Raw genomic sequence first — 105712 nt, forward strand, 5'->3', positions numbered from 1 at the left:
TGCATTTGTCTTCATGGTGAAGGACACTATAAACATCCCAAAGATATCACAGGAGGAAGGGTAATAATGGGAGTAAAATTCTTGTAACAGGCTCTATCATAAGGCAGAACATATCGGTAACTAATGGGCATGAAGCCAGACAGATAGACAGGACACAACGGCCAGCATCCAAGGATTTTAAAGGAAGTGGCTGCAGGGATAGTGAAAGAACTGTTTGAAATATTTATGAACTCACTGGATTCCTGCAGGGTTCCAGTAAATTGGGAAAACTGTGAATGTGACAGCCCTGCTCAATAAGAGAGGCAGAAAACAGGAAAATATAAGCCAGTTGGCCAACAGCTGTTATTGGAAAATACTATGGTTCATTATTAAGGAAGAAATTGCAAGATATTTCAAAAATCTGAAGACAATCAGAGCCAACATAGCTTTTGAAAGGGTAATAATGGTTGGCAAATTTGCTGGAGTTCTTTGAAGATATAACAAGCAGAATTGAAGATAGAACTTGTCCGTTTGTCCTAGTGTATTTGGATCTCCAGAAAGAATTTAGTAAGGTGGCATATAAAAGGTTATTTTACAAGATAGCAGATCATGCTACTGTGATAATGTACTAAAGTGGATCAAAGATCGGTTAGCACACAGAAGAGAGAGCATCAGGATGAATGCGTCTTTTTCAGATTGGAAAGACGCAACTAGCTAGGTGTCACAAGCACCAGACTTAAGGTCTCAATTACTTACTATCTATATTAATGCCTTGGAGGAGGGTGCAGTGTGTAAGGTTTGAAAATTTGCTGATGATAAAAAAAGGGTGGGAGAGTATGTTGTGATGAGGACAGAAGTACCAATAAGCCAATAACTACTTCAAGTTTCTATAAGGAATCTGCAAGGGAATAGGTTGTGAGTGGGCAAAGACTTTGGAGATGGAATATAATGTAATTTCTTGGGAAGAATCAAATGGCAGACTATTGTTTAAATGAAGAGCAACTTCACAAAAAGTGAAGGTTTTGGGTTCTTGCACATGAAACACAAAACATTAGCATACAGACACAGTAGATAATTAAGAAGGCAAATGGAACTTTGGCCTCTATTGTTAGGGCTTGAAGTAGGGAAGACTTGTTACAACTGTACATGATATTGGCGTGGCCAAAGCTGGAGTGCTGTATACAGTTTTGGTCCCATATTTAAGGATATACTGGCATTGGAGGCTGTTCAAATGGGATTCACTCAGCTGATTCTTGGGATGAAGGGATCACTTATCAAGAACAGCTACTGTGTTCAATACTGTGTTCAGGATGTTGCTAGGGTTGGAGGGGTTGAGCTTTTGGGAAAAGCTGAATAGGCTGGAGCTATTTTCCCTGGAGCATCAGAGGCCAAGGGGTGACCTTATAGAAGTTTATAAAATCACAAGAGGCATTGATGGGGTGAATAGCCAAGGTCTTTTTTTTCCCAGGGTAGGGGAGACCAAAACTAGGGGGCATAGGTTTAGGGTGAGAGGGGTACAATTTAATCACTAGTTCCAAAGTGCTGTCCCACTGTCAGCTTGCCCTGCCTTATTTCCCCAAGAGAAAGTGAAGTTTTATGCCTTCTCTAGTAGTTACATCCATACACTTGAATAAAAAGGTTTTTGATTCCTCTCCAACCAAGCCCTTTACACTATGACATTCCCAGTCTATGTTTTGAAAGTTAGAATCCCCTACCACTACAATCCGAAAACTCTTACAGATTTCAGAGATCTCCTTACATATTTGCTTCTTAATTTCCTGCTGACTGTTGGAGGGCCAATCCCAATAAGGTGATCATCGCTTTCCTATTTCTCAGGTCTATCCATATAACTTAACTGGACAGTCTACCAGGAATACTCACCCTAAGATTAGAGTGGTGCTGGAAATGATGAAGGGCTCCTGCCCGAAACGTCGATTTTCCTGCTTCTCGGATGCTGCCTGACCTGCTGTGCATTTCCAGCACCACTCTAATCTTGATCTAATCTCCAGCATCTGCAGTCCTCACTTTCGCCTATATTCTCCCAAACTACAGCCGTTAAGTTATCCTTAACCAAGAATGCCACTCCCTCATCTCTCTTGCGCGCCCCTCCAACCTTCCAATGGCATCTATACCTAGAAGCTGCCAGTCCTGCCCCTCCTTGAGCCACGTTTCTGTATTAGCTATGATATCCCAGTCTCATGTTCACAACCATGCCGAGTTCATCTGCTTTTCCTGTCAGACCTTTGGCATTGAAATAAATGCAATTTATTAGCCTTACCTTATTTTCTACCTTGCTATTACCTGCCTTGACTATTTAACTTGCTCTTCTCTACTGTATCAGCCTTAGACTGAGTAATATTGACACCAACTCCCAGGAACAGAGCATTCTTCAAATGTTTAAGCTTGTACAAAGGATGGCTTGTTCTTCAGCCAACACACTGATAGGTGGTTTGTGAGCAATATGGGTTCAAATCAATCTAAACTGAATGCTCCAAGAAGTTAACAAAACAAACTCTCAAATCATATGTAAGAGAACAAAGTTCCAAAATTTGGGTAGGACAGTTTTAAGTATCCATGAAAAATATCTGCAAAACATATAAAGGAACAGGCAACTTGGAAGTTGAAAATAAATTACTACAAGATTTATCATTTAAGTATATTAATTTCAGAGGCCTGAATAGGCTGAAATGTATCTCTCCCTGAAATCACTGATTTCTTGTAAAACATTTTTCATAGGCTATTCCTCATTATGTACTTGTGTCAACTGAATCACAATTTTAAATGGCAATTCTTGATATTCGAGTCACTTACATTCATTTTTAAAAGCCATTTCAAAATTAACAAGAAAAGATTATTTAATCTACGTCTAAAAGTAATTAAGTATAAGATCTGCACTGTATGCGGCAATGCTTTAATGACAATTTGTTAAACATTCAAAATAAGCCAGTTTATTTTTAGATTTATTGTACACTTTGCACATTCAGTTGTCCACATCACGAGCAGATAGCAGGTATAAATATAAAGTCTTGCTCTGGTAGTCCTCTCATTTGTCCATTCCTCACTTCTCATTACAGGTCATATCCATTTCTTGCCAGTGATATCATATTCAATCAGAGTCATAGAGATGTACAGCACAGAAACAGACCCTCCGGTCCAACTTGTCCATGCCAACCAGATATCCTAACCTAATCTAGTCCCATTAGCCAGCACTTGACCCATATTCCTCAAAACCCTTCCCATATATACATCTAATGCATTTAAATGTTGTATTTGTACCAGCCTCCACCACTTCCTCTGGCACCTCATTCCACACATGCACCACCACACACGTGAAAAAAAGGTGCCCTTTAGGTCCCTTTCAAATTTTTCCCCCTCACCCTAGACCTATGCCTTATAGTTCTAGACTCCCCAACCCAGGGAAAACATCTTGTCTATTTATCCAATCCATGCCCCTCATGATTTTATAAACCTCTAGAAAGTCATCCCTCAGCCTCCAATGCTCCAGGGAGAACAGCCACAGCCTATTCAGCCTCTCCCTATAACTCAAACCCTCTAACCCTGGCAACATCCTTGTAAATCTGAACCCTTTCAAGTTTCACAACATCCTTCCAATAGGAGGGAGACCAGGACTGCACACAATATTTATATTTTGTTTGACAAGCCAGAACAATTTCACTTTTAACAAAACATATTTGGTAGATCATATCTGTCACGCAGCTCCAAACTAGACAGAGCACAAAATGTACCCAAACATTGTGAAGTATATTCCTAAGAATAGTTCCTTTCTTGCACATTACCTTTTTTTTCACTTTACTGTAACATAAGCATCAACCCTCTCTCCCACTCAATAGTGAACTACATTTTTAATTCTTTAACGGGCACTGTTCTGTGGATCCTGGGTAAACCTTAACTTAAAACTTTAATTGTAGGAATAATGAAGATTTCAAACAAAATGCAAACAGCCAGAGTAATGTTGATGGTGGATTTGCAGTTTTCATTCAGACAGGGAAGCAGTGTGGAGATTGCTGAAATCGGGGGGTGTGGGCGGGATGACTCACACCCTTAGCCGGTGTAGCTGGGTGGGGGACCAGCCTGGGCTCAGCCACCCCCGACTCTGTTTGGTGTCCGGTCCCGGAACCGGTCAGCTGAGCGTCCGGGGCCGGGTAGCCGCCTCCTGTACCCCGTGCAGCCAGTCCAGGCACCTCTGGTGCAGCGCCGGGTCACCTGGTCCGCCCTCCTCCTCATACTCCACATCGTCGTATTTGTGTTGGTTATTGAGCAGCGAGATCTTCACCAGGCCCCGGATATCGGCGGCTGCGGCCCACCGCGGGCCTTGCCTCCTGCTCCTCCCGGCCCCCAGCGGCTGGAGCTCCAGGCTGCGCCTCTGGATCAGCAACATGGCCTCGGGGGTCAGGCTGAGGGAGAAGCCCCCTTCTCCAGTGCTGTCCACCGGCCCGCTCCGGGGTGAGGTATCACTACTCCCTCTACCCGAGTCCGCCGACCTGGAGGCGGGCCCGCTCTCACTCGAGCTGCCCGGAGCCCTGGGTCCCGCGGGTGGAGCCTGCGGTCGGAGGCCGCCCAGCCGCGAGGTGGAAAAGCGGGAGCGGCCCCGGTCCTTAGCCGGCGGCGCTGGGCCTGCCCTTGGCCCCCGCACCATCTCCTGCTGCCTCCCGGGGATACAGCAGCCTCCAGCTGGAGCCACTGCAGGGAAGGACACCGCGGCTCGGTGAGGCCTCGGACAGCTTTCCAGCTTCATTACCCCCGCCGCCCTCAGGATCGAGTGACCCGAGAGCAAGCACGGGCCCCGCTTTATACCGGGGCGGGTTACCGTTCCCCGGGGCTGAGGCTGTCCCCTCCTCCCGCAGGCTCCCGTCCCTCCCGCGGGCTCCTCTCCCTCCCCCGGGGCTGAGGCTGTCCCCTCCTCCTCTCAATGGGGATATGTTTGGGTAATAAATGCTGCTATTCACATCAACATCCACGTCCCAAACATTATGAAGTATATAACTAATGTTGCCTCACTTGTAGTTACAATAATTTGATTTGATTGTCATTGAACTATTTTTGAGATTTATCTCAACACATTAGATTATATCACGAACAACACCAGAGATTCAAATTTATCCAATTTGTTGTAAGTTGCTATAGCCTTACCAGGCAAGAAGGCCTGGTTTAACCTGAGGGTCAGCACACCTCAGGTGAGGGGGAAGAGAGAGAGAGAAAGTCATTAGTAGCAATTGCAGCTGGTGCAAGAATTGAACCCACGCTGTTGCATCACTCTGCAGACCAACATTCAGGATCAGTGGTGCTGGAAGAGCACAGACCAACATTCAGCCAACTGAGAGTGTGAAAGGAGCCTAGATAAGTTTCAGAATTCAAGTGTTCTGAGCTAATCTTAAAGAATCAACTTTTTCAATCTGAATAATGAAATATGAAATTAAGAACATACATTCTGGAAAAAAAACTCAGGCCAGGCAACAGACTTAACATCTCACGTTAATGATGTTTCAATAGAACTTGGTATAATAGCTAATATCGAGTTTTGAGAAGATTTGTAGCACAGGTTGAGGTTCTGGATATGGGTTTGCTCGCTTAGCTGGAAGGTTTGTTTTCAAATGTGTTTAGGTTTCCTTCACCGACCTAAGGAAACATAAATAGGAGGCGGACCATGCCACCAGTGCTTCATCTGAAGGCTCACTGATGATGTTACCTAATATGGTGATGAAATGTCTGAAAACGAACCTTCCAGCTCAGCGAGCAAACCTACATCTAGTAATAGCTAATTAATATAAACAAAGAACTCTGGATGCTGGATATCTGAAACAAACAAAAACAGAAATTTCTGGAGAAATTCAGCAAGTGTTTAAAGTTTTTGTGAAGATCTGTAGCTAGTGAGCTGTTTGCATTTGTTGTTAGGTCTGTTCGCCAAGCTAGTAGGTTTGTTTGCAGACGTTTTGTCCCCTTTCCTGCATGTCTGGTACCACATGTGGAGAGAAATAGAGTCATAGTTATAGAGTCATAGAAATGTACAGTATGGAAAGAGACCCTTTGGTCCAACTCATCTATGCCAACCAGATATCCCAACCCAATCTAGTCCCACCTGCCAGCATCCGGCCCATATCCCTCCAAATCCTTCCTATTCATATACCCATCCAAATGCCTCTTAAATGTTGTAATTGTACCAGCCTCCACCAGTTCAGTGACCCTTCTTCAGAAATGTATTATTAGTTTTTAACATACTGTTAATCATATAGGCCACACCAGGTAAAGATGGAAGGCTTCATTCTCTAAAAATACATTAGTGAATCAGATGAGTTTTCACAACAAAGATAGCTATGAACTTCTACTATTACTAGCTTTTAATTACAGACATTTAAAATTAATTTAAATTCCACCAACTCTCATGGTGGGATTTGAACCCATGTCTATATAGCATTAGCTTGGATTCTGAATTATAAATCCAATGCTATTGTCACTATTTTCAGCATCTTCTAATACAATTGATTCTTATATAGGGGCTTTCCAATTGACTTGTGACAGTTATGAATTTGCTCCATACAGTCAATTGGTCTGTTGTATATTTATGGCTTGTTGCTGGAATATGTTCTTTGTGATTGTGGCCAGTAATATAATTGCAACAAATTCATTGCAAATCCCTTCAGGAAAATCTGGGTTCATTGCAGCTGATGAGTCTATGCCTGAAAAAAAAAAGACATTGGCACAGATTATGGAGTGTTTGAAGGAACTTATTTACTTTGCCTCAAAGTTCAGTTCAAAGTCTGGATCCAATCATCACAAGATTAAATCACTGGTTCAGATGGTGTCATGCATCTAATTACCACATCAGTGAATATTCATTACATAAAATAGGTGAAGGAAGTTTACAAAACCTTCAAACAGCATGTGGGAGTTGTTCTGAGGTGTGCATGACTTAATTTTGATGAAAACCTTTGCCTATTAATAATCAAGAAAGAAAATAGGAAATGGATCAAGATGACAAAAATGAGAAAATATTTTTTTTTAAACAGATAAAACACTGATTTTACAAATTTCATAATTTATTACCCAGGAAACAGTGGTGCTGAGCTAATTCCTTGACAACTGAAGTCCTTGAGGGGTAGGGACACTCTCAGTGCTGTTAGAGAGCTTCAGGATTTCGATGCAGCAACAATGAAGGAACATGCTACCTTATCCTTCTATGTGGTAAAGATTGCAGATTTAGAAGATGTTATCAACACATTCACAACTTTGATGCTGTTTGACATGTTGGTATTTTCCTTTTTTACTTAAAACCAAAGCGGTGTGGCGTTTTTCATTGGTCCCTGTACATTTTGTATCAATAGGAACTCTGTCTTGTTACATATGAATATTTACTTCTATTTCTCACTAGGAAATAGATGTGGGATTAGGACTTTTACATTGTTTCAATCAAATTGCAGAATGACTGCAGCATAACAACAATGGATCTTCAGTCTCAACTTGGCTTTGCTGCATGCTAACTAGAAATTTGGTATTATATACATTAGGATTGACATTTAATGTTTTTGATTTGGTGTCTACAATGAGCCTATAAAATAGTGACTAAAATCAAAGTTCCTATCTTGTTACAATCTTTGCTGTGGAATAGTAAACCAAAATAATTGTATCTACTGAATGACCCATAAGAGAAATTAGTCATAGCGCTTTTTTCAGCTTTTACTTTAAAATACAAATCAGAAGCAATGCAAATTAGAAATTAATGAACAGTCACATATTTCAACTAAAGGCAAATTTTAGCTGAAATAGCTGACAACAAAAATGTCTTACCCACAAATTTTTGTATTATTTCTGAAATGGTAGCACTGCACATGTTACACAATTTGCTTTACTTTATTCATGTAGGGTAGGTCAATAGCACTCTTTGATAATAGCCACCACCTTCAAGTTTCATAGCTATGATTATCATCAGTAAGGCACATTTCTACAATTGCTCCCTTTTCTGTGGATCAACAGTCTTGATTTGTTTTCCTTTTCAACCAACACCACTGTTCACTTTGGCAACTTATGGGTAATCACATAATTCTAAACTATCCCTGAGCTATTCAGGTTTTAGACCTACTGAGCCAGCTTGCATAGTGCCTCCTAAAGCTCATTTTTATTTTTCTTTCAAAAAAATGACCACTTCCTGAAAGCATTTATTTAAATATTGTATGTTCCTTTTTCCCTTAAGTCTGTTTTCTTTCTCTTCATATCTGTATCTGTACACAGATTGCCTACACCATCCAGTTCTTCAGCTGCAACACTTATATCGGTTATACACATAGCTGTTTTCTCTAATTTTCTGTTGTGACTACTTCCAGATCAAGGTCACGTGCACCAAACTAATAGATTCCTTTTATAATCAATGCAAATTTTGAAAAATCCTTCACAAACATTTTTCACAGGAATTACAGATTTCAGTCTTCTGAAGAAATTACATTTTCCTTACTGCAGTGTTTCTGGATCAAAGGTCAATCACAACCTCTTTCAGATAAATTATAAGCAGTGGCAATCACTTTGTCTAATTACCAGTGACCATCTGATCAACAAATAGTTCACTCAGCAAGGAATTTGTAAGAATGCATCTGATCAGTTGTTGCACTGGTTTTATTCTCGACAGAACTGAAATCTACTCAGAGGTGGCATAGAACAGAAGCTGATATTCTGCGTTTTTTGTTAGAATTTAATCTTAATTCCAGGAAATTCACAGAAAAATACCTACAATGCTAATTTAGAAACTTGGTGAGTAGATAAACCATATGGAAAAGGAAAACCACAAGGAAAGTTTGATTTCTGGTTAGCAAAATTGATTATCAATGCAAATGTGATGAACCAGCTAGTTAGAGGAACACTGACCCACATTTCTGGTTAGTGTTCAGTATTCCCTGTTGGATGCACACATGTGCAGATGCCTATTGAAAATAGGATCAGATGGGTCAGAGATGACCACGGTGAGTGACAAATTGTTCAACCACATTACTATTCATCGGTAAAGCCCATCACAAGTTGTGTAGTATCACTGGTGAAATCTCAACGCATCAAGGAGCAAATGTCTTAACGAGGGGAAGGTAGAAAATTGGTTAAAAAAAGCCACATATTTACAAAAATGTGGTAAACCACTTTCATGCATTTTACAAACAGATAATGCAATGTTAAGGCATAACTAATGTGAAATAGTGTTAAAAATTCACGTTGGAGAAATATTTGAGTATTTCATGAACTCCTCTGAGTCACAGTCATTGAAATGTACAGTGTGGAAACAGACCCTTCAGTCCAATGAGTCCATGCTGACCAGATACCCTAAATTAATCTCGTCCCATTTGCCAGCATTTGGTCAATACCCCTCTAACCCCTTCGTATTCACATAGTCATCCAGGTGCCTTTTAAATGTTGTAATTGTACCAGTTTCCAGCACTTTCTCTGGCAGCTCATTCCATACATGCACCACCACACATGAAAAATTTGCCTTTTAGTTTCCTTTTAAAGCTTTCCCCTCGCACCCTAAACTTATGCCCTCCAGCTCTGGACTCTGCATCTCCATGGAAAAAACCTTGTCTATTTATCCTATTCTTGCTCCTCATGATTTTAAATCTCTATAAGGTTGCCCCTCAGCCTCCAATGCTCCAGGGAAAGCAGCTGCAGTCTATTCAACTTCTCCCAAAAGCTCAAACTGTCCAACCCTGGCAACATCCTTGTAGTCTTTGAGTGTGCAAAGATTATAAAGAAATATATAGTGTGAAAGAATAGACTGATCAGATGACAAGAATTCGAAAAGTTGACTAATTTAGCGCATTTAGTTGTTCGGAGCACGTAATTTATTTGGATTTTCAGAAGCTCCACTTCAGACTTTTAAAAAGACGACTGAAGTTCATGGAAATTAGCTGCACGGATTGAAAACATATTTCCTCGGTATAATGACAGATAAGTCAGCCAAGCAGATTTGGGTTTGTAATAGATCTGCCTGTATAATTTTTTTTCAAAGAAATCTTTTGTCATAAAAGGTCTTTAAATTGATCTCATCAGTGTTTATCTGAAGTACAGGCTTTACATAGAAATAATCCATAACACAGGATTCGCTAAAGCCAAGCAAAATGGTTGGAGGAGAGGCAAGACAACAATCATAACTCAACAAAACTGTACCGCAGGCTGACAGTATAGTCACTCCACACAAGGTGCTAAATGGACTTCAAAATAGGATTGCTCGAAATGGTTTTCTTCACAAACCTACAAAGGAACAAACCAGTGGTAAGCATTCACGTAAGATGTATTCATAGATAAAACTGCTTTATAAAAAGCATGTTTTTATTCTTTGGAGGACTTTTAATTTTAGGTACGGCACTTCAGGTTGGACTGCAGATTCACCAGAATGATACTTGGGAGTTGGTATTAAATAAGAGTGACAGGTCACACAAACACGGTTAGTATTCCCTTAAATTTGTATGACTGAGGGATGTTCTAATCAAAATGAGTTTACAATTATAAAAGGATTCAAATAGAGTCAATGAAGAGAACCTATTTTCTCTGACAGGGAAATCCAAAACAATATGGCATAATTTAAAAATGTCTGTCATGCTATTTAAAATCAGGAAATCAAGTGGCACTGCTTCACATAAAGGATCGTAGAAACATGAAACAATTATCTTCAAAATGGCAAATGATCAGATCAATTAAAATGATCATAACCAAGATCACGACATCTGTAGGTAAAGGTATCAAAGGCAGTTGAATAATGCTCATGGATAACTTTATAGAGGTTTATAAAATCATGAGGGGCATGGATGGGGTGAATAACCAAGGTGTTTTCCCCAGGATGGGGGGAGTCCAAAACTAGATGGCAAGGTGAGAGGGGCAAAATTTAAAAGGAACTTAAAGGGTAACTTTTTCACACAGAGTGTACTGCTTGTATGGAATAAGCTGCCAGAGGATTTGGAGGAGGCTGGTACAATTACAACATTTAAAAGGCATCTGGATGGGTATATGAATAGGAAGGGTTTAGAAGGATATGGGCCAAATGGGACTAGATTAATTTAGGATATCTAGTCAGCATGGACAAGTTGGACCAAAGGGTCTGTTTCTGTGCTGTACATCTCTATGATCATTCATAGCCTAATTAAATTAAGGAATAGGCCCAAGAAGTGGCATAGCCTATTTCTGTTCCTATGTTTTTCAAGGACATCTTAAAGTACATAACATTAATTACTTTCTTTTTAGTGCAGAAATTGTAGACAAACGCTGCAACTAATGTGTGCAAAGCAAAACATCAAATGAGATTAACAAGTACTAAGCAAATAAAAACACAGTAACTTTTATCTAAAGAGAGTTATTATTTGAGTGGTTCAATTTTATATACAAGCTCCCTTTATAGTATAAGCAATAATCACTTTAAAGTAGCACACAGATTCGGTCTTTGCTAAATAAATGCTGCTTACAATTATTAGCTTTCCACTTTGAAATTCATAAGCAAAATTCATTTGCTCAGTAATGCAAATAAAACACAGGTAATATAAGCACATGGAATGATGTTAAATATGAAACAATTATATAAAAGATGAAAAATCCTTAACTAAGGACAAAAACTTGATTCTTTGGAACAGCATATAATCAGTAACATGTGCAACAGACATTTTTAAAACAAATTTATATTACATCATTTTCTATGTAATAATCCAATGAGTAGTATTTAGGAGTCATCCAAGAAACAAAATGTACAGTAGGCAGTCCTTCCCCCGGCTACAAGCAACCTTCTGGAAATATCCGATTCTGGTCTATTTTTCCATCTTCCAGATTTATCCGAGGCAGGAAGTGCAACACTTTATGACAGCATCCCTTAAAAATAACAAAAATGAATTAGGAAAGCAAGAACTTTCTCAGAGAGGGAAAATATTAACTCAGCATTTATCCTGTCAAGCCCCTTAAGAATCCTGTATATTTAAATGAAATCATGTTCTTCTAAATCCAGTGCAGAGTCCCAAATTGTTTAGCCTTTGCTTGTAAAACATTCCTCCATACCAGGATCATACGAGTGAACCTTCTCTGTTCGGCCTGTAATGATCACACAACACCAGATTATAGTCCAACAGATTTGTCTGAAAGTACAAGCTTTTGCATCTCTGCTCCTTTGTGAGGTACATAGTGGGGCAGGTACATAGGAGACAGAATTTATAAGTAAAAAATCAAAGTGTCATACAACTGATGCAATGTATTAGACAAACCTAGAAGGCTGTTAAGTCTTTAATAATTCAGAACGGGGGTGTAAGTTTTGATTAATTACAGACAAACTTTAATGCATTGTCTGAGCTGAGCTGTCACTTTTTTTATTCCACTGATAAAACCTTAAGTTATCTCAGGGCTGTGACTTTGAAAAATTCTGGGATTTACATATTAATCAATCAAAACCTGCATCCCCATTCTAAGTGAGTAAAGACCGAACAGCCATCTAGGTTTGTCTAATAGAAACATCAGTTGTAAGACACTTTGATCTTTTACTTGTAAATTTTGTATCCTATCCTACCCCACTAACTGCCTGATGAAGGAGCAGCGCGCCGAAAGCTTGTACTTACAAATAAAGCTGTTGGACTATAACCTGGTGTTGCATGATTTGTAAACTTTGTCCACCCCAGTCTAACACTGGTATCTCCACATCATGCCTCTAATAAAACAGTATATTTTATTTGAAAAAGGGACCAAAGCTGCTCTCAGTACTCCAGATGTGGTCTCACCAATACAATGTACAGTTACAGTAAGACTTTGTTACTCTCATACTCCAACCCCCTTGAAATAATGGCTAACATTCCAATAGTTTCCCCGATTACCTGTTGCACCTGCCTGTTAGCTTTGTGCTTAAAACACAAGTACCACTAAGTCCCTTTGAATTACAGATTCCTGCAGTTTTTCTCCATTTAAATAATATTCCGTTCTTTTGTTCTCTCTTTCAAAATGAACAACTTCACATTTTCCCACATTAAACTCCACTTGCTAACTTTTTTGCCCATTCTCATCTTATTAATATCTCTGTAAACTGTTTGTATCCATCTCAAGTTGCATTTCCACCTATTTTTGTGTCATGTGCAGATCTGGCTACAGTACATTCACTTCCTTCCTCCAAGTCATTAGTAAACAGTTGCAGTCCCAGCACTGATCCCAGCACTGGTTACAGATTGCCAACTTGAAAAAGAATCCTTATTCCCACTGTTTCCTGCCTATTTGGGCAGCACGGTGGCACAGTGGTTAGCACTGCTGCCTCATAGCGCTAGAGACCCAGGTTCAATTCCTGCTTCAGGCAACTATCTGTGTGGAGTTTGCACATTCTCCCCGTTTTGCATGGGTTTCCTCCGGGTGTCCGGTTTCCTCCCACAGTCCAAAACTGTGCGGGTTAGGTGAACTGGCCATGCTAAATTGCCCGTAGTGTTAGGTGAAGGGGTAAATGTAGGGGGATGGGTATGGGTGGGTTGCTCTTCAGAGGGTCGGTGTGGACTTGTTGGGCCGAAGGGCCTGTTTCCACACTAAGTAATCTAATTTAATCTAATCTAATCTATTTTCCAATGAGCTATGCATTCCTATATACTATCTCCAAAACAATTGGTACTTATGACCTAACCTTTTATGAGGTGTCTTGTCGAACACCTTTTAGAAGGTCTAAATACAACATATCTACTCACTCCTCTCTATCCACTCTGACTGAGATTTCCTTGAAAAATTCTAACAAATTATTCAACATAATTTCCCTTTCATGAAGCCATGCTGACTCTGCTTGATTATATTATGGTTCCGAAAAGACCACTCCCTCCGTGACTCCCTCGTCAGGTCCACACCCCCCACCAACCCAACCTCCACTCCCGGCACCTTCCCCTGCAATCGCAAGAAATGCAAAACTTGCGCCCACACCTCCCCCCTTACTTCCCTCCAAGGCCCCAAGGGATACTTCCATATCCGCCACAAATTCACCTGCACCTCCACACCCATCATCTATTGCATCCGCTGCACCCGATGTGGCCTCCTCTATATTGGAGAGACAGGCCGCCTACTTGCGGAACGTTTCAGAGAACACCTCTGGGACACCCGGACCAACCAACCCAACCACCCCGTAGCTCAACACTTCAACTCCCCCTCCCACTCCACCAAGGACATGCAGGTCCTTGGTCTCCTCCATCGCCAGGCCATAGCAACACGACGGTTGGAGGAAGAGCCCCTCATCTTCCGCCTAGGAACCCTCCAACCACAAGGGACGAACTCAGATTTCTCCAGTTTCCTCATTTCCCCTCCCCCCACCTTGTCTCAGTCAAATCCCTCGAACTCAGCACCGCCTTCCTAACCTGCAATCTTCTTCCTGACCTCTCCGCCCCCACCCCACTCCAGCCTATCACCCTCACCTTGACCTCCTTCCACCTATCGCATTTCCAACGCCCCTCCCCCAAGTCCCTCCTCCCTACCTGCTGGGCACACTTTCCTCATTCCTGAAGAAGGGCTTATACCCAAAACGTCGATTCTCCTGTTCCTTGGTTGCTGCCTGACCTGCTGCGCTTTTCCAGCAACACATTTTCAGCTATACTATGGTTTTCCAAGCATGCTGCTGTTACTTTCTCAATTGATCTCAGTACATTTACAACAATAGATGTTAGGCTAAGCAGACTACAGTTGCCAACTTTTTCTCTCCCTCCCTTTTGACAGTTTGCCAATCCAACGATTTTTGGAAAATTTCAACTTATGCATCAGTCTCTGTAGCTACCTCTTTAGTGAGGATGATGATACTTAATTCTTTATTTCGTACCTATGGAATACTTGAAGTAGCTTTCACCAGAAAGTCTGACACAAAATAACCGTGTACTCCTCTGCCATTTCCTTGTTCCCCAAAACTGTCTCCCCAGATTAATTTTTTAACCATTGTATAATCTGTGACATTAATTTAGGTAAAGGAATGTGTGCTTTTTTTCAGTTTTTGCAGTTATATATAAATTCATTCAGCAGCAATAATAGTAGAATCCATTATTAAAATACTTCAGTATTATAAATGATAAAAAATGACGAGTTCGGAACAGGAATTCTATATCAACTTTTTGTCTGAAAAGTTTAGTCAGCTAGATATCATCTTTCCTCTGAGAAGAGTGACTTTTCAAAACAGAGGCAGATTCTGACCTCATTTTCAGTGTGGTGGAATATACTAACCCAGCCTGAGCACTCAATGTAAATAGTCAAGGACAAAGATTCCCTAAATTTTGGGCGGAAGGATGGTAAAATACCCGAAGCATAGAAAGCTGTTCTGTCCCAGTGGGTGATGACACTTCTACCAGGACACCCTGTTTCGATGATTTATAGGGAATAATTTGCAGCTTTGTCTGTATAAAGTAAAATGTTCTAACATAACTAATGAAAAAAGCACAATAGGATATAAAAAGTTTGACCCAAAACCAAGATCAGCTCATGATAATTTGAATTTTGCATGTGCAGCGAGATATTTTCCTTTCTCACACAAGGATATGCCTATCTGCAGTTTGCTGATTTTGCATGAAGATGTTTAGAGGAGCATACAGAGGAGACTTCCTAATTACAAACTCACATCCCAGAAGCACAATGTGGTAACATAATTTATATTCTTTTCCACTCCTTCAATAAATGCAATTTTTGTGCATGATATTATTGTACCCATTAGCTTGATTGTACAAAGCCATTTCAAAAACAAGGACACTAGTTTGTACCACACGACTTACAGGAACTGATTTCCTGGGATAGAGAATTTAGACTAGGATCCCAGGAGAAGGTATTGCCCGTTTAGAATTCAGATAATGAGAAAACCTTTTATTCAAAGGGCTGAGTGTCTTTGGAATTCTCTACAGTCGAGGATATGGATGTTCACTTGTTGAGTACATTCAAAATTAAGATGCTTGGATATCAAAGAACCCAAAACTAAGTCGAGGAGTATAGGGATTGGGACATATGGAGTTGATATAGAAAGTCACACAAGATCCTAATAAATGCCTTTGTAAGCTCAAGGTGTTGTATGCCTATTCTTATTTCTTACTTTCTTAAAATCAAATGCTACAATAAAACAAACACATTCTGAGTAAACTGTTTTCAGGCCCATACTTGTATATCTAACATAAAATGGCTTTTTTTCCAAAATCTCACCTTGCATAGGGAATGTATGACAGACTATACCTGAAAAATAAATTGGAGAAAGTTATAAATCTCATTAAGGTTTGAATAAAATCCACATTAGGTTGTCACAAAGTAGGAAAGGTTGTAGCATCTTGATGAAAAGTATCTCCATTGCAGGAAAAGAGAAACAAAAATTAACCACTGGAGAAAATATCCACTATGCCTCATTAAGGCTTAATGCTTCAGAATAGTTCTGTAAATTTGGTTTGCAAAGGAAATGCACTATGGCGACTATGGTATGTTTTGTTTAAGAGTAATTTTGTATTAACTCATTAAAAATATGCACCTCCATGATATCTGGCTTCATTAACCACAATAAAATAACTATGGAAGGAATTCAACTAGATCTATACCCTTTGATTTTGTCTGCACTTGCACTCTTTGATGCATTGCAACATATCACTTAATACCCTGTGTAAAGAATGGTGACTTACTAGATGACAAAAGGGAAAAGAAAATTCCTCATTAAAGAACAATAGGTTAGTGAAACAGTTGAATAACCAGGTCATAGTATGGAATTGTTTCAGGTACGTCAACCAGTTAAGTTTAATTAACCTGTTCAAGTGTGTTATGACGTAACTGCAAGGCAGGAGGCACTTGAACCAGAGTCCTGGCTCAGAGATAAGGACACTTTCACTGTGCCACATGACCCTATCAACCAGTTTGTATCATTATAAAAATGTTCAGCTAACAGCTTAATATAAAACTATCAAATCGACAACCACAGTTCTCACAACAGTGCAAATTAATTTTGGTAATGCATCAGAATACACCAAAAATATGCTAAGATTTATTTTCTACTGACATCCTTAAGCCTTTAAAGTTTGCTTTGTAAAAGATATTAGCATCAAGACAGTTTGAAATTTACATTACTATATGATGGTAAATTGCTAATAAACATGGGACAATGGCTCAAGTTCATTATGCTATTCGGGCATTTAAAAGACATTTGACAAAGTTCCACATGAAAAAGATACTAGTAGAGTAAGGACATAAGAATCAGAGTCCCTACAGTGTAGAAAGATTTTGGCCCATAAAGTCTGTGCCCACTCTGATGTGTATCCCACCAAGACCCAGCATCCTACTCTACCCCCAAAGCCCCACACTTATCATGGCTAATCCACTGAGGCTATACATCCCTTGACACTATGGAGCAATTTAGCGTGGCCAATTCACTTAACTTGCACATTTTTAGACTGTGGGAGGAAATCCATGCAGATATAGGGAGAACAACTAAGAATAAATCTGTGCTGGAACCAGTGCAGGCAGCATTGAGTGAATGGCCTTTGTGATTTGTGACACAGCTAACAGAAGAGGTTGGAGAACAATCGGGTTTGCTAAGGTAATGACATTGGCGTCTGATGGAGACATAACTGTTCCAGGGTCAATATGGAGACCAGTATGCTGTACAATTTACATCAGGGACTTGGGATTCAGAAAACAAACAGAAATTTGCAGATGGTATCAAGTTAGTGGAACTTCAGTAAGGCATTCGACAAGGTTCCCCATGGGAGACTGGTTAGCAAAGTTAGATCTCATGGAATACAAGGAGAACTAGTCATTTGGATACAGAACTGGCTCAAAGGTAGAAGACACAGGGTACTGGTGAAGGGTTGTTTTTCAGACTGGAGGCCTGTGACCAGTGGAGTGCCACAAGGATCGATGCTGGGTCCACTACTTTTCATCATTTATATAAATGATTTGGATGTAAGTATAAGAGGTATAGTTAGTAAGTTTGCAGATGACACCAAAACTGGAGGTGAAGTGGAGAGTGAAGAAAACCTCAGATTACAGCAGGATCTTGATGAAATAGGCCAATGGCAGTGGCAGGTGGAGTTTAATTCAGATAAATGCGAGGTGCTGCATTTAGGGAAAGCAAATCTTAGCAGGACTTATACACTTAATGGCAAGGTTCCTATGGAGTGTTGCTGAACAAAGAGACCTTGGGTGCAGGTTCATAGCTCCTTGAAAGTGGAGTCACAGGTAGATAGGATAGTGAAGAAGGCATTTGGTATGCTTTCCTTTATTGGTCAGAGTACTGAGTACAGGAGTTGGAAGGTCATGTTGCGGCTGTACTGGATATCAGTTAGGCCACTGTTGGAATATTGCGTGCAATTCTGGTCTCCTTCCTATCGGAAAGATGTTGTGAAACCTGAAAGGGTTCAGAAAAGATTTACAAGAATGTTGCCAGGGTTGGAGGATTTGAGCTATAGGGAGAGGTTGAATAGGCTAGGGCTGTTTTCCCTGGAGCATCGGAGGCTGAGGGGTGACCTTATAGAGGCTTATAAAATCATGAGGGGCATAGATAGGATAAATAGATGAAGTTTCTTCCCTGGGGTGGGGAAGTCCAGAACTAGAGGGCATAGGTTTACGGTGAGAGAAGAAAGATATAAAAGAGACCGAAAGGGCAACCTTTTCGCACAGTGGGTGGTACATTTATGGAATGAGCTGCCAAAGGAAGTGGTGGAGGCTGGTACAATTGCAGCACTTAAAAGGCATTTGGATGGGTATATGAATAGGAAGGGTTTGGAGGGAAATGGGCCGGGTGCTGGCAGGTGGGACTAGATTGGGTTGGGATATCTGGTTGGCATGGATGAGTTGGACTGAAGGATCTGTTTCCATACATTTCTATGACTCTAGTAACTGCAGTAGCGAGAAGAGGCAGACCAGAAAATAATGACTGGATAAAATCAATTAAGTTAAAGAAATAATAGATGAAATTTGTAAACAAAATACAACAAATGATATAGGGACAACAAAAAAGTGCTATGATATTGGAACAGCAAAAAAAAAGGACAGAATTATATTCATATATGCTCTTCCATAACTTTGAGGTATTTTAATCATGTAACTGATTACTTTTGTTCAGTATTTTGCAGGCTTGGTTAGCAAACTGCAAATTAGATAAATTAATGGTTGTTACAAGTGACTGAGAGACATGGAATACAAAAACATGTAATGTCCTATTTCTGTTATATATTTTAACTTCTATTTAGTTAGTAACACTGCCTTTACATTCAAAATATTAGATGACACATTACTAGTCCATGTTCTCCACCTTAATAGTAAACATTAATTTGTTGCTGTTTCTCAATTTCCTTTCAAAGTAAATAATTGTGAAATTAATCTCTTGGTGCACTAATACTTATAGATGCAGTGTACTGCCAACTATATCAGTTCAAATCAAATGCAAGTTCACTTTATCACCAAACCATTGTAATGCAGCAAGGCTCTTGTCACAGGCATTCCTTCTGTTAAAAGATTAGAATGATTATCTGCTTGCGAAATCTTATAACATGCTCCTTTTGCTGGTGGCTCCAGCTTTTGCAATGGTACTGTTATAGGTGGTTGCCACAACAATCTTTAAAGCGTTACAATGATTTACGCTGCATTGTAGCAAAAGAAAAACAAGGTGGACACTGCTTATCAGGCTGTGAGTAGTCATTAGTGGTAAAGAAATTCTGTTAACAATGGATGCAGAGACAAAAAACTCAAGTTTAAAACGTGAAGGGGCTATCTAACTGAATCTTTTAATACTAAATATGTCAATTTACTTTATTTAGCAAATGAAAAACCTGTAGCCCAGCAGTATCCTCCTTATTTATTGATCAATGTGGTTAATTTACCACTTACTCTGTACATTTCCCTGGTAAAATGCAATATTGTGTCTTTCCACAGACACGTAACAGAGGTTGGCTGCATAGAGCCTTCAACTTGTTCTGAAACTGTTTTCAAAGACTACTGTCACCCTGATACAGCAAATCCTCAGTATCTGGGAAATCAAAATTTGGCCTTTCTGCACCAAAGAATAACAACAGAAATCAATATCCATGGGCAAAACTTGTATCGGCAATTTTTAGACTTATTTTGAAACAAGCTCTGCACTTGCAAATTTCATTAGTCACAGGGGTTCTCATAAACCTCGCGGATACGGAGGAATGACTGTAGTTCAAAGCCTACAATTGACAGATGGGATTTCTTACAAGGACCTTGCTAGCAACTTCTGTGATTCCCATTCCTGCATTCCAAGGAGGTCTGATCATATGATGGGCAGTAGATGGATTGAACAGGTCATAGACACATAGAAGGTAGGAGGAGGAGCAGGCCAGTTAACCCCCTGAGCCTGCTCTGCCATTCATTATGATCATGGCTAATCATCAAGCTAAATATCCTAATCCCAAACCCTTCAATATCCCTTGATCCCTTTAGCTACTTCTTTAAAAACACAATGTTTGGCCTCAACCACTTTGCAATAATGCATTCCAGAGGCTCATCATTCTCTATGTGAAGAAATTTCTCATCTCAGTCCTAAAAGGTGTATTCCTTATCCTTAAACCATGACCCCAGGTTCTAGACTCCTGCACCCCCCCCCCCCCACCTCCCCGACCATCAAGAACATCCTTCCTGCATCTAACCTGTGTACTCCTGTTAGAGGTTTCTTTAAGATTTACCTTTTTACAAAAATTTCTATAAAATTTACCCTCCCCACTCATTCTTCTGAACTCCAAAGAATACAATCCTAACCAACTCAAACTCTCCTCATATGTTTGGCATCAGTTTGGTAAACCTTTGCTTGCACTCCCTCTATAGCAAGAGCATCCTTCCTCAGAAAAGGAGACTAAAACTGCACACAATATTTCAAATGTGGCCTCATCGATGCACTAAGATATCCTTCTTGTGCCTGTACCCAAATCCTTTCGCTATGAAGGCCAACAGTTTGCCTTCTTTAGTGCCTGCTGCACCTGCGTGCTTACTTTCAATGACTGACGCACAAAGACACCCAAGTCTCATTGAACGTTCCCCTCTCTAAATTTACAGCCATTCAAATAATAACCTGGCTTCCTGTTTTGGCTACCAAAGTGGATAACCTCACATTTATTCATATTACACTGCATTTGCCAACTTACTGAGCTGTCCAAATCAAACAGCAACACCTCTGTATCCTCCTCCCAGCTCAGGCTCCCACCCAGCTTTGTGTCACAGTAGTTGAAGATAAAGATGAATGGTTTCAATCAGTTTGTGAGATTTGTCACTCAATAGACTGTGTGGGACAGGGATGTTTGAGAGGACAGGAAGCCAGGGGAGAGATGTTGAGTGGAAGATTCAAGCACTGATACACATTGTTGCATTCAATTGAATGTCAGCAAGATATGCCTGTGATAATCTATTCTTCTAGTCTGGCAGAGTTCACAGATATTTTGAGCTTCAACGGAATGCAAAGTACATCATAACTGGAATCTACTACTCATGCGCATTGCTATACTCAATTGAATGTTAACACGATGAGTCTGTTGCAGAATCTGATAGGTCAAGGACAGAGGTCCTGAGTGTAGTAGAGGCAGCACCCTATATAGATCCAACAGATTTAGTTAATATGTTGCTCTGATTTTGAGCTTTGCTGCTGTCTTCTTTAGATATTCTCAGAAGCTCCAAGTTCTATTGAGAGTCACTTCTAAGTGTATAGTTGGAATCATATTTTAGAGTCTGACAATCCATGCAATTCTTTTATCCATGCAATTATACAATTCTTTTTTGGCATTGGCATCCTGAAGGGAGAATGCACTGGGTACGATTTTGAAGAATTCAATACGACACACACCATGTGCTACTTCCCGTTTGGTTTAAGAACTTTGAGTGTCTTATCCTGCAACATATCTCCAGAAGTGGAGACTACTCTTAATGTTGTTGAAGCTGGCTTCCGTTATGGGGACAGCATGTGAGATCAATTTTTAGTACTCTCCACCTATGCTGGGAACAGCTTCCAAAAGAACATGAAACAGCACTGTGCCACCATACCTCTCAGCCACCTACTCTACAGTGTGGCACTACAGCCTGTTCCTAAAGCAGACTGGAGTACTTTTAATCTGGGTCAGGACAGTTGTTGAAATAGCCCTTCACAACAGATGATACTGGACAAGGGAGAAGTGCATGGACTGACCAACTGACTACCACAGGGTCAAGTGCTAACCCTAAGGCTGTTTAACACTTTTCCAAATTACCTGCCAATAACGGTTTGCAAGTTAATTTAAGCTTTTTAAAAAATATTTGTTCATAAGATGTGGGCTTCACTGGCCAGGTTAGCATTTATCTCCTATCACAAAACACTGTGAAGAAGGTGGTGGTGAACTGTTGTCTTGAATCGTTTTAGTTTTTGGGGTATTGGGAGACCCAAATTATTGTTATGGATGGAGGTCCAGAATCGTGACCCAGCACAATGAGAGAACAGCAACATCACTCCAAATCAGGAAGATGTACAGCTTCTAGGGGAACTCCGAGATTGTGGCGATCCTAAGCATCTGTGGTCTTGCAGATCACAGGTTTGGAAGGTGCTGTAGGAGGAGGAGGTTTGGTGAGTTTATTAAAAGGCACAATAAAAATGCAATATGTTGTCATTGCTTGTGTCTTCTGGGTTAAATTCGAGTTCAATAGTTGGCAAGATAAAACATACAATAAAAACTGTTAAAAGGGAACTAAAGTTTAGCTTAACATAAAACTTGAATTTTTATTTTCTATTGCAAAGAGTACATTGCAATTTATAAACTAGCTGTGAAACAAAACTATACTGCTACCTTTTCTTCCTTCATTATTGTTCAATAGAGCTGCTTCGATAGATAAGCTAAAATAGTGTTATTCTGTAGCTTTGTGAAGAGAAGGATTTGATGGAAGCAGAAGTAATTTGCTTGTTTTGTGAGCAGGCTTTGAAATTTGTATGCTAAGTGGAAACAATTTCTGGAATGAGGGATCTTGGTTGCACCCAAATAACTCATTTGAAATACTGAAATCAAGCATATCTATAAAACTTAAAATGGCTAAAAACAATGTAACGTTTGATTAGTACAAATTGAATAAAGAAACAAGCCACCTGGGTTTAAAAGGCACACATTTGAAAGTCTGTAGTTTTCCAATATGTGACTATGCTAAAATGAAAATTACAACCTTAACAGTAACAATAATCAAGTGATAGCAGAGATAAATACAGGACCACATTTGTTCTCATCTTTTTTTTAAAGTAGCATTCTGTGATGGGTCTTACCTACCAAGTTATTGCCAGGAACTGCAATATACAGAAGATAAGGGCTAGTCCTTTTTTGTGCCACTGGAAGAAAAGAAAAGCTGTTTGATTGTCCGGTCTTTATCAACAGGTTAATAATATCCAACATATAATTAATCAGCTGACGGCCACAACAGGAAAGTATACCAACATTTTATTTTCCACTGTAGTTTATGTTAAAAGTAGTGAAAATCATGAAGTATGACATTCATGTTACAGAATAATAACATATAAAAATGGAATAAAACCAGACAAAATATAAATGATCTAAAAAGTAAACCAGACTAATCGGCAATACCAACAAGCTGCTGTGATCTTGTGTTCTAATCAACCAATGCCAAGCAGTACACTGTGCTCCACACATATTTGCTAACACACATTCCAACAGCATTGTTTAACTTTGCCAATTCCTAATATTAGTCACACTAATTATATTAAGCAAATCTAAACAATGATATGTATTTTCTGAATTTCATCAATACAGATATAAACAATCTTTGTTAAAATTAAATATCACAACAACAGGCTAGAGTCCAACAGGTTTATATGGAAATACAAGTTTGCAAAGCGTTGCTTCTTAGTCAGGTAGCTAGTCACCTGTTGGACTATAACCTGGTGTTTTGTGATTGTTAAACTTTGTCCACTCCAATACAGCCCCTCACATCAAAATTAGATACAACACTGTAAGGAGCAGTCTCAAAAAGAGCATTTCTGTAAAACTGGAGTTAAGCAACTAAGGAGAAATACCAAGGTAGTAAAAATCTGGAACAAAGTCCTCCAACCACTTACTGATTGAAAATTCAATTTGGTCAATATAAAATTTATAAATGCAGAATGCCAAATGCTGTATGAGTACTTGGTGTTAAGTAGGCTGGTTAGCTCAGTTGGTCCCGAGGCTAAGGTGTGGTTCAGATTAATGCCATCAAAAAGAGGTTCATTTCCTGTCCTGACTGAGTTAGATTTGGGATGTCCCTCATCATCTTATGAGAACACTAGGCAACCACCCATTTGCAAAAACTGCCAAGAAAACAAAAAAGCTCAGATAACAATGAGCCAAGAACCTGCCTTTACCTTTGAACAGCGCAATCATGGATGACATGAAGATGGGTTAAGATGCAGGTGAACCATGATCAAACTGTACTGATGTGCTTGCTTGAGGGGCAGAGTAGCCTAGGATTCCATTCTTTATGTTTGATATGTAAGATTTGTTAACAATGCAGACAATGCCACAAATGAAAAGGCCCCACCTTGATTACCAAAAAATAAGTAAGTGGTCAGTGTACTGTTACAGCAATATCAAATCTGGAAATAAGTTACAAGTACGCACTCCAAATTTTCCAGGGCTTCAGTTCCACGTACATGGTACTCCTCGCAGAAGATTTTGTTTCTCATTTGGAAGCTTGACGAATTAACTCCGGAAAGCCTGTTCCTATTCATATTTACTTTCCAGCAATTTTCATGAGAGAGAGGATCATGAAGTTAGACTGTGACCAATCTTACCCAAGGAGCATTAAACCAACATGCATCATCCTAGCTGAAGTCAGCAAACTTAGCACAATCCAAGGTTGCATTAAAGAGGGATCTTTTGACCCGCACAGCTCAATGGAGGACCATCACAAAGTTTTATTCAGAATGCTAATTAACAATAGATTTTATACTTAACAAAGGGATAACATATATGCTACCTACCCAAAAGACTGCACATAGCGTTAAGGCGAAGCATAGCTAGAGAATAAAAGAGAAAAATGTTAATATTTTTAAAAACAGTGTCCAATTATTTCAGCAACTCAAATGCAAACAAGCCATTATGACACTTATTTAGAATAGTAACTTTTGGATGAACTACTTGCAACTGTTCAATTTGCAAGATACTGCCTATTGAAAGTATATGTGAACGAGTGATTTCTTCTCTTCTAATACCTCAAGGCTTCACATAAATTACTTGTGGCGACTAAGATAACCGCTTCCCAGCATATAACAAATTTCAGGCTACAACTGCAGCCTAATATATTGCAACAGACCACAGTAGGAAGTATATTAGAGAAGAAAACAGTAAACAGCGCAGATCTCCCAGATCAGAAGCCCCTCAAACCTTTGTATACTATAGATAAAATAATGTAACACCATAGTTCTTACGTATATTAAAAATCCATTACTATGTATAAAAGGACTCTTGTAAGAACTGTATTTCGGGACTCTATTGCTGCCTTGAATTTGTGCTACTGAAGTTGCCGAGTAGGCTATTTTCGCCACTCAGCTTTTTCAGTCATTACTTGAACACAATCCCACGAGGACAAAAATTTACATTTTGTCTAAAAGCAAACAGCAGTTCTCAAGCAAAAGAAAATAAAAGAATGCGTAGCTTGGGGAGGTACCAAGCAGGTGAATATACTAAAGCTGCTTCACGAGATAGCTCTCAAACGGAACTTGACACTCAGATGAAGATATTACATCCATAGAGAGCAGCTGTCAAAGAGGTAGGTTTTAAGGTCTGCTTCAAAGGAGGACAGTGAAGAATAGGGGCTTAGGAAAGAATTCCAAAACTTGAGGCCTTGTAACCTGAAAGTATGGCTGCCAATGGTGATTTCAGATGGTCAAAATTGGAGAAACACACATTACCATGGTGCTACCCAGTGTGGTCTGTGACTTGAAGAGCCTGAGCACAGCCAACAGTTTTATCCAGTTGTGTAAACCTCGGAGGTGTGTGCAACAGTGCCTTTTGAAAGCAGAAGCTAATGTGTCAGCATAGTGATCAGCATGCATGGAACCATCCAACAACTGTGCAGCTTGGCAGGAACGTTGGCCTCCACCCTCATCAAAACAATTAGAACAAAGAGAGGAGTGAAGCAAAATCTATGAGGAATCACATGACCCAATAGTTAGTGAAAAATTAAGTAGCTTCCACAAACTATAGATAAGCAAAACTCAAGAGTTGAAGAGAATTTTTTTGACATACAGGGCCAGATTCAAAGAAGTGAATCTGGTTACATAATATTAACAGAGGAGAAAGCACTACAGCCCATGATTTCTTTTCCACATGACATGGTCAACATTTCCCTTCTCCCACCCAAATAAACTAATAGGTGTATTAAACAATTTGTTTTTAACAACTACGTGCTTGTTTTCCTTAATTAATCCAGACTCTTAATTTTCTCCCAGTTTATCATTCCAACAAATTTTTTTAATCTTACCAAGATCAACTGCCTGGCTTGTTTTTGCTCAGCTTATCGTTTTACTTGCTCTTGTTCAAGGGTAAAACATTTGCATTTCTTCAGTCTTCTGACACCACTGTTGTATCTAATGCAGATGGGATAATTTTGGCTAGTGTCTCCGCAATTTCCATTCTTGATCCTTTATATTCCTTGGGTGCACCCCATCTAGTACTTGTGAAATCTCAAATTTAAATGCAGCTAGCCCTTTTCATATCTTCTCTGTATCAACTTTTAACTCTTCCAGTATCTAAACTGCTTTCTCCTCTACTATGACATCAGCAATACCATCCTTGGCAAAGACAGATATTAAGTTCAGAACCTCAGCATTTCCTCTGCTTCCTTGCACTGATCCCTCATTGTCCCTTAAATCAGCTCCCCTCTCCAACAACACCTTCACTAAATGCCTTAACAAGATCTCTGGAGTCTCTTTCATGTTAGCAGCCACTCTGTTCTCACATTCTCTCATTCTTTCCCATTTTCCTTTTTGTTCCTTTGAACTTCAAGTGTTAGTTTAATCTATTTAAATTTGACATTCAGGGCGATCCCTGTATCCACAGGTCCAGTTTCCACAGTTCCAGTTACCCGTGGTTTACCCCGGCCTGAACATATTATAGGGGACGTTCCAAAACCTGGAACCAGGAGGCTGCTGGGAAGGTACGTTTCCCATTTAAATGAATAGGTTCACAGCTATCCATGGTTTAGGGCTTCTGCAGGTAGTCTTGGAATGTATCCCCCGTGGTCGGTTGGGGGTGGGGGGGGGGAAACTACTGTACTTTATTCCCCATAAACTATCAATAAGAGGTGTGTCACATACAGTGTATGATGGGGCAATGAGTCAGAAATTAGGGGGAGATGAAGTTCAGCGTTACAGTGAGGAATGTTGAAGAAAGCTTGGCCCAATGGGCTAAGGGAAGGAAAGGAACGGAACCAAGAGAGGGAGGTAAATGGATCTCCTATTTAATGACAAATATGTCCATGGGCTCCTGACACCTAATGTTGAAAGTGAGGGTCAGGAATCTAATTGTCAGTTTCCCCCAGGATATAGTTGGGGGCTACCTTTGCATTACATGATATTTCTGGAATAATGAGCAGCTCTGGCAGGCAGGCAGACAGGAATTGGATTAGTTAATGCTTTATATTTTGAGGCATCTCAAATCTGTGACCCATGGTTTAAAAGAACATAAAATAGATGCAGATGACATAATGAATCAATGCTGCAAAGTTAACCATGTTCCTGATTATTTGGAAGCCAGTGTTGGTAGCCACTTATAAATGTACAGCTTAAACAAACATTTGGATTCAGAACATGAACTGTTGAAATGCGTTAAAAAAAGGTAATACCATGAATGAATATCAGAGACTCTTGGCTTAACAGTCAGAATTAATAACTGAAAATTCCAACAGGTTAATTATTAAGCAATGTGAACAGTTGGGGCTTGAATCAAACAGCAAAGAAGAAGAACATTTTAAGTAATAGAAATAGCTTTCACATTAACATTTTGTTTTCAATGGAAATTAATCACCTTCATTTGTAAACGCTCTGTCAAAGCCACACTTGGGAAGAATTTGCTGTCCCTGACAACAAAACTGTGTTAAGGCATTAGAGTTACCTCAAATAATATTCTTACTGTTCGAAGCAGGTCTGCAACACTTGCATAAATGCAAACAAGTCAACACGCTCCACTTCTTTATCAAACAAAGGAGGAAACAGACGGGAAATAAAGGAGCCAGGAATAAGGTCCATGAGCCTTGTATGGAGTTCTTGATCTATTTTGTGATGTTTTGAGCAAATTCTTGAAAAATAACTTATATACTGTGTCATATTAATCCTCAATTTCCCAAATACTTAGTATAAACTTGGTCTGCTTCAGATACAATGGTGTAAGTTGTTTTTGTAAATAGTCTGACAATCTCATTTTTGAGAAAGTTGACTCATGTTGCCGTATAGCTACACAGCAAAGATAGACTGAACGATAGGACCCCTCTCACATGGACTAGATAGCAGTACTAATTCCACATGTATTGTCAATCTGCCCAATGACAAATCATGTTTATAGTTCAAAAGGCAATACCTGGTTTAAAACAAATGTTTTTCTTCCAACAGCAAGTTAAAATGTGCAAAGGAAGGCTTATAGCATTTGAACTCAGGAGTTTTTAATTCAATCTAAGTTCACTATATCACATATTGGCTTCTGTGATAAAAGATGGTTGCAACCTGACCCAGAACCTACAACTGGTTTCACATCTATATTTCTTGCTTTGTTCAGATGATGAATTATTCAGCTTGTCTGGCTATGTGTAGCAAGAAATTGTCCAGTCATCTGGAACCAGGTACTTAGAAAAATTAACCTTCAGGTAGGTTAAGTTTAGCTTTTGTTTAATGGAACACTCAATGTTCATAGCAGGAGATTCAGCTATGATAATTAGATAATTAGATTCTATCTTGTTGGATATGTTTTAGCTGTGGTACTTTTATGGCGCTAATGTTACTTGTGACTTATTAGCCCATACTCGGAACAAGAAAATTGTTGAGCGATATTTGTATTTGGCATACTTTGGTTATTGTCAGAGCTGATATTCTAAAGACAGGACACAAATAAAAGATGTAGTTTCAGAACTATATGCCTCTGTTCCAGCAATAATAGCTGAGTTGGAGAAAAGATTTAACAATTGCAACGTTAAAAGGTATCTTGAGCATTTAACCTAACCATGCTCACTTCTTCATTGGAGCTGGCAATAGCCAATTGTTTTGAGAAGAGCTGGAGTTTCAGATCTTGGTATCAATCTTTTTTTTTTAAAAAAGAAGAAATTAAGATGTGGGCTTTGCTGGCTAGGTTACATTTATTGGCCATTCCCAATTGCCCTTGTGTTGGTGGTGAGCTGTCTTCTTGAACAGCTATAGTTCATTTAGAACAGGTACAACAGCAATGCTGAAAGTGACAGCGTTCCAGGGGTTTGATCCTGCAACACTAAAGCAACTGGAATATATTTTCAATTTAGGATGAGTGGTAGCTTGGAGGGATAGTTGCAGGTGATGGTATTCCCATTCATCTGCTGTCCTGGTATTTCTAAGTGGTAGTGTTCATGGGTTTGGAAAATGGTATAAGAAGCCTTGGTGAATTTCTGCAGCCCATCTTGTAGATGGCGCATACTGCTGATAGTGTTTGTTGGGGGTGAAGAACATGAATATCGAAGGTAGTAGATAGGTGTCAATCGAGATTATTGCTTTGTACTGGATACTGTCAAGCTTTAAATGCTATTGGCACTGCACTTATTCAGGAATGTGGAGAATATCCCATTACACTCCTAGCTTATGCCCTGTAGACAGTGGACAGGCTTTGGGAGACTCAGGCGGTGGGCTGGATTCCTATCCTCTGACCAGCTACTGTACCAATAGTATTTGTATGGTTAGTGCAATTTTGTTTCTCGTCAATAGTAACCCTCAGGATGGTATTAGTGGGGTTTTCAGAATTAGTAATGCCATTGCATTTCAAGAAGCAATGGTTAGATTCTCTTTTGTTGGAGATGGTCATTGCTGGAACTTGTTTGATGTTAATGTTACTTGCCACTTGTCAGCCCAGGCCTGGCTGTTAACAAGGTCATATTGCATTTTGGTACAGACTACTTCAGTATTTGAGGAGCTAAAAATAATCTTGAACACTATAATTATTGGCAAGCATTCCCACTTCTGTTGTTTGCACATAGAATATCACACTGAGGAGATCTTGCAGTGATGCCCTGGAGTTGAAATGTTTAACCTCCAAAAATCACAACCATTTTCCATTGTGCTAGGCTCAACTCCAAACAACTGACTTGAGTTTTGCTAGGACTCCTTGATGCCATAGTTGAATGCGATTTTGATGTCAAGGGTAATCATTCTTATCTCACCAATTGAGTTAATCATAGAATCCCTACAATATGAAACAGACCCTTCAGCTCAACAAGTCCACACTGATCCTCCGAAGAGTAACTCACCCAGATCCATTCCCCTACTACTCTACGTTTACCCTAGACTAATACACCTAACATACACATCCCTGAACACTATGGGTAATTTAGCATGGCCAATTCACCTTACCTGCACATCCTTGGACTGTGGGAGGAAACCAGAGCACTTGGAGGACACCCCACAGACACTGGGAGAATGTGCAAACTCCACAAAGACAGTCGCCTAAAGCAGGAATCAAACCCAGGTCCCTGGTGCTGTGAGGCAACAGTGCTAACCACTGGGTAAAAACAAGGGCTGCAGATGCTAGAAACCAGATTCTAGACTAGAGTGGTGCTGGAAAAGCACAGCAGTTCAGGCAGCATCCAAGGAGCAGGAAAATCGACGTTTCGGGCAAAAGCCCTTCATCTGGAATATTCAAGAAAGTATTTAACACACAACTTAAAGTTTTGAGCTATATTGACAAAGGACTGCAATGCAGAAAAGGATTGTTTGAAAGCTGCCAAAATTCTGAGGTAGCATTGGTAAAATACAAAAAAAAGAACAAATTTATACAATCCACCAAAAGAACTGAGTTTATTTAAAAATTTATCATATTTAGATCAATATAAAAGTTGTACTTGATTATTTTTCAGTGGGAAAGACTGCAGCCATTGATAGTACAGTCCACAGAGTGAGTTCTTGTACTGCAAGTTAGATAGAAATCATATGACTGTTCAAGGTGCCAATATCTGGAGGGGCAAAATCCCAAGGTAGTTCCCCTTTTGACAGGAAAATTGTACTTGAAGGTCGAACAAACAAGTAATTTCACACACATTCTTTGACGTTTAAGAGTCTGTCACTAGCTTGTAAAACACATTGATGGATCAACAATTCTACAAATATTCCTGTTTTAACTTAGTAATATGTGAAATAGACAATGAAAATGACACACAACACTACATAAGACAAAATGTAACCTTTCAGATGATTAGTCCTATTTCTGTCCAATTTAAAATATGTTGCCTAAACTTGACTTTTATAAGTATTTTGTAAGTATTTATAAGCATGATAAAGGTTTACTTATGATTGAGACCCTCCATCGCCAAATGTAAAGGCACTTTGAATATTACAAAACAGGATGACAATTTGTGCAACAGAAATGTTGGAATTTCAAAAAATCTTTTTAGTCACATCAATAAAATCACATTCAAAGCCCCCACCACAGATAGGGAGCTAATGAAAGGACCCAATGTTTCAGCAAGCTCCAGTAATTCACTTATTACCTGTGGTTTAAATTAGGACAAACAAATGCAACATCAAAGCCAGATAGGGCTGAGCTATTTGCCAAAAATTAGTGGTATTAATGATCATGGGTTGGAGAGAAAGGATGATGAACAAAGAGCTAACATAAATAATGTGCAGTAATGACAACTTGGAAATTTGAAAATTTTAGAATAGAATTGGCTTGCACTTTTTAAATTAATTCAGAATAATTTCTGGGAAAATTACATTTTCAAATCATACAACCATACAAATTAGGAACAATAGGCCATTTGGCCCCTTGAACCTGTGATTTAATTTTCCAATTGATCAGAGTATGGCATCAACTTTACTTTCATGCCTATTCCTTAGTCCCTGTAAATAATACTCTTTTATGGTACAGTACTTTATGTAAATTTGTTAAACTTATAGAAAGAATGCATACAAAAAATTTACTATAATAGAATTTAGAAGAAAACTTGGTGTAGTAAAGTTCTAATTACCAACATAATAATAGTGGCAAACAAACGGTTCGGATCAACCATCTTCTTCAGTTGCTTCAATGGGCCCATGAGAAAGCAGGTGCTGGAATTATCAGACAGAAAACAAATTTAAGTTTTCAGAAACTAGGTTTGGCAAAGAAGGTGAGTAGATTCAGGAGGAAAGAAAGACAAAGCGGTCTTACAGTTGTCAATTATTAGGCAGCAAACTATGAATCTCAATCAGAATCACCCTTTCACTTCATGGAGCCAAAAGATTTTTTTTTAAAAAGCTGTGTAGCTTTTCAAACCACACAATAGCATTGATATCAAAGTGAAACTTGTGTTAGGAAATGTAGTCACACTGCCATCCCGTCTTCACTTTGCATTCAATATTAATTTAAAGCATTTATTGAATTAAACAGCACTGATGGCAGTTACCAATAGGCTTTCTCCAAAATCTTCATTCAACAACCTGACTGCATCTCTTACAAAATGCAGATGATAGCAGTTTTTTTCAAAAAACTGGATAACACAAGGTATCCAGAATACTTGCCAATCTGAAAGTGGCATAAATTTAAAGAAAATAATTTACAAATTTCAGATGATACAGAAGAAAAATAAGGAAAATACTGAATACCAGGAAATTGTTTTACAAATGGAAACAGTCTTCACAGCTTTCTTTAAAATGCTGTTTTCAATTTTTAATAATTTCTTGGAACAAAAACCTCTGAATAAATCAGATTTGTTCCTTTCTCGATAGCATAAAGTCTCAAAACATTTTTTTCCGTTTTACAAGTACAGTCCCATTTATAAAGCAACTTTAATAGATGGCAATGTCCTAAAGACATTACAGAGGCAAGATGATTAAAAGCATGGTTTCTAACAGTGACATGAAAGAAGTGATGGATGTGAAAGAATTCATAGTTGGAGCAACAATGCTTCTAGAGAACCAAGGAGGGCTTTTAACCAAAGGATGAGCTGGCTAAAATTGAGGCATAGTGCTCTGGTAGCCAATACAGGCAGGCAAAGTCAATGATGGCTAATGGAGTGGCGTTTGGTTTAGGCTATGGATTGCATGAGCAGGTTTATGGAAAGTGAAGTGACTGGCAGGAAGAGCACTGAAATAGAACTGACAAAGACATAGACAAGGATTCAACAGCAGAAAAGCGGAAGCAGGCTGGAGATGGGTAACCTAATATAATAAAGAAACCCTACAGTGTGGGATTAAGCCCTTTGAGTGCCCTCAAAGAGAACCACACCCAGAGCCACAACTCATACTCTATTCCCGTGACCCCATGTTTCCGATGGCAAATGTACATAGCCTGCATATCCTTGGACACAATTGGCAATTTTAGCATCTCCAATCCACCTAACCTGCATATCTTTGGACTGTGGGAGGAAAGCAGAGCATCTAGAGGAACCCACACAGGCACAGGGAGAACGTGCAAACTCCACACAGACAGTCACCTAAGGTTGGAATTGAACCTGGATGCCTGGTGCTGTGAGGCAACAGTGCTAACCACTGAGCCACTGTGCCACCCCAGAGAAGGAAGTAGTCATGCCAGAATAGTAATGCTGTGAAAGATAATGCCAATGCAATTTTTTTGGCAATGACTCCAAAGCCAAGTGGAATCAGGTGAGGTCTGTCTACTAGTGTTGGACAACATATAAGACATTGAAAGAAAATGAGTGGTTCCATGTCAAAGATTGCAGAGGTGTCAGAAAGGATGAGGATGGGCTGTGCATCATGGTCACTTACACAGAAGCTGAAATTTATTACCCAGGACTATTTCGGGATTATGGGTATGCATGCAAAACCTTGACCAGAGAGATTTAAATACAGAGTTTTGGAAAAAGGTACAGATTTGTGAGATAACATGCTCAATTTTTGATTTACATGCAATTGATGAGCATAACATTCAAATGAGCTTAGTTGTCACTGGCAATCATTTATGCTTTAATGCAAAGCTATTTCATTGAGGAAGTCAAACAGATTTACAGTTAATTTTCTTTTCAACTTATAAACTATATTTTCAGAAAAGACAATTTGGCAGGGTATACATAATTACTGTTTTACCAAAACGGGTTCGTTTATTCACTAATTTAGAGTCAACAATACAATCCAACTCTTGGAGATGGTGTGACTAAATGAGCCTCCTTTTCAAGGCTATGTTCTATAAACTATACAAAAGTCACACAAACTCTTATTTTTCTTATTTTTGGCTACAGTGAGATAACTTTCAACTTCAAAGTTTTACAATTATAAAAAAAACCTAAGTAATAAAAGGTTGAAAATTTGTGCAAAATCAACCACAATTAGTGCCTAGAATAGATTTCAAGTTTAATTATCTTCATAAAAAAGTAGGAAGTAAAATAAATTTTGGTCAAAGGAAACAAAGTTGTTTAATATTTTGTCTGTGCAAACTATTCTTTGGCAATGCACTGTAATGAGTCATTTTCCATGAGCTCTATGGCTTCAAAATGCTTATTGTTTTTTCTGCTTTCATGATGTAGGAGTAATTGTTTTATAACTATGCAAGCATCAAGACTGATGAAAGCAAATACGTAAAAAAGCAACACAGATTGACGTTTCGTTCTCAGCTGCTATTTAGACAGCATCATTTAAATCCACACAGATATTTCATTTTATACTGGTTTATTCAATCCGTCTAATAGTGTTGGATATACATATCCATATTGGATGACGCATAATATTTTAACATGAAATAATTTCTCAATATATTGACATCACAATGCCTTGTAGATTACAAACTACCAAATAACTAAAATGCTCATTTGGCATTACTAACTGCTAATTAAGGCCAAACTTGGTTTGCTTTGAACAGATTATAGTGATTATGTTGCAATTTACTGGCTTAAAGAATGCATTGGCTACAATGAAAAATATCTAGAAATCAAATATTGTGGTAATTGTACTAATAAAAGCAACATAATACCAACAGCACACTTTCAAAGAGGCACAGCATAACTTTTATTTTTCCTTGCACTCCTCGAGGTCTATGCTTTGCTTTTCATAGCTACTTTTTGATTCTCGCTAACAACTTTATTAGCCGTGGGTGGCACGGTGGCACCGTGGTTAGCAATCCTGCCTCACAGCGCCAAAGACCCGGGTTCAATTCCCGCCTCAGGCGAATGACTGTGTGGAGTTTGCACGTTCTCCCAGTGTCTGCGTGGGTTTCCTCCGGGTGCTCTGGTTTCCTCCCACAGTCCAAAGATGTGCAGGTCAGGTGAATTGGCCATGCTAAATTGCCCGTAGTGTTAGGTAAGGGGTAAATATAGGGGTATGGGTGGGTTGCGCTTCGGCGGGTCGGTGTGGACTTATTGGGCCGAAGGGCCTGTTTCCACACTGTAATGTAATCTAATCTAATCAGTAATGTAATCTAATCCAATCAGACTAGTACAGTAACAATACATTCTGCAAATTTAAAGGTGCAACACGGAAAGAAAGCATTGATATTCCACACATCATTGAATTTGAATAGATGTAATATATCAGGCATAAGCCAGCAAGCTTTTATCCCCAAATAACTGGCAAGCTTCTACAAAACAAAAGCTGAAACACACCTTCAGATTGGTAAGGTTACAGTCAATGTATTTCCATTGTATATTCAAGATAGGCAGTTATTACTCTCTTTACTCCCTTGCAGATCATCTCAGATTCAAATTTAAACATTGACCATGTTTGCTTTAATAACAACGGAATGTTTTCTGCAGCTAGGTCTTCAGCAAATGTAACCTTAAGTTACTTTCTCTTGCAAGTAATAAATTACTTTGGTGATTCCAACTTATCCTCACTCCTAGTTAGCTGTGATCCCCCTCTTTTCTGCTCAGGATTCTGCATGTTTCAGGAAGACCATCACACCATAAGATGTAGCAGCAGAAGCAGACCGAGTCTACACCACCTGATGACTGGTCTGATAATTCTCAACTTCACTATCCCTGGTTCCCTTACTAATTAAAATTGGTCTACATGAACAGACGAACTAGAACAAGATTAGGCCACTCAGCCCTTTGGACTGAATTTAACTTCAATTCTACATTCCTGCATACCTCTGACCATATTCATCTGCTTGGTAAGAATCTGCCTTAAAAATAGTTTACAATTCCGCATCCACTGCCCCTTTTATTCCATCATGTTCAACTTTGCTGACAAGCCTGTTATATAGTAAAAGGCTTTCAAGAAGTTCATGTGCACCACAATCAATCAATCATTACATCATTAAGACATTCATATTAGCTAAATAAGAACTACTTCAACAAATCCACGTTGACTTCCTTATTAATCTGTTTAGCCAAATAACTGTTAATTTTATCCTGAGTTATTGTTTCTAAACACTATCTCTAGGGTTAAAACTCATCGGTCCTTGGTTGCTAGCCTTCCCCTTAGAGAGTTTTCTGAACAATGGTGTCAATATTTGTAATTCATGTGTTCCCTGGCATCGTGTCCATATTGAGAGAGAAAATTATGGCCAGTATCTCCCAATGTTCACCTATATGTTTGAGGTCACTCCCCTCACTAGAAATGGAAATATTCAATTATTTTTCCTAAATGAGAAAACGAGGTCTGCAGATGCTGGAGATCAGAGATGGAAATGTGTTGCTGGAAAAGCGCAGCAGGTCAGGCAGCATCCAGGGAACAGGAGAATCGACGTTTCGGGCATTAGCCCTTCTTCAGGAATGAGGAAAGTTTGCCCAGCAGGCTAAGATAAAAGATAGGGAGGAGGGACTTGGGGGAGGGGCGTCGGAAATGTGATAGGTGGAAAAAGGACACCCGGACCAACCAACCCAACCACCCTGTAGCTCAACATTTCAATTCCCCCTCCCACTCCACCAAGGATATGCAGGTCTTTGGACTCCTCCATCGTCAGACCACAGCGAAACGACGGTTGGAGGAAGAACGCCTCATCTTCCGGCTAGGAACCCTCCAACCACAAGGGATGAACTCGGATTTCACCAGTTTCCTCATTTCCCCTCCCCCCAGCCTGTCTCAGTCAAATCCATCAAATTCAGCACCGCCTCCCTAACCTGCAATCTTCTTCCCGACCTCTCCGCCCCCACCCCAATCTGTCCTATCACCCTCACCTTGACCTTTTTCCACCTATCACATTTCCGATGCCCCTCCCCCAAGTCCCTCCTCCCTATCTTTTATCTTAGCCTGCTGGACAAACTTTCCTCATTCCTGAAGAAGGGCTAATGCCCGAAACGTCAATTCTCCTGTTCCCTGGATGCTGCCTGACCTGCTGCGCTTTTCCAGCAACACATTTCCATCTCTATTTTTCCTAAATGCCAACTAACCTTTTGTAATTCATGCACTAGAGCACCCAGATCCCTCTGCACCTTAAAGTTCTGTAATCTCTCTGTTTAAATATGCTTTTATAAAGGTTCTTCCTGCCAGACTGAACAATTACAATTTTTCCTACATTCGCACCCATTTGTCAGACCTTGCACAGTTACCTAACCTATCTATAACCCTTCCCAATCTCTAGTCTTCCTCATAACTTGCTTTCCCATATATTTTTGTCATCAGCAGATTTAGCAACCTTACCTTTGATCCCTTTAGTCATTTATATAAAATGTAAAAAGCTGATGCACCAACACGGATCTCTGGCATATCAGTCTTTACATCTTGCAACCATAAGAATGACCCATTAGAGTTTGATTCCTGTCTAAATGCTTCAAGACTGGGACAATATCTGGGTAAGGGCTGACAAGTACAAGGAATATTCGCACCACCTAAGTGCTGGGCAATGACTTTCGCCAACAAGAGAAGTTGTGACCATGACCCCTTGACATTCAATTATGTTACCATCATCGAATTTTTCACTATCAGTATCCTAGGTATGTTACTATTGACCTGAAACTGAACTGGACTAGCCATACAAACACTGTGGCTACAAGAGATGGTCAGAGGCTAGAAAACCTGCAATGAGTAATTCACATCCTGACTCCTTAATGTCTGTACACCATTTACAAGGCACAAGTCAGCAGTGTAATGGAGTACTCTCCACTTGCTTAGTTAAGCTCAGTTCCAACAATACTCAAGAAGCTTGACACCATTGAGGACAAAGCAGCTCATTTGATTGGGACTATGTCTACTACCTTCACCATGCATGCTCAGCAGCAACAGTATGTAAAAAAAACACTGGCAGAACTTTACCAAGGCTTTTTAGACAGCGCCTTTCAAACCCACAATTAATTCCATCTCGAAGGACAAAGACAGCGGATGCAAGGATACATCATCACCTGCGATTGATAGCCATGGGTGAGTTGCCGGAAGATATCCTTATTTAGGAAAAGTGGTGAGGAAAGCCAGGGAATGATAGAACAGTGAGCCTGACGCCAATGGTGGGTAAGTTGTTGGAGGGGATTCTGAGGGGCAGGATTTACATGCATTTTGACAGGCAAGGCCTGATTATAGATAGTCAACATGGCTTTGTGCATGGGAAATATAGTGTCTCACTAAGTTGATTGAGTTACTTCTTTTTGAAGAGGTAACAAAGAAGATTGATGAATGCACAGCAGGTGGACGTTGTCTATATGGACTTCAATCAGATCCTGCATATACGACTGATTAGCAAGGTTAGATCACAAGGAATCTATGGGGAGCTAGCCAGTTGGATACAAACTTGGCTCGAATGTAGGAGACAGAGGGTGGTGATACAGGGTTATTTTTCGGTCTAGAGGCCAGTGGTGTGCCACAAGGATTGGTACTAGGTCCACGGCTTTTCATCATTTACATAAATAATCTGGATGTGAATACAGCAGATATGGTTAGTAAGTTTGCAGATGACGCCAAAATTAGTGGTCTAATGGACAGTGAAAGTTATTTCTAAGTACAATGGGACCTTGATCAAATGGGCCAATGGGTCAAGGAGGCAAACGTGAAGTGTTGCATTTTGGTATGGCAACCCTGTGCAGGAATTGTACAGTGAATAGTAGGACCCTTGGGAGTGCTGCTGAACAAAGATACCTAGCGGTGCAGGTGCACAGTTCCTTGAAAGTGGAGTCGCAGGTAGATGGGATGGTAATGATGTTTGGCATGCTTGCCTTCATTGGTCAGTGCATTGAGTATAGGAGTGAGGATGTCATGTTGTGGCTGTATAGGACATTACAATCATTAGAAAGTGTGGAAGCAAGCCATTCTGACTATCAAGACCACACGGACCCTTCAAAGAGCAGCTCACCCAGACCCATCCCCTACCCTATCCCTGTAATCCTGCATTTTCCCATGGCTAATGCACCTAGCCTGAATTTCCTGGACATTGTGGGCTACTTAGCATGGCCAGTTCACCCGCACATCTTTGAAGTGGAAACTGGAACACTCCGAGGAAATTCACACAGATGTGGAGAGAACGTGCAACCGCCACACAGACAGTCGCCAGAGACTGGATTCGAAACCAGGTTCCTGGCACTGAGGCAACAGTGCTAAGCCATCATGCCACCTCCAACATTGGTGAGGCCAGTTTTAATTCTGGTATGCCTGTCAAAGGTAAAATGTTGTTAAAGTTGAGATAATTCAGGAAAGATTTCCAAGGATTTTGCAGAGTTTGACCTGTAGGGAGAGGGTGAATGGGTGGAAGCTTTTGTTTTTACCTGGAGCATTGGAGGCTGAGGGGTGACCTTACAGGGGTTTATAAACTTATGAGGTACATGGACTGGGGGAATAGCCAGGACAGTAGAGTCCAAAACTGGACAGTATCGGTTTAAGGTGAGAGGGGAAAAGATATAAAAGGAACCTAAGGGGCAGCTTTTCACATGCGTGAATGGAATGAGTGGCCAGAGGAAGCGGTGGTGACAGGTACAATTACAACATTTAAAAGGCATCTGATGGGTACATGAGTAGCAAGGATTTAGAGGGATATGGACCTTATTGGTGATGAATGGAACTACATCAGATTAGGTCATCTGTTTGGAGTTGGCCCACAGGGTCTGTTTCCAGCTGTATAATTCTCTGACTCCCCCCAATCTACTCATCATCCAGACTTGCAAATATATCACCATTCCTTTCAGTGTCACTGGATTGAAATCCTAGAATACCTTTAAGGAGGGAATTCCGAGTCTTCCTACAGAACATGGGCTTCAGCAGTTCAAAGCAGAAGCTTACCATGACCTTCTCAAGGGCAAATACAGCATGACAGTAAATGCTGGTCCAGCTACTGATGCCCTCATCCCTTAAGTGAATAATGTTAAAAAAAAAGTTGATGCCCAAGCTGATTCCTGTGAAGCTTCACATATCACATCTTGTCAACCTGAAAATTATCCATTTTTGCCTTGTCTTGTAGTAGCTATAAATGCTTTCTCCATAACGTCCGTCAGTTAGCTCGCTGAACTGGAAGGTTTGTTTATCAGACATTTTGTCACCATGGCTGGGTAACATCATCAGTGAGATGCTCCAGTGAAGCGCTGGTGGTATGCCCTGCCTCTCCATTTATAGGTCTGGGTTTCTGAAGGTGGGTAATGTCATTTCCGTTTTTTTTCCCCCAAGGGAAGCAATACTAATGTAATTTACAAGATACTATGCAAGAACTGTAAAAAACACTACATTGGATAAACTATCAGGAAACTTGCCACCAGGATACATGAACACAAAGTGGCCACCAAAAGACATGACCACTCTCACCATTTTCTATACATACAGACCAAGATGGACACCACACTGACGTGACAATACACACATCCTAGGACAGGCAAAACAAAGACACAAACAAGAATTCTTAGAGGCATGACATTCTAACCAGAACTCCATTAATAAACACATCGATTTAGATCCTATTTACCTTCCCTCGAGAAAAAAAAACTGGAAATGACATCACCCTGATGAAAGAAAGAAATCAAGACCTATAGAGAGAGAGCCCGGACACACCTCCAGTGCTTCACTGGAGACTCTCAGTGATGTTGTTTCCTAGTACGGTGACGAAACATCTGAAAACAAACCTCAAGCTCAGCCAGCTAACTTGACTTACCATCATCCTGAGTTACAAATCTTTTCAAAAAATGCTTTCTCCATGTTAATACATTACCTTTTACAATGAGCTTTAATTTTGCAGTAAACTTTGTTCAATCACGTTGTCAAATGTCTTCTAGAGATCCAAGCACTGTATATCCACAGATTCTCCTTTATCCAAGCTCTGTACTTTCTCAAAGAATTCCAAGCATTCATCAAACTGGATTTCCCTTCCACAAAACCACGTTGACTCTGCCTGATTGCCTTGAGACTTTAAGTACCTTGCAATAATCTTAACAGATTCCAGCAATTTCCCAATGACAGAGATTAGTTGGCTTTGCACCTGGTGTTTCCATTCCCTTTCTTGAACACAGGAGACCTTCTAATTTGACGATATCTTTCCAGAATCTTGGGAATTTTGGAAAATTAAAAACCAATTCATTAATCTTAGCAACCACTTTTTATTTTAAAAAAGATGCTAGGATGAAATTCATAAGGACCTGGTGACTTGGTCAGCTTTCAATTTCAAGAATTTTCCCTGGCAATTATAATTTTTAAAAGTTCTTCTTTCCTTTCACCTCCTAACTCATAATTAATTTCCAGACGTTATTTGTATACTCTGCAGTGAATTCAGACAGAAAATAGCTGTTCAATTACTTCGCTATTTCCTTATTTTCTATTAACTCCACAGTCTTTGTCAAGGACCAGCATTATATTACTCACTCTTTAGCCTTTCAATGTTTGCAGAAATTCATGTCTTATATTTCTACTTAGTTCCCTCTGGTACTCCACTTGTCCATCAATTTAATAATTCTTTGCTGTTCATATTTTGTTCAATATTTTGATCTGCTATTCATTCTTTGGCAATGACATTTTCTTTCAATTTGATACTATTTGTAATTGCTTTAATTAGTCATGGGTGGTGCAACCTTCCTTTAGGTCTTTCAAGTATGCTGAAAACGTATCCTTAAATATCAGTAGAGATGCAGTGGCAGACCCATCCCTTAATTTCCCACTTCATTCAAATCAGCTCTGCTTTCATTTCTGCATGATTGCCGTTATTAAATTTAATACACTAATTAGATTATATTAGATAAGAGTAGTTTTTTTTAGATTAGATTACTTACAGTGTGGTATCAGGCCCTTCGGCCCAACAAGTCCACAGTGACTCTCCGAAGAGCAACCCACCCAGACCCATTCCCCCACACCTACCCCTACGGGCAATTTAGCATGGCCAATTCACCTAACCTGCACATTTTTGGATTGTGGGAGGAAACCAGAGCACCCGGAGGAAACCCACGCAGACACGGGGAGAATGTGCAACCTCCACACAGACAGTTGCCCGAGTCGGAATTGAACCCGGGTCCTTGGCGCTGTGAGGCAGCAGTGCTAATCACTGTGCCACCCAAATCTTAGAGTTGCTTCCCTCCCTCAAACTGAATATGAAATTCTGTCATATTTTGATCATTGCTATTGAGACATTTTCATTGAGATTAATTAATCCCATCTCGTAATTTACCAGATCTAGTATACCCTTTCCTTTGGTTAGATCTAGAACATATTGCCCCAAGAACCTGTCTCAAAAAACACTCCTATAAACTCATTGTCCAGACTACTCTTGTCAATCTGATTCATCCAATCTATATGCAGATAAAAATCTCCCGTGATTGTTGACACACCTTTTACAAAATGACCCATTATTTCCTCCAGCAGACCTAGCTGGACAGTGTGATTACAGTCAGGGTTAGCAAAACCATTGCCACAAGTGACTTCTGACCACTACTAATTTTGTATCTCAATCTGAGTTCTGGACATCAGGATATAGAATAAGGGCATCTCTTTGGTACCAACATCATCTTCAACTCAGTTATCCCTCCACCTTTTCCTAGCTTTCTGCTCTTACGAAATGTTTTGCACCCTCGAACATGAATTACTGTCACATCATACATTTTTTTTCTATTTGTACCGTGTATTCATCTATTATAAGTGACAGATGCCTTTCAGATAGAGCTTTGTACACTATGTCCCCTTCCAAACATAATCATCATTTCCCTTGTCTTCTTTAGTTAGCTTATCATATGTTCCCAAATTTGATTCCTTGCCCAAAGTTTAAAATATCCTCTCTACCGTTCTAATTATAATGCTCACCATGGTTTTAACACACTTTAGGAGAAGACCATCACAACAGTACAGCTTTTAAATAAAACTTTTGATGACATACAATTTTTAACATCGTCAAAAGGGCTCAGTGCTGGACCACAACACTTTGCAGGATACATTATTGACTTGGAAGAGAGAAGTCAATGTACTAACTTTGCAAATGACAAAACAATAGGAGGTGGATAGTGATGATGATGATGATGCAGGGAGTCTGACGGAAAATGGACTGGTTGGATAGGTGGGTGAATGAAAACTTAGTGGTTGGGGAGTATAATGTGGGAAAATGTGAGGTTAAGCACTTTGAAAGAAAGAATGGAAGAACGGAGGAAGAATTTCTTCTTTCAGAAAGTAGTCAAACTATGTAATTCTTTCCTGTAGAGGGCTGTCAAGTTTGGGTTGGTTACATATATTCAAGGCCAAGATGGACAGTATTTAATCAATAAGGAGATCAGAGTTATGGGAAAAAGGCAGAAAAGTTGATTTGAAGATTATTAGATTAGACTCAATCTTACTGACTGGCAGAGCAGACGCAACAGCCGAACAGTTTATTTCTGCTAGAGTTTGCACCATTAAAAGATCATAGCTGATCTGACTGCAGCCTCAAATTCATGTGCTTGTCTATCCTTATAACCTTTGTTTAACAAGAATCTATCCACTCTGTCTTAAAAACATACAAAGACTCTACTTGCACTGCCTTTTCAAGAAAAGTTCCCAAGCTGCTTGACACAGCAAAAAATTGCTTCATGCCTGTTTTCGATGGGTGACCCATTATATTTTTAACTGTGATCCCTAATTTGAGAGATTCTCCCAAGAGAAAACACCTGTTTCACAGCTCTGTCAAAACCGCTCAGGATCTTATGTTTCAAACAAGTCACCTCTTACTCTTCCAAACACCAATGAGTATAAGCCCAGCCTGTCCAACTTTTCCTCACAAGGCCATATAACTATTCCAGGTGTTTGTCAGGTAAATACTTTCCGACCTGCTTCCTGAAATATGATAACTGTAAGTGAAGCCCGTACCAAGATACAAAACTTTCCCTTGAACAGAGTTAATTTACTTGTTCATAATTATTTCTTCAAACTAAAAACAGAACCATAAACCCACCACAACCCCCTTACCCCTCTGGAGCTAATAACCAAGTTAACCAGAGACAAAAACACATGATTGTCGCTTGAAGAGACACCATGACAAATCAAAACTTCAACGAAGCTTAACACTGGTTACATTTCTTTGCAAAACTTACTTAATTGTTTAATAATTTCACTTGTCACTAACCCCATATAGACTTGACTTATTTCACTCACAACTTAACATGCTAAAAGTGAAGTGGGCAATTCAAGCTTTAGGCAGGAAAAGCAGTGAGGAGAAAGTAAACTAATTACAGAAGGTCTGCACTAGCTGCAGCTACATTACAACTTACTACTCACATTTACAATTGAAGAATGAACCCAAGCTTAGTTTCTTTCAGAAATCTGGGACATCCCAAAGGACTTTACAGCAAATGAGAGCTTTGAAGAGTACACGCTGTTGTAACTCAGAAAAAGAATTAACCAATTAACTTGCACAAACAATTAGATCAGTGAGCAGCTCAGTAGTTTTAGATGTTAGCAGAAGGCCTAGTCACTGGGAAAATCTCTGCTCAGCATCAATGTAGGTTCTTTTACATCCATCTGAGGGAGCAATACCGCAACTAGTCCAATATCTCAAAAAGTTCAGCACTTCTGACAATGTGGCATTCTGAGTTCATACGTTTTGAAGTCTTTTGACTTTAATTTGCAAAGCTGCCTGAGCATAACAATCAGTTGAACGTGCAGTTATAAGTGATATAAACCAAATGGTTGGTGGGAACTTCTTCACGTGAAAGACAGAGAAATCAGCATGATATACAGTTGAAGAGCTGCTGGTGGCAGAGTGAATCCTATGGATGCATCAAGCTTGTGATGAATTGAAGTTTGTCAGTGATTCTACTCCATTTCTACTTATTATCAGAGATGTAGTCATTGAGGTCTAGTGCACATAAAAAGGCCCTTTGGCCCATTGAGTGTGCCGGTGAAAAACAAATAACTAGCTATTTCAATACTGGCCCATAGCCTAGCATGCCTTGGCATCACAAGTGTATATCTAAATATTTCATAAATGTCATGAGGGTTTCAGCCTCCACCACCCTTATAGGCTGAGTGTTCCAGATTCCCACCACCTTCTAGGTGAAAGCGTTTTTCCTCAGATCCCCTCTCCTGCCTCTCATTATGCCTTCTTGGTCATTGGTAACTCCATCATGAGGGAAGGTTTCTTCCTGTTTACTCTATTTATACCCTCAACTTTACAACTCCATAAGAACTAGGAGCAGGAGTAGGCCATCTGGCTCTTCGAGCCTGCTCTGCCATTCAATAAGATCATGACTGATCTTTTAATGGAGTCAGTCCCACTTACCCACGCTCTCACCGTATCCCTTAACTCCTTTATTTTAAAAAAAAAATCTATCTTAGCTTTAAAAGCATTTACTGAAGAAGCGTCAACGACTTCTCTGGGCAAGGAATTCCATAGCTTAACAACCCTCTGGGTGCAAAAGTTCCTTCTCAATTCAGTCCTAAATCTGCTCCCTCTAATCTTGAGGCTATCCCCTTTTGTCCTAACTTCACCTGCCATTTCCTTCATAATTTTATGTTCCTATAAGATTCCCCCCGCATTTCTTCTGAATTCCAATGAATATAATCCCAATCTACTCAGTCTCTCCTCGTAAGCAAGCCCCTCAGCTCCGGAATCAACCTAGTGAACCTCCTCTGCGCCCATCTAGTGCCAGTACATCCTTCCTCAAGTAAGGTGACCAAAACTGCACACCGTACTCCAGGTGTGGCCTCACCACCATCTTGCACAGCTGCACATTACCTCTCTGCTTTTAAACTCAATCCCTTCAGCAATGAAGGACAAAATTCCATTTGCCTTCCTAATTACTTGTTGTACCTGCAGACCAACCTTCTGCAATTCATGCAAAAGGACATGCAGGTCCCTTTGATAGCAGCATGCTGCAACTTTTTACCATTCAAGTAATAATCTTTTTTACTGTTACTCCTACCAAAATGTATGACTGCACATTTATTAACATTGTATTCCATCTGCCAGACTTTTGCCTATTCACTCAATTTATCTCTGTTCCTCTGCAAAGTTTCACAGTCCTCTGCACACTTTGCTCTGCCATTCCTCTTAGTGTCATCTGCAAACTTTGACATCATACTCCCCAACTCCAAATCATCTATTTAAATTGCAAATAATTGCAGTACCAACACCAATCCCTGAGGCACACCACTAGTCACTGATTGCCAGCCAGAATAGCACTCATTTATCCCCACTCTTTCCTTCCTGTTAGTCAACCAATCTTCTATCCATGCTAATACTCTATCCCCAACACCATGCATCCTTACCTTATGTAGCAGCTTCTTGTACGGCACCTTGTTAAAAGCCTTTTGGAAATCTAGGTACACCACAACCACCGGGTCCCCATTGTCCATCTTGCTCATAATGTCTTCATAGAATTCCAAAAGATTGGTCGAGCATGATCTGCCCTTCATGAACCTTACCTGCGTTTGTCCAACGGAACAATTTCTTTCGAGATGCCCTGCGATTTCTTCCCTGATAATAGACTCAAGCATCTTCCCCATTACAGAGGTTAAGCTAAGTGGTCTATAATTCCCCATCTTTTGTCTACCTCCCTTTTTAAACAGTGGTGTCACATTTGCTGTTTTCCAATCTACTAGGATTGCCCAGTGTCCAGCAAACTTTGGAAAATTACCACCAGCGCACCTACTATTTCTCCTGCCATCTCTTTTGGTACCCTGGGATGCATTCCATCAGGGCCAGGAGACTTATCTATCCTTTGCTCCATTAGCTTGTCCAACACTACCTCTTCTGCGATAATGATTGTTTCCAGGTCCTAATCTACCTTTGTCTCTTGGTCAATTACTGGCATGTTATTAGTGTCCTCCACTGTGAAGACTGTTACAAAATACCTATCCAATGCCTCGGCCATTTCATCATATATCCCATAATTAAATGTCCCTTCTCATCCTCTAAAGGACCAATGTTTTCTTTAGCCACTCTTTTTCGTTTTATATATTTATAGACACTTTTGCTCTGTCTTTATATTCTGTGCTAGTTTTTTCTTATTTTCTATTTTACTTTTCTTTAAACTCTTCTTGTGGCTTTCTGTTGTCCTTTAAAAGGTTTCCTAATCTTCTGGTTTCATGCTGTTTTTGGCCACTTTGTATGCCTTGCCTTTCAATTTGATGGACTCCCTTATTTCCTTCGACACTCATGGCAGATTACTCCTTTTCTTACAGTCCTTCCTTTTCACCGGAATATACTTTTGCTGAGTACTTTGAAAAATTGTTTTGAAAGTCTTCCACTCCTTGTCAACTATCCGACCATAAAATCTTTGTTTCCAGGCTACTTTAGCCAGGTCCTCTCTCATAGGCCCCCTTGTTCAAGCGCAGGACCCTGGTATTGGATTTTATGTTCACACTCTCCATCTGTATTCTAAATTCAACCATACTATGATATTTCCTTCTAATATCTCAATTACGTGCCCTTCAGTTTCCTCTGCTCCAAGGAAAACATCACTAATTGGACCAATTCATAACTAAAACTCTCTAGCCCAGCAAAATGCTGCGAAATCTCCTCTGCACCAGACTAATGACATTCCTCCTATAATGTGGATTCCAGAAACGCACACAATACTCTAGTTGCGGCCTAACCAACATTTTATACAGTATCAGCATCATCTCCCTGCTCTTAAACTCAAGTGCCTCGGCTAAACAAGGTGAGTATTCTATATCCCTTCTTAACCATGTTATCTATTTGTACCTCAAAAGGGACCAATGGACATATACACGGATGTCCTTGTGGTTCTCATAGCACGACCATTTATCATGATCTAAAAGTTACCATCAACTTGTCCAAAGTAGTTTTATCACTCAAGTCAGTATTTAAGCCAGTTGAGGGATTGGGGCAGACAATCACACTTTAATCTATTTATATTTTACTATTGCAAAAGTGACTATGTAATGAAACAACGGTCATATTTTGTCTTACAGAATTTACACACCTTGCTTAAATTTTTTTTTTAAAAAAGGTATTTTGTGGTATGATTTGCTGGTGACTGCAAACTATGTAGTAAATGACAATAAGTTTTTTTTAATTGCATGCATGGAGAAGAAAAAAAAAGTTAGGGCTCAATAATGAGGTTCAAGATCTAATCAGTAACATCAGTTGATAGAATGTAAGTGGCTGTGATGTCACTAGAAATGGATATCAGGGCAGTTCAATATTTGATTGGTGGACTGACTTGGATAGCATAACGTCTCCACTTGTGTTGTCCTCATGTTCCACTTGTGGAGCAAAGGATTACATCTCCCCCAAAATTAACAGCATTTAATGTACCAAAAAATTAGAAAGGTTAAACAATGATAGATTTTACTGATAAATATTAGGTATTGCACATTGAGATAGGAAACAAAAGACTCACAATTAACAAAAGGAGAAAAAAAAACAGACTGAGGGGTATGGCAGGTGATCAATCATAGCATGAGTCACTCCTCAACAAGTACAGGTAAAAGTGAAAGAGGTTTACAAAATTATGAGGGGCATGGATAGGATAAATAGGCAAAGTCTTTTCCCTGGGGTCAGGGAGTCCAGAACTAGAGGGCATAGGTTTAGGGTGAGAGGGGAGAGGGGAAAGATATAAAAGAGATCTAAGGGGCAACCTTTTCACGCAGAGGATGGTACGTGTATGGAATGAGCTGCCAGAGGATGTGGTGGAGGCTGGTACAATTGCAACATTTAAGAGGCATTTGGATGGGTATATGAATAGGAAGGGTTTGGAGGGATATGGGCTGGGTGCTGGCAGGTGGGACTAGATTGGGTTGGGATATCTGTTCAGCATGGACAGGTGGGACCGAAGGGTCCGTTTCCATGCTGTACATCTCTATGACTCTATACGTAATCTAGATAGTTATGTTCACTCATCCTTTACACAGCTTGAATAAGGAACCAATAACACTCATTGGAACTTACCATTGCGGTATTTAGCACATACTACTAATATTTTAATTCAATATATAAGGTTTGAAAATATATATTTTTGATTTAAATTTTGAAAGCATTTCTAAGTCACAATTCACTTGTATCTTTTAAACCAAACAATTTCTATTACAAGTACTGTCAGAAATAATTGAGAGACTGAAAGATGACAGAAACTGATGAAAACTTGAAACATTAAGGAGAAACAGATCTCTCAAGCATAGAACAAAAAGCAGCTGAACAGTACTGTTGTTGTTAAGATGGTAAACACTTACCTGGCAAGAGCAGCAATATTTCCTAATGTATAAAACACTGCAAATAATTTGAGTCCACCTGGAAGCCACAGCAAAACTGTTCCCTGAATGAATAACAAAAAACAAAAGAATAAATTCTACCATTTTATCAGAAATTATTACAGCTGCAGTATACCCTTGGTGTATGTCTGAAATTCACTAATATTTTAACAAAAGGACTTTCAATATCCATTTGAGAGAAAGTGAAATTATATATTTTTAAAAGTGTCATTTTTATTCTTTGCTTTTGATTTTATTTTTACATTCCTATGCATTTGGTTTCTATCCAACAACAAACATTAAGACATTTGGTTGAAAAAATAATGGCGACTGAATAATACATACCATTACTGATTTGCAATTTATTAGCAACTTAGAGGCTTAGAGTTATACAGCACGGAAACATATCCTTCGGTCCATTCATCCATGCCAACAGATCTAGTTCCATTGGATAATGTTTGGCCCACAACTGTCTAAACCCTTCCTGTTCATGTACTCATCCAGATGCCTTTTAAATGGTGTAATTGTTCTCACCTCCACCACTTCCCCTGGCAGCTCACTCGATATAGGCACTACCCTCTGTGTTTAAAAACTTGTCCTTTAGGACCCTTCTAATTTTTTTCCCCGCTCTCCTTAAACCTATGTCATATAGTTCTGGACTCCCCCACTCGGAGGAAAAGACCGTGGCTATTCACCCTATCCATGCCCCTCATGATTTGATAAACCTCCGTAAGTTCCTATGTCCTTTTAATGGCAACACTCCAGGGGGCCCTATCATTAACTGTATAAGTCCTGCCCTGATTTACCTTCCCAAAATGCAACACCTTGCATTTATCTAAATGAAACTGCCACTCCTCAGCCCATCTGATCAAGGCCCATTGTGCTCCGAGATAACCTTCTTCACTGTTCACTACACCACCAATTTTACTGACCATACCTCCTATGTTCACATCCAAATCATTTATATAAAGGACAAAAAACAGTGGAATCAGCACCAATCCTTGTGGCACACTGTTGGTCACAGGTCTCTAGTCCAAAAAAACCCTTCTCAACCACCATCCTCTGTCTCCTACCTTCAAGCCAACTTTGTACCTAATTGGCTAGCTGCCCCTGTAATCCATGTATTTTAACATTACTAACTCATTCCTGGACGCATAATTCTATATATAAATTCCATTTTCAATTAGGTTCCAGCCTGTTACTCACTCCCAGATATCCTTGATTCTATATGGGGCCCTCTTGTGGCAATGGTAATGTCCCTATCCCATGGACCAGGAGGCTTGGGTTTAATTCTCATCTGTTCCAGAGATGTGTAACAACATCTCTGAACAGGTTGATTAGAAAAATAAAAACATAAGAAACAAAACATACACAATGTGGTGAAGATTAATGTGCAGCCAGAGGATTGAGACGCCGGGATACCCAGCATGAGCAAAACTAATGTAGTGTACAAAATCCCATGCAAGGACTGCACAAAACACTATATAGGACAAATAGGAAGACAGCTAACGATCCGCATCCATGAACATCAACTAGCCACGAAACGCCACGACCAGCTATCCTTAGTAGCCACACACGCAGATGACAAGCAACATGAATTCGACTGGGACAACACTACTATTATAGGACAAGCCAAACAGAGAACAGCCAGGGAATTCCTAGAAGCATGGCACTCATCCACAAACTCCATCAACAAACACGTCGACCTGGACCCAATATACCGGCCACTACAGCGGACAGCTGAAACTGACAACCGGAAGCGGCAGGGACAGGCCACTATAAATGCCAGAGGAAACACCACAGAAGCGCTTCACAGGAGGCTCCCAAGCACTGAGGATGTCACCTAGACAGGGGACGAAACGTTTGCAACAAAAATTTCCAGCTTGGCGAACAGAACCACAACACCAATTCTCCCTGCTACAGGAAGAATGTTGTCATAGGTTCAGAAAAACTTTACAAGGATGTTCCCAGGGTTAGAGGGTTTGAGCTATAGGGAGAGGCTGAATAGGCTGGGACTATTTTCCCTGGACCATTAGAGGCTGAGGTTTATAATATCATGACTGGCCTGAATAGGGCATACAGCCAAGGTCTTTTCCCCAGGATGGTAGAGTCCAAAACTAGAGGACATAGGTTTAAGGTGAGAGGGGAAAGATTTAAAAAGGACCTATTGGGCAACTTTTTCACACAGGGGATAGTGCATGTATGGAATGAGCTGCCAGAGGAAGTGTGGAGGAGAGTATACTTACAATATTTAATAGACGCCTGGATGGGTGCATGAGTAGGACGTGTTTAGAGGGATATGTGCAAAATGCTGACAAATGGGACCAGATTAATTTAGGATATCTGGTTGGCATGGACAAGTTGGACTGAAGGGTCTGTTTCCATGCTGTACAGCTCTATGACTCTAAAAATATAAGAGAAAAGCTTCTACTTACAAGAATTGAAAAGCAAACTCCAACGACAAAGCAAATTGCAAACCACTTCACCCTTGTCCCAAAGCTGAGTGATGTTGAATCGAGGACCTTGAAATAAAATCACAAATTTATGACAGTTTTTGACTGCACATGGAAGAAACCTGTACATAATACCTTTAAAAACAAAATTAAATCTAGTGCTTGGGCACTAAAGATATCCAAAAAGTTTGAAGCTTGAGAGTTGAATATATTTGGAGTCAGAAGGTTAGAATAAAAGAGAGGGGCACACAAACACTTACTAGGAACCCAGAATAGGAAATACACAAACAGTTTAAAAAGCAGCACTATTAGAACGTTTTTGAAATTATATCAGATATAAAATGCTAATTAACTTGGAAAAACATTTAGTGTTCACCTCAGATCACCAATATGTTTGAGGGGGCAGGAATGTTAACCCAGAAAATTAAGACTGAATCTCACTTTTTTGTTTTTATTAATGTATAAAATCTGAACTGGTTTTTGTGCTACCAATGAAGAAACACAATAGTCACATTCACAAGCACATCAAGGTAAAAATATCAAACTTTTATACACTTGCAAGCACAAAACAAATAAAATTTACTAAATTTATTCTAGCACTACTGAAGAAAATTCCAGGTGAAATTTGTACAACCCACAGTAAATCTCATATGTGCACTGCAAACTGAAGGCGCTTCCACTTCAACTACTTTAGGTGTTACAAATAAAAAAACAAGGTACCTACAAATAAAATTTCAAGTGTGAACACAGCCAGTCATGTGAATTAAACCAGTATTTATTGTTGCTGCCACAAGTAAATTTGGTAAACTCCTTGTTTAAAATATTTTACGTAGAAGCAAAATATTCAAAGTTTGTGAGAAGATGTGTAGCTCGGGTGCTCGCTGTTGTGGTTCTGTTCGCCGAGCTGGGAATTTGTGTTGCAGATGTTTTGTCCCCTGTCTAGGTGACATCCTCAGTTCTTGGGAGCCTCCTGTGAAGCGCTTCTGTGATCTTTCCTCTGGCATTTGTAGTGGTTTGAATCTGTCACTTCCGGTTGTCAGTTCCAGCTGTCTGTTGCAGTGGCCGGTATGTTGGGTCCAGATCGATGTGCTTATTGATTGAATCTGTGGATGTGTGACAACACTACTATTATAGGACAAGCCAATCAGGGAACAGCCAGGGAATTCCTAGAGGCATGGCACTCATCCACAGATTCAATCAATAAGCACATCGATCTGGACCCAATATACGGACAGCTGGAACTGACAACCGGAAGCGGCAGATTCAAACCACTACAAATGCCGGAGGAAAGATCATAGAAGTGCTTCACAGGAGGCTCCCAAGCACTGAGGATGTCACCGAGACAGGGGACGAAACGTCTGCAACTCAAATTCCCAGCTCGGCGAACAGAACCACAACAAGCAGCAAAATATGTTCGCCCATTCTTTGCAAACGTACTCTTTGAAACGAAGGCAAGATCAGCTAGATTTATTTTTCTGCAGAACACTCACTCAGCATGGTACCCAAATGAAAGTTGTGGATTTGAATGGATCGTAAAAAGGAAGATAAACTTTCCCAAACTTTACTCCAAATATATTGGAAAATTGGATTTATTAGCAAGTTTTGTTTTTACTTTCAGTACTTCAAAAACAAATAACAGCACGGTTTCAGAACCAGCAAACTGGAATGTCAATTATTAAACGGAGGAATACCAAGGGAGCCAGTTTAACTAAATAGAACAGATTTTCAAACATTCCTTCTCTTATGATCTTGTTTCGAGAGATGGATCTCATTCAGATTGGTGGCTTTTTTACAGAATCCAAGAACTGTATTTTGCAAAGGGGACACAATGGTCACTATTGCCTTCAAACATGTAGGTTGCCTTAAACAGCCAACTGTTTTAAGGATCTTGATAGTCACACAATGAGGAGGTGCAACACAAATGTATTTGTTAGAGTTGCTTTTGGTGAAACAGCAAATCAATTATTATACACCACATGCAGCTGTACATGTAAAGTAGGACTATAAAGCCTACTTGCAGCAGAGTTTCAAACGTCAAAACATTTTAATTTTTGTTACTTAATCATGGGATGTCAGGCATTGCATGCTCATCACTAGTTGCTCTCAAGAAGGAGGTGGTGTACTGCCCTCTTGAACCAATGAAATCTATTTGGGTGCAGGTAGATCTACAATGCAGTTAAGAAAGGAGTTCCAGGATTTTAACCCATAATTATCGAAATAACATTGAGTCAGGACGTTCATTGGCTTGGAGGGACACTTGCAGGCAGTGGTATCCTCATGATCTAATGTCCCAGTTATTCTGAAAGCGGTTGTAGGTTTGGAAGTGCTGTTTGTGGACCTTTAGCGAATTTCTGCAATGTAACTTATAGATGTTAGATACTGCTGCTACTGAGCATTGAATTTGGAGGCAGTGAATGTTTGTCAATGTGGTACCAAGTGGGCTGCTTTATTTTGAATGGTGTTAAGCAGTCTTCTGTGCTGCTCATCCAGACAAGTTAAAGTGGTACTGTGGCCACTCCATAATAACCTTTCAATTGCAGCTTTCATTCCCATCAAGCTTAACGTCTTTGTAACAATGTGAAATTTAAATTGTCATCTTAAAACTGTTATACCAGCATAATGCACATTGTTGCATTACTTACCTGATCGGCTCCTGATATTTATCCTAAGGCAGCGTGAAAAAAAGCAAATTGAAGTGATTTATGATTTATCCTTTATTATTCATTTAATCATTGTACTTGCTTGTTGAGGTCAGAAATTGAGATTTATCTTTGTAGAAACTTTAAAAAGGCATTTGTGTAGACAATTTACACATTGACAAGTTTCAATTTTTCACAAAAAGAAAATTCATACTAATTATATAAAACACAGCTGAAAAATGTTATTCAAACTTATTGCACAGTACTAAACTTATAGAATCTAAGTATATGCATTTTCTAATTTATTTTTAAACTTGAATGCACCAATTTATTCAGAGTAGCAATCCTCCAGTGTTATACCCAAATTATCACCATTCTAATATATGCCCAGAAATCAAATGGCAATAAGCATTTGGATCGTACATTATAAGTCTAACATAATCCTCCACACATCGGATTGCCAAATGTACAACAGTAGTGATTGGTAGGCAATCAGGAGTGGCAACTTGGAATAATGTGCCTCTTCCTTATCTAGGTGAACCAAGACCAACTGATGTTCCAATCAAGACCAGAAAGCACACACTGGAAGTCAAACTTGGTCTGTATGGAACAGTCTCCTACTTGATGCATTACCCCATCAGGCCATCCCAGAAGCACTTGATGACAATTCTATAACTAGCAATCATTAACTCCCACACATGCATTGATACAATGTACCTTCCTGGTTTGAAGTTTTTATAGCATGCATAGTACAGATTCAAATTACTATTAATACTTAAAGCCGAAGTCACTGAGCATATGCAATCAAAAGCTTCAGACCTTTAAGAATTTAAACTAGAAAACTAGTTACAATTTCTGCACCTGAAGGAAGGAAGGGTACTCATCAATCATGACACTAAGCCTTGAAAACGTCAATGACTTTCAGTTATTTCCATTGCATTTTATTTGCTGAACTGCCTGAAAACCATTTTCTGGATTCCACTGTGGACACTGCCTTTTCCCAATGATAGTATAATGCAACACAGCAGGGACTCAATCAACAGGCATTACCATTTCTGCATTATGCTGGATTTAGTTTCACTAATTGCAAATGGTGATCAAAGCACAGTGACAAAAAATACATAAGCTAATAACTGTGTATATGTCTACAAAATTGAAACCTGCATCCAAGGTATTACTAAAGTGCTTTCAAGCCATATTTTCAGTAAGACTTCTTCCTTGGTTGTACTTTTTAAATTTGCAAGGAACCACATTTTGGGCTACAAACTGGAAAATGGAAATTGACCACTGATATGTGACTAAAAGTATCAGGACAGATTTTGCAACTTGAAGGTCAAGTTGAATTGTGCTGCACACTTTTCACAATATTGTACCATCTGATGGAGCAGGGGTAGGTACTATACAGGACATTAGGAATCTTTAAGTCAAGGAGAAACTGCCGTATGGAACTGCTTCTTAGTTTGTAGTTTCAGAGGCCTGTAGGACAGTTTACCCAGAGGCTTCCAGGAGCCTGCATGTAGAAAAAGTCTCTCAGTAAGAGTGAAAAAAAAGACAACATTCAGGAGCTCTAAAAGTAAATCATTCTAAAACAAGACATGGGCCTATAGAATGGCTGAGTCTAAAACTGACCATTGTTCTGTGGACAACATTGAGTCACCATCATTAAAAAACAAAAGAACAGAGAATGAATACATCCCACTCTTGTAGTGTGGACTTGAACCAGAGAATTTGTTTACCCTCTCCTTATTTTTCCACTCATAATATTATGTCAAACTCGATTTGTGTTTGTCTTGTTTGTGAATGAATGTGCTTAATTTGGCTTTTAAAGGGGTATAGCTTGTGTTTCTCAACAGTAAGTTAGGCATTTGCATCCATTTCTGACACTTGTTAAAGAATATGATTAATTACAATAAATGGAATGACTTTCCAGCTAATGATGAAGCCTGTTGTGAATTACTTTGGTCCTAAAAAACAACCCATTGGACAAATTGATTACCTTGGTTTAATTGGGTAGTTACAAATTTGTGACAAATAAAGGAACAGTGTGACTTGATTAGTAGGGCACACTTTCCAGATGGGTTGTGACACATTCAAGACGAAAACATTCAAACAAGCATTGGAAAACAGAACAATCTTGTAACTGGTCTGGAAGGACTTGATGAGGGCTGTCAGATGCCACAAACTCCTGACTGATCCAGTCCAGTGCTCATCAGACACTGACACGTAAATCAGATTAATCTAGTTTGGTTGTTGTTATAGACATAGAGGCTAAAAGGCTTGTTTCTATGCTGTATGATTAGGACTGTTTTTGCAATTGCAGCAGCAACACTGAATAGCTATCAGAAGAAAGAACTTTAGACAATTTTTCACTTCCCTATCAGGTCAGCTGTGTCAAACCTACCAAACCAGTGTAAACCAAGCATCCAGCCCTGAGATCTTTCAATCACTCAGGTAAATTGCTTCATCATTGGTTTGGCTACTATACAATTTCTATCAACGATCAGAATGCGTTAATTATCCAATGATAAAGATCTAATTTAAAAGACAAGTCACAACCTGCACAAGTTTAAATAAAAATTGCAGCATATTTTAGATGTGGCTCAATTAAAAGCATGTCTACTTTGGCTTCAAGTTCCAATCTAAGCATTGAACAAAAGTCAAAGCAAAGATTCCATTGACGCATGAAAGACTGCTCAAATGTTAGTGGTGCCAACTTTCAGATGCATCACCGAATTGAATTTCCCTTGCTCTCTCAGGTGGAGGGTCTCACTGGTGCCCGAGCATGTTGAATAATTAGGGCTTTAAATTAATTAGATTGCGGGTAGATTTGGAAAAGGGGAAATGTAGGCCAACAAAGCAAGAGGATATGGTAACATGCCAGGGCAGCTATTGGATATTGATACTCAGAGGGACAGGGAGGGACACACAGAGAGACTGTTTTACAGAGACACAATTATAAGGAGATCAAAACAGTGAACTAAATATTCATATCATAAGACACAGGAACAGAAATTAGGCTATTCAGCCAATTGAGTCTGCACCGCCATTCTATCATGGCTGGTAAGTTTCTTAACCCCATTTTCCCACATTCACCCTGTAACCTTTGATCCCCCTGACAATCAAGAGCCTATCTCTAATCTTAAATACAAAATGAGCTGGGCTGCACAGTCTTATGTGGCAATTAAATCCATAGATTCTCCACCACTCTCAGGCTGAAGAAGTTTCTCCTCATTGCCGTTCTAAAGGGTCTTCCTTTTGGTTTAGGGCTGTGCTCTCAAGTCCAAGTCTCTCCTGCTAATGGAAACATCTTCCCAATATTCCCTCTGTACAGGCCGTTCAATATTCTGCAAGTTTGAATTAGATTACCCCTTCATCCTTCTAAACGCCATCGAGTATAAACGCAGAGTCCTCAAACATTCCTCATATGTTAAGCCTTTTATTTCTGGGATTATTCTTGTGAACCTCTGGACCCACTCCAGGGCTCAAAATTACTCACAATATTCTAAATGTGGTCTGACCAGAGCCTTATAAAGTGTCAGAAGTACATCCCTGTATTTATATTCTCGTCCTCAAAATAAATGCCAACCATGTATTTGCCTTCCTAAATATTGACTCAACCTGCAAGTTTACCTGAACAGAATTCTGGACTTGGACTCCAAAGTCTCTTTGCATTTCAGATTTCCGAATGTTCTCCTCATTTAGAAAATAGTCTATGCCTCTATTCAGGGAAATGAGGCATTTTGAAAGTGCAAACAGGAAGGAAAGAGTGGTGGGTGGTACTGTTGTTATGGGGTGAAATAGGTATGATAGCAAGAAAGGATCTTGACGTGGAAGATGTAGAATTCAAATGGATGGAGGTAAAAACCAAAAAGAAGGTAAGTCGGCACTGGTAGGAATAGTCTAAAGGGTCCCTAACAGGAGCTATACGGTGAGACAAAGAATAGATCAGGAGATATTGAGGGCACATTCCCAAGGTAGTACCCTAACTATGGGTGACTTTAATCTTAATGTAAACTAGGATAATCAAATTGTCAGAGGAGGCCATGGGGAATATATTAGGGACAGTCTCCTAGAAAAATGTGTGGTGAATCCAATCAGTGATCACGCTATTTTGGATCTGTTGATGTTTAATGAGGCAAATTTCATCCATGATGTCAAAATAAAAGATGCCCTTGGAAACAGTGACCACAACATGGTAGAATTTAGTATTCAGTTCAAGATGGAACTTGGGTCAGAAAAAAACTGTGCTGAGTATGAAGGGTAATTACAAAGGAATGATGGTAGAGCTGGCTAGAATAGACTGGGAAAGGGGTTTTGCAGCAAAGACAGTTGAGGAACAATGGCAAAAAACTTAAGAAAATAGTTCATGGCTCACAGCAAACGCACATTCCAGTAGAGAAGGAAAACTTTAGGAAGGGGAGATCCAATTATTGTTAGCCAGGGAAATTAGGATAGCATAAGATTGACAGGAAAAAAAACATACTATTTGATAAAGAATAATGGTAAGGTAGAGGATTGGAGAAGTTTTAAAAATCACAAGAGCTTGTTTAAATATATGAAACGGGAAAGAGAAGCCAAAGTCCCTTAGTGAATGAGGCTGGGGAAACAATAATGAGGAGCCAAGAAATGGCAGAGGAGTTGAATCAATAGTTTGCATCAGCCTTCACAGTAGAAGGCACTAACAGCATCCAAAAAATACTAAATATTCACAGGACAAAAGAATGAGAGGAAATAAATATAATAATCTCTACAAAAAAGTTGCTAAAGAGACTAATGGGGCTAAAGACCAATAAGTCGCTGAACCTGATGGGATGCACCCTAGAACATTGAAGGAAGTAGCTACAGGGATAGTGGATGCACTGGTAGTAATTTTCCTGGAATTCTTACATCCTGCAATTGTCAGAGGATTAGAAAATTGCTAGAGGAATACTTGTATTAAAAAGGAAAAGAAACAAAATCATGTCAGGTAAAGGCCAATTATCTTAATAATCATCACTGAGGGAAAATGTTATGGCCTATAATAAAGGATATAACACTACAGCATTTAGAAATATGCAATATGATCAAACAGAATCAACGTGGCTTCATTAAGGGGAGATAATGCCTGCCAAATTTACCAGAATTTGTTGAATAGGTAACAAACAGGATAGATAAAAGGTGAAGCAGTGAATATAATATATTTGGATTTTCAGAAGGCACTTGATAAGGTATCATGCATTAGGCTATTTAGAAAATAAGAGCCCGTGGTACTGGAGGTAATACATTAGAATGTATAGAGAATTGGCTACAAGGCAGAGAACTAGAATAAGGAGGGGGGCTTTTTCAGGATGGCAACCTGTAACTGGTGCTAGACCACAATTACTTATAATATACATTAATGACGTGAGTGAGGAAAAATGAATGTACTATAGCCAACTTTGCAGTTGACACAAAAACAGGTGGGAAGGCAAGGGATGAAGATGACAGAGCCTACACAGGGATTTAGGCTGGACAAGTGAGTAGGCAAAAACTTGGCAGATGGAATATAATGTGAGAAAATGTCAGGTTATGCACTTTGGCAGGAAGAATACAAGGGGTGAATGTTATTTAAATGGACAAAGATTGCAGAACACAGGGATCTGGGAGTCCTCATCCATAAATCACATTGCTAGCATGCAATTTCAAGAGTTGAACAGCAGTCAATGGTGACATCAACGGGTGGTAGGTACAAGGAGTATGGATTTTTCCGCCGAGTGAGTGGTCAACTTTTACTTGAGAAAGTATGTCAATTAATATCAGCAAAGAAAAAGTTTTAGAAATCTTTGAGGGAGAAAATTTTGACAAATTCCAGGACCCAATGATCTATACCCTATTGTTCTAAAAGATACAAGATCTTATTATCTTTGCAGCCATGATGTTTTATAATTATTTAGGTACAGAAAGAGTTCAATTAGATTGGCAAACCTGACAGTGCCTTTCAAGAAAGGAGGGAGAGAGAAAACAGAAAACTAAGGGTCAGTTATCCTAACATCTGATGTTATTAAAATGCTGGAATTCATCATTAAGGAAGTCTTAACAATGCACTTGAAGTATAGTTTGATTAGAACGCACAAGCATGGTTTTACAAAAGCCTATTTAACAAATGTATTAGTTTGAGGATGAAACTTATAGGGCGAAGAAAGGGGAATAGCGTATTTGGTCTCCTTCCTATCAGAAAGATGTTGTAAAACTTGAAAGGGTTCAGAAAAGATTTGAGCTATAGGGAGAGGCTGAACAGGCTGGGGTTGTTTTCCCTGGAGCGTCGGAGGCGGAGGGATGACCGTACAGAGGTTTTGCAAAATTATGAGGGGCATGGATAGGGTAAACAGACAAAGTCTTTTCCCTGGGGTCGGGGAGTCCAGAACTAGAGGGCATAGGTTTTGGGTGAGAGGGGAAAGATATAAAAGAGACCTAAGGGGCAACTTTTTCACACAGAAGGTGGTACTTGTATGGAATGAGCTGCCAGAGGAAGTGGTGGAGGTTGGTACAATTGCAACATTTAAGAGGCATTTGGATGGGTATATGAATAGGAAGGGTTTGGAGGGATATGGGCTGGGTGCTGACAGGTGGGACTAGATTGGGTTGGGATATCTGTTCGGCATGGACAGGTTGGACCGAAGGGTCCGTTTCCATGCTGTACATCTCTATGACTCTATGTACCATGCTTGGAATTCCAAAAGGGATTTAGTAAGGTGCCATACAAAAGGTAACAAATACAGGAAGAAGCCATGTAACCCATTGAGCCTTTCCCACCATGCAATATGATCTTGGCCGACTGAACAATTCACTTCATTCTAATAAAGCAACTGGTAATCAGAAATCTATCAATCCCTACCTCAAACATAGTCAAAGACTGAACCTTAAAGCCCTCAGTGGTACAAAATTGCAAACATTCATAAATCTGAATAGGGGTGACAGTGGTCCAGCTGGGACGCCTTTTGGAGGGTCAGTGCAGATTCGATGCTGAAATGGCCTCCAGCTATATTATAGGGATTCTATGAAAATAATCTTAGATTTCTAAGTGGCATCCTCTGCAACTGCCATTTCTTTAATTATATTTTCCCAATCTACCTTAACCAATTTGTGCTTCACGCCTTCATAATTTTTCTCATTCAATGTATACGTAACACTCTTAATTTAGAATGAAATACTCACTTTCAACCATAATGTAAAATTCTATGACAAGATAGAAATGTTCGACACAAGAAATCAGTTGTGGGAATTATGTACAGGCTGCTAACAATAGAGAGTGGAGCATATAGGAAGAAATAATGAATACCTGTCAGAAAGACATGATAATAATCATGGGAGGTTTTAATATTGATTGGAAAGTAAGTTAGCCAAAGTTAGCTTAGATGGGTTTGTGGAATGTAGTAGCATAGTTTCTTAGAATGTCCTGTTCTGGAGCTGACCAGTGAGCCGGTTATAAAGACCAGTCCTGAAGTGGTGGAGGTTGGTAGAATGACAACATTTAAAAGTCATCTGGATGGGGATATGAATAGGAAGGATTTACAGGAATGTGGGCCAACTGCTGCCAAATGGGACTAGATTAGGTTGGGATATCTGGTCGGTGTGGACGAGTTGGACCGAAGGATCTGTTTCTGTGCTGTACACCTCTATGACTCTAATTGTGATGACTCATTCCTAACAGTTCTTTTATAATGATGTCCTTTTACAAAGATTATTAATCATTCCTTTGCATTACTGATATTAGAATGCAAGAGAGTGAGTACACATGCGAGAGGTAACGTAGCAGGCTTTGATTCCCATAGAACTTTTAACAATGAGCAAAACAGATATGAATTCTCCACTTTTATCTTTGAGATAAAACCGTTAAGCCAGATTTTGCTGTCCAAATAACAATGAACCTAGTACCAGCCATTAGCCTCTATCTACAATGATTCAACTTCAGTGAGAGCAGATGCCACGTTACAGGTGGAAAGTTGCTAGTTGATTTGTATTTTATAAAAGTGTCAGAGAAACATAGGTCTGGCACATCTGTGGACAGAGAGAAACAATGTTGACATTAAGTCCATTATGTCTTTGCTTCTCTGCATTCCAAAGAGTCATACTTGACTCAAAACATTAATTGTTTCTTGTTGGTCTTGCTGAGATGCTCTCCAGCATCTGCAGTTTTTCGCTTTTGCCGATTTCCATTGTTAGGTGTGAAAAAGTCATCTTCCTCTATCTCTCACTTATGAACGCAACAAAAGGCATAAGGTTTGTGTATTTCCATGGTATAATTACAGTAAACTCACAAGAGAAAATTAAGTTTTCTAATTAAAGGTTTAGTAGGCGTTTAATGAAATGAAAAAATATTCATTATTGCTGGTCAAATCCTCTAACAAAATTGAGTGTGAAATTTAAGTTTCTATCTCTGGAGATTTAAGATATTTTTAAATTAAAATATAAAGAAAAAAAACTTTATTTCTGTACCAGATTTGCAAATCAATTCGCTTCCTATATACACAGTCATAGAGATGTACAGCACGGAAACAGACCCTTCGGTCCAATTCGTCCATGCCGACCAGATATCTGAACCCAATCCAGTCCCACCTGCCAGCACCCGGTTGATATCCCTCCAAACCCTTCCTATTCATATACCCATCCAGATGCCTCTTAAATATTGCAATTGTACTAGCCTCCACCACATCTTCTGGCAGTTCATCCCACACACGTACCACCTTCTGCGTGAAAATGTTGCCCCTTAGGTCCCTTTTATATCTTTCCCCTCTCTATGCGCTGTAGTTCTGGATTCCCCCTACCCAAAGAAAAGACTTTGTTTATTTATCCTATCCATGCCCCTCATAATTTTGTAAACCTCCATAAAGGTCACCCCTCAGCCTCTGATGCTCCAAGGAAAACAGCCCCAGCCTGTTCAACCTTTCCCTATAGCTCAAATCCTCCAACCCTGGCAACATCCTTGTAAATCTTTTCTGAACCTTTTCAAGTTTCACAACATCTTTCCGATAGGAAGGAGACCAGAATTGCACGCAATATTCCAACAGTGGCCTAACCGATATCCTGTACAGCTGCAATATGACCTCCCAACCCCTGTACTCAATACTCTGACCAATAAAGGAAAGCATACCAACCGCCTTCTTCACTATCTTCAAGATGTCACCATCTATTTCCCTACATTCTAGATCTTCCATGTCCTTTTCCACAGTAAATACTGATGCAAAATACTCGTTAAGTATCTTCCCCATTTCCTGCAGCTCCACTCAAAGGCTGCCTTGCTGATCTTTTGAGGGGAGAAAGTGAGGGCTGCAGATGCTGGAGATCAGAGCTGAAAATGTGTTGCTGAAAAAGCGCAGCAGGTCAGACAGCATCCAAGGAACAGGAGAATCGACGTTTCGGGCATAAGCCCTTCTTCAGAAATGAAGAAGGGCTTATGCCCGAAACGTCGATTCTCCTGTTCCTTGGATGCTGCCTGACCTGCTGCGCTTTTCCAGCAACACATTTTCAGCTCTGATCTTTTGAGGGGCCCTATTCTCTCCCTAGTTACCCATTCGTCCTTAATGTATTTGCAAAAACCCTTTGGATTCTCCTTAATTCTATGTGCCAAAGCTACGTCATGTCCCCTTTTTGCTCTCCTGATTTTTCTCTTAAGTATTCTCCTACTGCCTTTATACTCTAAGGATTCACACGATCTAACCTGTCAACACCTGACATATGCTTCTTTCTTTCTCTTAACCAAAATCTCAATTTCTTTAGTAATCCAGCATTCCCTATACCTACCAGCCTTTCTTTCCACCCTAACAGGAACATATTTTCTCAGGACTCTCATTTCTGAAGGCTTCCCAATTTCTAGCCGTCCCTTTTCCTGTGAACACCTGCATCCAATCAGCTTTTGAAAATTCTTGCGTTATAACATCAAAATTGGCCTTTCTCCAATTTAGATCTGGTTTACCCTTTTCCATCACTATTTTAAAACTAATAGAATTATGGTCGCTGGCCCCAAAGTGCTTCCCCACTGACACCAAAGTCACCTGCCCTACCTTATTTGCCAAGAGTAGGTCAAGTTTTGCACCTGCTCTAGTGGGTACATCCACATACTAAAATCAGAAAATTTTCTTGTACACACTTAACAAATTCCTCTCCATCTAAACCCTTAACACTATGGCAGTCCCAGTCTATGTTTGGAAAGTTAAAATCCCCAGCATAACCATCTTATTATTCTTACAGATAACTGAGATCTCCTTACAAATTTGCTTCTCAATTTCCCTCTGACTATTAGGGGGTCTACAATACGATCCTAATAAGGTGATCATCCATTTTTTATTTCTCAGTTCCACCCAAACAACTTCCCTAGATGTATTTCCAGGAATTTCCTCCCTCAGTACAGCTGTAATGCTATCCCTGATCAAAAACACCACTCCCCCTCCTCTCTTGCCTCCCTTTCTGTCCTTCCTGCGGCATTTGTATCCTGGAACATTAAGCTGCCAGCACTGTCAATCCCTGAGCCATATTTACTCATTTAAATCCTTGCTTCTCAGTTCTCAGTTCTATTAATTTGACAATTCAATCTGATTAGTTGAGGAGACTATAACTGCCTTAGCCCTCACTCCCAGGACGCCTTACAGCTTTATTAATTCACACTTACAGCAGCTTGCCAAACAGAAAATGTTAAAATGTAAAATATATGAACTAGTCTTAATGAGCAGAAGATGCTGTTACATACTATTAGACAGTAAAATCTGGTCCAATATCTGTGACAATGCAGCATTACTTCAATGCCAACAGAATTTTTGGTCAAGCCATTGACTTAGAGCCAAGCATGCTACAGCATGTTATTTAAATATAAAGGGGAAAGACTGAATTGAGGATTTAGAAAACTAAAATCGAAATCATCCTTGAAAGTTGTCACCCAGGTTGATAGGGTTGTTAAGAAGGCATATGGTGTGTTAGTTTTTATTGGTAGAGGGCTTGAGTTTCAGAGCCATGAAGTCATATTGCAGCTATACAAAAGTCCGGTGCAGGTGCACCTGTGAGTATTGCATACAGTCCTGGCCACAGCAATATAGGAGGGATGTAGAAGCTTTGGAAAGGATTGAGAAGAGATTTATTAGGATGTTGCCTGGTGTGGAGGCAAGATCTTATGAAGAAAGGCTGAGGGACTCGAAGCTGTTATCGTTAGAGAGAAGGAAGTTGAGAGGTGACGTAATTGAGACATATAAGATAATCAGAGGATTAGATAGGGTGGACAGTGAGAGCCTTTTTCCTCAGATGGAGATTGCTAGCACGAGGGAACATAGCTTTAAATTGAGGGATGATAGATATAGGACAGATGTCAGAGGTGGCTTCTTTACTCAAAGTGTTGCAGAGACGTGGAACACACTGCCTGCAACAGTAGTAGACTCACCAACTTTAAGGGAATTTAAGTGGTTATTGGATAAACGTATGGATGAAAATGGAATACTGTAGGATAGATAGGCTTCAGATTGTTTCGACACATCAATGCAACCGATGGCCAAATGGCCTGTACTGCACTGTAATGTTCTATGGTCTATGTAAAATAAGTTGCATCCATATAGTACATTCATTGTTGCAAAATATTCCAAATTGTTTCATGAGAATGTAATCAAACTTACATGACACCAAGTCACTTATGGAGATATTAAGATGTGATACAAAAATAAACGCATATTCAAAAAGACAGATTTTGAGTACATCTTAAAGGAAGAGAAGTGCAGAGGCTTAGTGAATACAGTGTACTTTTTAGGGCAAAGATGGCTGAAGACTTCGCCATTAATGCAATAGCACAAAAATTCAGGGATGCACAAGAGGCTAGATTTGGAATGGCAGAGACCTTGGAGGGATATGGGGCTAGATGGAGTTACAGAGATCGGGAGGAGCAAGAGCTTGAAGGAATCTGAAAACAATGATTAGAATTTTAAATCAAGGCACTGCCAGACTGTACTGAAGTAAATTTGCAAATATTCCTGTATTGATCCAAAACACCATAAGCTAGGAATCCTCAAATTTACTCCTTCCTGGCTTTTCTTCCTGTATTCCCTACAATATTCAAGTGCAGCATTTGGCTTGCTCTTAGCTCTACGAGCTCATCATGCCCAGCTTCGCAATACTTTATGAAAATATAGAACAATTGCCCTGGTCTGTAAAATGCTTTCATGATCTCACAGCAGCCAACCTTCTAGGATGATACATTCCTGATTCCAGCCTCCTGTGTAACTGCATCTTGTTTTGCTCTATCATGGGTGGTTGTATTGGGTCATCTCGGTTTTAGTATTTTGAATTCCTTCCATAAATCCTTTCTTAACCTTCATGAGGTTCTCTTGTTTTGTTAACAATTGTAAATTCGTTCTGAAACACAATGCTTTCAAATTTTTGCTTTTATGTAACTTCTGTGCTTTTGCAAAAACATAGGCAAGGCAAGGCAAGGCAATGATAATAGCTACACGAGACAGGATTTGGACAACCTAGGTAGAACACAAACAAAAGTGGTCAATGCTTACTAGTTAAGCGTATAAAATTCTAAAGTGTATTTTTCAGTAACAAACTTAATTTAAGGTGATTGTTTTTTAACAGAAAAATCATACAAATACTTTATATTTACGTGATATACTTGTGTAGCAGTGATTTGTGGAGCCTGAAATTAAAGGTCTGAGGTTTTCATTGCAATTGAGAAACCCATTTTCTGCTCATTATTTTTATTTAAACGCAACACTAAGATTGTAGTAATATCATTTAAGATAGATATGATGTAACACTCCGAACAACTGTTAGCATTTTTAAAAATTTCAAGTATCAGTTTGAAAGGAAGATGAAAACAAAAGCTTTCTCTTCCTGGAGTTTAGTTAGTGTGCTTTGTGCTCTCCAGCATTTCTGCCCGAGCAAATAAAAGGTACTAATTACACCACCGGGAAAAACTAAAACTGCTCCCTTCAGTCCAGCTGATAGGTTAATACAGACTATTCACAACTACATCAGTCCAACTTGAACTTCCAAAGGAAAAAATGAGGTAGTGGCAGCATGTGAGACAGGAAACAATGCTGAATAGTTAGTTTTTTGATTTGGAAATAGAGTAACAGCGAGGTTCCCCAGGGCTTGCAACTGGGATCATAGCTTATTGTAATACACACTATTGGCTTGGACTTCAGGTGGGATCTTGGGTTTTCAAACAGAGATTACAATGAGACAGTTGTGATGAACCTTTATAAAACATAGGTTTGGACTCAACTGGAGCACCGTGTGTGATTATATGCAATGCACTTTAGGAAAGATATGAAGGCATTAGCAAACATGCAGAAAAGGCTTATAAGAATAAAGGACTGACGTTCCATGACTGGAGAAGCTGGGGTCATTCTTCTTTAAGTGAAAAGGAGGGGAGATTTCAGAACAGCATGAAAAATCATGAGGGACTGAGAAAACAGAGAGAAACTATTTCCTTTGGCAGAAGGAACAGGAACCAGAGGACACGAGATAATGTTTTTTTTAAAAAAAGCCAATAGCAACATGCAGAAAAACCTTTTTATTGCAGTGAATGGTTTGGACCTGGAATACACAGCCCGATATTGTAGTGGCGACATATTCAGTTGAGGCTCTCAAAAGGAAATTGGATAAGCACCTGAAAAGCAAAGACCTGGAGAGCTTTAAGGTGGCTAAGTTCGACTCACTGAGTTGTTTTCACGAAGTCCAGAAAATGAAGCCTGAATTGCAATCAATCATACTATGTTCCTATGACCTCATATCCACCTTCACAAAAGGAAGTCCTCTTTTCCTGTCTGGCTAAAGAAACAGCCTCAGTGCATTGACTCGTAGTGTGTTACTGACCACAACCAAGCCCACTCAAAATATATTAAGATAGGCTAGACTCTAACTTCTTCTTATTTTTAATGTAAGGCATTGTGTTCTAGATCCAATTCCATTGCTCAAACTACCGGACTTGAAACAAAGTCCACTTTATTCATACACTAAAATACAGAAAATAAAAATAAAATAAAACAATTATCCCATTGTCAAATGCAATAAAACGCAAACTTGTGCAAAAACAATGATATTTGACCATGTCAAACCAGCACTCCTTTTGTTTCACTCACTCAAGTATGAAACCATTCCCAATTTCAAGACAACGCACATTGCACAATTAAACTCACTCATTTTAGACTATGCATGCTGCAAAGAATAATGCTCAAGATCCCGACTAGGTAGTACTTTCAGATAAAGTTGCTTTGTAGTTAAACTTGTAGATTGTAACTTGTAACTTGCTGGGGCAGCCCATGGCCAGAGGTGGTACAAGATGGCTGCCTGTGGATTTTTAGTTAGTATATGTTGCCCAGATTGGAGGATTTGAGCTATAGCGAGAGGTTGAATAGGCTGGAGCGGTTTTCCCTGGAGCATCAGAGGCTGAGGGGTGATAAACTTTATAGAGGTTTATAAAATCATGAGGGCATGGATAGGATAAATAGACAAAGTCTTTTCTCTGGGGTGGGGGAGTCCAGAACTAGAGGGCATAGGTTTAGGGTGAGAGGGAAAAGATATAAAAGAGACCTAAGGGGCAACCTTTTCACGCAGAGGGCAGTACATGTATGGAATGAATGGCCAGAGGAAGTGGTGGAGGCTGGTACAATTGCAACATTTAAAAGGCATTTGGATGGGTATATGACTAGGAAGGGTTTGGAGGGATATGGGCCAGGTGCTGGCAGGTGGGACTAGATTGGGTTGAGATATCTGGTCGGCATGGACGAGCTGGACCGAAGGGTCTGTTTCCGTGCTGTATGACTCTACATGGCAGAAAAGATTTTTAGCAGCAGTAACAGAATTAGCTTGCTGAGTTCAGAATTAATGTGAGATCATAAGTTAGGATAACGATAGCTTTGAGAATAAGATAAACTCAAAGTAACAGGGTCCAGGCAGAACAAAGAATCTTACAAATTAATATAGAGAGTTCTGTATGAACCCACAGCTGCAGATGTCTATAAGAGGTAGTCTGATAAGACATATCTGGGAACAAACAGCCTGAGGTTTGTAGTTTAGCAAGAATTAAAAGAAAAGTATGATCAATGATAACAGACAATTGGTAAGGTAAAAGGACAACAAGATTATACCTTGTAAAACCTTTAGGATTTCAGAAAAGCTTGCTAAACAGTGAAAGTGAGTGAGTTCACACTTATTAATGGAATTTGAATAGATGTTATCATATTAAGTAAAAATGAGTGTGGAACTATTAACAGTTGGGCTAGGAAATTTAATCTTAGAAGGAACCCTCTTAAAACACATTGACGGTATGTGAATAGAAGGAGTTATCATTATCGTTGCATCTGCAATATAGAGGGGTATCATTTATCTGACCTTCCAAGGTCAGGTGGGACAGAAACTACTCAGAACTTGTTAGCTAAAGAATTCTAACATTCGGTGTAGCTACATAACTTTATACATAATTAACTTTACATTGCAAATTATATAGCAGGAAATAGAAGATGATCAACAGAATTTGATCAGGATAGCAATGAATAAAAGAATTCAAACAGTCCTTAGAGATGAGCAAGTCTGGAATTGGCTGCGACAGGGTATAGCTGTTACCAGTGGAATGCACATTAATGAAATACATTGTAAGATCTCAAGGACTGATGATAACAATGTCTAGTAAACATCAAAGATAGAGAGTTTTGAAAAGATTTGTAGCTCAGGTGGAGGTTCCGGATGGGAGTTTGCTCGCTGAGCTGGAAGATTCGGTTTCAGACGTTTCATCACCATACTAGGCAACATCATCAGTGAGCCTCCGGTGAAGCACTGGTGTTATGTCCCACTTTCTATTTATGTGTTTAGGTTACTTTGGTTTAGTGATGTCATCTCCAGTTCTTTTTCTCAGAGGGTAGTAAATGGGATCCAAGTCGATGTATTTATTGATAGAGCTCCAGTTGGAATGCCATGCTTCTAGGAATTCTCATGCATGTCTGTTTGGCTTGTCCTAGGATGGTTGTGTTATCCCAGTCAAAGTGGTGTCCTTACTTGTCTGTATGTAAGGATTCTAGTGATAATGGGTCATGTCTTTTGTGGCTAGTTGATGTTCATGTATCCTGGTAGCTAGTTTTCTGCCTGTCCAATGTAGTTTTTGTTACAGTCCTTGCAAGGTATTTTGTCTGTATCGGGTCTTTTCAATGTTGCACATAATTATTGTCATAAAATTGTCTGAAAATACCACATTCAGATGGAGAAAGCAGAATGTCGCTTACCTTCCCTCCGATCTGAGCCATATTTAAGTGGGCAACTGGGCTCCACCTGTGGAGCAGTCTCTGGCCTCTTCCACACGTGTGGTAAAACTCTAAATAAAGGTCACTTGTACCGCTGAACTCAGAACTGGACATTCTCTGATATCTCTCCCCAACACAACAGAAATAAAAACAAAATGGAGAAGTCCAACAGATTTGGTGGCATCTGTTTCTCTCTCCATAGATGCTACAAGAAACCTGATGATTTCTCCAGCAGTCTGATTTTACTTTATTCTGGCATCTGCAAGATTTTGCTTTTAATTTGAGATTATAACTGATCCTGTCAGAGTATCATTGACCAATATGTTAGCCATATGTTGCAAATAGGGTTTCCAAATGTAGTAAAATTTTACCATTTGTAGAGTAGGGGTGGGGGGTGGACAAAGTTAAAAATTACACAACACCAGTCTATAGTCCAACAGGTTTATTTGGAGGCACTACCTTGCGAAGTACAGCTTCTTCATCAAGTGGTTGTGGAGCAGAATCTTGAGACACAGGATTTATAGCAACAGGATTGCAGTGTCACGGAATGTACATCTTTACCTCCCCTTCCCCACACCTCTCCCCAAATCCAATCCTCCATCCCATCCCCAGTCCACCACCCTCGCACAACTACTTTCCCCCATCTTGAATTAGGCACAACCACCCAGAACATCTTCCTCTCTCCACCTCCCTCTGCTTTCCACAAGGACCGTTCACTTTGCCACTCCTTGGTTTGCACCACACACCCCACCAACCCTTCCAACTCCCCCGGCACCTTTCCCTGTAACCAAGATACACCTGCCCTTCCACCACCTCCCTCACCTCCATCCAGGACCCCAAACAGTCCTTCCAGGTGAAACACAGGTTCACCTGCATCGCCTCCAACCTAGCCTACTGCATCAGGAGCACTCTACATCGGTGAGACCAAACGTAGGCTTGGTGACCTTTCCACCGAGCATCGTCACCAGGCCCTGAACAGCCAGCCTGATCTCCCGGTCATTGGCCATTTCAACTTCCTCTCTGATATGTCCACCCTCTGCTTCCTCCATTGCCACAGTGAGTCAGACTGCTAATTGGAGGAACATCACCTCACCTTCCGCTTGGGCAGTCTATAGCCCAGAGGACTCAACAGTGAAATTGAAGTACTCAAATAACCTTTCAACCCATCCCCCAGCTTCCTTTCCAGTCCAGGCTCCTCCTTTCATTCCACCTCCCATGCTTCACTACTCTCCACACCCAACCTCATGCCATATCCAGCCTTTACTCTCCTCCCCACCTCCTTGACCAGACCATAGCTGTCCATCTTCCTTCCCACCTATCCGCTCCACAGTTCCTACAAACCTATCACAATAACTCCCTACCTGCATCCACTTATCGCTATCCCACTTACCTTTCCCATAGACCCACTCCCCTCCCTCTATTTCTGAGCTCCCTTCCCCCTCCCTAATCCTGATCAAGGGTCTTGACCCGAAATATCAACTGCTCCATGTCCTGATGCTGCCTGGCTTGCTATGTTCTTCCAACCTCTTGTTTGTCTACTCTGGATTCCAGAATCTGCAGGTTTTTTTGTCTCTGTTCAGCTTATTCAGCTGCTTTTAAAATCTCAAAGCAAATCAGATTCATTTGAGCATCCTCACCCTCAAATTTCTCCTTCGAATCCTCCCACTTCGATTAGACCAGATGGGTAGCCACAGGCAACCGCATGGGCCCCAGCTATGCCTTCCTCTTCGTAGGGCACATGGGACAGTCCATCTTCCGTAGTTACACAGGCACCATTCTCCAACTTTACCTCCGCTACATCGATGACTGTATCAGCGCCACCTCGTGTTTCCATGAGGAGGCTGAACAGTTCATCAGCTTCACCAACACATTCCACTCTGACCTCAAGTTCACATGGACCATCTCCGGCAATCCTTCACCTTCCTGGACATCCCTGTCTCCATCTCTGGCGACTGAGTCAGCACTGACATCTGTTTCAAACCCACTGACTCCCACAGCTACCTTAACTACACCACCTCCCACCCTCTTTGCTGTAAAAACACGATCCCTTACTCCCAATTCTTCTGCTGTATCTGCTCCCCGAAGGAGCAATTACACTCCAGAACATCCCATAAGCCCGCCTATTTCAAGGACTGCAATTTCCTCTCCCTCATGATCAACAATACCCTCCACTTCCTGCACCACTGCCCTTGACCCCACCCCTCCAACCGCAACAAGGATAGAATACTCGGTCCTCACCTTCCACCTCACTATTCTTTGAATACAGCGTATTATCCTCCATCATTTCCACCACCGACACTCAGATTCCACCACCACCCCTATTTGTGCTCCGCAGAGACCATTCCCTCCACAACTTCCTTGTTAGGTCAATGCCCCCACCAACCCACCCTCCACACCCTGTACCTTCCCCTGCTGCCATGACATGTAAAACCTGCATCCACACGTCTCCCTTCACCTCCATCCAAGACCCCAAAGGATCTTTTCACATCCAGCAGAGATTTTCCTGCACATCCACCCACATCATCTACTGCGTCCTTCACTCTCAAAATGGTTTCATCTACATTGGGAAGATAAGACACCAACTCACAGAGTGTTTCAGGGAACATCTCTGGGACACATGCACCAAACAACCCCCCCTGGTCCTGTGGCTGACCACTTCAACCCCATCTCCCAATCCAAAGACATGCAAATTCTGGACCTCGTCCACCATTAAATCAAAGCCAACCGCCAACTGGAGGAAGAACACCTCATCTTAAGCCTCGGGACACTTTGACCACACAACATCGACTTCACTAGTTTCCAAATCTCCCCTCTCCCCACCTCATTCCAGATCCAACCCTCCAACTCAGCACTGCCTTTTTGATCTGCCCTACCTGTCCATCTACCTTCCCACTACCTATCCAGCCCCACCCAATTTGCATCCAAGGTCTATTTGTTCAGAAACACTCCCCAGGATGGTACCATTAAATGTACCAGTCCTGCCCTGATATGCCTTTCCAAAATGCAGCACCTTGCATTCATTTAAATTAAACTCCACCTGCCACTCCTCAGCCCATTGGCTCATCTGATCAAGATCCCATTGTAATCGGAGGTAATCTTCACAGCTGTCCACAACACCTCCAATTTTGGTGTCATCTGCAAACTTACTAACTATACCTCCTTATGTTCATATCCAAATCATTTATATAAATGATGAAAAGCCATGGAGCCAGCACCAATCCTTGTAGCATACCATTAATCACAGGCCCCGATCTGAAAATCAATTCCTCCATCACTACGCTGTCTTCTGCCTTTGAGCTGTTTCTGTATACAAATAGTTAGCTCTTCCTGTATTCCATTTGATCTAATGTTGATAACCAGTCTACCTTGAGGAACCTTGTTGAATGCCTTACTGAAGTCCATATTGATCACATCCACTGCTCTTCCCTCATCAATCCTCTTCATTGAGTTTTTTGAAGAATTAATCAAGTTAACGAGGCATGATTTCCCACACACAAAGCCATGTTGACTATCCCCATCATTCCTTGCCTTTCCAAATACATGTAAATCCTGTCCCTCAGGATTCCCTCCAATAACTTGCTCAGTACCGATGTCAGGCTCACTGGTCTATAGTTCCCTGGCTTATGCTCACTACCCTTCTTAAATAGTGGCACATTAGCAGAACTCCAGTCTTCCAGCACTTCACCTGTGACTATCGATGATACAAATATGTCAGCAAGGGTCCCAGCAATCACTTCCCTAGCTTTCCACAGAATTCTAGGGTATACCTGATCAGGTCCTGGGGAATTTATCCACCTTTATGCATCTTAAGACATCCAGCACCTGTAATATCAACATTTTTCAAAATGTCACCATCTATTTCCCCACATTCTATATCTTCAATGTCTTTCTCCACAGCAAACATTGATTCATAATACTAGTTTAGTATCGCCCCCACCTCCTGCAGTTTCACAAATAGGGCTGTCTTGCTGATCGTTGAGGGGCACTATTTTGTCCCTAGTTACCTTAACATATTTATAAAATCCCTTCAGATTCTCCTTAACCCTATTTGACCAAAGCTATTTCATATCCGCTTTTTTGCCCTCCTGACTGCCTTTATACTCTAACCATTCACTCCATCTCAGCTGTGTACACCCGACATATACTTCCTTCTTTTTCTTGACCAAAACCTCAATTTCTCTAGTCATCCAACACTCCCTACACCTACCAGCCTCACGTTTCACCCTAACAGGAACATACTGTCTCTGGACTCTCGTTATCTCATTTTTGAAAGCATCCCATTTTCCAGCCGTCCCTTTACCTGCACACATCCATCCCCAATCAATATTGAAGGTTCTTGCCTAATACCATCAAAATTGGCCTTCCTCCAATTCAGAAGTTTAAGTTTTCAATCTGGTCTGGCCTTTTCCATCACTACTTTAAAATTAATAGAATTATGAACGGTCTGCCACTCACATCTCAATCACTTGGCCTGCCTAATTTCCCAAGATCAGGTCAAGTTTGCATCTTTTCTAGGAGGTACATCCACATACTGAATCAGAAAATTTCTTGTACACACTTAAATTCCTCCTCATCTAAACCCTTAACACAATGGCAGTCCCAGCGTATGTTTGGAAAGTTAAAATTCCCTACCACAACCACCCTACCATTCTTACAGATAACGAGATCTCCTTACAAATGTGTTTCTCAATTTCCTGATAGTAGAATCCAATAAGGTGATCATCCCTTTCTAATTTTTCATTTCCATCCAAATGACTTTCTTGGACGTATTCCCAGGAATATCCTCGCTAAGTACACCCTTAATGTTATGCCTTATCAAAAATGTCACTTCCCCTTGTCACTTCCCCTTGTCTCTTGCCCCCCCCTTTCTATCCTTGCTAATGAACTTGTATCCTGTAACATTAAGCTGCTAGCCCTGCCCATCCCTGAGCCACATCTCTGTAATTGCTAGGATATCTCAGTCCCATATTCCTCAACATGCCTGGAGTTCATCTGCCTTCCCCATTAGGCCTCTTGCATTGAAGTAAGTGTAGTTCAATTTATCAGTCCTACCTCATTCTCTGCTTTGTTCCCGTCTGCCCTGACTGTTTAACTTGCCCCTCTTCCTAATTGTACCAGTCTCAGATTCATCTCTCTTTGGGTCTCACACCCCCACCTTATTAGTTTAAATCCTCCTGAGCAGCTCTAGCAAATCTCCCTGCCACTACATTAGTTCCTTTCCAATTCAAGTGCAATCTGTCCTTGTTACACAAGTGACTTCTACCTTAGGAGAGATTCCACTGATCCAATAATGTGAATCTTTCTCCCCTGCACCAGCTCCTCACCCACATTTATCCGCTACAGCCTCCTATTCCCACCCTCACTAGTTCAGAGAAATCCAGTTATTACTACCCTCGAGGACCTCCTTTTTAAAATTCTGCCTAACTCCCTGTACTCTCCCTTCAGTATCTCATCAATTTCCCGATGTTGTTAGCTCCACTGTTTGCGTTTCCTTACAACCAATTTAATAGCAGAAGTTTCAAAGCGTGTTACTTGCTTCCTCAGACACAATTTGCAGCTTATTGAGCAACCTAGTGTTAAAGAGGAAAGGAATTGATTTCATAAGGCTCCTGGATGTTAGAAACACTGTAGTCAAACTAATTATTTTTTACTCCAGTTTGGGAATTTGTCAAGGACAGTATATTTGAGTCATAATGGGGGGAGATGGGGATGAAAGAGGGTAGGCGGAGGAGGTTAAGGGTTGCAGGTTGGAATGTATTGGAGAGGAGAGCGGTCGGGTTGAGGGAGCCACTGCTCCTGTTCGTGCTGCAGCTGCTGCGACATGAGTTCCCGCGCGGGCCGGGGCCGCCGCCGCAGCTGAGGGTTTACCTGCGCCGTCAGACCTTGTTCCTCATCGTCCTGGCCGCTCAGAACTCTCCGCAGCTTCTCCATCGATTTTCACCGGAGAAAAAACACCAAGAAACGAAACTTCACCGAAGTGCTTACACCACAACAACCGCAGCGATCGCCGGAAAACAGCAGAGCCACTATTAAAACTATCCCCCGAGCTGCCGTCTTTCACAGCCCGGACAGATTAAAATGTAACACAGGAAGTTGGGTGAACTGGTTACCATGGAAACCGAAGAACCAGAGTCAGATTCCAGAATGATATGATGCGGTTTGAAGCTCAGAGACTGGGAAACAAATAATTTGGCGAAACATGAGAAATATAGATAGCAATATTGAAGGCCAAATGGCCTTGAACCTGCTCAGCTCTTCAACACGATCAAGACTGAAACGTCTTCAAGTGTACTCTTCGACACAAATATCTAAATATCTGTTAAATATCTAAATAACGTGAACTTTGATTTCTCTCCATAGATGCTGTCAGACCTGCTGACTTGTTTTTTTTCCCAGCGATTTCTGCTATTTGTTTCTGAATATCCCTCGATGCGCATCCAACTCAAACACATATCCATTTCAATATTGAAATATACTGAACCACAGAACAGCCAATCCTTCTGTAAAGTGTAGAACTCCAATGATTCACGGCCGCTTAGTCATAGAGTCATAGAGATGTACAGCTTGGAAACAGACCCTTCAGTACAACCTGTCCATGCCGACCAGATATCCCAACCCAATCTAGTCCCACCTGCCAGCACGCGGCCCATATCCCTCCAAACCCTTCCTATTCATATACCCTTCCAAATGCCTCTTAAATGTTGTAATTGTACCAGCCTCCACCACTTCCTCTGGCAGCTCATTCCATATCCATACCACCTCTGTGTGAAAAAGTTGCCCCTTAGGTCTCTTTTATATCTTTCCCCTCTCACCCTAAACCTATGCCCTCAAGTTCTGGACTCCCCCCATGCCGGGAAAAGACTTTGCCTATTTACCCTATCCATGCCCCTCATAATTTTGTAAACCTCGATAAGGTCACCCCTCAGCCTCCGACACTCCAGGAAAAACAGCCCCAGCCTGTTCAGCCTCTCCCGATAGCTCAAATCCTCCAACCTGGCAACATCCTTATAAATCTTTTCTGAACCCTTTCAAGTTTCACAACATCTTTCCATTAGGAAGGAGACCAGAATTGCCCGCAATATTCCAGCAATGGCTTAACCAATGTCCTGTACAGCTGCAACATGATCATCCAACTCCTGTACTCAATACTCTGACCAATAAAGGAAAGCATACCAAACACCTTTTTCACTATCCTATCTACCTGCGACTCCACTTTCAAGGAGCTATGAACCTGCACTCCAAGGTCTCTTTGTTCAGCAATACTCCCTAGGACCTTACCATTAAGTGTATAAGTCCTGCTAAGATTTGCTTTCCCAAAATGCAGCACTTCGCATTATCCGAATTAAACTCCATCTGCTACTTCTCAGCCCATTGGCCCATCTGGTCAAAATCCTGTTGTAATCTGAGGTAACCTTCTTTGCTGTCCATTACATCTCCAATTTTGGTGTCATCTGCAAACTTACTAACTATACCTCTTATGCCTGCATCCAAATCATTTATGTAAATGACAAAATGTAGAGGACCCAGCTCCGATCCTTGTGACACTCCACTGGTCACAGGCCTCCAGTCTGAAAAACAACTCTCCACCACCACCCTCTGTCTTCTTCCTTTGAGCTAGTTCTGTATCCACATAGCTAGTTCTCTCTGTATTCCATGAGATCTAATCTTGCTAAGCAGTCTTCCATGGGGAACCTTGACGAATGCCTTACTGAAGTCCATATAGATCACATCTACCGCTCTGCCCTCATCAATCCTTTTGTTACTTCTTCAAAAAATTCAGTCAAGTTTGTGAGACATGATTTCCCACGCACAATGCAATGTTGACTATCCCTAATCAGTCCTTGTCTTTCCAAATACATGTACATCCTGTCCCTCAGGAGTCCCTCCAACAACTTGCCCATCACCAAGGTCAGGCTCACTGGTCTATAGTTCCCTGGCTTGACCTTACTACCCTATTCAAACAGTGACACCACGTTTGCCAACCTCCAGTCTTCCGGCACCTCACCTGTGACTATCAATGACACAAATATCTCAGCAAGAGGCCCAGCAATCACTTCTCTAGCTTCTCACAGAGTTCTCGGGTACACCTGATCAAGTCCTGGGGATTTATCCACCTTTATGCATTTCAAGATATCCAGCACTTCCTCCTCTGTAATCTGGACATTTTGCAAGATGTCACCATCTATTTCCCTACAGTTTATATCTTCCATATCCTTTTCCACAGTAAATACTGATGCAAAATACTGATTTAGTATCTCTCCCATTTTCTGTGGCTCCATACAAATGCCACCTTGCTGATCATTGAGGGGCCCTATTCTCTCCCTAGTTACCCTTTTGTCCTTAATGTATTAATAAAAACCCTTTGGATTCTCCTTAATTCTATTTGCCAAAGCCATCTCATGTCCCCTTTCGCCCTCCTGATTTCCATCTTAAGTATAATCCTACTTCCTTTATACTTTTCTAAGGATTCACTCGATCTATCCTTTCTATCCCTGATGTATGCTTCCTTCTTTTTCTTAACTAAACCCTCAATTTCTTTCGCCATCCAGCATTCCCTATATCTACCAGCCTTTCCTTTCACCCTGACAGGGATATACTTTCTCTGGATTCTCGTTATCTAATTTCTGAAGGCTTCCCATTTTCCAGCCGTCCCTTTACCTGCGAACATATGCCCCCAATCATCTTTCGAAAGTTCTTCCTAATACCGTCAAAATTGGCCTTTCTCCAATTTAGAACTTCAACTTTTAGACCTAGTCTATCCTTTTCCATCACTATTTTTAAATCTAATAAAATTATGGCCGCTGTCCCCAAAGTGCTCTCCCACTGACACCTCAGTCACCTGCCCTGCCTTATTTCCCAAGAGTAGGTCAAGATTTGCACCTTCTCTAGTAGGTACATCCACATACTGAATCAGAAAACTGTCCTGTACGCACTTAACAAATTCCTTTCCATCTAAACCTTTACCACTATGGCGGTTCCAGTCTATGTCTGGAAAGTTAAAATCCCCCACCATAACTACCCTATTATTCTTACAGATAGCTGAGATCTTCTTACAAGTTTGTTTCTCAATTTTCCTCCGACTATTAGGGGGTCTATACTACAATCCCAATAAGGTGATCATCCCTTTCTTATTTCTCAGTTCCACCCAAATAACTTTCCTGGATGTATTTCCAGGAATATCCTCCCTCAGCACAGCTCTAATGCTATCCCTTATCAAAAATGCCACTCCCCCTCCTGTCTTGCCTCCCCTTCTATCCTTCCTGTAGCATTTGTATCCTGAAAGATTAAGCTGCCAGTCCTGCCCATCCCTGAGCCATGTTTCTGTAATTGCTATGATATCCCAGTCTGACATTCCTAACCATGCCTTGAGTTCATCTGCCTTCACTGTTAGGCCTCTTGCATAAAAATAAATGCAGTTTAATTTATTAGTCCTACCTTGTCCCTGCTTGTCCTGGCTGTTTGACTCGCTTCTGTTCTCAACTGTATGAATCTCAGATTGATCTCTTTCCTCACTATCTCCCTGGGTCCCACTCCCCCACCTTACTAGTTTAAATCCTCCCGAGCAGCTGTAGAAAATGTCCCTGCCAGTACACTAGTCCTCTTCCAATTTAGGTGCAATCTGTCCTTCTTGTACAGGTCACTTTTAACCCAAAAGAGATTCCAATGATCCAAAAATGTGAATCCTTCTCCCATACACCAACTCCTCAGCCATGCATTCATCTATTCTATCCTCCTATTCCTGTCCTTACTAGCTCGTAGCACTGGGAGTAATCCAGATATTACTACCCTTGAGGACTCCTTTTTAAATTTCTGCCTAACTCTAATCTCCCTTCAGAATCTCAACTTTTTCCCTTCCTATATCGTTGGTTCCAATGTGGACAATGATCGGCCCCTCTTCCCCTTGAGAACATTCTGCACCCTCTCTGAGACATCTTTGATCCTGGCACCACGGAAGCAACACACCATTCTGCTTTTTCACTGCTGGCCACAGAAACATCTGTCTGTACCTCGGACTAGAGAATCCCCTAACACAATTGATCTCTTGGAAGCCAACGTACCCCTCGTTGCATTAGAGCCAGTCTCAATACCAGAAACTTGGCTGTTCATGCTACGTTCCCTGAGAATCCATCACCCCCTACATTTTCCAAAACAGCATATTTGTTTGAAATGGGTATATCCACAGAAGACTCTGCCCTAGGTGCCTACCTCTCTTACCTTTCCTGGAGTTAACCCATCTATGTGACTGTATCTGAGACATCCCCCCCCCCCTTCCTATAACTGCCATCCATCACATACTGTTGCTGTTGAAAATTCCTCATTGCTTCTAACTGTCTCTCTAACCGATCCATTCCATCTGATAAGATTTGCGTCCAACAGCATTTATGGCAGATATAATCCGCAGTAACCCTTAAACTTTCTTTAAACTCCCATATCTGACAAGATGTACATATCACTGTACTAAAAGCCATTTTGCTCCTTCACAGTCTACAGACCCAGAAAATAACACAATCTTATTCCTCGACAAAACGCTGCCCCAGGTTAAATTAATAGTTATAGCTTATATTTTAAGTTTAATCAAGAGACATATCTCCAAAATCATGTAATCAAGAAAGAACCCATTCTACTCACTACTGCAGTCTTTCTGTTGGACACACTTAAAACAACAATTAACTTATCTGATTCTGTGCTGTGAACTTTGCCCAAACAGGTTCCTGCAATATTTGTTCTTCTCACTTTTAAAACTGCTGTTGTTTTGATTTTTTTTTTCCAAAGTTCCAAAACAATGCAACAGCATATGAAACAGTAATTTTTGCTCCTGGAATTTGAGGAGATCACCACCAGCACCTAAAATACCTAAAAAAAAAAGCAGCTGTTACAGCCAGAAATTTTTCCCGTCCTCCATCTTGGATTACCCAGAATTTTCTCAGTCTGAGATTTTCGTTTCTTTACACTGAAATGGTGGCTCATGGTTTTAGATTCCCCAAACGAGGAAAACAGTCTCTTAGTGCCTAATCTGTTAGAGCCAGTCATGAATATTTCAATGAGATTGAACCTCATTCTGCAAAAATCTGGAGAGTATAAGTGAGCGTGTACACTTTACATAGTGAATTGCATTTCAGTTATACACCTTAAATTCACACAGTGTTAAACATTGAACGTTTAAGTTAGAAACAGGAGTAGCGTCTCAAGCTACTAGTTGAGTAAAACAATGTCTGATTGCAGCCTCGACTTCCCTCTGTAGGCCATTATACTCTTTGACTCCTTTGTTAGTCGAGAATCTATCCAACTTAGCCTTAAAAAGATTCAGTGAACCCATATACACGCTCTCTGGGGCAAATGAATGACCATCGAAGAGAAAACATTTCTGTTTTTCTCTGTCTTAAATGGGAAACCCTTTAATCTGAAACTGCATACTATAGTTTTAATCTCTCACATAAGGGGGTACGCTTTCAACATATAGCTTGATTTGGAGATGCCGGTGTTGGACAGGGATGTACAAAGTTAAAAATCATACAACACCAGGTTATAGTCCAACAAGTTTAATTGGAAGCACAATAGCTTTCGGAGCGCCGCTCCTTCATCAGGTGGCTGTGGAGGACACAATTGTAAGGCACAGAATTTATAGCAAAAATTCACAGTGTAATGTAACTGAAATTATACATTGAAAAATACCTTGATTGTTGAGTCTTCCTTCTGTTTGAATACCATGATAGTTTCACTTCCATCATGTATAAATCACAAAACCTTTTTTTTTAAAAGTTGTATTCTCAGGTTAGCTGTAATAATTGGTATTAGCTAGACAATATGTTGAAGGTGTTAGCCCTCTATATTCTCTGTCTATGCCATGATGTTTAGATTGATTCTAATCTAAAAAGTGAGATAACAGAGTTTTATATGAATTCATGCAGTTTTTGAGCAAAGTACAATGTAACTCTGCAAGTACAAATTCACCCCACAAAATATACGTGTGTATGTGGGTCTTTGTGTCTGTCTATATGTGTGTCTGTCTGGGTTGGGGGTTGTGAGTGTGAGAGAGAGTGTATATGTGTGTGTAGTGAGTGTAGAGTGTCTTAAGTCTGTGAGGGGGTGCATGTGTGAGTGTGGGAGTGTGTGTGTGTGTCTGGGGTGGGGGGTTGTGAGTGTCTGTGAGAGAGAGTGTATATGTGTGTGCATGAGTGTAGAGTGGTCTAAATCTCTGAGAGGATGCCTGTGGGAGTGTGTGTGTCTGTAAAGGTGTGTGTGTGTCTGTGTGCGTGTCTGTGTATGTGTCCGTGTGTATGTGTGTATATAGGGGTGTGTGTGTGTGTGGTGTGTGTGTGTGTGTAGGAGTGTCTGTGTGTTTGTATAGTGCAATGGTGGGTCACCTGTAATGTGACATGAACCCAAAGTCCTGACTGAGGCCCTCCCTGTAGGTATGGAACTTAGCTATCAGCCTCTGCTCGGCCACTTTTCGTTGCTGCCTGTCCCGAAGTCTGCCTTGGAGGATGATCACCCAAAGGTCCGAGGTCGAATGTCCTGGACCGCTGAAGTATTCCCCAACTGAGAGGGAACACTCCTGTCTGTAGATTGTTGTGCGGTGCCCATTCATCCATTGCCATAGCCTTTGCTTGGTTACTACCAGCTGATCCGATGAAAGAACACACCCGTGAATTAAACACATTGATCAGGACTTTGGATCTAGTCCTTCAGAGTTCCCTACATGCCCTCATCCCACATACTTCTCATGTAGGTGACTTCTACTGCTTCCAAAGTTACACAAAGCCAGCACACCAGGACGTCCCATCGTATCGGGCAATGGGACCCTGTGTGAGAATCTCTCCAGCTATGTTGAAGGCATCTTGAAACGTATTATACAGGGGATCCCCAGTTTCTGTCGCGACACTACAGATTTCTCACAGAAACTCAGCACCCACAGACCAGTCGAACCGGGAACATTCCTCGTCACAATGGATGTTTCAGCACTCTACACCAGCATCCCCCCACAATGATGGCATCGCGGCAACAGCCCCGGTACTCAATACTAACAAATGCCAATCTCCAAACATCATCCAACAATTCATCCGCTTTATCTTCGATCACAACGTCTTCACCTTTGACAACCAGTTTTTCATCCAGACACATGGAACAGCCATGGGGACTAAATTTGCACCCCAATATGCCAACATCTTTATGCACAGGTTCAAACAAGACTTCTTGTCTATGCAGAATCTCCAACCAACATTATACACCAGCTACATTGATGACATTTTCTTCCTTTGGACCCATGGCGAGGAGTCTCTGATAAAACTACACAGTGATATCAACAAGTTTCATCCCACCATCAAATTCACCATGGACTACTCTCAACTATCTGTCTCATTTTTGGACACATGCATCTCCATCAAGGATGGACACCTCAGCACCACACTCTACCGCAAACCCAAAGACAACCTCACAATGCTACACTTCTCCAGCTTCCACCCAAAACATATTAAAACAGCCATCCCTATGGACAAGCCCTACGCGTACACCGGATCTGCTCAGATGAGGAGGAAATTGACGGGCACTTGGAAGTACTCAGGGATGCCCTCACAAGAACGGGGTACGATGCTCAACTCATCGACCGCCAGTTCCGACGTGCCATAGCAAGGAACCGTAATGACCTCCTCAGGAGACAGACATGTGCTGCAAATGACAGGGTATCCTTTGTTGTTCAGTACTTCCCAGGAGCTGAAAAATAACGCCATGTTCTTCGTGACCTGCAACACATTATCAATGAGGATGAGCACCTCGCCAAGACCTTCCCCACACCTCCACTGCTTGCCTTTAAACAACCGCAAAACCTCAAATAAATCATCATTTGTGGCAAGCTGCCCGGCTTTCAGGTCAACTCCATACAACCCTGTCACGGCCAGTGCTGCAAGACGTGTCAGAGTGTGGACATGGATACCACTATTACACGTAGAGACACCTCCCATCATGTACGTGGCAAGTACTCATGTAACTCAGCCGATGATGTCTATCTTACACGTTGCAGGCAAGGATGCCCAGAGGCATGGTACATTGGGGAAACTGAGCAAAGGCTACGACAACGGATGAATGGGCACCGCACAACAATCAACAGACAGGAGGGTTCCCTCCCAGTTGGGGAACACTTCAGCGGTCCAGTACATTCAACCTCGGACCTTCGGGTGACCATCCTGTAAGGCGGACTTTGGAACAGGCAGCAGCGAAAAGTGGCTGAGCAGAGGCTGATAGCTAAGTTCCACCCATAGGGAGGGCCTCAACTGGTACCTTGGGTTCATGTCACACTACAGGTGACCCACCATTGCACTATACACACACGCAGACACTCCTACACACACACACACACACAGAGGCACTCCTATACACATGCATACACACGGACACAGATATACACAGACACACACACAGTCACTCACACACACCTTTACAGACACACACACTCCCACACTCACACAGGCATCCTCTCAGAGATTTAGACCACTCTACACTCATGCACACACATATACACTCTCTCTCACAGACACTCACAACCCCCCACCCCAGACACACACACACACACACCCGCACTCATACATGCACCCCCTCACAGACTTAAGACACTCTACACTCACTACACACACATATACACTCTCTCTCACACTCACAACCCCCAACCCAGACAGACACACATTTGGACAGACACCAAAGACCCACATGCACACATATATTTTGTGGGGTGAATTTGTACTTGCAGAGTTACATTGTGCTTTGCTCAAAAACCGCATGAATTCATATAAAACTCTGTTATCTCACTATTTAGATTAGAATCAATCTAAACATCATGGCATAGACAGAGAACACAGGGGGCTAACACCTTCAACATATTGTCTAGCTAATACCAATTGTTACAGCTAACCTGAGAATGCAACTTAAAAAAAAAGGTTTTGGGATTTATACGTGAAAGAAGTGAAACTATCATGGTCTTCAAACAGATGACAGACTCAACAGACAATCAAGGTATTTTTCAATGTATAATTTCAGTTACATCACACTGTGAATTTTTGCTATAAATTCTGTGCCTTACAATTGTGTTCTCCTCAATCACCTAATGAAGGAGCGGTGCTCCAAAAGCTATTGTGCTTCCAATTAAACCTGTTGGACTATAACCTGATGTTGTGTGATTTTTAACAACATACAGCTTGTCAGTGCTAATCCCTAACTGCCTTCAAAAGAATGGTTGTGAACCACCATCTTTAACTGTTGCAGTCCAAGTGAGTGGCACAACCCCAGTATTGTTTGGTCGAGTCCCAGGATTTCAACCCAGTAGCAGTTAAGTAGCAGTGGTACAGCTCTGACTCAGAATGCCCTATGACCTAGAGTCATAGAGATATACAGCACAAAAACAGACCCTTCACTCCATGTCAACCACATATCCTAAGAAAACTAGTCCTATTTGTCAGTATTTCGCCATTATACCTCTAAACCTTTCCTATGATTTTATAAACTTCTATAAAATCACTGCTTAGCCTTTGGCATTTCAGGGAAAAAAGCCCCTGACTATTTAGCCTCTCCCTATAGTTCAAACCCTCCAATCGCAGCACCATCCTTGTAAAACTTTTCTGCAGCCTTGTGACCATAATTCTATTAGATCTAAAATAGTATTGAAAAAGATAGACCAGATCTAAAAGTTGAAGATCTAAATTGGAGAAAGGCCAATTTTGATGGTATTAGGCAAGAACTTTCAAAAGCTGATTGGGGGCAGATGTTCGCAGGTAAAGGGACGGCTGGAAAATGGGAAGCCTTCAGAAATGAGATATCGAGAACCCAAAGAAAGAATATTCCTGTTTGGGTAAAAGGAAAGGCTGGTAGGTATAGGGAATGCTGAATGACTAAAGAAATTGAGGGTTTGGTTAAGAAAAAGAAGGAAGCATATGTCAGGGATAGACAGGATAGACCGAGTGAATCCTTAGAAGAGTATAAAGGAAGTAGGAGTATACTTAAGAGGGAAATCAGGAGGGCAAAAAGGGGACATGAGATAGCTTTGGCAAATAGAATAAAGGAGAATCCAAAGGGTTTTTGCAAATACATTAAGGACAAAAGGGTAACTAGGGAGAGAATAGGGCCCCTCAAAGATCAGCAAGGCAGCCTTTGTGTGGAGCCGCAGAAAATGGGAGAGATACTAAATAAGTATTTTGCATCAGTACTTACTGTGAGAAAGGATATGGAAGATATAGAATATAAGAAAATACATGGTGACACCTTGAAAAATGTCCATATTACAGAGGAGGAAGTGCTGGATGTCTTGAAATGCATAAAGGTGGATAAATCCCCAGGACCTGATCAGGTGTACCAGAGAACTCTGTGGGAAGCGAGGGAAATGTTTGCTGGGCCTCTTGCTGAGATATTTGTATCATCAATAGTCACAGGTAAGGTGCCGGAACTCTGGAGGTTGGCTAACGTGGTGCCACTGTTTAAGGAGGATGGTAAGGACAAGCCAGGGAACTATAGACCAGTGAGCCTGACCTCGGTGGTGGCCAATTGTTGGTGGGAATCCTGAGGAACAGGATGTACATGTATTTGCAAATGCAAGTACTGATTCGGGATAGTCAACATGGCTTTGTGCATGGTAAATCATGTCTCACAAACTTGATTGAGTTTTTTGAAGAAGTAACAAGAGGATTAATGAGGGCACAGCGGCAGATGTGATCTATATAGACTTCAGTAAGGCATTCGATAAGGTTCCCCATGGGAGACTGGTTAGCATGGTTAGATCTCATGGAATACAGGGAGAACTAGTCATTTGGATACAGAACTGGCTCAAAGGTAGAAGACAGAGGATGGTGGTGGAGAGTTGTTTTTCAGACTGGAGGCCTGTGACCAGTGGAGTGCCACAAGGATCGATGCTGAGTCCTCTACTTTTTGTCATTTATATAAATGATTTGGATGTGAGCATAAGAGGTATGGTTAGTAAGTTTGCAGATGACACCAAAATTGGAGGTTTGGTGGACAGCGAAGAAGGTTACCTCAGATTACAACAGGATCTTGATCAGATGGGCCAATAAGGTGAGAAGTGGCACATGGAGTTTAATTCAGATAATTGCGAGGTGCTGGATTTTGGGAAAGCAAATCTTAGCAGGACTTAATGGTAAGGTCCGAGGGAGTGAAAACAGACTCTTCGGTCTAACCCATCCATGCCGACCAGATATCCCAACCCAATCTAGTCCCTCCTGCCAGCACCCTGCCCATATCCCTCCAAATCGTTCATATTCATATACCCATCCAAATGCCTCTTAAATGTTGCAATTGTACCAGCTTCCACCACATCCTCTGGCAGCTCATTCCATACACGTACCACCCTCTGCGTGAAAATATTGCCCCTTAGGTCTCTTTTATATCTTTTCCCTCTCACCCTTAACCTATCTCATTGAAAGTGGGGTCACAGGTAGATAAGATAGTGAAGAAGATGTTTCAATGCTTTCTGTTATTGTTCAGAATATTGATTACAGGAGTTGGAAGATCATGTTGCGGCTGTACAGGTCATTGGCTAGGCCACTGTTGGAATATTGTGTGCAATTCTGGTCTCCTTCCTATCGGAAAGATGTTGTGAAACTTGAAAGGGTTCAAAAACTATTTACAAGGATGTTGCAGGGTTGGAGGATTTGAGCTATAAGGAGATGCTGAACAGGCTGGGGCTGTTTTCCCTGGAGTGTTGGAGGTTGAGGGGTGACCTTATGGAGGTTTATAAAATCATGAGGGGCACGGATAGGGTAAATAGACAAAGTCTTTTCTCTGGGTTGGGGGAGTCCAGAACTTGAGGGCATAGGTTTAGGGTGAGAGGGGAAAGATATAAAAGAGACCCGAGAGGCAACTTTTTCACGCAGAGGGTGGTACATGTATGGAATGAGCTGCCAGAGGAAGTGGTGGAAGCTGGTACGATTACAACATTTAAAAGGCATCTGGATGGGTATATGAATAGGAAGGTGTTGGTGGGATATGGGCCGGATGCTGGCAGATGGAACTAGATTAGGTTGAGATATGTGGTCGGCATGGATAGGTTGGACCGAAGAGTCTGTTTCCATGCTGTACATCTTTGTGACTCTATAAGTTTAACAGCATCTTTTCGATACCAGGGATACCAGAATTGGACACGGTATTCTAAAAGTGGCCAAGCAATGTTGAGTATAGCCACAACATAATATCACAATTCCTATATTCAATGCACTGATGAGTGACCAATGAAGGCAAGTATGCCAAATGCCTGCTTCACCACCCTGTTTACTATGCTGACTTTACTGTACCTGTACCTGAATGTAGAATTAAAGCAGAAAAATATCCCAGGCCAATATTTGATCATATTTAAGCACCCCCATCATATCGGCCCCTCTGCCTACTTTTTTCCAAGAGAGAAGAACTAGCCCTTTCTTAATATGTGTACACAAGGTTTGCTGGCATCACCCTTGCAAATTTTCTCTGCATCCTTTCGTGCCCCAATTTTAAGAGTACAATTTGAGGTTTCTCTGTAATAAGTATGATTTAACTAAGTATGTAAGAAATGGTGAGGTTTAGGGAGGGAATTTCAGAGCTTAGGACTTAGGCATTAAAAATAGCAAGAGTTAGAGCTTTGCATGAAGCTACTCAAGATTTGCATTCAATGGTTATTTTAAGGTTCTCGCCACTATTTAAGATAACAATTACACTCAGAGACTGACATGCTACAAATTTCAATTGCAAGCCTCATATGTCGGCAAAACCAATTTTAGTTATCAAATCAAAGTGACATCAAGTATTACTGGTCAATGTTCAGCCACCATTCCTACTCCCATCCCCATCCCATGGGAGAGGGGGAATTCAGAAATGTCATTCCCATTTTTGAGTTTATGACAGAGAGAAGATCATTACTGAAGCAGCTGAAGATGGTTGGGCTGAGGACAATACATCACTGGTAAACCCCTGCTCAGATATCCTGGGGTGACATTATTGACTTCCAGCTTCCAAAACCATCTTTGTTTATGCTTGATATAAATCCAGAGATTTTCCCACTATTCTGACTGACTCGTATTTCAAAGTTCCCTTGATACAAAGGGCAGTCACTGTCACCTCCCTGGAGTCAGCTCTTTTGTCCATATTTGGATTAAGAATGTAATGAGGTCACCTTGACTGTGATGAATTTCTTTACATAGTTGTCCAGCCAAGTTCTTTTACATATAGTACCCAAAAGTTGGTTATTACATTAGCATATGGGGATGTTAATTTATTGTTGGAAAATCTGTGATTCAGTCAAGAGATATTCTGAATCTTCTAGCAGATGTCAGTGCTAAGCGCGGTGGTATCCATGGAGGGGGTGGAGTGCTGCAAAGGGTAAGACCTTAGAAAAATGTCTCATGCCATATGATGAGCACTCTGTCATTCATGTAGCAAAGTTTTCAATACTCCCCAGATTTCGATGTATGTTTGAAACTGATAAGCAGTAAAAAAGAAAAATCTGCAAATTCAACAAAACTGCTGGCTGGTGTTAATCTGTATACACTGACATCAGCAAATCTATGAACAAAGAAAAGTGGATGCAGATAGCAAGAGAAACTGGCTGTCCCTGGCCTGTCAGCATGAGTATCAAAGTATGAGAACTTGAAAATGTAAGAATATAATATATATTTTTCTCTGTTCTTAAGGGGATTTGTGCTTTTTAAATTATACTGTATGAACTATTATCAGGTCATTTCTTTTCCCACTTAAATTTAACTAAATGCATGTAAATACTTTATTTGTCTTTCAAAACACTCTGATTCACTATTAGATCACTGGCTTTAATTAACAATAAAGCATGTTGTTAGTTTTCTGTATATTGGATCCAAGTGTTTCCGGCAGAACATAAATCGAACATTGGTAAACAGGGTCTCACAGTGTAAGTGTTCTTGATATCACTGTCAGTAGCACTTTTTTCATCACTTTGCTAATGATCAGTTGCAAACTGATGGGGCAATGGTTGGTCAGGTTGGACTGTCCTGCTTTTTGTGAACAGGACAATGAACAATGTTGCATATCGGTCAGTAGATGCCAGTGTTGTGGCTATATTTGAATAGCTTTGCGAGAGGGGTAATAAATCCTAAAGCAGAATTCTTTAGTACCACATTGTCACAGGCCACATCTTTTGCAGAAAGACTCCTTTACACTTATATTCCATCTCCTTTGCAACAAAAAGTAGCATAGCATTTTACCTTTCTAATTTCTTGCTATACCAACAATTTAACTTGCTGTGATTCATTTATAAGGCCACTCAAGGCCCTCTGAATATAAACATTTTTCAGTCACTGAGCATGAAAATCGATAACTTCAACTTATTTATCTCATCTACCATGTTCCTGCCCTTTCACTCAGTCTGTGTAACAACTTGCTGAACTCTCTTTGCATACATTTTAAAAGATGATTACTTTGTGTCATCAGCAACCTTGTATACATTACACTCAGTTTCCTCATCAGTTGATATAGGTAATTTATATAAGTTATAAACAGCTATAAACAGCTGAGATCCAAGTACTGTTTTTTGCAGTATCCTGCTAGACATGGCTCCTAACCTGAGAAGGTCCAGGTCTTTTTCTTATTCTCTGCTTTCAGTCCATTTATAAATTTTCAATTCATGCTAATATATTACTCCTAATCCCCTGACTCCTAATTTTAAGGTAGCTTCTTGTGCAGCACCTTCATGAAAGCTTTTGAAAATCCAGAAACACCACATTCCCTAGTTCCCTTTATCAAAAATCTATAATGGATTAGACAGATGTGACATTTCTTTTGTAGATCTATGCTGACTTTCTAGGTGCCCCATTCCACGTAATTATTTCCCTCAAGTTGCCCGCTGCTGATGCTAGGCTAAATGGCTTAGAATTCCTGGTTTTCTCTCCTTTTATTTAAAAAAATAGCAGGGTTAAGTTTGCTAACTACTATCATTGGGAATAGAATCTAAGACATTCTGTCTTCATTATCTCTGCATCTACCTTCTTTAAGATCTTAAGCTGAAGGATGTCAGGTTTAGGGGATGTGCCACCACAAAATCTCGTGAATTGCTCCAGTAACCTTTCTTATATTGATTTTGTTAAAGTTTTTTCACTTATCTTATTGTAGACGCAAGAGGAATGGGAATAGTTCTCCTGTTTCCACAGGTTGCTGCTACCTGCTACCTACACCAGATTGTGTTCTCGCTCTCTTGGACTGTGATCTATGTCTAAGACATCTGACCTTGCTGCCCACTGTGACTGGCAAACTGACTCTGAGAACATACATTTCCAAACCATCAATTCTCATGTTTGCACCATAAAAAGCCCAAGATCCAACCTGCATCAAAGTGTGAAGGACAATAAGATCTGAAATTGCAGTTTTGATTCTATCTTCAACAAATGTTGCCCGACCTTTAGTTTATTTGTTTATGGAAAATGGCATCACTGGCTAATCCAGAATTAATTGCCCTACCATAATTGCCTTTGAAAAGGTAATGGTGCCTTCTTGACTGTTGCAGTGCTATTGAGCATTTCAGTTCAGAATTATCTACCTCTTTTTTTGCCCATGGTAATTCTATCCCTTTACCAAGTTGTGCCAGTATGCTGTCGTTAGACGGAACCATTTTCTAAAACTGAAAGTAATTTTATTCCTATGTCACCTGCAGTCAAGAGTGTAATGAATCCATGGTTAAAACTCCAAAGCCAAACAAAAGAAAAGCTTAATTTGAAGTATTTAAATTCATTACTGAAAAATAATCCAACACTTTGTACTAATTTGTGACAGTTAGTTAAGGGGCACAAGTTCAAACAGGCAAACTGTAAGTTTTGCACTGATTTAAGGAAGTTCTTCAAGTAATGATGTAATGTAGCCGCAAGTTTTAAATTAAGAAATAGTTGTGCTGAAGGACTATAGGTTTTTCTGTATGGCTCGAGCACTCATTGATTTTTCATTACTGTTATTTTATCCTTTTATTAATTTTGGTTTGCAGCAATGAATTGGGAATTTAACCTAAAGATGACTTTTGGACTGTGGGTAACAGGTTATTTTGAAAGGAAAACTAGACCAAACAACCTTTCGTTTATCCATGAGGCCAGACCTGAAAGTTAGTTGCAGGTTTGTACCTGATCAAAAGGTTCTGTAGATGCTTCATCATCAGGGGAGAGCCTTGTGTTTCAACAGATAATAGAATTTAGCTCGTTACAAGGACAGTACTTGGGAAATCTGTAAAATTCCTTATGCTCAAGCAGATGGCAAATGATGAATAATAACTGGGATTTCATGGAGGAGATGATCAGTCTGTAAAGCAGAGATTGGATTTGGACTGTGTTTTCTGTTAAAAAAAATGAATCTGGTTGTTGATGTTACAGCTTTAAGATTTGAAAGTTTCTTACCTAACCTCCCACAAAAAACTTTTGGAAATTCAGAGAATAGAAAACTAAGTTGCAGATATTATTGTCTTTATCTGAGTGAAATGTAAAGTGACCCTGATCAACACACAGCATTGAAACAGGCCCTTTGGCCCAAGCTGTTCCATGCCGACAATGTGCCAACTCAGTTAGTTCCAATTGCCTGCATTTGGTCAATATCCCTCTAAATGCTTCCTAAACAAGTACCTATCCAAATGTTTTTAAAACGCTGCTATTGTACTTGCCTCAACCACTTTTTCTGGCAGCCCGTTCCATATACGTATCACTCTCTGCTTGAAGAAGTTGCCCCTCAGGTCCTTCTTAAGTAGTTCCCCTTTCAGCTTAAATTTATGGCCTCTAGTTTTCAATCCCCCATCCATTCATCCTATCTATGTCCTGCATGATTTTACAGACTTCAATAAGGTCATCCTTCATTCTCCTACATTCCAAGGAATAAAGTTTTATCCTGGCCAACCTCTCCCTATAAACTCAGACCTACTAGTCCTGGCAATATCCTCATCAATCTTCTTTGCACTCTTTCCAGTTTAACTATGTCTTCCCTATAACAGGGTGACCAAAACTGTACACAATACTTCAAGTGTGGCCTTACCAATGACTTATACAACTGTAACATAATGTCCCAACTCCTATACTCAATGTCTTGACTGATGAAGGCTAGCATGCTCAAATGCCTTCTTTACCACTCTGACTATCTGTGACACCTATTTCAAAGAACTGTGTACTTGTACTCCTCAGGACCTTACCATTTACTGTATAAGTCCTACCTTGGTTTGACTTTCCAAAGTGCAACATCTCACACTTATCATTTGAATTGCATTTGCCAATCCTCAGCCCATTTCCCCATCTGATCAAGGTCCCTCTGTAATTTTTAATAACCTTCCTCACTATCAACAATACCTCCTAATTTTGTATCATCCGCAAAATTACTAAACATGCCTTGTACATTCACATCCAGATCGTTTATGTAAATTACAAATAACAAAGATCCCAGCACCAACCCCTGCAGACCACTAATCACAGGCCTCCAGTCTGAGAAATAACCTTCAATTATCATGAACCAATTTTGAATCCAATTAGCTAGTCCTCCCTGGATCCCATGCGACCTAACCTTCATGACTAGCCTGCCATGCGGGACCTTGTCAAAGGTCTTACTAATGTCTATTTGAGAAGATCCACTGCCCTACCCTCATCTATCTCTTGGTTACCTCTTCATAAAATTCCAAAAGTTTTGTCAGACTTGATTTCCAGCACACAAATCCATACTGACTATCCTTAATCAGATCTTGACTCTCCAAAGGTTGTTTGATCTTGTCCCTCAGTATCCTGTCCAACAACTTGCCTCCCACTGATGTCAGGCTCACTGGCCTACAGTTCCTTGGCTTGACTTTGCTACCTTTCTTAAAAAATAGAACAACATTAGCCACCCTCCAGTCTTCTGGAACTTCACCAGTGGCTAAACATGAAGCAAAAATCTCTGCAAGGGCCTCTGCAATTCTTTCCCTAGCCTCCCACAATGTCTGAGGATGGACTTGATCAGGCCCATGGGATTTATCCACCTTAATCCACTTTAAGCCTGCAAACCTCCTCTCGGTAATATGCATGCGGTCCAAAACATCCCCAGTTGTTTCCCTTATTTCCTTAGCTTCCATGATTCACTCCTCAGTAAACACTGAGGAGAAACATTCATTAAAAATCTCCCCCATCTCCTCGACCTCCACACATAGACGGCCATGCTGATCTTTAAGAGGACCTAATCTCTCCCTCGCTATCTTTTAACTCTTAATATAGTTATAGAACCTCTTGGGATTATCTTTAACCTTATCTGTCAGATCCATCTCATGCCCTCTTTTTGTTCTTCTGATTTCCCTCTTAAGTGTGCTCCCACACCAGACAGTATGGAACCAGACCCTTCGGCTCAACTCATCCATGCTGACCAGGTTTCCAAAACTGAACTAGTTCCATTTGCCTGTGTTGGCCCATATCCCTCTACACCTTTCCCATCCAAGTACTTATCCAAATTATTTTTTAAATATGGTAATTGTATTTCTCTCTACCACTTCCTCTGGCAGCTCATTCCATATATGCACCACCCTCTGTGTGTAAACGTTCTCCCTCAGGTACCTTTTAAATCTTTCTCCTCTCATGTCAAACCTATGCCCTTTAGTTTTGAACTGCCTTGCCCCATGGAAAAGACCTTTGCTATTTACCTTGTCTATGTCTGTCATGATTTTCTAAATCTCTATATAGTCACTCCTTGGCCTCTGATGCTCCAGGGAAAAATGTCTCAAATTATCCGGCATTTCCTTGTAACTCAAATCCTCAGTCTTGGGAATATCCTTGTAAATCCTTTTTACACAATTTCCAGTAGAATAACATCCTTCCCATAGCAGGGTAACCAAAATTGTATGTACTGTTCCACATGTGGCCTTATCAATGTTATACACAACTGTTCCGTGACATCCCAACTCCTGTCTTCAGTGCTCAGATTGATGAAGGTAAGGGTGTCAAACATCTTCTTCACCACCCTGTATACCTGCAAGGTCACTTTCAAGGAACTATGTACCTGCACCCTAGGTTTCTCTGTTTAACAGCACTCCCCCGGATCCTACTATTAACTGTGTAAGTCCTGCTGTGGTTTATCTTCTGAAAATGCCCGCAAACCCACCAAGCACTAAAACAGCAGCTAGTGAACTTGAAAGACCGTATACAGACAACTAGCAAAACAAATGTCATTTACAAAATACCGTGCAAGGACTGTAACAAACACTATATTGGACAAACAGGCAGAAAACTAGCCACCAGGATACATGAACACCAACTAGCCATACAAAGACATGACCCTCTCTCACTAGTATCCTTACATAAGGATGAGGAAGGACACCATTTCAACTGGGACAACACATCCATCCTAGGACAAGCCAAACAAAGACATGCATGAGAATTCCTAGAGGCATGGTACTCCAACTGGAACTGTATCAACTAACACATTGAGTTAGACCCCATCTACCACCCCCTGAGAAAAAGAACAGGAAGTGACATCACCACAAGAAATGAGATAATCAACCTAAAGAAACCCAAACATATAAATAGAAAGCAGGAATTATTAGCAGTGCTTTGCCTGAGGGCCACTGAAGATGTTACCTAGTAGGGTAACGAAACATCTGGTGATGAACTTTCCAGCTCAGCGAGCAAACCTACATCTTAGATTACCTTTTTCACTGTCCACTGTACCACCAATTTTAGTGTCATCTGCAAACTTACTAACCATGCCTCCTATATTCTCATCCAAATCGTTTATATAATTGACAAAAACACAAGTGGATCCAGCAGTGAATCATGCGTACACTGCCAATCACAGGCCTCCAGTCTGTACACAACCTTCTTACGACCACCTTCTATCTTCACCTTCAAGCCAATGTTATATCAAATTGGCTAGATCCCATGTGATCTAACCTTAGTAACCAGTCTACCATGCGGAAACTTGTTGAATACCTTGCTAAAGTCCATGTGGACAACATCTACTGCTCAGCCTTCATTGAACCTCTGGGTCACGTCTTCAAAACACTCAATCAAGTTTGCGAGACACAATTTCCCCCACACAAAGCCATGTTGACTATCCTTAATCAGTCCTTGTCTTTCCAAATGAATGTAGATCCTGTCTCTCAGAATTCCCTCCAACAACTTACCCACTGCTGAGGTCAGGTTCACTGGTCTGTAGTTCCTTACAGTCTTTCTTAAATAATGAAACAACTTTAGGCACCTTCCAGTCTTCCGACACCTCACCCTTGGCTGTCAATGATACAAATATCTCTATCAGGGGCCCCCACAATTTCTTTCCTCGCTTCCCACAATGTCCTGGGATAAACCTGATCAGGTCCTGGGAATTTATCTACCTTTATGCATTTTAAGACCTCCAGCACCACCTCTTCAATAATGTGGACTTTTTTAAAGCAATCAATATTTATTTCCTCAAGTTCTCTAGGTTCCGTGCCTTTCCACAGTAAATACTGATGCAAAATATTCATTTAGGACATCACCCATCTCCTGCCATTCCACACACAAAAAGATGGCCTTGTTGATCTTTAATGGGCCGTATTTTCTTCCCAATTACTTTTTGCCAATAATATACTTGTAGAATCTCTTTGGGTATTCTTTAACCTTATCTGCCAAAACTATCTCATGTCTCCTTCTTGCCTTCCTGATTTCCCTCTTAATTGTACTCCTACACCCTTTATACTCTTCAAGGGATTCACTTGATTCCAGTGGTCTATACTTGACATATACCTCCTTTTTCTTGACCGGAGCCTCAATATCTCTAGTCATCCAGCCTTCCCCACTCCTGCCAGCCTTCCCCTTCACACTAACAGAAACATGTTGTTCCTGAACTCTTGTAATCTCGCTTTTGAAAACTTCCCACTTGCCAGAGATCCCTCTCCCAATTGAACAGCCTCTCCCAATCAACATTTGAAAGTTCCTGTCTAATACCATCAAAATTAACTTTGCCCTAATTTAGAACTTAAACTATAACTATTTTCACTGGAATTATGGTCACTGGTCCCAAAGTGTTCCCCACTAACATACCGATAACTTGTCCACCCGAGTTGAACACCAGCTCCTCCAAATCACCTCTTGTCTCATTACTGTTTAAGGTCCCACCTCACTGCCAGACTAGTTTAAACCCTTCTGAGTAGCTCTACGAAATCTCCCCGCTGGGATATTGGTTCCCCCTTCAGTTCAGGTGCAACTCATCCCTCACCTTCAGAAAATCAACAAAGAAACTATTAAAATTATGGAAACTATACCTGTGGAACAATACATTTTGTTATTCTCTTTCACATATCCCTGTATTTGTTGACTGGGGGCACATTTTTAAGGTAAGAGGAGAGGAGATTTAAAACAGACATAAGAGGCAAATGTTTTATACAGAGAGTGAGCCCCCACCCCCTGTGTGCCCCCCCATCCAACAACACCCCCTGCCCAGCCCCCAAACCCATCCAACACTGCCCTCCGTCCAAAACCACACCCCTGCCCACCCACCAAACCCATCCAACACCGCCCTCTGTGCACCCTCCTGTCCAACACTGCCCCTCACCTGCCCCCTAAACCCATCCAACACCGCCCTTCCCACGTGCCCCAAGTCCACCCCCTGCCCCTGCCCCCTGTTGCATACCAACAACAAGGCTACTGCTGCCTTTGGGGGTGAGTTTCTAAATAGTGCGCGCACGTACACACACACACACACATACAACACACACACACTTTTTACTGCAGCTTTTTGACAGGTTCCACCTTTGTCCTGTACAGGACAATGTTGGAGAGATTATCTGGGGAAGTGGGGGTTTCAGGTGCACCCCTGTGTAGAGCTCCAGGGAAATTGTTGGGGGAGAAAGAGAGGATGGGAGGTCAATCATTTGGAGACAATACCTGGGCTCCTATTGATGTCCAGGACTCAGCAGCACTTCAGTAAGCCGAGTTCACTTTAATCACTGTAAATAAAGTACATGATAAGTGTTGGAAACACGTCTTTGATGTAATATTTCTATCGGGACCTCGAGATCTCCTTCAGATAATCTGATATTCAGATATTTGATATTCGGATAATTAAGGTCCCTCTGTAATACAATAAATTTAACACTTTAAGGCTGAATTATGATACTGTATTAAGACAGGGGCTGAGGGTCATTATCAGCATCATCATTATTTTCTGGGTGCAGGGTTATGGCAAAGGAAAATGTTTAGTCCAGGAGTGGATGGTGTGGTTCATTGTCCGCAGACTGTGTCTTCAGGGTTGGCTTAAAAAATGTATCTAGGTTTTGCTGCTTTGCCATCTTTCTTCTTTCATGAAGAAGCTGTTCATAGGGTGCCAGCTAAGACTTTATAACCACAAACTGCTGTTCTGATGCAATCTGCATTATAGTCATTGTCTTCTAAGAGCTGCAACTGCTTCTCAACTTCCCTCAGGACAGCAGACAAAAAAGAAGTGGAAAGTTCTTGTAGTGCTGCATCCTGGACTTCAACATCTTCATCTTGAGTTCAATTTCCCCGCATCAACAATTTGTTGTAGATCAATCTTCACTTCTTCAAATCCAACTTGCTTTGCAAGAGTGACACAATGTTCTTTGATTGCTGGAAGCTCCTCTGATGGTTCAACGCCTTTAAAATCATGAAGAAAATGTGAGAGAAGCAGTCCTAACTGACATCACCCCAGGCCTCCACAATGATGTCAATAGCATTCTTAATGATAAAGCTCTTCCAAAATTGAAGAACATTGTCCTCATTATCCCCCTCAGTATCTGCAATCAGCTTCACGATTGTGTGCCTTAAATGATAAGCTTTAAAAGCTGCTATTGTGCACTGGTCCATGGGTCAAATTAGGGAGGTTGCGCTTGGAGGTAGAAATAGCACTTTGATGTTTTCAGAAAGCTTACCAGTGGTGGGAGGACAGCTTGGTGCATTGTCCAGAATGAGGAGAATCTTGAAATCCAAGTCTTTTCTTCTGCAATAATTTCTAAAAATATTCTTGAAAACATCAACAATAAGGTCAGAAACAATTTGCCCTGTCATCCAATCTCTTTTGCTTGACCTGAAATAAACACCTGGACTTAACATAACCGGGCATAGAATCGAGTAATAGCCAATGGGAGTTTGCATTTTTTAAAAAATCATTCCCCAATTCGCCAATGATGTTATAGCCAGTGTTGAGGGAACGTGTGTTATGGAAGAATGACCAGTACTCTAGTTGAGGTTTATAGATGTTCCTAATAACTTTCTTGTATCATTAGAATCATAGAATCCCCACAGTGTGGAAAGAAGTCATTCAGCCTATTGACTCTGCACTGATTCCACCCCCCACCCCCCATAAAAAGCATCCCACCCAGACCCAACCCTCTCCCTAGTTGCATAACCCCATGTTTACCATTGCTAATCTACCTAGCCTGGATATCCCTGGACATTATGGGACAATTATAGCCAGTTCACCTAACTTGCACGTCTTTTGACTGCAGGAAGAAACCAGAGCACCTGGAGGAAACGCACGCAGATACAGGAAGAACGCGCAAACTCCACACAGACAGTCACCCAAGGCTAGAATTGAACACAGGTTCCTGGCACTATCAGGCAGCAGTATTGTGTGTCATTATTGATAATGGCCAAAATGATCTAAATGAACTTTTTAAACTATATTCTGGCCTATCAAAGTATCATACCCATGAAAATTACTTGGAGCTACATTGTAGAATGAGAAAAGAAAAAGAATTGCTTAGCACCACCATGTGACTGAAATTGGGAACAGCAATTTTTCAATCTGAATCTTTCAACGTTTGACAGCAAATCTCAGTGATATTTTAAAATATGAAATCTAATTAGTTAAATAAAACACAAAAGCGATGACAATGCAGGCGATTAGTCTCTGTGTAGCATGTTGTAGATATCTGTTTGATTCACAGCAACCACATTTGTAGCATTTATGTGCAGCTCAAGGAAGTTTGGCACAGATATGTTGAACTGGAGTTCAAAATTCAGACACTGTAATGCCTCAAGTTAGGATATGTTACTTGGATATTTTGCAGTCAGACTGGGCTGCCCATTCTCTCCTGCTTTGTCTGTGTGCTGTATAGAGCTATTTGCCGAGTCTGTCAGGAAGGATGTGAGCCTGAGAGGGGGGAGATATTCCTGCAGCGAGAGCCTACAGGTTAAGGCCTCCCTGTAACATGGATGATGTAGCTGTTTTCTGCTCAGATCCACTGTCAGTGTGCAGACTTATGTGCACCTGTGACCAGTTTGAACAGGCCTTGGGATCCAAGGTAAATCGAGGCAAGAGCAAGGCCATGCGCTTTGGAAAATGGGCCGACCAATCTTCGCCATCAGAACAGATCACCTGAAGGTGCTGGGTATTTGGCTCGGATGGGCTGGGGTGTGCACCAAGTCTTGGGAGGAATGTGCCACTAAAATGAGGCAGAAACTGGGCAGATTGGAGCACTGATCGCTTTCCATGATGGGTAAAATCCTAATCATCAGGTGTAAGGTACTCTCAGTGTTGTTGTATGTGGTGCAGGTCTGGCCTATTCCCTAAACCTGCGCTGCCGCAGTCACCTGGGCCATCTTCCTCTTCATGTGGAGATTGAAGATGGACCGTATCTGAAGGGACACAATGTATAAAGATCTAGACAAAGAGGGAGAAAACATACCCAATGCTACCCCCCCCGAAGGCAACTTTTGTGTGCAGCTACAACAAGCTGTGCATGGATCCCCGGTACGCAAACACCAAGTGTCACTATGCATTGAGGTTCTACCTGTCCCCGGTGTTGTGAAGGATGGGCCTGGCCTTGCTGCGAAGGACCTTTTCAAGTATTTGGACCGTTCCGTATCACCTGTCCTTCGTGGAGAAATGTGTGAAGAAAAACACCTTTGACCACAAGTCCATCAGGAAGTGGTCAGCATATAGCATCCTTGAGAACTTGCGGGAAAGGAGGGGGCAGATCCTGTTGAGCGGTTCCCTGGGCAGACTGTCAACGTCGTTTGGCAGAATGCCTCATTGCAGAACTTTCAAACAAACAACAGCACATGGCTTGGCTGATGGTGAGAAGGGCTCTGCCGATGAGATCCTTTATGCATGCCTGGACTCTCTGCTCCACCGCACGCTGCCTTCGAAATGGCTGTGGAGGGGAAGAGACTGGAATGTGCCTACGCAAAGGAAGTCTGGAGAGAAATGCAGTGGTGTTTGTCAAGGTTTGTCCCAAGCAGCTCCGTGACATGGGACACTGTGCTCTACAGTCTGTTTCCCGGGATGCACACTGAGATGAGCATCAACTGTGCCTGGAGGACCATCAACTCAGTGAAAGATGCTCTTTGGTCTGCCCAAAACTTGCTGGTCTTCCAGTTGAAGGAGTTGACCCCGACTGAGTGTTGCAGACTGGCACATTCCAAGGTCAGGACTACGTGCTGAGGGACGTGCTGAAGTTTGGGGCAGCTGCTGCCAAGGCGTGGTGGGAAAAGATCACTGTGTAAGGTCCTTCTGCCAAAGAATAACAGGGGTCCATTCAGTAATTGGGCCCCACTGATGCCTCAGCTAAATACCAAGTGGTTGACAGTAAACATAGAGAATTGTGAACATCAACGACTGGATTTGTTCTCAGAAAGTGCACATCTGAATGGCATCATCAACTGCACATGTACCAAAGATTTCTTTCAATGAATAAAGCATATTTTTGAAATAAAAAAATGTTCCTTGGATATTTTGTTCTAGCAGTCAGACATATCCTTTGGGCTTAGAAGTTCAGAGTTAGTCCTTGGTCAGTGCACACGAGGCAGGTCAGTGGATCTGGGAGTTAGCACTCAGCACAATTACTGGAAATATCAAGGCACTCATTTTAGAGATTAACTCTTCCAATATCTCTTCAAGGATGTTCACTGCCTTTTGAAAAAAGAACTGTTGACAAAACCATACACTTCCTGAATGTTGAAACCTTCATTTTTTTTATTGGATGAACCTTAATTATGTCCAGATGACCTGAGCTTGGTGCTACCTACATTTCTGACAAGGACTCTCCACAACTATCCTGGTCTTTAGCACCCGACACTGCTCACATGTGATCAGGACCACACCATCCAACAATCTTACATTACTTCTCATGCAGGACCTATTTTAGTGTGTGAATGTTGAAGGGTGTGCACAAGTCATGTAAGTAATACTCCAATAAGCATTCCTCAATCTTCAAAGTTTGTGAGAAGATTTGTAGCTCGGGTGCTCGTTGTTGTGGTTCTGTTCGCTGAGCTGGGAATTTATGTTGCAGACGTTTCGTCCCCTGTCCCCTGTCCCGTGTCCCCTGTCCCCTGTGAAGGCTTCATAGGAGGCTCCCAAGCACTGAGGATGTCACCTAGACAGGGGTCGAAATGTCTGCAACACAAATTCCCAGCTTGGCGAACAGAACTACAACATTCTTCAATCTGTTCCCTCAGCATTGTAAGGGACCTGTGAGAGATGAAAGAAATGGGTTAGTATAAATATTGAAAAAGGGGACAAACTCAGCGTAATGCTCACCATGACAGTTCTGTTATTGGTGGAATAACATTAATCAATATAAAGTGATTGTTAAGTGCTAAGTGGTAGTGCATCACCTATGTTTCTCCATTGACAAAGTTCAGGCTCTGTGCCAGCCTGTTAAACACCAAAGTATCCTCGTTCATTGTGTTATGGGTGCCAATATTTGCAGATCCCCGTAGCTGTCTCTCCCTTTCCCTGGAATTCTGTATTCTCTTCTCCAATGAGGGAAAACAGAAAGTTATAGGTTTGTAAAGTGGAATGTGTTGAGAATAAAATGTAGAATGTGACTGTGAGTGATGGAGGTGAGATGGCAATAGCATTATGGTGTGTGTGTTGTCTGTTCAGAATTTTGAGGAGGCAGCTGAAGAGAGAGAGGAATGTGTGAAGGCGTGTCAGTCAGAGGAGTGATAGCTCCAGCAGAGTTAGAGAACTGTGGACCTGTTTCTCCAGAGACACTGCTTCTCACTTCACGGGTACTGCCAGAGATGCTGAGGCTTTGCAGCATTTTTTGTTTTTCTTTAAGAATTACATTAATTGCAACATTTTGTTTTAATTATACTTCATTTGGCTGTTTTTAATTTTGCTTATCCCAATGCACCCTTTGGTTCAAATCCTCCTATGAGCTGAAGTTACACCTCAGCTTTGTCTCCTTTATGAAGTAATTTCTCAAACAGTCGGTCTCTTCTTCAAGTTAAGTGCAATACTGATCTCATGTTTACCTCTTTTAATGTTTACTATTCTTATTGGATCATGTTTATCCCTTTAAACAATTGATTTCCACTGATGTTCCCAACACCCATCTGAATTTAGCAACTTTCTTCTTTTCCTTTGAATGTACTTAGGTATGCTCTTTAATAAATGTACAGCTGACAGGTAAGACATCTGACAGAGTTCATCCTCAGTTCACTGACCATTATATATGGGCTGCCCATGATACACAAAAGTCATGTTTCTTTATGCTTGATCATGTGTATAACCAGTTCTGCACAAAATAAACTGGCCATACAGTTGGGTGAATTGCTACAACCTGTTTTAAGCAGGTTTTCCACAAAAACAGTGAAGATTCCTTCACATTTGCAAAGACCATAAAGTATATCAATGAATGCAATGTCCATGTGCTGAATTTGACATTGCTAGCCTATTCAGCAATGTGCTCCTCAAGGTAGACATCTGGACTGCAGCAACATTTCATGGTGATCTACAGCCACCACAATTGTGTGAATCAGTATTCCTTGAAATAATGAACTCAGCAGCATGCACAGTTCAGCTTTAAAACCACTTTCTATGGTGAAACAGGTGGTGTTGCCATAAGATCCCCACTAGACTTTTTTATCTTTGTTGGCTTCTATGAGAAACATGACTTCACTGGAATGACACATAACTTCCTAGCCCATGCCTAGTTTGATACATAGATGATACATTTGCGATGTATACATATAGCTGTAAGAATTTCCTTCCATTTCTAAGTGGGCTCCATCCTGCATTCAAATTCATGTTTGAAATGGAGTAGTCAAATTATCTCCCTTTCCTCAATACTATAGTTGAGAAATGGACCAGGAAATTATTCACCACTGTCCACCACAATCCTACAATTACTGGTCAGTATCCATATTGGGATTTTTCTTGTTCCAGGCTCTATAAGATTGGCCTTATTGGCAGTGTCATTATTAAGGACTGAGCCATTTCTTTACCATGCAAACTCGGTGTTGAAATTGAGAGTGTCAAAGCCATTCTGCATGATAATGACCACCTTTGATCATATCATTTATTGTGAAATCTCATAGGTTTCAGGCTTTTAGTTCTGAAAAGTGCCTAGTGTGTCTCAGATTACCTGGAAAGGTAAGGTACCTCAAAAGTTTGAAGTTAGCTGTTTTGTGCTGCTACAATGCAGAAGCAACATGAGTGGTATTTACTCCTAACAGGATACTGCCATCAAAACAAAAAATGTTCTGTCTTTCACACAACTGAGTAATATGGTATGTGAGTTTCAGTGCTGGTGGGATGACAGATATGTAGGTCATATATCTCAAAAACTGACAAATTATTATCAAAGAACATTATGCCTGATACTTTACAGTGTGATTGGCAGCTCCAATTTATTATGCACCTTTTAACATGAGGCTATTAATTTTTTTATAAGGGAATACTTATTTGTACAAAGTGTTTGTTTTTATAAGGGATTATACAACTGAAGGGGCAACTGCCTGTATGGAGTTTGCACATTCTCCCTGTGTCTAACTGAGTTTGTCCGGGAGCTCCAGTTTCCCTCCCACAGTCCAAAGATATGGATTTGGCCATGCTAATTGCCCATATTGTCCAGGGATGTGTAGGTTAGTGGATTGGCCATGGAAAATGCAGCATTACAGG

The 105712-nt window shown here is 40.7% G+C and overlaps 2 protein-coding genes across 2 annotated transcripts; both read right to left on the reverse strand.

Moving 5' to 3' along the window:
• Positions 1–2869: 2869 nt before the first annotated feature.
• On the reverse strand, positions 2870–4825 carry prr18 (proline rich 18). Its single transcript, XM_043696820.2, has one exon. The coding sequence runs from the start codon at positions 4733–4735 to the stop codon at positions 4121–4123; it is 615 nt and encodes a 204-aa protein (XP_043552755.2). The 5' UTR covers positions 4736–4825; the 3' UTR covers positions 2870–4120.
• A 4705-nt stretch (positions 4826–9530) lies between these two features.
• sft2d1 (SFT2 domain containing 1) lies at positions 9531–76930 on the reverse strand. The gene is made up of 8 exons (XM_043696110.2): positions 76766–76930; positions 52006–52092; positions 49553–49635; positions 32101–32182; positions 24887–24922; positions 23184–23242; positions 16117–16146; positions 9531–11820 (listed from the first exon to the last, which is right to left on the reverse strand). The coding sequence occupies exons 1-8, from the start codon at positions 76826–76828 to the stop codon at positions 11781–11783; spliced, it is 480 nt and encodes a 159-aa protein (XP_043552045.1). The 5' UTR covers positions 76829–76930; the 3' UTR covers positions 9531–11780.
• Positions 76931–105712: the final 28782 nt, after the last annotated feature.

Source organism: Chiloscyllium plagiosum, unplaced genomic scaffold (genome assembly GCF_037043375.1).
Source record: "Chiloscyllium plagiosum isolate Xiang-an unplaced genomic scaffold, Cpla_swu_hap1 HiC_scaffold_10, whole genome shotgun sequence".
Classification (NCBI taxonomy): Eukaryota; Metazoa; Chordata; class Chondrichthyes; order Orectolobiformes; family Hemiscylliidae; genus Chiloscyllium; species Chiloscyllium plagiosum.

Bases quoted from the DNA above. Each gene is read 5' to 3' on its own strand.
- prr18 (XM_043696820.2), bottom strand. From the start codon at position 4,735: ATGAAGCTGGAAAGCTGTCCGAGGCCTCACCGAGCCGCGGTGTCCTTC.
- sft2d1 (XM_043696110.2), bottom strand. From the start codon at position 76,828: ATGGAGAAGCTGCGGAGAGTTCTGAGCGGCCAGGACGATGAGGAACAA. The intron at 24,923-32,100 runs GTAATTAGAACT...TTTATTCTCTAG, and splicing joins TTGCCACTATTATTATGTTG to CTATGCTTCGCCTTAACGCT. The intron at 16,147-23,183 runs GTAGGTAAGACC...TTTATTTTTCAG, and splicing joins CAGTTCCTGGCAATAACTTG to GTATAGTCTGTCATACATTC.